The 115,814-nt window shown below is 32.0% G+C and overlaps 2 protein-coding genes across 12 annotated transcripts; both read right to left on the bottom strand.

Annotated features, from left to right (window-relative positions):
• Nucleotides 1-986: 986 nt before the first annotated feature.
• LOC116769991 (tyrosine-protein phosphatase non-receptor type 4) lies at nucleotides 987-13,181 on the bottom strand. 2 transcript variants are annotated; one of them, XM_061527671.1, is made up of 15 exons: nucleotides 12,625-13,181; nucleotides 12,274-12,402; nucleotides 9,571-9,784; nucleotides 9,110-9,318; nucleotides 8,773-8,925; nucleotides 8,028-8,266; nucleotides 7,571-7,714; nucleotides 6,555-6,798; nucleotides 6,099-6,204; nucleotides 5,431-5,667; nucleotides 5,097-5,213; nucleotides 4,770-4,990; nucleotides 4,196-4,328; nucleotides 3,560-3,768; nucleotides 987-2,891 (listed from the first exon to the last, which is right to left on the bottom strand). In XM_061527671.1, the coding sequence occupies exons 1-15, from the start codon at nucleotides 12,772-12,774 to the stop codon at nucleotides 2,814-2,816; spliced, it is 2,583 nt and encodes an 860-aa protein (XP_061383655.1). In that variant the 5' UTR covers nucleotides 12,775-13,181; the 3' UTR covers nucleotides 987-2,813. The 2 variants fall into 2 exon arrangements, with proteins under 2 accessions (XP_061383655.1, XP_061383656.1); XM_061527672.1 differs by lacking the exons at nucleotides 12,274-12,402; nucleotides 12,625-13,181 and adding an exon at nucleotides 10,103-10,230.
• Nucleotides 13,182-13,845: 664 nt separating this feature from the next.
• Nucleotides 13,846-102,135, bottom strand: LOC116770473 (POU domain, class 6, transcription factor 2). Of its 10 annotated transcripts, none has more exons than XM_061527711.1 (14): nucleotides 101,825-102,135; nucleotides 98,598-98,689; nucleotides 89,153-89,173; nucleotides 80,927-81,018; nucleotides 37,383-37,500; nucleotides 37,016-37,204; nucleotides 35,593-35,730; nucleotides 34,490-34,976; nucleotides 27,824-28,002; nucleotides 21,277-21,457; nucleotides 19,578-19,631; nucleotides 18,742-18,825; nucleotides 16,978-17,129; nucleotides 13,846-16,683 (listed from the first exon to the last, which is right to left on the bottom strand). In XM_061527711.1, exons 4-14 carry the CDS (start codon nucleotides 80,993-80,995, stop codon nucleotides 16,559-16,561), a joined length of 1,776 nt encoding a protein of 591 aa, XP_061383695.1. In that variant the 5' UTR covers nucleotides 80,996-81,018; nucleotides 89,153-89,173; nucleotides 98,598-98,689; nucleotides 101,825-102,135; the 3' UTR covers nucleotides 13,846-16,558. The 10 variants fall into 10 exon arrangements, with proteins under 10 accessions (XP_061383695.1, XP_061383699.1, XP_032517850.1 ...); XM_061527715.1 differs by having other exon boundaries at nucleotides 16,978-17,114; nucleotides 101,825-101,857; XM_032661959.2 differs by lacking the exon at nucleotides 89,153-89,173.
• Nucleotides 102,136-115,814: the final 13,679 nt, after the last annotated feature.

The following is a 115,814-nucleotide window of genomic DNA, read 5'->3' as shown; positions in this document are numbered from 1 at the left end:
AAAATTTTATAGCCACTGAGGTTTGGCTTAAAAAACAAGAAGTATTAGTGTAAACCAGAACTAACGTTAATTGAATGTTTAACTAATGAATAATATATTGAAAATATAGAAATTTTGAATGTAGTAGGTACGGTTTCAAAAATTTGGGATAATTCGTTCAAAAATTTGCACGAGGAACTACACTGTTTAGTAATTTTCAGGCTTCAAGCTAATCTCTGTTGTCTTTGAACTTGGAATTAATGTCAAAAATGACAGAATAAAGAAATGTCACATTAAAAATCATAAATGATTCACTCAGTTCTTAGTCTCTAGTCGCAACCTTGTTCATTCACAAATCCCTCTTCACATAGTTCAGTATAATATCGGCACATGACATTGGCGAAATATATAAGGAAACGCCACTAAGAGAAGTAGTAGTAGTAAATAATTTACATGAATAATAATTAAATATTGACAAGATTTATGTTTAATATTTGGTAACTATGCTATTAGGTATAGATAATTTGATATTTCGATTGGAACTGATCAAATCTGAAGACGAAATATGGCGATATATTAATTTTAATTAGATGTTCATTAATTGTTATAGTAATGATATAAAAAATAAATGTAATAACTTTAAAGAAACAAAAATGAAAGGGCATGATGACTGCACTACTTACTTGGGTTGATTTCGATGAATAACTTATCAATTCTGGTGAGTTTTTAAATTAAGTACTAAATACCAGCAGGTTTGCCAAATTGCGGGAATATAACGTACTACCTCTCAGTGAGACGTCAGTGTGTCTGACATTGACAGTGACGGCAACAGACGACGTCACAGAAGACATATTGTAAAATAATATTTGATTTTAGATTTGGTTATAAGAAAGTTTTTGTAAATTTGGTTTTAAAACTATTGAAAAGTATAAATTTGAAGAAATTTTTTATTAGTGTGTGTTAGGTATGTGTCAACAGTCGGTATTCTATTACAATAAAAACAACACTTTCGTTAAAATTTTATTCGTCACAGAAAAATATGCACAGCACTGTATAAAGACATCACTAGGTAGAAAATGTAACACCAGTTTTATTCGCTTACGCCTTGAATTCCTAATGGACAAATTTAACTCTTATCGTGTAAGAGATAAGGTCAATTTTTGTTCGATGTTACAGCACGAGAGGTCAATGTCGTTTTGCTCCAACGAAATCCTCAGCGCATGCGAATCAAAACATACTTATTTAAACTATTGCCAAACACCCAACTTAACACTACGTCAGTCATTCGCGGTCTTAGACCCGCCGGCGTTATGCAATAAGGAATAATAATCAGACATTTAAATTAATTAAAATAAATTGTTCCCTCTTGCATAACACTAGTTAAGTAGATGAACACATATGTACATCTGAGATATATTAATTTTGTTAAATTTTGGCAAGAAAAAATTAAAATAGTAATAATTTAAGATGATTAAAAACGCGGTTAGAAATAAAGAAACAGGAAGTGACGTTCGTAAAAGTAAAATTTATATAAAATTATGACTGGAAAATATTATAAAGGCAAAAAAATAAATTTCTCATAGAAAAAAATAAAAATAAATTAATAACAAAAATATAGTTTGAGTTTGACTTAAATAATTTTACGATAGATGTAATACTTAGTTTTATTAAGAAATTACTTCAAACATGCGGTCTAGCGGCTTGCAATGAAAATGTTGACTTCGGTTTAATATTTATACTGAAATTTAAAAATATTATCTCTTCAAAAATAATACTGAGAATTATTTAAAAAACCATTCAATTCAAATGACAGATCGTAAAAAAAATTGCAAGACGCTACGTTTTAGAAACAACACCTACCCATCAGCCAAACGAGCCAGGGGACTGTCGCTTAACACGACATAGTGGTAAACATAAATTGACAGCAAGGACAGAATATAAATAATTTAAGAAATGTAAACCTTATTATCATCGATTAAGGATCACTTTAGTTTGTTGACTTAGATATAATTTAAACGTTCCACTACCAAGTCCACACACGCTTCTACACAAACCTCTAATTTCAATCGTAATTCGGTGTCTTACAACTTTTACCAGTGTAATTTTTATCAGTCTAATATCGCTTTAGATATGAATTAACTATGAAACTGGTAAAAATATATCGACGAGGGACACATTATTATTATTATTATTACGTATAAATTTTTCAGAAACTAGTATTTATTTGTCATAACCTTATCACTAGGCGATTCTGGCAATAAAGGTCCATAGCCGAGAACACATCTGTGTGTATCAAACATTACGTATTGATGCTACTTACAAAATATCTAAATACCATCAAACTAGACGCGTGTGAAACACAACGAGCAGTGTGAATAAAAATAATGGCACAGTCACTTAGGTTATATACAAAGGAAACGTTAAATTCGTGTCAAGGCGAGTCACTTACTTAGAAATAAGAAAAAATAATAAATAAATATCTTAAGCTATTGTTAGACATGATATGTTTCATTATTCGAGTTAGATGTTACGAGAACCGACAGCTCCAAGTTACAGAGATATTATCACACGGACATCTGTCCTATGACAGAACAAAGTAAATAATATATTATACATCTGTGACACACACGTTCTATTGCACCTAGTTACTATAATGTACAAATGATTACACTCAGCTATTCATGTTCAGTATGCGGCGTATGTTCACTTATAGTTCACATCACAGTGTACTAAATTTAGTCGGTGTAAGGTTGGCAAGGGAGCATCGACCTTACTGTGGTACAAATGTGTCCTATTTTAGTATAAACGGTGTCCTCGTAGGACGGTGTTAGACATCAATTGGCCCCGCCCTCGTCCGTCAGACCCTGCGCGTACGCAGATTGAATGCTTTCACATACGAACTTATATTGACTCTGCAAAAAAATAATTAAATTTAATGTTAAGGTAATGAGATCTAAGATTTTCGCGAGTATTCATTTTAATGTTAAGGTTCCAGCACAAATATTTTTTCATACATTTAGAAAATAAATCTGTTCCACCAAAAGTAATAGTCTTCAAAGTGTAAAACTTTTTCATCGAAGTTTTTAAATCGACTGATAAATCGCGGGAAATATTAATTACAGGTTTTAAAAAATACTTCCGCTCAATCCGGTGACACGAACTGTCACTTTGTATATAAATCAATGCTAGTGGCTCGAGATATGAGCTGTCTATATTGTACATTGTACTAAGCAACTGATGGCTCGAGCTCGAGCATACTACTCACAGCTTAACCATACAACAACACAGAGAATTTTTTAAGAACACTTAAAGAATTCTCACAGAGTGTATGTGACAGTTTTTAAAGCACACTTTTACTTTTCTATCTTATAACGAGATCTAAGACGCGAGCATTTATTTAAATAAAAGTAATATTTACGGATTACTATGCGTTTTTAATTATTTTAACTACTTTGCTCACGGTTGCTGTACACTACAACAAGTATTTAGTATAAAACGATAAAATACCGCGTAGTAGTCCGTAAACATTGGTATTATTCGCGTTCCTAATCGTCGGCTCTAGCTCGAGCACTCGTCTCACCGCGTTCTGTATGCACATTGGTCTCTGAGTGCGCATGGCCCTGACTAGATCCAGGGGGTACAGCGGCTGCTTCCGTCCTAGCAGCTCCAGCGCCGTCTCCGCCAGTATGAGAGCGCCGGTCCGCCCCACGCCCGCGGAACAGTGGACTATCATCGGCGGCTCGAGCACTCTCTCCGGACCACACATGTCTTCCACTACCGTGGGTATTACTGGAACATTATACGCTATATGTTAATTTTCTGATGTTATAGACCATTTTTCATGTAATTATTAAAAGTTGTGCTGGCATTTTAGCAACAACTGCTCATTCCATAGAATCGGGATTACATATTGCATTGTTTATAATGTATAGTATATTAGCCGGCTCGTGGCTTGGCGACAGGCGGTAGATGCGTAGAACACGACATAACCCGTGCGGGACGGGATGTCCGCTGCCGAGTACACTTGCGAGCACTTAAATTGAACCCATTGCTTTTGATACTATTATAGCTTTTGTAATGACTAAGCGTCAAAGTGACCACTTTTTGTTGCACTAAGTGCACATGCGCAAAATTATCCCCACTACGCTACAACCTTGCCAAGGCACGTGCCAGCTACTATACATATATCATATATATATATGTTTGTATATCTCACCGGCTCGATGGTTCCTCAGCTGGGAGCACAGTCTCACGAAGCTGATAAACTGTTGATGGTCGTCGGGCACTCCGTGGTCGGGCCAGGCGGTGTACTGCAGCTGAGTGACGTCACGACTGGCACCGTTGCTATCCTGGAAATGGAATCACTTACTATCATTGGTTAGCCTGGAATTGGAAATACTCTGATTCTGCTATAAGTCGGACTACATGAATTGGCCACTGGTGTTTGTAACTATTAATATTTAGCGTGTTTGGTCGTTTCCAATAATGTCTTGAATTAACTATGTGTATAAATAAAAATGGATGTTGCTAGGCGCATAACTCGAAAATGACTCGACCAATTGATCAACTTTTTATTTTTAAAGCCGGTGAAAAAAAATAATAACAATATAAAATGCGCGGAAAATAAATAAATCTAAATTAATTAACAATAGTAAACAGCTACATTTGTATACATTGGTATAGTCTGCGTCAACAATTCATTATAACTACCACAAATATTATCAAAACCGTAAGCAAATTCTCATTGGGTCATCTAAAGTGCCGCTATGGAAATCACGCGTTAAACAAACCTTCAAACTCATCTCCCTCTGCGTGTAATGTCCTAAATTCTGTTCGCTGTTTGTGACCACTGTCAATGAATTGGTCGCTTTGAGCGCGGTCCCGACTTTGGGCCAATATTGGTGACACTTGGCCCGCCCTCGCTCGGCCAGCACCGTCAACATCACCACCAAACTGCTCTCACTTTCCCAAACCATTTGCCAGAAGTCACCAACCGTGGACGCTAGCGGGCCTGAAAATATAATAATCTCGTAGTTGATATAAAATTATTGAATTGAATATTGAAATATATTGAAATATAATTGAATTGAATATGATATGAATATTTAGACGGTTACCTTGAGTTGCGATGTACGTGAGGACTAAGTCAGAGTTAGCTATCTCCATGTTGATGTAGGAAGCGTTGATGTAATCACCGTTGGGGCCGTTCTTTAATATCACTCTACTTGAATCATCTGTAACGTTTACATATATACATGTGTGTGTGTGTGTGTGTTGTACATAGGTCTGTTTACTGATTATCAAAGTAATGTAATATTATATAAAAAATCCACGAATAATCACGTGATTCAAATACTAACATAACTAACTTACAGTAACGGAACTCGTCTAGAACTTACTTGTGTCGAGAAGTTAACTGATTGAACAACTCTATAGTGTTAAATGACTCACATGGAGCGATATCCCTGTATCTGTTCCTCGCGAGGTTGGCGGGCAGTCGGGCGGCGGTGGCGGGTCGGTCCGCCGCTCGCCTCAGCAGTGCGTCGTACTGCCGCAGTGCCGCCCCCGACGCCAGCCCGTCTCCCAGCAGCAACATCGACTGCTGCAGATCACCCTCGAAGGTGCCGGCGCCGAGCGGCACGAAACAAACGGCCGGTTCCTCCACACACACCTCCGGCTCGTACACCGCTGTGAGATATCGTTCACTTTTCTTATATACTAGTTATTGCCCGCGACTTCGTCTGCGTTAGTTTCAGAATTAGACATGTATTCCTCCTTAAAGACTGTAGATCAGAAGATTTTGGATTTGATCAACTTATTTTTCTTTCTTTTTCAGTCGGATGAAAAGTATTCTATGTCCTTTACTTTGTTCTAAGCTATCTCTCCATCAATTTTCTTTTTCTCTCCACCAATTTTCCACCAAGTTATAAATAGTGTAACTAACACGACTCGCTTTATATAAAGATTTATCAATAAAATGTTTATTTTACTAAGAGACAATCACATATTTTGGGATACAAACCAGATATACCACTGGTGTGATCTTAATGTGATAGTTTTTAGAATTTATATACAAGGGTCTACACAATTTGGTCAAAATTATATAAATCACTCCTCACCGTTGGGTTTGACCATTAGAGTTAGAACTCCCTTTGTATTTCTTATGGTCTGAACAACTTGCTCGTGGGTCATTTCTTCGACATCAGTACCGTTTATTGATATGACCTGGAAATACAAGGAAAGCGTAAGGAAGCTGATTAATATATATCTCAATTGACATTAATGTAAGTCAAATGTATAGATTGTGTTTTTTACATTAAAAAATGTTGAGCTGATACTTGAATATAATTCAAGAAATAAGTAGAAATAAAGAGTACAGTTGAATAGGAATAGTTACAGTTCAGACGCGACGGCCTACTCATAGGAGAGACTGAAATGCGATATTCCAAAGGCTACAGATTGGAATACTAGTGTTTCAGCTTTTATTCCGTATTTTGCGAATATTCGGGTCATTTCATGGACAAACTTGTCATCGGCCTGTCCTGGGGCTATAATATAGTATTATATCACCGTACCTGGTCTCCTTCCTGCAGATGAGCTCTCGTCCTGGGCATGACCCTGGACACGAGTACGGCCGCTCCCCCCCCTCCGCCTCTCACATTGAACCCGTACCGCCCGTCGGTCCCGGGGTAGAGTCTGACGCACACAACTCCTTCCGCCGGATCTTCTTCCGCTCGCTCCGTGACCGACTCAGATTCTGAATCGTCAACATAAGTCAACGGCACGCGGAACACGCGCTCCAGGAAGCCGCCGTCGCTACTGCACACATTATTTGATATTAATAAACTACTGTCACAAGTGGCGCCATCTCTGCCGTACTAGTTATAATATACTATATTATACTATAATATAATTATAATACAGAAATATTGTAATTTTGTAATGGCAACATTTAAGTATCAACTTGTAATTGAAAACTATAAATGCTGGCTATGGCCATGATGTCGGACATTAATGGAAGTAAGGCTGAACAATGAAAAACAATTCTGAATCTGTACCTCGAACACTGTAAATAGCGGTTCTAAACTAAATGTAGCCCAAGTTACTTATGACAACATCGGAGAAAGTCAAAGCGGAATCGGTCAACCCGTCCCAGAGGCGGGCGGCAGCAAACAGATAGCTAATGCATGCGTGTTTAACAAACTATTTTTTGTACGTTAGCAAATTGACGATAAAATTTTATTTATACATATATATTAGTAATATTGCAGTGATTCTCTGGGGCGGCTCATACGACTACAATTATAGTTGATTGTACAATATTATTATCAGTGCAGGGATCATATTGAAAAATTGCGCAAGGATCGATCACAAGTTTGAGCGAGCTTCAATTTTATTGCGCAATATGTATGTTTTGTACCGTGAAGTTAATATTGCGCAATACTTCTTCTGTTCACTGTTTAGAGCCGTTCGTCGATCTATTGCTACATATTATTCATAGAGGACGTTCAATATTATTGCACAATAAAAATATTGTCCAAATCTATTGTAGCCGTATGGGCCGCCTTATATGTACATATGTATGTCGTACTCGTCTTCGTTGTTGTGCAATTCGTCCCCCCAGGCCTCTCGCGGCGGGGGCTCGTCGTGACCAGTGACGCGTGACCCCCGGGCGCTGCTCACTACGCCGGGGGAGGCCCCGGATGATTTGTCACGGTTACGGGAACTACTGCGACTGAACGTTAACGTTAATCAGAAACAGTAAGACTCTCATGATTTAACATTGATGTAAAAGTTTATTGGAATGAATGAAACAGTAAGTATATGTGTGTCTTTATTATAATTATGTTTTTAACTTCACAGCATTGTGGGGCTACGTACAGCTTTAAATTAACCGAGTTGAATAGGGGCGGCGGGTTTTGTTCAATAGTTTTACTTTTATGAACAACTAACTAAAAACAGAATGACCACTGATTTAGTGACAAAAAATACAAATAGTTTATTCTTGTGTACCAAAGCCACTGGCTTCTAAATATTTTCATACTGACCGTACAAAACTTCTATTTATCGACCGTGATCGTTTAGCGTCTTCTAGGGCCTGGGTCTCCGTCCTTATGACAGCGGGGGCGGTGACCCCGGCGAGGGCCCCCCAGGCCCCGAGGAAGGCCTTGCGACGGGGGGCCCGCAGACGGAAGAAGCCGTGACGCTCAACACTACACCTCCAGAGGGCTTTCGACGCACGACTCGAGCGCATGTTGAAGCCAAGCACGGTGTCGTACGATTCAGACTGGGAATTGATCAGTAATAATTGCTTTTATAACATGAAATATTGCTAGAATAAGATTATCAAACGCTTATATGACATTAATAATTCCTTCTACAAGAATCAGCTAGTGGTATGTCAAACTTTTTCTGCACGGTCCAAATCTTTGCCCTGCCCGTGAATTATTATAGTTAAAACGCAAAACTCCCGCACGTCAATCTTCACACATTGTTGTGTCATGGCACGTGGATCGATACTGGAAACTGTCCGTGTGTAGTTCAACGTTGGAGATTCGTGGTGACGTCACTAATAGGTACAAGTATTCACCGTGCACGCATTTCTTGACAAGGAATGGGACTTGAGGACATTACGTTGTAATAACCAGAAGTATTACTACGTGCACAATAAGACTTGAAACGGCTTGAATCGATACTACTAGACAGTAGGTGCCAGATACTCTATACTTAACAATGTTTCCATCATTAATTATTCCTGTGAGCAAACTGAGGTAATAAAAACTATATACTTACGGCTTCTCGCTTCAACTGTATAAAGAACTGCTTCTTCTTGAACGATATCTTAACAATTTTGCTCCAAGAGAAAGTGTTGACTCGTATGTTGTTCTGAAAAACGACAATACCGATTGACGTGACGCCAATCAGTATGTCCTTCCCGTTGTAGTCCTGTAACGAGATAAACATCATCCAACCCACATTCATAATTTCTCCACTTATAAATTAATAAAAAATATTCTCTTTATTACAAGATTATAGTTTTAAAAAATATATATTTTTTCTTAACTTAATAGTATGCTATGTTTATTTATATTTATATATATATGTAGTCCAAACTATTATTATTTATAACCTTAGCCGGATGTGATTCAACGCCGTAGCAATCCAAACGCTTCGCGTGTTCCAGAAAGTTCGCTTCAGCATCAGCGGGCGATTGACCTTTATGAAGCTTGTGAAGTTCCTTGATACGCCTCTCGTCCTCAGGACTCTGTTTCGGTAATAGACACAGCTCTGACAGATAGTTGTTCTGGTGCTCGGTGGCGTTATAATCACCGAGTTCGGCTGGAACATACATACATACATATAAATAAAAAAACACATATATAGAGCTGTATATACTGATATGAATTAATGACATGATATCAAGTGTGAACATTTTAAGAATTAAATCGATTAATCATATTATAGGGATAAGACACGATGGTTCAGTTTGAAGAGCAATTGGAATTTTATATTTGGAAGGAAGCAGGTTCGAAGTCACTATATATTTTTTTAATCGAATATTCATTATTAGGATAAATTTTTAAAACCAACCTTGTACAGTAAATGAAGCCAGTAGAAGTGCTGTATTCTTCGGAGCTATCATTCTTCCATCCAGAAGCAGTTTTCTCAGTTGGAGACAAAGAAGATATCTCGTGTACTCTTCGGCTAAACGACTCGGCTCAGGAGGATAGAAGCGTACCGCCAGCCAGAAATGCGGATTGACACCGACTTGCTTTTTAACTGATTTGCCACTGTCAAGCCAACGCTGAAATATTCAAATAATATTAATCAAACCACTAAAATATATTAAAATAATATATGAACATCGCCGGGAAACATCGTTGTATGCATACAATTTTATATAACGACTGACGTCGCTGACTCCGCGGAACGAACACCAAGCCGTGTGAACCAGAAGATTCCTGATACCACACAAGCTATGGAGTCGTATTGCTATCCTGATATCGGGCAATCATGTAGTCTTAAGTATAGGTTATAAGTTTTAATATGTAATTCTTATTATAATGCAATAATAGGTAAATTTCGTAGTTTTCCTGGAACCTCTGCTTACTGCGAAACTCACCCTGTATAATTCACTTCCTTAACATCATTATAATAAATAAAACACAATAAATATGTATTGGTTAAATCGCAAAACAGAATCACATTATAACTCGCTCTCAAGGAGTCCGGTCAAAGAATGATACAAAACTATTGAATCGCAAATTAAAGATACCAAGAAAATTGAGTCATGCAGGTTACAATTAAAAATTTTATATATCAAAGCATGACCAACTATAGCTGGCTAATGATGAATCACTCACGTTGAAAGATACATTGAATAAGTATAGTATAGTAAGTTTGATATATTTATTATGTAAAATTATTAGAAATATGTAATTGAAGTAATAAAAACTAGAAAAAGGCATATTTACATATATACTATGTAGATACTTATATATATAATGATGTTTCACATATTTGTCAGCGAACCTAATATTGTGCTTGATAAAAACAGCATTACATTACATATGCATGTTTAGTACGACGGAATCAGTGAACGTTAATAAATAGTCATAATTTCTCTATCAATACATTTCCATTAATTAGCATTCAGCTTTTACGATTTACTACCACGGTTCTCATTTGAAAGACGGCATTCAAACTAGCAAATAAGTAATATATAAATAATTCCATATTTGAATGATTATTTTCTAACATCTTTTTAAATTTTTTTTTCAGATTCAAAACAACAAATTCTTCTGTAAAATTCCTTTAACTATATAACCTCCTTTATATTACATTTATCATATTTTTAGTTTGTAATAATTCTGGTGAAAAATAAATTAAAAAAAATATAAATTTTTGTCAGTGATAGGAAGTGAAAATATTTTCTTAACTGCCAGCCCTACCCTATATTATCCGCATCCAAGACATGTGACTCATAGCTTGAGTAGAATTAGACAATTTATTTTGATCATATAGAAAATATGTTATTATGTTTTTTTTCATTTTGCATATACCATACATATGACTATATTTCGACCCCAAATTTCTTGGTAAAACTCTCAAGCATTTTATGTTTAAGAGCTGCACCTCAACCCTTCACCCAATCAGAACACAGTTAGTAACAAAATGCTTATAAGTCAGTTTTATTTATATTTTTTCTTTACTCCTCTACAACATTCTGTAGTGGAATAAATTTTGTCGTGTACAAAATAACACTCTATAAAACTTTATATATATAATGTTGTATATTGCAATCGATGAGAAATTATTACCGATAGTAAATTAGTGGATACATTCGCTATCAGTGACGGAATTACATTTTCAATGAATTGTAAATAAAAATTACCTGAACATTAAGTACATTCAAGCTATATATGTAGTCATTATAAATGGTAAGAATAATTTCATTTTAAATATGATTTGGATATTATAGTTTAAATTGTGATCGGTTTTGATAATGAAGTAACAATCAATAGTTTTTATATAAAAATATTTCATTATTAATAATAGCAATTATTATATGAGATTATTAGATTAATTCCGATTAAATACCAAATATTATTAGTGATGTCACATTGAGACAGCTGTTACAGTGTTTTATTTCTCTGAACCCATAAGGTAATGATTATAATCTTTCATTATCATTTTGATAACAGTTAGCTGGGTTACTTATAAAGCATATCTAATTAATCTTGAGTAATTCAAAGGGGATAATTTAGTTTTTTTTATTCCATATAATTTACAGTCTATTTTTGTGTATTGCGCATTTGTTTCTGATATTAAAGCAATTTTGGGCTAAATCTTAAATCGATAGTTGTTGAAAATTTTAAATGAAAAATTTATTCACACTATCAGAATTCAAACTTGCATCCTTCTAGATGAGCATTCAAATGACTTTACCAACTAAGCTATAGTGTCCTGAATGGATTAGGTGAATGAAGCACTGGAGTATGGAAATATTACATCTTACTGTCATATCAACAGACAGACTGATGTACGGAGTTACCATTTATTAAGTTCTCTTACTAAAATACTTATTAGAAAGTAAATTATCATCATCTTTTTTATTTACAATTTTGAAGGTGTCAATGTATAGATATCACATCTGTGCACTATTTCAATCACTACTAGTAGGAAAACAATATTATTATATAATTAGATACCTGATTGCCTCAAAAGGAAAATAATAATATATAATGAAATATATAAATAGTCAATCAATTGTATTTAATATAAGTAACTCACTGTTAGCTCTGTATTTGTAGCATTAGGAGGTAAACCATTTTCAGTGAATTGCAAGCCAAAGTAATCCTTTTCAACCAACTCAAGGTTTTGAAAAACCTGTTCTAATAGCACACTTCCCTTGGCTTTTTTCTGCAATAAATGAATATCATATTGTAAATGTTGTATGATTTCACTTTTGTTAACAAAAAAAAATGTTCATGTATAGTCTTATGCATGAAATTGGTTTCTGTTCAGTAAACAATATTCATAAACATGAATCATGAATGTCATTATTTGTGAACAGAAATAACAAAGGCGTTAAACTTAAAAGTTCAGTGTAAAATGCACTCGCATATTTTTGAAATAGCTCACCTCGATCTGAAATAATTGCTGGGTATCGTCCAAAAACACGACGGTGACATTGAAGATATTAAGCTTTCGTTCGCGGGCCAGTTCCGAGGCACGAACGTTGTAGGTGCCGCTCGAACTGCTGAACGCACGACGAGATACACTCTCGATCATTTCATCGGTTACTATCAGATAACTGAGCACAATGTAATATACGCAAGAGTTGGGGTTTCAATCCTTAATTAGGTATCCCTTAACCTATAACCTTATGAATCATGACCGCTATTACAGTGTTAACTGCATAATAAGATGATAACTAGTCTGTGGACTCCAGCCAAATGAAGACATAAACAATGACATGTATTGCAAGTTTCACATTTTTCCGTATATTTGTTATCAAATCTTGATCTTCTTAAGTTTTCATACTTTACTGTTTGATAAGTAAGTGCTTCTAACTTTTCTTAAGTCAAGTTAATCAAAATCTATTGATAGCACTTGAATATTTTTACTTATTGTATATTTAATTGTTAAAAAATTGCAAAATTCGATCACTCCTCTCTTCAAACAAAACTTCGTTTCGCCATATTGAATTATTGACACTGACATTTCTGAATTCAGTATGGCAAACGAAGCGTTTGGTTTTTGCATTATATTTCTTATAAAACATTGCTGAATTATTTTAAGCTTTCATTAATTTATTTTGCTGCTTGAGAAAACTCTTTACTTTAATTTGTTTATTTTATCATACATATGAAAGTAGAGAAATATAAGAGTATATAATATAATCGCTATTGCCTAAAATATTATTTTTTAGCAACAATAAATTTAATATTATTATTATTTAATAAAATTAACGATAAATCCGTAAATATTTAGTGTATCTAAAAACATATCATATTTATATGAGTTTATGAAAAAAAAACGCAGTCTCTCTGCTGTCTTTAAATATTGGATTGCTCTATTGTTTTTTTAAACATTCATTATTTTACAAAATCATATTTTGAACATTATATGATTCTTGAGAATCTATTTACAAATACTATTCAATTTAAGTGTTTTATTACTTCGATACAAGCTTCAAAATTTTCATTTCGATCATCCATCCATCAGTCATTTTTCGTAGTTTCCTTTCATTACTTGGAAAAAGATTGAATTAGAGCTCGATTGCTTCATAAATGTACAAATAAACTTAAAAATTAACCATGTCAAATTATTTTGGGGGGTAGTAGCGGTACAATGAAACAATTATTCAAACAGTTATCTGCCTTTAATCTGCTTTTCTTCATAATCCAGCAGCCATAGTCATTCATTCGGTACCATTACAGGAAGAAAAATTAATACACTATTAGATACTGTTACAGTTTGGTTTGAATATGTGTTACAGATGAAGTTATGTGTAGTAGAATTTAATAATTGTATTTTAAACTATTATTATTATAAATACATGCGGATTATGAAAACCAGGGTGCGATGCGAGGTTGCCGTGCAATTAAAATTTTATATACTTTTAAATGTAACGGACTAGCAGTTTATCGTTAAATTATTATTTGTACTTAGCATTCTATGCTTCCATCTATTACACTAATGTTTGATGGGAATCAGACATTTCGTATGTATTATATAAATTTATCGATAAAGCATGGCACTAATTGATGCTTCCAATCGATTTATCGGACATTAATAAACGGACCAATTCTATTGAAACACAGAATATGTATACTTATTATGCTATGGTAGTTCTAACACTCTTATAAGTTGAAGTATTGATACGAAACATCTGACTCCATTATAATTACATTACTCGCAGTATCGCATCGCACAATTTTTATACACTGTTTACCGTACTGCTTGTTTTGTGTAGTGGTGTGCTTTAGTCGATAAAAAATCCATCGATAAAAATTTTGATTATGGCCAAACATTCCATTTTTTTTAAATACACATTTTTTTGCAATTGTAATAATTTTTGAAAATATAAATTTTGATAATATTTTTTCCATTTGTTCCTAAATATTAATCCAAATAGTTTTTTTTTTATTATCCTTAATATTGTATTTACAATTTTTCAACAGCCGAAAAATATGTTCAATTTTATAATATTATTTTTTAACGACTCTTGTTAAGTAGTAGGTAACAGTACAAATATTAATGATCACAAGTTGGTTTTCATTGGTCATTAACATACGTTAAATTACAGCCTTAATACTATGATACGGTCTTACAGCTCACAGTAGGTCCTTCTTGTTTGAATTCTGTTCAACTATTTACATATCATTTTACTATTTCATTTTATTAATACAATGTAGGAAAATTAATGTTAATGTAACATAATGTAATTCTGTATTTTGTCGGCGTTTTTTTTTCTTTTTTTGTAATTTGGATGTATTAAAGTAACTCATATATATAAACATCACTCTTAAATGTGCATACTGTTCGGGCGCCTACAACACTTAAAACATACATAATAATTTTTTTTTTTTTTGAAAATCTATAAGTATAATATTTTGAAATCTACTTTCCAAATGCGAGGCAATTTTATTAGTTTTTTTTTTAGTAGCAACCCAAATAATATGCACAGATGTTTGATTGGCTTCCAAATCAACAAAAAGACCTGCTGTCATTTGTATGTCAACTATCAATATATCGCCTTTGAACAAACACGTAATATGCGAACTTGGAACGAATGAGAACACTTTGAAAAATCATTTAATATTGCAACAAATATCCAACTCGAATATCTAGACGAAATTCTTACGAAGCTAAACTTATAGTTCAGTTAAATTTAACGTAAAACTAATAATACGTTTTAATGAACTAAAATTAATAGAACAATATTTACAGTTCACGACGATGCATTCAATTATTCTATACATATCGTTTATAAACCTATCTATGAACAGAATGAAATATATATATAGTTAAAATAATATTAAAAAAATCAGTAGGCCACTAAGTTCGACGACACATGTTAACTACACCTATACTGTTATGTTATCCTAAAACTATAAAGTGCAACATTCTCTATATAGAAAGAAACAACTCAGAGTATTTCAATAAATTAATGTATCTATAACTTACATTCATTTATCGTTTTTGAGTTTAAATTTAAAATGTTGTACTTATTTACAAATGCATTTCATTAAATAAAACGGCCTCTTAAATTATTACGTTAAGCGTTAAGGGCAAGCCACAGTAACAAAACTATCGATAATAGAAATTAAATGTTAAAAATTCTCGTCACTATAATGATAAATCATTATATAGTGGCATAAGGAGTATTAAACCGTGATCACTCGTATTTTTTTTAATGTTTTTGTACTAAACATCTATATATTTCTACCGTACATAGTAAAAGTAGCTACGTCGAGACAAATATATCAGTCGAAATGTTTTCATTTTAATTTTAATATAAAAAAATCGTACATTTCTAAACTTGGCTGGAGTCTCGTGATTCGAATAAGGCCAGAATTCTATTTTTAAATTTTCAGCAATGTTCAACTTTACGTCTAGCAAATTATAATGCAGGATAATATATATCTGTTACTCAAATTTAAATCATGATGCGTTAGCTGCCCGGTGTTTAACCAGTTTGCAAAGAATCGGAGCAACCAGTCCAGTCGAACTGCCAGTTATAAACTTGGTTTTAAATTTACTAAACAGTTATAAATATCATATAAAATATACTGGCAGCGAAACTTTGACATTATTATGTCATGGTGTCAAATGTCAACATGTCAACAAAATATACATATTTCGTCCTTTTAAGGAAAAGAGGTAGCAATAATATTGGCGACTCTTTCTAAGCTAGTGACGTTCGTTAAATACGTCGATGAAGTTATTATATTTTTTTATCGACACCAAGATAGGGATTGTGTCGATGTTTTAGTTATAAAGAATTCTTATGTTCATTTTCAGTTGGCAGCTCGTGAATGGTGTTAGTGTTTATAATTAAACTTTGATGTTAGACCATCCCTTTGGACATCATTCGCACGGTGTTTTTTAAAGCCTGTCGTTTGTTGCAGAACCATATTCTGATGACCTCCCGCTCGTAGCCGAGCTGGTGAGCCAGACCGGTTATTTCTGTTCCTGTAAACGGAGAAATGACAGGGTGTTAAAAAAAAATACGATCTTGTACCAATGCTTAAGTTGAAGAGACTATAACCGAATAGACAAGAATGAGATAGTTCAATATATACTGTGTATATTTTGATCTGTGTGATATTAGCTTTGTTATTGATAAATAATTTTTACAGTCACAAAGTGTCCTTAAGTTAACTTTCGATTTTATACTCTATGGTTCATAGGACACTTTAATTTTTACTTTTTAAAAGTGACATTCCTATGAGCTGTCATTGTAATATGACAGTCAAGCGAACTAACCAGATGGGTGCGTGTTTCGTTCGAAGTGAGCGTTGAGTAGTTCGAGAGCCTGCGGCGTGAAGGACGTCCGTCGTTTGCGTTTCTTGCTCGGCTCCATGCCTATGAAATCCGTTAGATGGTTCTGACCGGACGCGTACCTGTGAAAAATAGACCTTATTCACTATGATTTTCAGTTCTAAATTGTATTGTTCACATCATAAGCATTTTGGTTCTGATATATCAAATTGTTTCGTTTGTTTGTATTGTGGATTAGTGTTACATCGATTGGAGTAATATTTTTGCATTTTAGTGTTCCATTATGTTTTTATAAGAATGCATTGATTTTTTTTTGCGCTGTTTGGAAATAATAGTAACTATAACTGTTTTTTTACGTCCACGGTCTATGAATACCTACATAAAATTAACAATACAAAGCTAATAATCAAAGTATAATGGATGAGCATTGTATTTTGATTATTCTTAGCGTTTTATAATAATATTACTTAGGCATGCAGTTCAAAGTAGAGCATGCAGGGTATTTTCAAGTTCATATTGAAAACCAAAGTAAGCGATGAACGTCAGATGTAAACAATAAACCTTGGTCTGGTTTCATAATACAAGTGCCATTTGAATCCCCTTACATATATGAATGCTATGGAATCTGTTTACACTTCAGATGGCGAATAAATTACATTTTTTTTTTATGTCACTTCTACGTTTCATATTCAATTCTTCCTTAATCTAAAAAACAGTTATTGTTGCATCAGTTTTATTGATAATTTTTTTTTTATTCCAATTATGAAAATGTACGGATGAAATATTATTTTTTGGAATTGGTTTCATTAAAACAGATATCCGTTTGAAATCACAACGATTGTTAGTTTTTCAACGTAAAGTATTCTCAATGTCGATAAATTGAAATACATTATGTGAAATATAAATTTATAAATAATACATAGCGATTATTAACGAATTTAATGGATTTTTAAACACCTATATAAGCGCAGAACGGAATAAACTGTAAGCAACAGCGAACGAATAAAAAAATGAAGAACAAGTGTCGCAAATTGCTTTGAAAACTAAATTAGTTCACACGCGAAATCGAATTTCGTCAAGGGGTGGAGAAATGACTGGCGGGTATTAAAAATTTTAAAGGTTGTTTTGCTAGTTAGCATTAATGAAATGGATCTATGTCTTTATTAATTCAAGGGTCGTTGTTAACGTAGTCGCTCGTTAAAAATTACCACCAGGAGAGGCGATTGTAAATTCAGGCATTTGCAATGTTAAAACCATTCCCGTTGCACCCGGATAATGCATTTTAATGATGTACAATGTAAAATCGATAGATGGCCGTCCTTACAAGATATTAAGAGGTCTCGGGGATTCGAGCGACACCTGGACCGATATTATTGAAATTTATTTTGTTTACACTGTATCGGTGTGAAGTACTCGCTTCTAGTTGTTAGTGTTGTAGTGTCGATTGTTAAATTTCTAATTGACATTGATTATACGCGATTGTTAGTGAGAATTATAGTTGTGTAATTAAAATAACAAGGTATTGTAAACGGTTGTGAACCGTTCTCAATACCTGTAGGAGGCGTTATAATAACTTATAATATATTATTCCGTGCAAGAACATAAATACAAACAAAGCAATGTGCATGAACCTAAACAGTAAGCTCAGTTAGTCCAGATTTGAGAAATATTCACGACGCCAAGCGTTATGGGCCAAATGTTGTACACGACACGATCTCACATTTCATAATTCACTCAAACAATATTTACCTCTCTTCAGCTTCCTTCATCCAACGTTCAAGCACCGGTTTGATTTTCTGCGCACTTTTTGGAGTTATATCCAATTTCTCAAATCTGTATCGAACATAAATTTGTATGTTAGAAACTTACGCACCGTTCTCTCTATTATATAACGCGTGACGCTCTCCCGAAATTAAACCCAATACCAACTTAAATACAGACAGGACATTGACATAGCATTAGACATACAACAAAAAACAATAGGCAATTTAGGCCGAGGTGATCAGTTTGATGAACGCTGAACGTGTAACGATAAAATGAATTCAATTAAATACGAAAGGTAACGTATGCCAATGCCCTGGCTTTGAATTGCGCAAAATGAATAAAAAGAAATAATAATAATAATAAATGAAATAATCCGTCATGCTTTATGAGTTAACTCGTAACGCTATTTGATAAAACTCTCATAACGATTAGTCATAATGTCGACCCGGGACCGTCTAACGTATGTCTCAACATCAAAATGTAGCGCGTCCGATGCACAACGCCTTTCTGTAATTATTATGTAAATACGGTATACGTGTGAAAAGATATAGAAGTAACGCCAAAACCGGTAATTATAAGTAAATGTATGCGGCTTTCAATCAAGCGGCATGCACGGTCGACCGAGATAACATCTTATTAAACAGCTTTGAAACATTTTGATTACAAGACAATCTACGTACGGCGTGGAAGCTGAGTGTGTCGTGTGCTTATTTGTATCTCCGGAGCTAAGTTCATTCAGATTATGCGTTAGAAGAGATTGTTTGTCCGAATGAAGTTAGCTTCGGAGTCGAGTGTAGGGATATAGTAAACAAAACACATACATGTTTTGTTGCTGTGAAGACAGCTGAGCTGCTAGCATCTGCGAAGCCAGGGCACTGGGGACGGTAACAGATCATATGTTAGTGTATAAAGTAACGCGCCCCGTATGGTAGAGCACTTTGTAAGCACATCATGGAAATCGCAGGCTTGGTCCTCAACGTATTAAGTCGACGGTTTAACGTATTTTCAGACAAGTTATTCAGTGTAGCTGTAAACAATACCTTTGTCCTAAGTCAGAGATGCGTTGACGTCGTCTGTCTCTTATAAAATTGTAATAAGGACATGATTGATTCAACGTTTTCGATCCTAGCAAGTGACCGTGATTATTGAGTGAGCTCGATGACCATATTAACATGAAATGCTAATTGATTAATGTTAATTGAATTATACATTTCGGCTATGATGTTAACAGTTTTAGCCAGTCCGTTAAAAAATAAACGACCGTTCCGTTAATGAGACTCTCGTCTTAGAAGTGTAACGTATATTCAGAAATAATTTCAATTATAATGCAAATTAATTGAGTCTAGCATAATCAAAGGGGTTACAGCCGTGTACGGCGTCACAATAGCAAATTGGGGAGAAATAAAAATTAATGGAAAACGAAATCACGGGACAAAGACAGGAGAATTCTACTCTTTTAATTACACGAAAAAAGTAATTACGCCAAGATAATTAATTAACTGGAACAGAAGTAACGATTAATGATTTTATTATACGGCCGAGGTCGATCAGGGTCGACATGAAATTTCCTTGGAGTCGTCCCGACACGGCCCAGCTCTATCGCTGGTAAGGTTTTCAATCATTCAATTTCAATTAAACATAAGGAAAATCTATCAGATACGCGTTAAACGGATGTTTGTTTTGACTAACAAATGGATGTTTCACAACTTGTAACATCGCCGTGAAGTAACTCCAACGATATGTTTATAAAACTTATAACGCGACGAATAATGCGTTCATAGACAATTTGTTATTAAAGAAGATGGCGCTAAATCAACTCTTTAATAGACGTAAAAGCCGACATCTTGTCTATAATGGCTATTTACATATACATTTTGATAAAAGTACCGCGTCTTTAATCAACACCTCGAATCTACACAAGGTACACTGTAACGCGTGAGGAAGCTAGTCAACATTAATTATATTATAAAACAACAAACCAACCATGAGTAACAATTTTAACAGTTAAGATAAATTAACAGCTACTTTTAAACCAAGGGATAATTTAGTGGCCACTAAAACCATGACATGACATACAATGCAACGGCTAATTACAAACAAATGAGTTAATATGTAAATTATGATAAAATTGCTTATATTTATAATATATTCAAACCTATTTGTTAATGTTACAAGAAAAAATAAATTTTAATTATAATGCGCGTAGATTTAAAAAAAAAAACCTGACCGAGATAGCGGAACGGAAGCCGTCCAAATGGTAATTAATTAAACGAATTGTAGGCAATGAAAGGAGTCGTGCTGTTTTACAAATCACTTCAATTAACGATATTAAAAAGTTATTGTGATATTTGGAGCTGCGTGACGTCGAAGCGGCAAAGTCGTTGGTCACATGCGTATGAAAGTTGGAGGATTTTCATAAAACAGAATCATTTAACATCGAACCAAGCGTGCGACTTCATACATTGAGAGGTATATTGAATCTGCAATTAATATGTTTACGGTAATGAGCGTTTGAAATACCTGCAAATGGCGCTCTGACTGTAAGCGGGCCCTTCGGTGACGGAAAGCGCTTGTCCGACCTGGGTCTGCGTCAGCCCTAGGCCTAGTCGTCGTAATTTGAATGCCTTTGCGAACTCCTTGATGTCTTCTAGATTGATTCCATCAACAACGTTGCCCGTCGACTGACTTATAGTTGGCTGATCTATGGAATTGAAACAGCAAGTATTAAAATTTGTTCCTCCAGCTTCATCCCCGAGGAAAATTATAGGTTTAGCGGGCAATTTATGTAATTAGCAGATGGCTGAGGTACTGATTATGCGGAATATCATTAGTGAGGAGACGTTGCACCCCTGCTTAGCTAACCGATGACAAATTACTTCCTCCCTCCCCACTAGTTTGAGTAAGTCTGCACCAATTAAGACAAGGTAGGGTCGGTAAATTGGCAATCGTTCCTCCATTTACCGCTGCACGGTGAAACAAACATTCGTCTCTAATATATATTTTGTCCCATTGATATCAACGATTTAAGGATAAAACATTTGTTGATAACGGTATGTTATTTTTTATTAGATATCCGATGTCCCGTAATCATTGAGAAGTTATTTCAGGATGATAGCAATGTATTATTCATGGAACTAATTCAATTTATTGATACATGTGTAGTAAATTGAATGTAAGATTAATATAAGCTGTTACCAAACTACAATATAACAGTGCGAATCATTACCCTCAGCTTACCCTGGATCACATTACACTACCTGTTACTATATTTAACTGGAAGTAGCCAAGTCCGGAAGCAAACACACAATGAATATACAAGAACCTCCTTAATAATATTAATATAAATGTCTTTTAAACCCGTTAGTACATAAAGAGATCGTTAAGTCCTCTATAAACTTAAAAAAAAGACAATCGCAAAGTATAAATATGCTAAATTCTAGGGTTCCATAAAATTATCTCAAGTCTGTAATACCCGTGTTTCCCTTCAGAAGAATGGTTTGATTCTCACACTCCCAGGTGACGGAAATTTCATTACACGAATACAAAAGAAATTGTTAAATTAATAGAAATCGAGATCAAATTAATTTAAGCATCCTTTTTAATCACATGCTTGCAGGTCGCATTAGCTACACTTATAACAATATTATCCCGTATCAAACAGCCTTTTATGTTGAACGTTTTACAAGCAATGTATTACGTATTTTTTAATTGATATCAATATTTTATATTCAGGTCTCTTATGTTACATCCACGGTTTTCAAAAACTAAAAATAAATATATTACTTTGTGAGCTCTTAACGTAAAAACATTAATTTACTATATAAAATTAAATTAAATTCTTATTAAAAATCATATCGATAGTCTAATAGATTTCAATATTAATTCATGGAAGTAAGTTTTAAAATATTAATATGTTATGTGTTTATTTTGAAGTAATTTATCTCTATAAATCTCTAACCGGATTTTCCTTATATATTAACTTTCTTGTTATGTCCCCATTATGCTACTATCATAGTTTTACATAAAAGGAATTTTAGTAATTGAAAAACAATTAACGAATTTTTTAGTAAATTAAAAAATTTAATTTCAATAATTATATTGAGAGGATTGCAACTTTTAATTATTATTATTATTTTTTAATTTCTTACACTACTATGGGATAACACTTTATTTTAATAACATTTTTACTGTCATTTTATCTTAATTTAAATGTTACTGCATTTTACAATTTTATTTTAATTTACGTGTAACCCGCGTGATAATCATGAAAGCTTTTACAAACGCCATTAAACGTGACATCAAATTGAGCTTAAGTTCAAATGATTTCTTAAATTGACACAACGAAATTAAAAGGTCACTTTATACAAATTACACCTATGTTTAAAACGGTGAAAGCCGAAAGGTCGCAGGCAACAATAAGACATCCAATTACTATCGCGTGATGAGACTCAGCCATTAATTAATTTACAAAGATAAGTCAATTGGAAGTAACAACGCCGAATTCAACGATAATGCATCTAGATACCGTTCTCTTAATTGTTTAATACATGTTATAAATTAATTAGATAGAATTACTGTTCGCGTGTCCGGACGTTTATTGACCCGGGTTACGTGAAAGAGAACAATTTGAAAGTAATGACATTTAAGTATATTTGTGAATGTTCTCCGATACATTGTATTAATTGTGACTAAATTTTCCATGTCTTGTTACACGAACGTTTATATACTTGGGATTAAAATCTATCTGTGAATATGTATGTATATACCTATATACGTATAAATGTTTTCATTTCCTCAACCAAGCCTCAACCGCGCTGTGAATATTATACGTTTTATTACCCCATAGTTGAAAGGGTTACAAAATATTTCGACGTAAACATTCGATTCGTCAGTTTCAATTAATTTTTCATATTTATCACAGTTAATACCGAAATAGCTTCCTCTACGAAATGATCCGCTAATATCGGATTTGCGTTTGTCGAAAGTATTAATACTGCTCTCACATGCCATGCATATTTACAACACGATATTTCACATAATCATTTTGTGGGACTGTTATAACTATATTTTATATTCAACGCTTTATTATCCTTAATTAAAGTATTCCATTTGTATCGATGCACGTCAGACTGTGACGTGTACACTCTATTCCGATGGTGATAGATAACAGAATCGTTATCACATCAGAATTCTGCACGCAAATACAATTTTGCTAACATGTTATGGATAGAATTAGGCGAGTCGAATTGACTTACATTTGTTACTATTACGTTTTTGAAATTATTGCTTTTGTATCGATTGATTTATTAAGTAACAGTTTTATAAGTGCTCTCGAGTTTCTCCGGTATACAGCGGTTTTCGTAAAAGTTGAACCCCTCTGATATTATTGAAGTTTTCATTTCGGTCTTTCTAATTAAAATCCCATTCCATTATTGAATATCTATCTGACAGCTGATGGTTTATTGAATAATTCGATATGAACGTGTAACTAGATTGTTTTGACCATATATATAATAATCAAGAAAGTCGCGTATTAACGTACGATTCGTTCCATACAGCGTGTAGCGACAACCACCTGTTTGAACCGCACGTGGAGATACACATATTATACATTAAACTCATTTGCTGAATGAAATCTGTTTAATCAGTTTAACATATATATATGGTGTTCACGTTGCGTGTTATGCGACTGCCATACGGTTCATATTTGATAAGATTTGTATGTTAGTTTGAATAATATTCGCCTTCAATGACTAAACTTAGAATTTATTACGATTATTTTATTTATATTTAAAAGTTTTTATAGAATGCTATTTCGATGTAACATATAGGAGAGGTTAATTTTGTAGTTATAAGAATTGTTGGGGAATGCAATTAGTACGTTTTTATACATTTAATATCCCAATAGGATTAGTAGGAGTTCGCTTTAACTGAAAACCGTCAGTCTAGACGCATCACTATAGAAATACGTACACAAATGTAACAAATAATGAATGGGGAAACCTTGACTGTCTGTGTTAAGTTGGCGATGGACACTTGTTGTAAGAATACTGTATTACGTAATGACAGTTAAGTTACTGTATAAAGTAATAATATATTTAATAGCATTTCTTTAGCAACTGGTTATGGAAGTGGTCGGTGGAGTCTTTGTTACTTTTATCGATTGTGCTCAATTTTATCGAGAACGTTAATTATTTGTAATGGCTTTAAATTAGTAAATTAATTTTCTCTGAGGGTATGCGGCGGCGGCTTTTGATGTCGCCCGATTTGACCGCTTTTGTTAATTTCACAGTTTATAGGAAACAAAACTATTTATTGTTTCAACTATTAAAACACTAAGTGTTTTATATCGAGGCCGTAGTGTTACAGAGTTCTCGTATTAAAATTATTTATGACTATTCATATATTGAGTACCAATCCACTTATGATTTGGTATTATCTACAATGAAACATGGGTGCAAAATGACTTTTTTTGTTACTTTTCTTAAGTGTTTATATTAAAGAAAACTAAAGAGATTAAATGACAGTAAATACAAAGTTGGTCTCCAGATGTATGTGTACCCTATCGATTTAATATAGATAAATTAGTACGAGCAGTAAACAGAGGAACTCAGTAATTTAGTAATTGTATCCGCTAACTACGAATTAAATAGTAATCTATAGAACTGGGGCCCCGGGTATAGACGTTTGCTGACTACGAGACGGGACCGATAAGATTCCGATAAGACATGTCGTGATACAGTCAATTCATTTACATTAAAACCGATAAGATTTATATAGGAATTATAGCTATTCGCTATATTTATAATATATTATTATAGAACTTGTAAGTTTTCAAACGGATATAAAGTTAATGCCCACATTCAATAAAACACATTGAAAGTAAAATTTAAAGAAAAAATGTTAGCCGAATAATACATTATTATTATCATAAGCGATAACGAAGTCTTTTATTATCTGTGTCATATTCAAATTCGATATTCAATAATTTTATCGTCTAACATAAAAACTATCATTCTGTAATATAAACTCAGTTAATTGATTCTCTTTGTTTTTAATGTATAAGCTTTCGTCAACAGTTCAAACCTTAACAATCTGAATCTCAACTGATTCGATCATTGTGATACCCACAAAAAATCTGTGATACTCAAATATTTTCTAATAATAACCATTACCCACGGTTCACTATATCAATCAATTTGCAGTCGAGTTAGCAATGCTACGACGATCTCATAATTCAACAATTAACTCACTAGGTCAGATCACACCCCGTGAGCACATTAACGTTATGCATTTACACAAAACTTTAAACAAAATGACTATCAAATATATAAATGTAGTCATGAGAAGACATGACCGAGATGCATTTTAACCAAAGCGCAAAGAAAATGACGAGACATCAATGGTCTTAGTATTAATTACTGGACAGGCATTCACTTTCATTTTAAAGAAATCATTGACTCTTATAATATAACCGCTAAATATTGCTAATATGCAAATGTATCACTTAACACTGTCTACCAATTTCATTAGGGTTACCCTTCATTCTGATTTTAAACTCCCAAGTCTTAGTATTCAGAGTCTGATATCGAAGCTTAAATAAGTTTATGTCGTACCGTTTATTTAGATTAAATTTTATTTTTAGCACCAAATTTTTTCTTACAACTTTTATTTTGCTTTAAACTGAGTCTGATGTAGGTAGCTAAGAGGTTTTTAATGTTCTGCCCGTTTTAATTTCTTCAGGTCTATAATTGGGTCTAAGCCTATACCAGATGAGAAAGCAGCTCGCTCTTAAGATCTAGAATAATAAATTAGCTCATATCGTTTAGTATCAGGTAACAGAAATAAAAGTCTAGACTACCCGGGTTAGTAGGTCCCCACGTTCTTTGGCTTACCCAGTCTAAAATTAAACTATATGGGCCAGTAAGAATAAATCATTTTCAGATATAAAATATCTGAAATAATTATGTTTAACCCAACAAGAACTTGCGTATCTAAATCTTTAAAAGGATATTCAAATAATAATGATGACTATTTATTATGAGATAAATATTCATAATTTAAAACTTCAGCCGGTAGAAAAGTGAATATAGAGGCAAAGTAGTGTTCCATACTAAATTATACACGTATGCCTCTGAGCAGTTCCCCACTTTAGCCGGTTCATCAACAAAACACGGTCCACATTCGAATATCTCATTACATCAGGTATGTGCTTAAGAACTTAGTCTGAACAATGCCTAATCGACTTTGCAGTCTGTCGGCAACTCCTAAATAGACCATCCGACTTTCCAACTCTTTATAGTATTAGTTGAAATAACTGTACGACATTGTTGGACTTTGCGACGGCTAATGGATCGCCTACTTAGAATGAAAAACTTTTTAGATGACTACAGTACTGTTACAGAAGTCCAAAATAGATTATACTTTAGTTTAAAATTGTTTTATTATATGGAATCACGTTTTACATCAAATAGACTGATAAAAATATACTAGTCTTTACTATAGAAAGTCGTTTGGGAGTTTTTGAATAAAAATATTCATAACTTAAATATTTACAATGTAGAATGAATGGATTCGGCGTTTGGTCAATGGAATGATTGTAATATAAATAGTACAAATCTCTTATCGTTGCAAGTCGGTCCAGTTTTCTAACTTTACATAGACAGTCATTAAATCGGGCATTACATAAAATATATCTGCATTTAAATTATTATAGAAAAGAGTGAGTGAATAAATGGGAGATCTTAGTTGGTAATTTAATAAGACATCGGTATAATCTATTGCATGTAAAGAGACTTTATTGGATAAAGTTTTATACGAACTATTATTAATAATATATAACGATTTTAAAAACGAAACAGGAATAGTTTTTTTTAATGAAGAACAAAAAGCGGTCTCCTTTGTATGACCAAAATGCTTCGACCAATAGAGCTCCTCGAACCTATAGTTAGTAACATACATGTGTGTGCTTACATCAGGGAAATTTTTCCAACAAACTTCAGAATTTCCGTTTGATTGTTTGACGTCATTATAGATCATAATCAATATGGTTACTGTCAGAACTTACTAGGTGAATCGGCCAACAGGTCCTCGTCATGTGCTGGTGACTTGACAGAGCTTGGTGAGAGCTTGACGGGAGCGTGAGGTGATGCTGTAGGCGCACTGCCAACACTACCCGCACTGCTTGTTGTACCCGCTGTTGAATGGGACGTTGTTATGGTGATCTCGCCGTTGGATGCTGCGAGCCTGGAGATAAATACAATGTTTTATATTCCAACCTTGTATAGATAAACCAAAGTGTGATCATAATATTTTATGGATAAGCTCTTACAACCGTTTCTTGAAGCCCAAAGCGAGGCTTTTTTCAGAAATCAACTTTCAATACTATATTAGAACGCCGTCTTTGTTGCTTTCATATAAAAATGATGCATTAATATGACGACAACTCTATTACAACTATAAATCAAAATAATTAATTGCAGTCATGTTAAACTAATTACAATTTATTCTTAAGGTCAGAGCCATTAGTTTCTATTGTGTTACAATGATTGTAAGAAATTATGTCTTTCATTTATGTGGAAAATATATGTTGTTCGGCAGATGTTGGACGTATTTTGATCAGCGAATAACATTTTATATTGCGCAAATTATAATAGATATGGCACTATATATTCATGAAGTGAAATTACGTACTATTATACAGCCGACTGCTTTATTACAATATGTTTAATTTGATTGGTCTTCACGTTGAAAATTTTTCTACTCTACAACATAATTTTGAGGATAAGAATGTAAAATGTATGGAAATTTGGTTATTATCATTTGTAACGATGTATGTCGCGTGCTTTAGTGTAGATATAATAATTTGTAAATGTCTAGTTATGTGATGTCACGACTTATAAGCGACTCGTTGTCGCCGACACAATGCATCGTTGCAAGTGGTTCCGCGGCGTATAAATGAGGTGCGCGCTTCATTAAGTGTGCTGTTGCATTAGTGGTAATTGCTGGCTAATTAGGGACTCATTCGTTGTATGGTTGCAAGAATCTACTAGGTTTTATGAAAGCTAGTTTGACTGTGTGTTGTATATATATTTTTATATTTGATTAAGTTTATATTATTATAAAAATCTAAAGCTGTTGACTCAACATTCTTATATAAGGCGAACAATGGATAAAACATTCAATCTACGACCTACGTATCATATTTTGACAAATAATTAAGAAATATTCATAAAAATATTTCGGGTACTTAAATTAGAACCGCGATTAAATATACTTGTTTTTTAAATTATACATATAATGTAAAAGACAGCTGAGTCAGAGAACCGTACACACTTAGGCATTAAACTTTAGGTTTAAAAATAGTCAACAAAGCCGGCAACAGCTACGTTACTTTGACATAAATAAAACCTTCTTCGTACGTAGATGTAATAAAAAGTATTGCTACAATTATTTTTTTTCGCATAATGGATACTGTACAAGACAGAAATTAGTGAACCGTGCATACATATTAAGTGAACGAAGTTGCAGAATACAATACAAGCGAGTAATAAAGTATAAGTATACACTCACACACAGATACACTCATACACACATACACGCACACGAAGACACACACACATTAATTGTTCCTTCAATTAATCAACACGTTACTCGACGCCCAAACTATGCATTTTCAAGATAATTATTTTAAAATGCTTTACAACTGTTCTTTGTAATCTGACCTTTTGTTTTGAATATAGTATTGTAGTCACAAGTATAGTACTAGCGTCTTTTAACTAACACGTAACTATATATTTATCAGGATGCCTATATATTTTTTACATAAAAATATATCGTTCTTGAGTAATTTAAATTCGTAAGTTCGAAAGTGTATTGAAGTTTCATAAAATGGATACATAAAATGTATTCTGCATAAGTGCGGAAGTTGTTAAGTATTAATGCTGCTTTTTTAAACCGTTGTTTATTTTAACCTCCTGTTTCGGACAACGTTGCGGGAAGGGACTTGTATGGAAAAATAATAAAACATCTTTCCTGCACACACGAGTATTCACTATGTGTGTGTGTTCGTGTATGTTCGTGTGTGTCTGCCTTGTGCAAAAAACTGTTTTAAATATTAAACAGGATAATAAATAGAAACGTGTTATAAGAAAGCCAGAGGAAATGATGTAGTGTCTTTATTAAGAGTAATAATTAACTTTAAGAATAATTTAAAACATTCTATTTTTCGACAGCGTGTTTCGTAAGATCCTTAAGGCTGCTTATACATTTACGATTAAATAACGTATTGTTTGTAACAGTTTGATCGTAATATATATGTGTATGTTTATACTCCTCGTAACTACCTATTTCATAGATAAGGGTGAAATTTGGTACGGTAATCGATATATATATTTGTTTAAAGATATAGTAAACAAAACTTTACTTAGCATAACTATTAAGGCACAATATACGGACTGAATATATTTTTAATTCACTAATTAATATTAACATTCTACGTATTCAAACTTACGGAATTTTCTTCATATGATTTACATACATCGTCATACAAAATAATAAAAAGCGTAAAACGATCTCCTAGTAATATGAATAAATTAAATTCATTCTGTAAGACGAGAGAAACTTTATTAAAATAATAATTTTGTTAAATAATAACGGGGGATGTATAACCTAATTATCATCTTCGAGTTATTTATGACTTCTTGTAAAAGTTTATTGGACGGCCATAATCATTATATGGACGTGTATAATATGAAAAAATATATATATTATTATTAATTATAATGTACATTACAAGTAATAATTGCATATTATATATGTTAATCATGAATTAGCTGCGTAGAATGGATTTATATAATGTTATTAGAGATAAGGTCGTTGAACTCGGCGTAAAAAAATCTAAATGACATCTTAAATACAGACAGCATAAAAAAATTCTCACGAAATGTTCGCGAATCACGTAACATTATTGCGAATATCCGTATCCGATCGAAATTTATTAAACTGAGATTATTAGTAATTAAAATTAACAATTTTAATGCTATGACGAATCTAAAATTGGCAACACTTAGCCGTTGCTATATCGAGTGCTAAAAAATATATCAATATATATAATATAATATACGTCGGACAAAAAATGGAATGTTGTATTATATTGATAATATTACATTATAAGAAATATATCATAAGAATATTATTACAATTACCATCGACTTCTTGAGTCTTTTATCCGATCGTTTCATTTGTTATAAGCAATTTATTATCCGTAGTGCGCCTTAAGTTCCAATGTCAGTTTAAACTAATAAACATTTAAGAAACATGACGGGATAGTTTCGTTTTTCTTGCTTATAATAAAGTTAATAATAATTAACATTTTCCGTTTACTTCACACGTTGTAGAGCATTTTGATTTGAATACGTGATGAGGTGGGAAACACGTGCTATAATTTGGGTACTGAACGCTCTTTATAACTATATTAAATTAAGCGTGATGTTTTATTTATTTATTGCATGTTCATTATATATTTTTTTATAGAAATAGAAGACAGATGTTAAAGAATTCCATGTTTATAATATTATTACTTAAATTACCGTGCGTTATTAGTTATTAGCTATGTGTTTCACGTTTAAAATGCGCATTATAATTTTTCCTCTATATCATGTCTCTGAACAATGTGCAAACCATAATGGATACATATATAGTTATATTAATATAAATAAATCGTTACAGAGTTATGTTAAACCGGAATAATAAGGTTGATTTAAGGCGTTTGTAAACAGAACCGTGATCCGTGTGTCCGCAATTCTTGTTCGAATTCGGCCTTGTCGTTGGTAAATTATGATCTTAAAAAAAAAATAACTTTTTGTTACGCCAGTATTTCACAATGATTCAACATTTTAATGTAGCTTTAATAGACGTCAAATGACATACAATATTTATCTAGATTGTAGGCCAACAGAAATGAGGTATTAAACTTAATTATGGATGCGAGAATTAATGCTTCCAGCCAGTAATTATGAGGTCGCATTAACTTAATGTCTTTGAAGTACGCACACATATATATTCACTTAATGGATGCATGGTACAATCGAAAACTAAAATCTTAGAATATTTAATAATGCCATTGTATTATATTAATGGCATGGAAAAGAAACAAGCCGGTGAATCCACACCAATGACTTTTGCCTTTCGTTCACAACGTTCATGTGTTAAAAAATTGTTTATCACATGCCTTACAGAAGTTAGCTTCATACCACGGATATGTCCCTCATACCGTTCCATTAATATTCAGTTTTCCTTACTCATTCGGGGTAACAAACTTTTAAATTTCTCATAGTATTAGGATGAATCAATGAGAGGTTATTAAAAAAAATCATATAATAAGTTTCCTGTAAATATTAGTTTAATTTTGCGGAGTGAGTTATGTATCAGGACCATCGACATATATTATATATTTAATCACTTATTTCTTAATGTTAGTTTGAAAACTACATTCATTTCATTTCCTATTAGCGTCTATTGCGTGCTTAAAATGCAAATATATTACAAAATCTAAATTATATAAGTAGCACTATTATTAAATCTTAGGTCCACGTTAACCTCTACATTATTTTAATGTGATTTATACGAACACTTTATTAGAATAACACGTTTAAATTTAAAGCAATGCTTTCCAAATAATATCTTGCTATTTATTTAACGAAAGCCAATATATTTCTTTAATACGTACTATAATATACTAGCGCTGACCGGGACTTTGCTTGTAATTTCATTAAACGTATCGTGATGATACAAAAGCATAAAGTTCAATGAAAAACAAACATCAAACTATACTTTTGTCGAACACAAACAGATATCCATTAATTTATATCAGTATAATATAAAGTAAAATCGATACGTTAAAAGTTTTTAATCGATCAGTGGAAATACGGTCTCAGAATACAGCCTTCGATACGGTCTGATAACCGCGTAGGAACTATACATCAATGTTACTCGCATAGATGTCATGGGTACTTTAATTAGGTAGGAACTGTGCTAATTATTAAACACTGTATCAAACGAATACGTTCGCGATTGATTAGCTATAACGTTACGAATTACTTATCACATATTTATTGGGTTTTTCTAAGAATGTTTTTAATTATTGTGATATATTGTTGGTAGTGACAATGAGATTGTTGAATATCTTGTTGTTTCGATGAGTTGATGATATAATGTATTATTATTTTATAGCGTATCTAACGTCTCTTTCATTAGGGACAACGCTGCTTGGCTTTTATATTATAATGTTTTGTACAGTCCCGTTAAATCATTCAGTCAATGATAACCGATTATTTGACAATAACATTTCATATTCATAACAAATAAACTGAGGAGACGATTATTATAGTTTTAAGTTAGTGATTTCATTAACTTCAGTAGGCAACCTATGAAGGGGCTGTGGTCTCGTTACAATATCCGGGAACAACGATTCCAAGATATCGACTTGACCAGATAGTTTCGATATATGAGGACATTAGTTACAAAGCAAACATCTATACTTTATAGTATTAATACAAAATCTAGGGATCAAATAGCAATGGTCACGTCACAATGTATTTAATGTTTTCCGCGCTGCCAACACCAGAAAATTGTCCGTGAGGTACTTGAATAGAACGTCATTTATGTAATTATATCACAAGTTATTTAACATCCTGTCTGTAATTAGTATTAAATTACTCATTAAGGTATAAAATACTATGAGATAATTGTTTTCCTTATTTAGTATTATAAGTTCATGCCAATATTGCTTTGCGTATTACGTAATTTTTTTACGAAATACACCAAGTTTCGAAAGCTCATTATGTATGAATAATTTAAATAAATATTTTATATCAGCGAATGAAATAACAAAAAAAACAAAAAAACATTATCATTAGAGTACAATTTAATTACATTGAATGTAATGACTTGTAATAAGCTGGGGACGTTATTCAGCGATAGCATCGCTTATTTCAAATGAATTAAAATGCTAATATTGCATGTTCATTTATCACTCAAAACTCAAAGAAATGAAATGATTGTTATACTTTAGGACGTACGTTGTTTATAGCGAGCTATTATACAGCTAAGCCATGTTTTTGTACATCTCTATACTTTACAGCATTATCGCCTTGTAGTTGTATATTGAATACTGTTGATTAAATCAGTTGTCGATTTGCAATTTATTCTATGACAGCTGTTTAAATATAAGATATAGTAGACTTTGAAATTGCATTGAGTTTGGAATCTAAATTCTAAAACAATCCTTGATTACGGCAGATGTACGTAATTACAGTCATTGTCACGTAGTTAGTTACATTCGTCACGGGGAGAAGGGTTTGAAATTGTGTCATTATTAATAATCATTATTTGTCAATGTAATTATTAATTGTTATATTAAAGGTAGGTTTTATTTTCCGAAATTATCGTAATCATTGAGTGGTATTATGTAATGTTTGTTTACGATCATTGTATAAAATGAATTATCATTAGGTGGCGATCAGTATGGGATTGTGTTTTTTTTCTTAATTAATGGACACCGTTTTGTTATTTTCAGTTTACAATGTGCTAAGTAATTTTTTATTCAATAATGCAAAGTGTAGCTATAAAACAATTAAAAGTTATTTCTTATGATAAAATAAATGGTGCGATTAATTAAAGCGTCTCGCGAAGGTTGTGTGTGTGTTTGTGTGTTTCTTACTGAACGGCTTACCTATTAATACTATTCAGGGCTGCCGCTCCCGAGTTTTCTCTCTCGTTCCTTTCCCTCGATCCTCCTGCGAACCGCTCGAAGCTTTCCCTCTCCTTGTAATGTCTGTCAGGTCGTGGGGAGGACGATCTTCGGCCTTGCATTTGTTGTGGCATATTGTTTTGTTGAACTGTCTGTAGGAGATTGTGATTCCCTTGCGGCTGTTGTAATGCTTGCAGCAGTTCTTGCGCATTTGTCGCTCCGTTGGATAAAAAGTTTGGCAGTCCCGGATTGAGGAGCGCGTTCGATAGTGTTGGATTTAGCATGTTCGGCCGAATGTTGGACGTTTGTTGCGGGTTGGAGTTTAGTAGTTGGTGGGGTTGGGCCATCGCTTGTAAATTGGCCAGAGATGTGGATACCACTTGGCCATTGTTCAGAGCGAGATTTACCATTTGATCGTTGGAGTTCACGTGATTTACGGGTATGGTGAGAATTGTTTGTGTCGCTATACCTGTGTTGAAAGGAAATTCATTATTGGTTATCAAATAGAACAAAAAAAATATATATATAATGTTATGAGGTAATAGATCAATCCATAATAAACACATTAAAAGACCCAGCAACGTGCTGACACTAAATATTAGACAACATTTAAGGAAATATATATTCTTTAAATACTGTAAGGGATCCTAGTCCACAACTTCAGTGGTGACACTGGAGTATAATCTTATGTATGTAAATTTTTGTATCTTAACGATCGGTCACTGCACTGCGGGCGTATAAAAATATTTTTTCATGGCCAGTATTGGTTTCAAACTCAATATAAACAACAAGAAAGTCTTTTTATCCGTAGCTCTTTTTATATTTTTGTATGAAGCAAAGTGTTTTTTGTTTATTCTACAAATTGACGGTCAAACTTATTTTATGGCGGCTCGTTACAGAATGTCTATTGGATCGTCGCTTCTGGTCGCTTGGTCTTGTATTCATATTGTTTTCCTTTTATAAAAAAAAAATTGAGAAAATTTAAAAGAATTGGGTATCAACAAAATGGAGTATTTACAATAATAGTAAAGGTAGCCCTGGATTAAATATTCTATTACATTAGTACTAGTATTGATAATAAATACCTTGAGAAGTAGGTATCAGCAGTTGTGCACCCTGTATGCCCTGTACTAGCTGTCCAGAGGCCAGGATGAGCTGCGGCATAGGGGATGGCATAGCCGGCGGCAGCATACTGCTGTTAACTGGGGTGGGAGATCCCATGCCTAGTGGAACACCTCATGATTATTGTTTTTATAACAGTAAGTTACCAATATCTATAGAATATGTGTCACATTTTTTATCATTAACAATACATTATTAAACTTGTGACTTAAAATAATCAACCCAAACTTCGATACTATATTTAATGATACAAATCACCTGTATTATATATGTTATTGTGTACATCTTTAGTCAATAATTCCATTCAACAATATGAGAGGACTGCTTAAATAAGGGAGAGTCAAGATTGTCTAAGAGATCTTTCATAACGTAAGGGCGATGCTTGTTGATTGTAAGTAGTCTAAGTAAGGGTAAGGAATAAATTAAATATGTCCATAGGATTATATTAAGGTACTGGAGTAATGTAATTTTACAAGTATCTATTATGTAATAGTTACATCAATCTCTAAATGTGTTTATATAAGAATACTTATTTTTAAGTGTAATATTCTGTGTTAGGTAAACGTTTTGAAAAGTATTTTTTAATTGCCTTGATAATCCTCATTATTTATTTGCTTTGGTACATACTATCCGTCACGGATATTCCGTTGCCGATGGAAAAGAGGTAATTTAAACGCGATACTTTCTATATATAATTATAAACAATAAAATGATATAGTTGTTAAAAAAGCCGCCGTCTGTCCCGAGACGGCGGACGATAGAGAATTACACAAAGTCTATCGGCAACCGAGCAAAACTAATTTACCGCGTACAAAACGATCTAACAGAATCTAAAACATTGTCTGCATACCTCACAGGGCCGTTAAATTCAACATTAACACAACGTATTCATTTAAAGCATGACATTCAACATTTTGTAATAAATGCTCTCTCCTACACCGCATCAATTAAGAGCCGAAAAAAATGTATAATTAGGTCTATTAAGACAATAAAACTGTTAATGATACCGCAACAGTCGTAATATCCGTGAGTTGGTGAAAAAATATGTAATTATTCTCATTATTTAAATAGGTTTTCTTTTTTGTTGCGGCGCTGATCTAATGGGCGGGCAGAGATGCCGCTATCTGCCTTTCATTAATCGATTGGTTTCGGTAATCACCTAATTATGGACTTGATTTTCGACTAAAAGATTTAATGCATAAGCCATGTCTGTCTGATTCTATCTTGTTTTCTGGAATAGGACAATATTCGTGATGAATTTAAACCTATTGTTGTAATGTTAAGTTTATTACTGAAATGCGCTGGCTAATGGACCTACAAGGAGAATATTGTAACTATATTAGAAATCATTGTATAAAGAATATATTAATCTCATAGTTTTCTCACCTGGGGCACTGACACTCAGGTTGAGAGGCGAGTTGATGACGGGGTTGGATGGCATTGAGGTGAGACCCTGCAGGTTGGCAGCCAGCTGCGACATTTGTTGTGACATTTGTTGCGACATTTGTTGCTGCGACAGCGGCATGCTCTGTTGCATGTTCGCCAAATTTTGCAGATTTTGGAACATCGATGCCACTGTGGGTGGGAGTTTAAATAAAGACGTCTGCTTGATTTAATTAAAATAATATTTTTTGATGAACAAAATATTTTCATCGTATCTATCATGTTATCATAGTCAATTTGGAATTTTTGGTGTTATATTACTGTATATTTATATCTATATAATAATATATAAACGGTGTTACGAACTCACTGGAGCCATTCATGTGCTGGTGCGGCGTTCGCGAGCGCGGCGACGGCGAGCGCTGGTCGGCGTGCGCCCGCGCACCCTCCGGCGAACTAGCGCCGCTCTCACGGTCTGACTCCGCTTGCTGGAGACATCACATGATATTAATATATTACAGAAGATACTTACTAACATAATGTTTAGTACAACGATACTTATATCTAAATACAGTCCTCGCCTAGGATCTTGTGGATGTATTTAAAGTTAGACCTTCTTGATTAAAACATCATTAATAAGAAAATATCCAAGAGTAAAAGATTTTTTTTATAGATATAAAATTCTGTATGTAATAAATAGATACAAATATTTGATAAACATGAAAATAGCTAAATAAATCTATCAATTTTTTGAGGTGGTAGTGCCTAGCTGTGGTCAAGTTACTACAACCCTCTCACAGACTATCAGCGTGAAGTAGCCTTTAGTGGCTGCGTTTTGTGCGATGAGTGAGAGAGGCAGTTGCCCTTTCCTTATTACCACTCTTTCCTGCCATTTCCTTATTCCCATCCCTCCGTTTTCCTCAACAATCAGGCATCGCCCATGGACATCCGCAAAATATGTTGATGTTGCGGATGTCCATGGGCGATGGTCACTACTGCCCATCAAGTAGGCCGCCTGCTCGTTGGCCACCTTTCACATAAAAAAAAAACTAATATTTTCCGGATTACTACGCGTATCTTATTATTTTGAAAACTACATACTCCCTACGTCGCGGTTACTTAAGCGTGCTAACCGTTGCTGCAAAGTAAAGAAAATATTGGTTTCATTTAAATGAATACTCGCGAAAGTCCTAGATCTCATTAAATCTATCAACATTAAATTAATAGATTTATAAATTAACCTGACAATTTTTAAAAGTAAGCCTCAATTGGTACGTTCGTTACATACTTTATATATTTAATGAGTTGATTTAAAAGCGAACTTTGAAAATATGTATTTGTTTTCTCAATAACAATTACAGACAATAAAACTGTTGATTTACATATACGAGTATACGTCGTGACATAAATATGTAAAGATAGGTTTTTATTCTAAGTACCGGATAAATAAACTAAAAGAGCAATTGCAATACAATCACTTAGAATGTTTGTTAAAGGAAATGTTGAAAAAAAATTATATGAGGTTTCGTCTTATCCCAATATACTTATATGATATTTCATTAATATTTTTCACGTGTATTTGTTATATAACAAACAACATTTTGTTAGTTTGTTGTAGATTATATCATTAATCATGATACTGTGGTTCATAGATTTTATAGCAGTAAATATAGTTCATATAATCTGTAAGGGTGGAGGAAAGTGGAATAAATATGACAAACAAGTAATTATGGTGTACAGCCGCGGTTTTTCTAGAATTTACTTATAAATTTATTTATCAGAATTAACTCTTTAGTAACATTTTTTTTCAAACACACATATTCTATTATAAATTAGTATTATTCTAAATAAAATTTATAATAAATGTAACTGTTAAGTACGATTTTGATTAAATAAATATATTTGATTTCTAATTAACTGTTGGTTTGTTTGTTTGTTAATTCGTTCTCTTAATTCTCTATAACAGCTGGACCTATCCGATGAGTAAGATATCTTACAATCTAAGTACGTTGATGTTTAGCAAAGTAATAGACTTGAAATCTAAAAATATGAAAGTTTAAAAACGTAATATTTTTATCGTTGTTATTTTAATTGAATACTAAAACTACAATAACTGAATTGAATTATAATTAATATAAATGTGATTTATTTTATAAATAAGAGTAATGGTGTGTTCTGTCCAGTGCTCGCTTCGCCCAATCGCTAATTCTATGTCATCTCATTACAAAATTCGTGATTAGTAAAGCGCATTCGGGTTTTTCCTATATTCATAATTAAATACATATTTATGATAAATGTGTTAATCATAATTAAATCAATTTCTAATTATAAATTGATAAAGGTTATCAATTTTAAATGTATTTTTGTTAACTAATCTTTAAAAAGTTAATTAAAAACGAAATAACTTGTTATAATCACACGTAGCTCGGTCTAGACAAACTAATTAAAATGCATTGACATTAATATCGTACATGCATTGACTATTTTTTTTTTAATGTGACACCATCGTAGGTATTAGTGAATTGTTTGTTTTGTTTATGATCTTCCTTGATTTATTGCAATAAAGTTTTATATAGAAGAAAATATTAAATTTATTTGTAAATGTAGTATATATAATTTCTCGTTTTTATGTTGTCATATTTCGAGATTCTACTGTATTCTCTCGTATAAATAATTAGTTAAGTTTCAGTGTAATTATTTGTATTTGTATTAAGATTAGTTTGTGTCTTTGAACAGAAAAAAAATTTAGGCAACTTTTATTTCTAATTAACGGGATACGAAGGATACAATATTAAATCCCACTTTTGTTATAATTATTATAACTCGTGTGTTCATGTATAGAAGCGAACTTTGTGAATGTTACGTGTATCTGTATTATTATATATATTTTTTATTCTCTATATACTTCGTTAAGGTCCAAAGTTAATATAGTAAAGTTTTTAGTTTTATTGAATTAAAACATAATTGATAAGTTATATGTAATGACGGTTCTTGTGATTATAGCAGCCATTAAAAACCATTTATAAAATTAACTCAAGGTAATGAAATAAATATTTACAATACAGTAATAAGATTTAAACGTATATATTTCTTGTACAATGTATATATATATAACAATTTTATTATGTCTTGATGGCTTTTATAACATTTCAATTTATTTTAAAATGCAACGTTCCTTAATTTGATATCTAGAATATAGATTAGATTTGTTAAAGCATTTTTCATACAGCTCTCAGCGGTCGAGGCTCGTATGATATGAACAATTATATTTTTCTTTATAATAATTATAAATATATATAATCGCTATGAATTATTGAAAGGTAATTAAATATCGACCTTGATAAATTAAATAAGGATATTGTTGATTACATTTATTATGCATAATTATTTATCGTACAAAGAACAAGTATAATGGTTATAATTAACGTTAAACAATACGTTCTTAACAATAATTTATGTTTGTCGAGTCGTTATTTTAGATTAAAATGTGTTTATAAATAAACTATTATTTCATAATGTAAATGAACATGTCTATTACATGTACATATTTGTTATATACAAATGATTTTTTTAATACTCACAAACGACAATGTCATTCTCCTAATACCTGAAGATTTCTTCTATTTTATTCTGTGTGTAATTTTTATCTGTGCACTATACCATTGATACCATTCTTCTAGTGTTCAATATCCCACCGTCTAAACTTGTTAGAACTTTTCTTAACTTCCGACTTTGTTATAACGGAGACATAAAACTATTTTAATTGTTACATTAATCGTATATCAAATTACATGTACATTAAAAGATATTATAATATTAAAAAACATTAAAGCATAATACAATTTTATCACGCGTTACTTCACACTCAACGTTCACTGTATAATATTCTAACACATTTATTACGCGCAAAAAGTTGTATTGTTCATTAAAAGTTGCTTTCGATGCCGGTTTGAACGGAACCATAGACTAGAGATACTGCGGCGAAAAAAGAAAACGGACACTATCGACAAAGCCTGCACACATATATATATATATATATTTTTTTTTTATTTTTTCCTATTTATTTATCAACGAACGGCACACATACAGCCGCGCGCCAAGTTGCACAGCGCAGAATGAAAGCGCGTCATCAGTTTAAAAAATCAACCCCTTCGGTGGTGGCTGGAAAAAAAGCGGCCCCTGTCCCCGCGGGGTGGCGGGCGGGCCCTCCGAAATCCTTGCCAAAGCGATCGCCATCGGCCTTGTCACTTGTCGAATAAGCATAATAATTAGAGATTTCGATTAGTGTTTTTAATTACATCAAATTAGACGTCGCCTTGTACTGTCCTTTGAATTATTTTTGTTTTTTATTTTATTTATCTCATTTATATGTGCGTGTAACGAAGTCGCTGTTTTTAGTTGTAATTTTTATGTATAAAAACTTGTAGTTTAATCTGAGTTGACTTAATACCTAATGTGGCTCAAGAGTTGACTAGGTTTTATATTATCTTTAACCTATTGAAAAATCAATATTTAAATTGTTGTTTGGATTATTAGATTAATAGAAATGCAATACATTTTAACTTATTTAATATCCTTAGCCTTTCTTATGTTTCAAGTTTTATATCTACTACTATTATAATAAAGTGTTGTAGTTTTATAAAAAAATTGATAAGTTAGTTTACCTCTAGTTGTTCATTTAAATATCACTTAAGTGGCGTGTTTAAGTGAGCGGTATTTAAGTCTTTCAAACTAAAATATGCAGAGTGTTGAAAGGGAAAACTGCTGGTTTGAAAAATAAAAAAGTATATCTCGAAATCGGATTTATTCGCTTATTTTAAAGGATTACCATATAACTCTTAAACAATTAAATTATCATTTAATAAAAACTTTTATGTTTCTTTAAACGGGCCTCGTGTATGCTTTGTCTCTGTTTTGTTCGTATACAAGCAAAGTAAAGTGAGCCTCGTAACATTACTTTTTTAGAAAAGGGAAAAGCATTCCAATGAAGTTTAAATAGAGTGCAACAGATACTTAAATGAGTGTTCACCGTGCGATACAAAATTTATGTACAAAGAGAATTTCGGGTCGAGCTAACCAAAACGGACAAATGGAGCGGGGGAAAAATTATCACCAGCAAATAACATTCGAAATAATCAGCGGTACACGAAAAAATCAGTAATTATTCAGATGAAGTTGGACGAACGAAGGGGGTGTGGGGGCAAAGGCCGGCCAAAATAAAAACGGTGTTGCGTAGGGGCGACACCCCGCTCTCCCCTCGCCTCTACAAATGTTATCTAACTGCGTTTGACTCGCGCGCGGCGCCGCTTCGCTCGGAATTAGCGCGTCCGATCCGACGAATTTTCAATTTGTACTCCATTTTTTCTCGGATAGTTGGTCCTAATGGAAAAGTCTAGGCGATCACGGATTCCGTCTAAGCGGCTCGCTAGCGCCGCCAGCCGTCGTCAATCGCGGACACTATTACACGTCATCATTTGGTCCACAAAGTGGGTATTATTGGGCGAGCACACACGCATACTTGTCCGCGCGGGTGTGTGTGTAGATTTTTACTCATTAATTTTAAAACGCTCCGGATTTTTTTCAGGGCGGGTGCTAGGGGGTACGTGGGGGGTTAAAATTGGCGATGGCCGCCGGGCGGGGTGTCACCGGCGGGGGTTATTAAATAGATTGGTCCGCGGCCGAACGGAGCCGCCGATCTGCACTTGTACTCGCGTCATTAACGGGTTGAGAACCGATTTTAAATCGTGAAATAACAGCCTGTTACAGGAAAAGTTGAGCGGGGCTTATCGGACTCTCGCAGTCGTTTTCTACGAGCTTAATTGCATTAAAATGTCTAGGTGTATTTTTGTAGGGCGTCTCCTTAGTTCGTTATCAGAGTTAATCGCTGCGACTCGTCATCCCTTAAGATGACCGTCTTGCGGGCTCCAGGGCTCGCGAACTCGCGGGCTTGTGGGGCGCGCGTTCACCGTGTAATGATTGCCGGGCGCCAGAGTGCGATCGAATACACACACGCAAAAAGCGGTTTTTTTTTTGTGGCTGTTCGGGAGGGTGAGCGAGAGGGTGTTGGGGAGAGGAATTGTGAAAAATACTCGAAAAAAAGGCGAAATTGTAGCAGATATATAATTAAAGTCCGACGTACAGTAACACAGTAGAGTAGAGTACTGCGATGTATTATGCAGAGGCGCGCTCGGGTGTCGCGGCGACTGGTAACGTGTACGGGCCCACGGGTCGGGCGAGAAAAATTAATTGAACACACATATATTCATACGAATGAGGGGGTTAATACAGGCTTGTTTCGTAGCCGACCAAATTGATTAAGTTTCTTTAGCCCGCCCGTTCATTGGCTACCGAAACTAGGATGTTAATGATGCTCTCAGCGACTGATTGAGGTTTTTAGTGGCTCAACGATCCATCGCTCTCAAGTGTCCGATGCAATAAAAATTTCCTATAATTAGAGGAAGAGCAAAATTACAAGAGGGTAAAGTTGAATTTAAAAAATATATATTTTTTTGATGTTATCGGTTTGTTTTCGTGTGTTTTCATTTTGAACTATAAATCAGAATAATGTAATCTTTCGCAATGAAGCCTAATTGTATTGTTGTATTAATATTATTTATTAATTTAATAAAATGTCGAGTTAATTTAACGTTAACAAATAAATACACACAAAAATATACTTGGATGGAAAATATCCAATGAACAATTGGTACAGTTCTTTCCAATAAAATTATCAATAAAAGCACTTAAACAGCAAACAGAACAATTCTTTGTAAGGTATTGATGGGGGGCCCCGAATCGACAGATGTTAGAGGGGGCCTGCGATTAATTTGACATTAAATTCAATAATAAACCTCCCATTTATTGCGTAATTTCCTTCCAATTACGTTTCATTTATCGTTTTGTAACGAGATTAGTTGATGAGTATATCTTGTTTCTTGTGTCTATGTTAGTCTTATATACCTCCGCACTTTTAATACCACGCATAGATATTATTTATGTGTGGGTGAAGGAAGTTTTGACGAAAAAATCGAAATTAGGAGCGAAGTGGGATGTGATGATAAGTATATCATAATATATGAACTCTTTGGTAGTTCCCAACAAATGTTTTTATTCTGTCGTGTGCGCGGTATTCAAACTCACAATCAACCAATGAGACCCCCACAGCGCGTGAGCACTCCACTGTTCAATCTAACGTTTAAACGTTCGAGTACTGAATTCATTTTTTCTATAATTCCATTGTTAAATTCTATTTAGGGCGTGTAATTATTGATAATTACTCTCATTGAATCAATTGATTTTACAGTGGTGCTTATTTTTTAAACTCATTGTTTTACAAACTTGAACCATGGAATCAGATGAGAATTGACAGTAATTAAATTACGAACAACATTATAGTAAAAGCGTTCTAAGCATAAAGCAAAGGCTGTAGTTGAAGTTATTGAATTGGCGAAATAAATGTATTTAAATATTTTTATTTAAAACGCCCCATCTCCTTCCATCCTTCATCCTAGTTTTGTAACAGGCATCGGCGTAAAATAAAAACATTTTCGTTGCGAATCGTTTAATCCCACTACCCTTACTGGCAAACCCTTTCAGCTTTCGCCTGTACCAAAGCGCTTATATTTTAGTGGAAAATTTAAGAAAAATATCAGTTTTTACTTTCAAGTGATACTGATTTTTATGATTCAATTTTAGGTTCTTCTTTATATTTTATTTTCTATAACGGAGTCAACACATGATTTTCAAATTATTATTACAAGTACTAGTTAGTTTCGAGTTGTATATATTTGTTGTCGTAAATTTCATAATTTTCATATGATTAAGTGATGCAACGCGTTAATAATGTTGTTCCTGTCTAGAACATAATTCATAAAGCTTTTCCTTAAAATAAATTGGGAGTACGAATAAAAGCAAGCCGATGACCACACCCCTCGTTCAATCGACGTACCTCGGGAGAGCCAGTAGTTTTTCAAATATGCAATTTACTGATTTACAAAAAAAGAAAACCGTCCGTGGGACGGGTCGCCCGGCTGGACCATGGAAAATAGCGTAAAAAGAAAGAAAAAAAAACATGAAAATATAGTAGGCTCGTAGGTATAGTAAGTATCGAATGCCGCCCTAATTCGTTGCGTTACTGCATTTCAAAAGTATTACGCGTCTTTGTGTACGACATGAAAGGCTCTTTTAACTTATAAATTAATATTATTTATGATTTAAATGCATTTATATGTTTTCTATTTGAAATTAATATGAGCGTCGCATTTTTATTATTAGAGGCTTATTTTTATAATCATAAGCAAAACCACTACTTGTCAAACTAGTGAATACTTGAACCGATTGCTTAGACATTTAATGTTGTAAATAGATTCATCGAACATAGATGAGAATTCACACGTTAATTGTCGCAGAACAAAAAAAAACATTTTGTAACTATATGATAATAAGTATAGTACAGAATGTAAAGTTTAAACGATTTTCGTCTGTATCACAATAAATTTATGACGCATATTGGAGTGCCAGTGTAAAACTCACATTTTGTGACTTATGAAAACGAAATAGGAAAACCATTATAATTATAATACATTATAGGGCATCATTAAAAGCACATAGAAAGAAATGTAAGCAACAATTAAAGCTACGGTTCGCAATTAAAATAATGGCTGTCACACCTATAAGACAATTAGGTGGTAGAAAATAGTAGAAATAAATTTTATGTTTTGGTAGCCGTCCATACATTAATTAGGGCTAATCAAAAAAAAAACTAAATGTATTGTAATGGCAACGTATAAAAATGTTACCATTTTCTACCATTATGGTAGTTTTTTACGCGGTCTCTTGGTGAAATGATAATGAAAGCTAATTACGTATTCCTGGTTCAAAATCGGACCCGGGGGTGATTTTTAGTCATTAAGTTTGTTTGTGAAGTTTCATAGTAGCGATTACGGCTTACGTATTTTTTAATGAGTGTTTTCTTTTGTTTGGTAAATTATTGTGGTTAAATATTTGTACTGGATACGTTATGGAATATACAAACAAACGTATCACAGGAATGTTTAATTATAAGTGAATATTAAAAATGCTACGAACGAGCTAGAAATTTGATTGGTTGTCTACATACATAGCGTTTGAATTTGTATTGAATGCGAATACATTGAAATTTCAATTGTAATACAATTCATTCTGTACAGTTGTTATTATTTAATAAAAAAACATCCTTATTAGAAATTTAATTATTCTATGACAAGCTAATTATATTGAAACAATTAAAATATTCGTTTTGTAAACTTGTGATTGTGATCCGTTTCGACAAACATAATCGCGTCCGCAAAAAATCAGAGTGTAACTTGAAAAGATCACAAATTTGTATCATAACTGTTGTATGAAAATATTTTCAGGTGAAAAATTTTTATACTTTGAACGTTTTAGCGTACTTCATAACAATAACACGTATAGGAAACTGGAAATCCATGTGATAAATAATCGCGGGAATACACATTATGGAGGATAAAGCTCGCTGTCAAGTGACGAATGAAAATTCAATGGGTTTTTAGTGCACGGAATGATCTCTATGAAGGTTATTTGAAAATTTCTATGACTGTTATTGTTTACAGAGAAACGTACAGAGTACGTGGTTTGGTTTTAAATATATACAATATCAAGGAAACTTGCTAAGTTGGTGTCATATATAGTTGTAATATATTATTACATGAACATCAAAATACAGTAAAATATTGAATGTAAAATATATAAGAAGTAATTCGATTTATTTATATAAATAACTTTATCAGCATTACAAAACCTATAAAACACTAACAGTCAAAGCGAGTGGGGTAAGTACTAAGTTATTTCATTACACACTAAGTTGCAGTGTCGTAATAGTGTCTGAGTAGAGGGCCGGACTGAGCCATTAAGGAGGGGAAATTAGTGCATTATTGACTGATTTCCCTTTTCAACTAGCTGATAGACGGCAGTTTGCGTCGGCTTTTCGATTTAAAATACGCTCAGAATATTTACAGAATTAGCGTTCACTTTTTGCCTTTTAAATTATTTAGCTTAAGTTCCTTATTTACTTTATAATATTATTTCTTATGTTTTAAATGATGTTATGACGATAAATGTTTTTGATCGATCTAGTTTGACATCATTCGGTTATTCGTAAATCTAAACTATTGAAGAGTTAATTTTTCCTTCGCATTTATATTCTGAAATATATATGGGAACATACCGCTTATGTTTACTTTTGTTCATATATATTTACGTACACCATTCGTTTCGATATCAAACAATAGTGTGTTGTAGATCGGTCCAAGTCGTGGGGCCCAATTAGTTTTACAGCTCGCTTCATTACCAACCAGTGTTAATTATTATTGTGAACACTTCTCACTTCACGACCTAATTAGAACAGTTTTCAGTGTAGTGTATGGATTTTTGTAGTACCTCTTTATTGGATCAAGTAATTAATTAATTTCCCTCATGTTACATATTTTTTAAATTATTTTATATTTAAAAAAAAATATATGTTTCATATTATGCTACGTTTGAAAAAGTATTCTCGATGGAGTGTTGTTACAATTGATAAATTAAATGCAGTGTTAAAAGTTTTTCTTATAAAATGTACGGTCTCTTTAAGTTCAGTAACTCTTTTACAAGCGATACCATAAATTCACCCAGTAATTGGTGCGATTAGAAAATTTTAATCATTTTATAGATTTCTTTTGTAATTTTATCGGGTTCTTTATAGCTGGTCGGATCGTTTTCTATTTAATAGTTTGTTAAAATTGATTGTTGCCATGTTCCTTGGCTGATTTCACCAATTACGAATTCTCCAACGTTTATTAAACACGTTACCTTAACATACGGATCATAATCAACAATTATATGAAACAAATTATTAAAAATTAGATGCCCACAATGGTTTCCTTAATTGTCGAATTATCTATGGATTAAATTATTATTTTTTTTATTATACCTACCGTCTGCATATTTTAATTTTATATATTTAATTGTACTACGTTAGATTTTTAATAGCCGTTGGCTCGGTGTGCTGATTTAATAATAGCGTATATTCAGTGTGTTATGATATACGTATCTTATGCAAAATATTATATTGTTATTGATTTTTGCAAACCAATATAATTTTTAAAGTATTTCATAACTTTTAAACTATATTCAAACAATGAAACGGCACCTAAGGTTAAGGTCAATTTATTATATTAATTTATTATACACATTTAAATTACATATAACCATTCCAATGAGAAGAACAAACCTAATTCTATACTCACCGTATCTTTTATCTTTTGAGATATCAATTTCTGTTAGATGTAATTAAAATCGGAAATGTATTCTTTCGTGTATAATCTCGTTATCAGTGTCAGGTGATATCCACACTAATCAAAGCTGCTGATATCAATCACGTATTACGTACTGCCACCATAATGATCTCAAAATAATGTAATGACGCTGGCATTTCAATGTCCAGCGTAATTTGACACCAATATCAATCGAATATAACCCTTCTCGCCGTTATATAAGGTTGATACATCACAGTCTGGTCGATGGCGAGTAATGTATGAGATCACGTCTGGCACTTGATTTATTCCTTTTAACCGTCTTGACCCACATTCGCGTATTGCCTTTAATTGTTAATAAGCATAATTAAAATGCGTGTAAAACATACGCACTGTATCGTTTGAACAATATATTCGAACTAATATTTTTGTACTGTCCCATTGCAAGATATTTCTTCTTACATTATCTTCTTTAACACTAAGATGTTCTAACATTCTGTCAAATTAATAATTAATAAAGTTCTCTTGTTGTCGTTTTTGTATGTGTCTTATGTTTAATCAATTTGAATGTAAACATGTAATATTATTCACAAATTACAATACAACATTGAACCGAATGTATTCATGAGGCTATTATTAAATAATAAACAGAAAAATCAAAGTAATTTATACACGACCTCTTATAAAGGAAGGAATTAACAATAACCTATTATAATGTTATAATTATTGTTATAAAATAATATTTTTGGTGATCCTTGAGATTGAAATCGATTTACTTTCATTTATTTTTTCATGGCTCGATATTATCAGCGTCGTATAAGTGACATTTCATAAGTAAATTTTAATGAAGTAAGCTTGATAATTCGGTAAGGTAATAAATATAATTTTTCGATATATCTTAACTGAGCATTTATTTATATTGTCTAAACCACAAAGCTCAGAGTGTTATAGCGTTCAGTTGACTGTAGTACAATCTTTATTCTATCATTAAACGTAATCGATCGGTAATTATTGTTTGTCTAATGTGAGAACTTATAATTAAATTTGAAATTAAAGTCGTTGTTATAACAAAAAGTTACTTAAATAACAGAATGACTAGGCTTTTCGATAATTAATTGTTACATTTGATGTCTATCTGAAATTAAAAATTGAAATATAGTCAACAAGAACTACTATGGCATTAATATTATAAATAATGCATTAAGATATATTTAAATGAACGTTTGGCTTTTAAATAAACGAATAATAGTATTAGGCTTGACAATTACACTTGGTAATTTGATAATTTTAGAACAGGTCTTAGTAGGGTAGCACTTTTACTTCATTCGTGACTTCATTCTATATTTATTATTCAGTTTGATATGTAAGGACACAAAATGGCGTCCACAATGTGCAATTAACACGTCTAATGTATATATATATATATATATATATATATATATATATATATATAGGATAAAATTTAATATAGGATAATAAACAAAATATGTCTCATAATTTTATAATTATTATTATTATAAATAATGTGTTATTAATGTTAATTTCTATTACCTGTGAATTGAGGTAAATATATTTTTTTTATTGTTTGCAGTCAGTCGTTTCATAGCGTTAGCTGAGTCTAGACCATAGATGTCGGCGTATTTAAATACGTCAACTCTAGCCATAGCCGAGTCTAGATTCTGAATAAGTTATAAAGCAACAAGGAGCCGGGCGTGTATTATCATCTAATTACAGTTTGATTATGATCGCGTCCCGATACTGAATATTTGAGTTTTACATTGTTCAGGAATGTACCGACCGTCCCCACCAACACACATACAACTATCAATATATAATATGAGTTGATAAGAACACTGCACGCTGCACGGACAAATTTATACCCTAAACTATACTAAGCCTAAATAAATTTTGCTCCATGTTTTACTTGAGAGCCTTTTTCATATAATTTGGTAACCAAAAATATATACAATATTATTATAGACGACCTCTAAAAGTTATAGAGGTTGTAATGAATCGAAATGACTCATAGTTATATATCTTTTAACATGGCTATAAAACCGTTTCAACCAAGGACGCCCTGTACACAGACACACACACGCACACAACAATACATTCACATTACCGCAAGCCTAATTATACATCATTATTACTAATTGTACAATACACCGACTAAGAAGTATTCGCGTCTATTAATGACAAAAGCAATTAGGGTGCACGCACACACTGACACGAATAATGTTTGTGTTAGATTTCCTCGAAGAGACGGACTGGGGTTATAAAATGTTTGAACATAAATTAGTGCTTAGTTTTTTTGAAAACTTTTATTTGTTGTTGTTTTTTTTTAATAATAATTATTGTGCAAATGACTAAATTAATCATCCTTACTGTTATAGACTAGTTGTTGTAAAATTTATCTAAATATATACATAACAGTTAGGTACTTGGTATTAATGTAAAGTAATTTTATTGTTAGTTGCGATTATATTACAATAAATATTATAACAAAAGTTGAACGTATCTACAACTAATACGGGGTCGATAAGGTTAATATTTATAAAATTTATAATACATTCATGTTTCTAGAATATTCATTAATATTATTGTTTCGAATGAAATAAGTTCATTACGGCTAACGTTTTTCTAGAAGGGTTCGGTATATCATTAGAAGCAGTCATTATGTCTCCTCACAATCACGCCATTATAAGCTTTATTACCTACAGCTAAAAACTTAAGTGGCATAACCAATGTTGACATTATTAATAGATATTAGGCCGCGCGGTTGAATAAGGGCGCCTGATGACATACGATTGTATCAAATATTGTCACGATTCCGTTATTTCAAATAGGTTAACATACAACACTAATCAAATACTTTTTATATATTTAATTAATTAAAATTATTCAATTATTTATACATACATACAAATAATTTTTTTGTTTCATCTTTAAAACACTTATTTTTAAAGGCGATTATAAAGTTTCCAAGACTACAATGTAAATTAGTCTAATAAATATTTTGCTATATAGTTGTATCGTATCTATAATGTCATTCTGACACTTTAGTCTCGGTACAGTCGCACACGTCACAGTAGCCGAGTATATGAAGAGCCTTTTATAAAGCATTAGTGTGTAGTCATGAGGCCTCATTAGCAGAACGCTTAATGGCCCTAAGCATGCGGGTGATCGCCTCAGCCCGTAGTACCCTACCATTGTTACATTTGTAGTTGTACTTACATGATTATTGCGAGTACTGTATTGTTTGTCTTAGAGAAAAACATTCTTTGACGAGCACTGGGGCCGTGTCTATTGCTCTATAAATCGCGACTATATGACATATCGTAATGGAAATTAATAGCGAGTTGACTTGGACTTTATGACGCACAAAAAATGACAATATCACTAGTATGCTTATACAAGAAAGAGCACAGTGTATCCTCCACCTCGTGATTAAAATTCTGTATGGCGGATAAACATTTTTTTAACCAAAATTTATTTTAATAACTTCCGAAGCCAGAAGTCGAAAGTCCAGGCCGATCCTGATAAATGTTCATGGTTGCATTATCTTCAGTACCTATGTACTAGACCACTAGAGTGCTAATTTTGTTGTGATTCAAAAAGGGTAATTGTACATATAATTTGTTAGTTTGAAGGACGAATGCGTATTAAGTTCCTTCCCCCTTCCCTCTTCACCCCTACCCTCTACCCCTTCAGTACAGCCAGGCAGCCAGTTAGTGTGTCTAACTGGACGCAAGAGCACGCTCTTTGATCTAACCTAGTTAAACGTCGTCAATTATAATCTAATACTTGACAGTAGATAATTAAGTATTGGTAACGAGATACACAAACAGAATATTAAAAACTGCTTTATACAGTGTCTTGTATGTAAGAATATATAATTTTATAGCGTTTGAAATTAATTTATGATGACGTACTTTAGAAATAACGAATATTCAAATGTATTTCATGATCCCGCTGATATATTCAAGACGAGGGCGAAGTTTGCAAAAAGTTACGTGATTTTAGTCAGAAATTGTATTTCTCGAAATATTTTAAATTTATTGTTTTTGATATAACATTATAAGAGAGTAAATTTTTTTTCAAATTTACATCTTAAAAGTCACAAATCTATAAGTTTATTGTTATTCTGACTGAATCGTATTCCAATTAAGGGATAAGTTGGATATTTAAACCGACTTCTGTATGACTGAAACAATTATTAATTATCTCTTAGTTAATCAAGTTCCACTTTGTTATAATTAATAATTTAATACTAAACTATTTATACCTCTGTATTGTAAATAGAAATGTACTGAATTCTTAGTAACCAAAGGTCATGTATATAATTTTATATAAAACACTATCCGATCGTGCTAAACAGCTCTATTGCTTATGCTGTGTTTTAATATAATTGTAATATTCCTAGTAATTCCAATCGAAGACTAATATTTCTCCTACTTAAAATTGCTTCGACATTTTCATTTGCATTATTTAAAATGGTCATTAAAACAGCGTTAGAAATACATTAAAAGCTTGTATATAAATTTATAAATAAAGTTGTTTTTGAAAGGCTTATTAGTCGTGGAAATATTTTAATTTCCTTAATTATATTTTTAATAATTGTACATTTCTTTTAGTCAAACGAATGTAATTCATATAAATTTGTTTATATGAACTTAGAATTGAAAAATAAATGTTCGTATGATCGCATTTCGATTATTTTATAGTTTTTATTAAAAAAATATTACAGTAAGAATAGAATTTAAAAAATGATGTAGTAAATTTTGGTATACTGACTTTAATTTAGTACAAGAAGAAAGGAAGGGAAATAACGTCGATTAACAATAGTGAAGACAAGCTGAGTCACTAAAAATTGACATTTTTTTTTATATTTTGAGTGGCTTTCTCCCCTATCAGTTACGCGACCTACAACATTATAGCACCAATTTAGTTTTTGAAAGAGCCTTGTGATTTAAATTTCCCTCCATGAATACGAAGGGCTTGAAATTTTGTGTTGAATTTGTTTTAATTTTATAAAAATTTGTTAACCTCTTCGAAAATAAATTGATGTAACTTTGTTTTCTTTATTACTTATAATATAATAGACAGACTGATTAAAAAATCTATACCAATTCACAATGTACCTAACGGATATTCACAACTTAACGGATATCAGACTGTCCACTGAGCAGTAGTGCACGTACTCGTAAGTTTGATGAAGATATAATCTTTAACTGAAGGTGATTTAGCAAAATCTAAATATTTTTTTAAATATTTTACGTAATATATTTATAAACCAAGTCCTCATGAAGGCTGAAGAACACGTTTACATTAATAACACCCACACAATCACAGTTAAAAAGCCTAATCAACGGGCACGGATTTTTTCGGTTCGCAATCAGGCGAACGAATTTCCACAGCCACGGGCGGCAATTGGAAAAATATAATTACCAACATAATCCTCGGCAAATTGGATTAAAAATGAAAAAAAAAAAAAAGTAGAAAGTGTTTTAGGGTGCGTCATTATTTTTTGCCGAGGGATCGCGGGCTAATTACGACAGATGGATCTCTACAGTATGTAATACGCTAATTAATCGATCGGCGTGATCTCGAGTGAGTTTTTTTTAATGCTATCTGGTGTAGGAATGTTTTGAACATGTTTGCATACATACATTATTTGTATTTGAGTACACTTGCTAGTGTTAAATTAATACGCGCTGTGGAACTTTATATCAATTGTCTCCCAAATGAGCTTTTCATTTCATTGTGACATGTTCAATTTTTATATTTTATGTTATAAAAGCTCCTCGAAACTTAAATTTCCTGAAACGCTTTTTGGTACAGATTTGTGACTAGCATCTTTAATGGATAATTATTTTAGTGTCCCGCCATTGTCATAAGTGTTTACACCTAGTTTCATAAAAAAATCTTATAAATATATCATACGTTCGCAAATTTACACAAAATCGTTAAGTTCGTATATGTGATAAGGAAGCTTTTTCCTCGTGTTAAATTTAAAATCATTATAAAGTGTACAGAGTAATGTTAAATCCGTGATATGTCTGGTAGCCTGAACTAAAAGCTATGTCCAAATGTGATAGTCAAGCTATTGAGTGGAAGACATCTATTACGAGGGGACGGTATGGACCCACTTAATTTCGCCCTTCTACCCTTCATTATAACGCACACAGACACTATCGATCCAATTTTACGTTTATACAAATGATTAGTGTATTTAATTTGAAAATGCTAAGTAGTTGGTCCGTGTGTGTGCGTGTGGGGTGTAACCCTTTCATTTAATATCGCCTCGAAAATTGATCGCGATCGTAATTTTACGATTATATTTTCTGTTTGTTGCGGGAATTACCGGTTTGTTGTAAAACATTTTGCTTACTCTGATTTTATTTGAATTTAACTGGCTTTGACTTTTTTGTCAATCATTTTCCAACCAAAACCTCTATCTTTCAGATTTCTGTCAGACGACATTAACAACTGAACTATTGCATATGTATTTTCGATTTATTAGGTTAAAACAAAAAAAAAAAACTCAATGTTTAAGCTTCCGTAAGTAACACACAGTACAGTCATACATCAATTCACAAACATAGTACAAACAATTTTAATCTAAAACCTATACATATTTAACAGTAACATAAATTTATAAGTGAAGCTTCGTACTGACACAAAACGAACAACTTCACTGCCGCTATCATGAATAGCTGAAAAGAATTCGAAGCGTCGAAAATAAAACAAGAATAATTTACTTAAGTGACTTGAACATCAGTTAAAAACAGTTTTGTTTAAACTACTATTAACGTTTTTAACTCGTACATTTGGATTTATTAAATTTAATATAAAGATTAGCTAGAGACGTTATGAATTAAACAGGACCCACGCTTTTTCACGTAATATTTAGGATGGAGGTCAATCTTTAATATCAAAAGAATTTTAAAGAGGGGTGGGAAAGCCTTCTTAAAGTAACAATTAATTTGTGTGTAAAACTCTGAGAGCACATTAGCAGTTCGCAGCAACACTTACACAGGAGTAATGACTCGTCTGTCCATATAATCATAGAGCAACCATTACTTCGTCTGAGAGGGTGTCTTAGATTTTATTATCTTGGAGGACAATTTAATAATCAATCCGTATGACTTTCAGTGTTTATTTATTTATATAAAAGCAATGAAAAGAATAACACAGATCCTGTATACTTACGTACAGGTATTATTGTGTAGACTATTATTGTTGGCGACACTAAAAGTATTGTAAGTTATATTAAGAAATCATAAATTTAATAAAACAGTGTTGTCTTACAAAGTTGTGAGTGCTAAGAAACATATTCAATGATCGGGACAGGTCATCAACACGGTCACTCTACATTGGGGGTGGATCTCTACGACATTAATTTCGTGAAATGAACCTAATTTACATTTAAATAAGGACTCGCCTTAGCCAGGATAAGTTGTGAAACTAGCGGCCGGGGGCTCTCTGTACCCAAAGTAACTCCGTATTTCATTACTATAATTCAATTCGAACGATATAATTTATTATCCTATGTATATATTTCATTGAGACAAAGTAATTAATGTATGGATAATATTGAACCATTGTTCGTGTGTTGTTTTGATAAATTACATAATATTTTTGTATAATTGTGTTTGAGTTAATGTTGTGTGAAGCCATGATGTTACTTTAAAAAATATAACGGCATAAACTTGAGTTTTCGGATCAAATGTAATTAGAACTACGAAAAGCGAGAATTTAATTATCGACTCAATCAAAGTACTAAACTCGTTTAAAAAAACCGTTTAAGTCATTTAATTTTGATGCAAAGAGCTTCTTAATATAAATAAGCGAATCAACAAGAATCACTTCTAACTTCTCGGGAACTTTTAACAACGTCCGATCCAATCGTACCGCGGAAGGTCATCAATAACAAAATTAAAAAATTCCCCAATTTGAATTTTAATTGCGAACGATTATAATCAGGAGCGCGGAGCGCGGGTGCCTTCACAAAACTTTTTTTAAAACATCTCTTAAATAATTCATCCTCAAACTTGCTGCAACTAGCCCAGACCGGATCGAACCGGTTCAAGGCGGTGAGGGAGTAACTTTAATCCTTATAAATTTCCTTTTTACACAAAGCAATATAAGTAATTAGCATAATTTCGTTGAGTAAATGAAATATGGTAATAAGGGGGACATAACCCCTTCTTGGGCGGCTGATGGGGGAGGGTGGAAAGGACCCTTTAGTCGCATCCTCATTGATACTCGTCACCGCTCGATGTAGTGATCATTACAATTAAATTATCCGCCGTTCAATGACAGCCATTTTGTTCTGATTTTCTTAAAGTCTTACATTAGAATATTTTTTCAGATACATCATTTTCAATATATTTCCAGCAAAAGCAATGGGACAGATCTTATTAAATAAATATAATTTCATTGGAATATTAAGATTTCATATTACATATGTGTTGTAAATTTGCTAAAATTGAACATGAACATATGCGTATGTAATATATATATTGAATAATTTCTATTGTGGAAAATAACATAAAAAAATACAGAATTTTCTATAACCACTCGCCAATACCAAACTGTAGGTAGTTAGAAATATTCGAAAAAAAGCTTACTCAATAGAAGTCCAATTAAAATCTAAGTGCTAATAAATTCCGAAAGGAATCGAACCAACGAATGCTCCACTTCGTGAAATGCCTCCGTGATAAAAGGTCTTCGAAAACACAATACCGAGTTTCTACCCCTCGTCATGTTCGAGCGGGATAAACATATCTAAGACGGGATAGGTGCGAGCGGGACGGACACCAATTGGATTTAATTAATTATAATTAAGTTTTAAGTTGACGCGCCGGTTACGAGTAAGCGTAGACTTTCGTTTAGAATGCGCTTGTGTGTGTTATAGTTTGCGTGTGTTTTGATATCGATTCGGTGCTATGGTCATAGATAATGAGTTGGGTTGGGCGTATTGTAATGATTGTGAGGTCGATGTTCCTCTAGCATGAGAAAACTGTTGTCTTAGCGCGGAATAATACACGTCTTTGATTAATTTTTATTGCTGTACACTTTGTACATCTCACTGAGGATAAGTTCCAATGCATTTTATGTAAGTATTAACGTTGTTTGCAAGGAACACGTCTAGACTGTCTTCTGTAAAGTTATTGCGACATTTAGTATTAGGTGTTTAATGTGACGAAGCATTCATATTGTATATATTGTACCCGGTTTTTGTCTTTAAAATGCCTCTCCGTATTCAATATTAATGACAATATGAATTTTTGGAGGATATAACATGTTGTTGGCAGTCAATATGACGTTATGTAAAGAAAATGAAACCCCTTTCGAGTTTTTTTAGTTGATCCTATATTTTCATAATATTGTTGGAATAGATAGAGTATAGATATACTCGGAGTGGAAAAATATGCCACGTTAATTATAATCAATAAGATTTTCTCGTCCAATTACTATAAATATATTAATTATAAGAGCTAAATTTTTATACAATATTTTTGTTGGAAAATGAACCGATATTTAAATTTGGACATTAATGATACGTGTAATAAAGTCTAATTTAAAATAAAACGCGCAGAAACTTCATTGATTTCGGATTGTTTATTAACTCTTTCAGTAAGAAATAAACATCTTCCGCTAATACTCCTTCACATAGCTTCAATATCATTAGAATGTTTTAAATACGATTTTATTATTTAAAATATTAAAAGTTTTATATTCTCCTGTTGTAATTTTCGATTCTAATATTTTTCGATTAACAACAATCGGCATAAATTGACTCTAGTATTATTGAAAAGAAAAGTAAAATGTTTCTAGTTATTATTTAAATTCAACACATTATATAATAAATGTCGGATTTTATTGGCAGAACAAGGACATCAATTTTCTATTATGAACCCTAGCTTGCATACCTACACCTTAATGAATGGTTACATAATAAATGCAAACAAAACACACATATATATATATATATATGAATTTTAATAACAACAGTTCATTTCGAGCCCTTGTTTTGGAAACATTATTTACATAATTAATTTATATTACTGACTTATATTCCTCATTATTATAAAAAATATTAAACTGAAAGTTTTAACAACTAAATAGTCAATAGTGCACTAGCTGTCCATTAACATCGCTTCATATGCAAAACTGTAGGAAATAGCATCTAAACGTGAAGTGAAAACAAACTTTATTCACAGGAACTTACTGAAATTGAGAACAAAATCACATTATAACGAGACAGAAGTTAGATAAATAATATATGTATTCTGAACTTAAAAAATATAGAATCACAATCATTTTGTAATCATATAAATTACTTTCGCTTTTAAAATAATTCATCTAAAGTATGTTAAATAGTTATATTGTAGACGTAACCACTAAGTAAACCTCATAAGAGTATATAGATTAGGGACTTCTGATACTTACTTTCCTTTGCATTTACATCTTTAGGGATGAATGTTTTTTGTCGTTCGACTTTTTTTTGTTCTATACCAAAGCCTTTAAAATCCATATATAAAGGCAGTAAAAATTAAATTTATGTTCAATATTGTATTCAATGTATCTGATTTCATTGGAGTACCACAGAAATTTGTTACCGTATACGTATACGTAAGGACGGACGTCCATGCAGTAAGCCGATTTGATTATACGAACGAGTATTTGGAGCACTACGTAATATCAACATAGACTTGATAATTAAAACAAAAATATAAGACCTCTATAACAACTAAGATAGATGTATACAGAAGCATCTTGTTTTATACGAGGCCTATACGAGATGTTGATAAAAATATATAATTTTACGCATTATAAACAAACGAACAAACAAAGGCATAAATATTTTCTCCTTCATAATAATATTATATATTAATACTCTTAAAAAAATATAATAATACTTCGTTATTAGCAGTCAATTTAATCAAAAATGTAACTGTTTTGTGATTTGACATGTTTGTTAAATGTATTAACAAAATATGCCGTGTCCGTAGAAACAGGGCTCGTACCAGACGACAAAGATCGGCATACGTGGGGTAGAATTAGGAGCGGCTATAACAACCCGGGGGGTTATCGATTTTAGATGAGAAACTGGACTAGAGACATGCGAGGCTTATAACAATTGAGATTACCTTTACCAGTACGTTTGTTTTGATTTAACATTCTATGAATTAACAATTTCATATATTATATTTAAATGCAATTAACATCACAGTTGAAAGTCATTCGTAAAGTTAAATACGTCTTGGATTCGAGCATCGTTATGATGTGAAAAGGGAAGCTATTAATAGAGTGTACAAATAGTGAGGTACGCTTCAACTGTGACCTTTGACTAAATTATAGAGACAAGATAAAAGAAATAAAAATAGGCCTGCCAAGTGACTATCCAGGATTGTAAAGGATCCCTAATAATGGGATTAGGGACCGGATGTAACGTATACTGAATACTGAATAAGATTTCATATATGTCAACCTTCTTCAGATATTATGTACAATAAATTTTTACATCAATATAATCCGATGCTTTATTATTACTATGAAAAGATTTATAAAGAGTAAAGTTAACTTAACGAGCTCATTAACCTGAAAACATTAAACCCTGTTTAACTGTTAAACATAACGGCCGGTTAGCACCACCATCAGACGGTGCCACTCTCTGTGTTAACACATATTTGTTCGCGCCCCGACGTTTTTGACATTCCAACAAACGCTTCAACTTTTCTTGGGGGTTGTTGAATGAGCAATAGATAGGGTCTGGCTCAGGGTTATCGAGGTACAAGTTTTCTTTTATTGTATAACATTATTATTAAATAAAAGTTTATGATTACTTAGTTTTAAGCTTGAATAATAATTAATATCTATAAAGTTAAAGAGAAAAACTTTATTTACATTGAGTTTGTATTTCATAATAATTACTCTTTAAATGTCAGTAGACCGGTTGCTTAAAAGTTATGAACGCTTTGAACAGCGATAACTATGCGAGCGGCTAATTAATTTATTATTTAATTTCAATATGCCTTTTATATATTAATATAAATGACCTTGACTTAATCAAACATTTAATAGCTCAAATAATTATTGACTCGCCTACACAAACTATTAGAATATCAGAAATATAATTTGTTTAGAATGTTCGCTTGATATTACGTTAAAAATTCTATTTATCAAAAACAAACCACATGTAAAGAAGGTTAAAGAGAAGCGAATGCACACGCTCAACTAATTTGCACATATTAAAAACACTTAGCGAGTGCCAACCCTAGCGGAGGCAATGAAAAGTCGGTTAAGCTAATGTTATCGAGAAATAAAAATGTATAATAAAATACAAACACGCCGCGTGAGGAAACAATTTGCCGCAGGAGACTGGAAGATTTTGTACCACCGACGATATTAGTGACGAGCTAAAAGCGACCATAATACCATCTAATACGCTGTAAACTTGTACACTGAGGTCGCATAGAAAATTCCTTAAATTTTCTCAATGGTCGCCGTACGGTTATGAGCTTTACTCTTTGGGATTAAGGTTTCATTTTGAAAGATGGAATGCACCGACAATTCAGGAAGAAAAGAGAGTTTTCCGGCTCGTCGGGGCGTCGTGACATTTGTGTTAAGCGGGGCCGAGGGAGAGCGCCATTCATAAAGGACGCTCACAAAGCAAGCTACTTGTTACAAACTTGTTGGAAATAAATATAAGGCTAAGTCTGTGTTGTGTCTGTCACTGTTGACGTGTGGATTTATTTGACTTTGAAATACTAACGTTTCATCTAGAATCATATGAACGAAAAGTTTTGTCATTCATTAAATTAAATCAGAAATTAAACTTATTATGTAAACAATAATGTTTTAATACAGATGAAATTAAAGGCAGAATGTTTAAAACACGAATGCATTTTTCTCAAAGATCTAAACGGATACATTTAGGTCGGCACCTGTTGCGCGGGACACGTGACTTTTTTGCTCCAAGGACGCGCGCCTCCTTCGCTCATTCATGGGAGGCCAGCCCCCGCTCCTTGGGGGGGTTAGACATTTTTTGCTCCCCAACGTGAGCCCCGAGGGCTTTCACCTACGTTTTCGAGGTCACGGCGGGATATTTGGATGTTTTGTTGGTCGTTTGTGCGCGCCTCAACTTTGTTTAGGGATTTGCGGACGTTCCTTCACTAGGCCATGTTACGGACCATTGACTCACATTCAGATGTTTCATTTCTATTTATTTTGTTTCACACGCCTTTTCACACTTCATTTGTGTTTGTTTTAATTTAATTTACAACTACAAGGCAATCTAACGCGGCATTTGTTAATTTGAATAAAAACCGTTGTTTTATAAAAAGTACATAAAGTTATAAAGGAAATTTGCCACAGTAATAAATCAATTAAGTATTATGATAGAAGTGGATCGTAAAAGTTTATGGTGTGAAAAATATTTCCCCAACATTTTTTCAATTAGCCATAGTTACGTGTACGAAAAATTGAGTAAAAATGAAATCTCTTAAATGTAACTGAAGATTTCACGTTACTCGTTGGTCTCTATATAACGATACTGACCTGTAGGTATGTCTAAGAACAATAAAAGAAATTAAAGTATATTATCAACTATTATTAGAATTAACCGGATTCTAATTAAACCCCGTCCTGATAGTGCACCGTGGAGCTGTAGACTGCGTAATTTACATTAATCCAATAATTGCATGGAGGTTTCCTAGTTAGAAATTCAAATGAGATGATGTACTGGAAGGGGGGGAGGTGCGGTGAGGGCGAGAGGCTCCCGGGGGGAGGGGAGGTCGGTCTTTAGGGAAGAGGCGAGGAAACGACGCAGATAACCTGCGATTATCTGATCTACACACGCCATTATTGCAGTTTTTCAACCGCAATCGACTTACATTTCTTCTCGGTGGTATGTTAAGTACGGTGTAATCATTTACAGTATATACTGACTTTTTCTAATGTATTTATAAAGACTTAATGATGTTTATTAGGTGGATTGTTGTTTTCCTTCTTCTTATAACAAAAAAAATTGGCAATTGATGAGTTTTGGCTATGCCTTTATTATAAATGATAACGAAGAAATTATATAAAGATGTCTAATTAAATTTGATTATCGTTTACTAATTTACTTTCTATTTATTTATTTATATTTATATATAATGATAATAATAATAATAATATTGTGTCTATAACAGAGGGACTTGATTAATTAAATTGTTATGGTAATGAGTGTGAGGGATTTTTGGTCGATACTAGCTAGAATAGCTCCGTTATTGTTTGACCGACGTCAAAGATGGCGGATTAAACTACTATCGGCTTTGTTCCGCTATTCAAACGTTGTAATCATACTGCTGTACGGACATTATTATTATATTAATGAGTATCTTATCGCGCGGTTAACTTTCATGAATTCTGAATATATCCATTGTTATAGCTAAGCACATAGATGTAAACGTAAAGACATAATGTATTGAATTTAAAACAGCGCGAGGCTTGTACATTCAGTCGCAACATATTATACGAGTCTCAATATTTATCAGATAGTGACCGATGCATGCTATGTTATAATAAAATGTATACTCGTATGTTAAATGTACCAATGATTGGACGTCTAACCTAACCGAAGCAAGTAGCGGGGTGGCATGAGGCGGCGTCGACGCCTTAGTAATTTCCGAAATCGCTTGTCGACAATCAGAATAGTGCTGCGCTCGCTACGAATCGAATTCGAATAATTAGATCTCGATCTGTATCTAATTGGGATGATTGTAATTTCTTCCAATTGATACAAATCAGCCAGTCAGCTTAGAAACGATGTTTATAATAAATTAGAAAAACGCACGCTTATCTATTGTCCCACATACAGAGGATTATGTTCAAGACTTTGCTAATTTTAAAAGCGCATATTAAATAGTTGTATGAAATGCAAACGATAGCCGAGATAAGATTTAGTTAGATATATTTGAACTTATATCAATGTATAAGAAAACGTTTGCTTGCACCATAGATGTTGATTATTGTGTATGTTGTTCGTCATAAGCCAGTCCAACGTCTACACGGGGCCAATCAGAAATATAATTAGATTGAGGCCGGCGCCTAATTGTGATAGTCTCAAGTTGCGAACCCCTGCTTATAGACGGAGTTGGGCGCATTGACAAAATCAATAGTTGACCTAACCTATAACCTTAAGGGTTATCTGCACTACTTTAGACCACAAAGCGTCAAAATTGCTTTCGTAACGTTCAATAATGAACTTTAAAATAATATAAAAGATTGGACTATTAGTATTGATTATCGGGATTCTGTTCGTGGACGGAGTTCATACAAACTCCATCGAGGGCAATAGGTTCTAATAAACGTCTTCCTATTAAAAGTGATGGCGTCCCCGAAGCCATAACTGTTCTTTCTCCAGCTAATCGTCCCATCCATCGCCCCATGGATCCAAGATCTGCGGACAGTCCGTCATAATTCCAAACTTCAAAAGTAATACCATCAAGTCGGTGTTAACTTAATTTGAGTCACTTTAACAAGTCCAATTAAAGGAATTTGTGTTTCTCTTATCTTCAATATAACATTGAGCATAATTTCAAATTATATTTCAAACTTTCCGATAATGAAGGGTGGGCGGAGAGGGTTGAGGGGGAGCGGCACTTCGCTTATTTCATTAGTTACATAAATTCTCCTATTGAGGATGGCTGGCAGAAAGGGGACGGTTTACCCTTATTACGAGAGTCTCCTTATCAATACAATTATTAATATAATAATATTATTATTGTAATAATTTCTGAGCGGAGTGGAAAGAGCTAGCTTAACTTTGCAAGCAATAAAGGGTGGCGAGAGATAATGGAATGGAAAACAGTTTGAAGTTTTATTGGAAAATTGGTACTTACTAATTGGTAGAATTATCGATTTGTTAGCGACTAAGAACGGAGCAAATAATTAATATTTGAAATAAATTACTGTAATTATATTAATTTCATGACAATACAAATTCGAGAGATGTTCAAAAATAAGTCGTCATCTCGAGTTGTATAAGCGACTGAAATGAACAGTCAAACGGAACAACTGTTTTAATTTAATTATAATTTTGAGTTCCGTTCAAAACACACTTTTATAATAAGTATTTCATATTACAAAATTTAACGACTTATTTAACAAGTTCGGTGAGCATTGTGTTTTCATTAATTCGTTATATTTTATCTGTGCTGTATATGTAAGCCACGTTATATGATATCAAGTCGATCTAATGAAACCTCATATAGAAATTGAAACTAGGTTGAAGGTAATCCGGTCCCGAGAGACCCATAAGTATAGCCATAACTCCTAAGGGCCACGTCTCATTATAACACTAATACAAGACTCATCCCGAAGTTACGGTGAATACATTAAAGGGTTCAATCCTTACTGATGAGACATCGGTAGGGGCCGGGGGGCGCCCAGGGGGTCGTGCGGGCACTGGCCCGGCTGGGGGGAATAAGGCAGGCGTTATAGGAGATAGCGTTCATTTACATTGTCCAATAACTCCAAGTAGTGTCCGAGCGAATATTAGTTTATGGCGTGCGTACATAACCGATGCGCCGAAATTTACCTGGCTTTTAGTGTAATAATTTTTTGTTTAGAATTTTCAATACGAATCTTGGGTTGTTCGGGTATAATTCAGTTCTGGCGTGCATGTAGGCTTTTTGATATAATAAGGGCAGTGTTCTGACGGAAATATACGACGTTTGTATCAGAAACTGGCATGTGGAGGACGTGCTTGGGTTCTCTGCCAGGGTTGGAAAATTTATTGTATTCTGACCTGGCTTACGTATAATTTTCATTATAACGTAGCCAACTTTGGACAACCATGGAAGGGGTGAAATTATGTTTATAGAAAATTAATTATGAAATGTAATGTATGCATTATGACGCTTATATTATAAACAGACAATTATGTTAATATATAAAAGTCAGAAATAATAATCAATGTGATGTTGTTAAATTAATCAAGAAGTCTCATGGTTTTATCCTAAGATAACTGATTTTAGGACAAGCATCGAGCAAATCCTCGAAACAAATTTGCCATCTTGCCAAAGTGGACGCAGCCCTGGCCAGCCCACATAAATACCCAGAATCAAGATGCATATATAAACTAAGACACGCAAGCCTAGTGTCTACTCACAGTCGTACAAAGGCCAGGCTTTATTCTCATTCGGTTCGAGATGCACTATCCTAATTATTGAGAGGCTAGGAGCAAGACTCGGGAACCTATTGTTTGGGAAACGTAATATTATTACTCAGAATACTTGGTTTATTCTAGAGCATAAAGCTTTGGTTCGAGGAATGGGGTTGTGTTAATATATCAAGATTTTATCGAAATAAGGGTCAGTAGTGTATATAAATTGTACTATATTCTAATGTATTCGTTTTGTAATTTTTATTGATGAATCTTTTTAAATATTAAGCTTCCTGGAAATGTTGATACTATGAAAGTTAATTTTAACGTCTGTGTGGCTAAATAGCGGAAATTAAAGGAACGAGTAGTATATGACTGTATAAATTAGAGACTAATATTTTTTAAACTAAAAAATCTAGAAATAAAATTGATGCTGCCGGTCGTTTAGAATTAAATATATTTTATCAGCATGTAAAGAATTAAACTTAAAATTAAATTGTTCTTATTTTACCTTAACAAAATGACATGATATATTTTTCATCCGTTGCTTTTTTATATATAAAAAAAATACATTTATCTCTATATATTTTAACATTATAGCTGCTTCTGATGAAATGTCGCATAATGTAGATATCTAAGATGATATTAAAATGACTCCGGATAAAAGAATATGTCATAATTTAGAACGTCTATCATAATTCTATCCTAGGACGTCGTCTAAGCATAAATTCATACGTGGCCGCACGCACGCATCGTACCGTCAAATAAACTGGCAGTTTAATCAAAGCCATTAGACAAGTGAGCCAAACACCGTCAACCACTATATGCTGACCCGTGAAAGTTAGCCCGGCTTAAAGTAACGAGGGAAATGTAGAGAGGTCTAATAGAAGCTGGTGGGTGGCCGTAGCTGATGCCTTTAACGCCCTGCTGGCTGTTGACCAACGCCAGGAGGCGGGAGGCCATGCGTTCTTAATAAAGATGGCGGAAACAACATGGCCGTTTTGGCGGGAGAAATTTTGGAGGAATTATGAGAAAACGTGTAGCTTAGCTTCTAGATTTTGAGATTGTGGTGTAGTTAACATAGTACGTGTTCGTTAGTAACGTTACATACAGTCAACAATGAAATACGCTACAGAGGTTAGGGAACAATACATTTATTATTAGAACTAACTTACTACGTTGGACGATTGTTTGCATTTACATCACACTCACTATGAAGCTCTGGCGCTCTTTTCACAGTTTTAACATATTTCATCATGCATCTCAGGATTCCGATGTTTTGCATCGTTTAGGCATAACACAGACATTACTAAGCCATAATGAGAGACCACAGCGTGTATAACTTACCCCGGCTTCCCCTTAAATTATTCAGGAGAGAGTAATCTTATTACATTTACATATTAATCAACGGATTTTAATTATCAACCTTCCCCCACCGCGCCTTGATAATTTGCCTTCAAAATGCGACTCGCCTCGATTAAGGAATACCGTAGACAACAGATCAGACAGTTTTCCGACTTCGGTTAACACAATTATGTCAATAAAGTAAATAAATGGAATAATTTTACATAGATTTTTTATTTTCACTCCCAGCGAACTGATCAATTACCGTCAAAACTTAAAATTTTCAATCTGTAAGGAGCTTTATTAAAAATAAACATAAGTTATAATATAATAAATTTTCATTTATTTGTTTTGTATCCAATAAAAATATTTAAAATATTACATATATAAGAAATTCAGTACTTCATGTTAGATCATGCAATAGGTATTATTTATTATAATTGTATTAAATTATAAATTCTATACATCCCTAAATACTAATTGGAGGGTAATGTTGATCAAACGACATAAGGCTGTGATATCATTGTAGGTACTGTCTTTGGTCTACGCTAACCCTAAATACGTATTTGATATAAATTTACTTGATAGTTTATTTGTATTAACAATTCGCTCAAAAGGAGCGAACTATTCACTAATGTATTATTCATTTTAATTTCACTTACATTCGAAAGACAAATAATGTTTGAGTTTACCTGAAACAGAATTATTTGTTATTAGTACAATGTTACTATCAATGAAGACGACCAAACAGTGAACGAAAAATTCTATGAAATTAAACATCACATATAACTTATACAGAACAAAATACAATCATTTTTTTTAATATTAAAGATATTTCACGAATACATTATTAATTAAAATTAATAAAAACTGTAAATACATTAAAAGTTATCGATCTGCAAGTCGTAAAATGATTTTCACGAAACCCTTTGATTATATCGTCAGTTACCGAGCCACAACATCTAAGACTGTAAAATGCGAATTTATAAATGTACCAAAAAAAGGCAAAGTTTAATCAGAACGATCATTTGTTGACGGTCGTTCCTTAACGTGAACGCGAGCTGGGCGGGGTTGAGCCGTAAAGCATTCAGCCTACCAGCCTGCAGGCTTAATAAGTATATGTAATATTAATAAACTATATATCATATATAAATTAAGAGGATTTTTTGCTCGAAGGTATACACTTCTGCCTTAGCTACTATAACCTGAACACCAGAAGAAAAGAAATCTACTTCCTACAATACGTCAAAGCTCTTTAAAAAAAACACACCCAGTCGTATTAAACTTTGAACAAGTATGATACGCGACCTCTGATAAATATATTTTTGTACATTGTAACGTTAGATTAACGACGAAGAAACAAATTATATAAAAATGGTAATAAAATATTCCCTTAAATTATTATTAAGAGTACAATGAAATAACATAACAAGAAATAATTTACGGATATCGATTATAATCAACGAGTGCATTTATGGAGTGGTAAAAGAAATAATTGGAGATACAGCTCCTTGATTGGTAGCATTAATATTTACATTTCTTATTAATCCTGTGGGAAATATGTTAATTTTAATTGTTTGCTTATCGATACATACTTCTTTTTAACAAATCGAAATCGTCAGCCTCAGATGTATCGGATAATATTTCACTCGATACATATCGAATGATCATTACGATTGATTTTTATTAAATTATACATATTTATATATATATATATATATATAAGTATTACATAATGTATAATAGCAAGAAAGTGTTTTTGGCAGATAATTAAAGTAAGAGCTCATTAACATAATAAATTACTCATTCGAGTGCTGTGATCGGGCTCAGATATAAATTATATTTTAATTAACAAAAACTGGTTTACGTTGCTTAGTTTGTTTAATTAAGCCAAACTCTACAAATACTTGCGAATAAGAAATGACTTATTTAACAATAATTTCCATTAAATACATAAAATATAATTACTGACGCCTTGTATATGTAAATACATAAAAGGTCAGATTATACACAACAGTTAACATTTGTAAAGTAACTTGCTTGAAACAGTTTACATTTAGAATGTTCATATATATTATTTTCAAATTCATATATTCAAAAGTATTAGCGTCACTTATAAATTTTGTCGCAAGTAAATCCTGTATATGATGTTCCATAATTTTGGGTTTTTAAATAAAACTTTCCAGTTCAATATCTCATTATAAATAAAAAACGAAAGTTAATTAAATAAAAAGTGCCAACGACCTGCGCAGGCGCACGCAAACCTCCGCATATTTATCACAATCGGAGATCTTGTTGGGACTATTGCAATATCTAAATCTGTGTTAGATTACTACTCACACATACTAACTAGTACTATATAAAATATAAAGGGAAAGTAGGAAGTTTAAATTGAGAATTGGATTTAAATTACAAATTAATTTGAGTATAGTGAATTTTGTAATTTGTTTATTGAAGTCGGAACCAAGAAGATTTTATTAGATTGTATAAAAGAAAAAAATTATAACATCAGCTTTATACGAAGTTAAATAATAATTTGATGACAATAATTTATGCGCTACTAAATGTAAAGTTTTTTTTTTCATTAATACTTTCTGCTTTTTTAATTCAAGTCTTTATGAAGATTTAGGTAATTACATCAGTATTTCAGTAAGGCATTTTTTATTATTTTTTATAAATACATTCACATAAGTTGTTTAATAATGTTATGAGAAATTGCTCGAGCTGGTCAAGATAACAAATAACGTAGGAATCAGATACATATTATGAATAAAACAAATCATTATTATCAGAAAATAGCTAGCTGCTGCCCGCGGCCTCGTCTGAGTTTGATGTACTCTCACAATACTTTCGTTAGTAAGACACACGTCACTTAGCACGCAGTGCTTAGAAAAGTAGTTTTTGTGAACGTTATTTGCTCCATATAAAAATGTTTATATATGTGTATGTGTGTGTGTGTGTGTGTGTATTTAATTTTATAGTGATGTATCAAGTACTATTGGGTGCACGCATATATATATATAATTTTATTCATATATTTATTATATGAATTTGTCTTCAGCTGTTATGCAACACAATTCCTATAAAACTTTGTGAGACCTTGACCAAGTCGAGTTTTAGTTAAAATTTTACACTAGCATATATGAACGTCATCCCTTTCAATACATCAATACAGTTTTTGCTAAAGCCAGAATAATTAGGCGACTTTCGAATATTATTAACATAAATAATAATTGTCACTCCGACTTCGTTTTCATCTTGAGTACTAACGAGTGAAGGGTTAACGGTTCCGTGGCCGATACAACAATGTGAAATTCTTATAAATTCCGTAATTAAAATTTCGATAGCGCGTTTAAATGCCAGATATTATAATCACTTCCCAATTCAGTGTTGTCGCGAATTATGACATCACGACGTAGCCGAACGACCGGCTTCATTAAAATATGTTCTTATGTTATTGCGAAACATTCCCCGTACACATTTAATCTCATTTAGTGACAGGAACTTCGTATCGGCGATTATAGTTAAGGAGCGTGGGTAGTTATAATTTGAACAAAAATGAATTCAATATTCTGTACGCTAATGATGATATTCGATTAAAGTTTCTCGGCATTCGCTATTCGGTTCAAGCAATAGACCAGTAGATAAATTGTGACAAAATACATAATAGGTGCTTTTAGCGGTACCTCATTTCTTATCATTACTATATTAGTAGAGCTCTCTGTTTATTAATGTTCAGGTACCAGGAGGCCGTTAGCGTATTATAGTTTATAACTAATCCAATAGCAATACTAAGGTATCAAAAAACATCTTAAATACGAATACAATAATGACTCTATTAAAGACAAAAACAAAAATAACTATAATGATATAACTGAATTTATTAATTAATATACTGTTGACATAAATAATAAATAAATAATGATAAAATATATTGTTTATGGCTGTAAAGCAATATTGTCGGAGATACAACAATGCAGCTCTTAGCCTATAAAGCGACTTGGAGGCCGCTACAATCTTACTTTAATTGCGTGTAACATAAATTACAGCCAACTTATTACAATCCGCTCCTGTTCTGATACATGGTGCCCAGAGGTACTCATAACTATGCGCATAATATTATGTCGTATCGCATTAGTAATAAGACCGCTAATAGATTGGGGGCCATCGCGGTTGCTGCGCACTGTACGTTTTTGCCTCTAAATGCTGTGAGAATTTTAATACAATTATTCTAAACTAACCTCGCTTATGCCGTATCATTTTATTTGAACGTTCATTGTTTTAATAAAATTTCTGGGTGTGAAACGTCACCTCTTTCAGCACGTAGCAGATTTTTATTTGATCATGTATATTATATTATTGGTAGTATTTATTTTTCATATTATATTATGAATTAATGTTGATTCGTGCGATGCACTTAAACTATCTTCTAATGAATGTTTTATAACGACCCTACGTCATCAATCTTTTAATATAAAGATTACTCTTTTAAAAATTGTTTAGTAATAGTATGTTATACATATAGATAACTATTCTGAAGTATCCCAGTGGTGTTTAGATTTTATTATTAGGTAATTAAAGTGGAGAACACAAACTAGAGTGCACTATATCAAAGGCTTGCAGAATAGCCGTTCTGGAAATTATTCATAGGCTAATTATCATAAAATTAACGATAATAAATCATGGCGTACCAATTAAGCGGGTAGAGGACAACCGCGGGCTTAGGAACGCGGAAAAATTACTTTAAGTAGCCGAACCAATTATAATATACTACATATATATTGTGTACGGTCTTATGTTTGCTGATTGTACATTCTAGAGACTCGTGATTCATGAGCGTTAAGGATGAGTTAATATTGGAGAAAAATTTTAACATGAGAGAATATATGTTTCACTCGTATTCGCGGAGGTTTAGAGAGTTTCATATCAATACAAAAAAAAAATAACAAATTATGTAATATGTTAATTGCATCTCCTTTTTAAAATTTTAATAAAATATAAACAAAACACTACGCAACAATTTGTCAGAACAATTCATTAGGAAGTATCAGATACATCAAGTGTGTGATATTAGAGGAGATATATACCTAATCATAATATGTTAGAGATCGCATCTTGGAATCATTTAAAAAGTCTAGTGAGCGAGTAACTGTATCCCGGTAATGATCTAATTAGAGTGATTAATGAGGCACATTTATATCGTGGTAAGTGCCGGCCCGGCTATTTGATACAACGGACAAATGATCTATAGAGTCTTCCTATATTTTATGCTGTACATACACTTTACAGCAATCCTATTACAATGAATAGATGTACTACATCCGAAGCTATACATATAAATTATGTTAGTTCTGTTCTGTGTATATATTTTGTTGTTAATATTAATTTGTAAGTTTGATTATATTGCATGCAAACGAGATCTATCTGTTACTAGACGATCCTCATGGTTATTTACACTCGAATGACATCAGGTCGTTGCATTGCAAAGCAAGAGGCCTAGAGGGTCAGCCTTTAATTATGCCTCCGTTCAGACTGCAGTATTATCTTGTGTAAGAAGCCTTTAAGGACAATTCAACAATAAACTCGTACCAAATGGCTCGTTTATTATGTGCCGTTCTTAGATACTGACACCGATATTGTATGTTAAGTTGTGATTAATACCGATCTTTTTAATAACCGTATAATAATGCGTTACGTGTATCAATGAGATTACAAAAACAATTATATGTATCCCGTCCTGGTTATTTGCTGGCTACTTGCCCCAAATGATACTATCTCGAATGATTTCTTTGTAAGCGTTTCTCTAATTATACCGGTGCATTAATTATATAGAGGGGTGCAGAAAACCGAGGTTGCCTGGGGCGATGTGGACTGTACGATTATCAACATCGGAAACTTTTTTTCTTTAAATATAATTTATATTGATAAACACCATCCTTGATATGTTTTGTATGTTATAATTAGTACAAGATATATATATGTATGTATACCGTTAGCCGCTCTCGATGTGTGATAATAAATTTTAAATATAATTTTAATGTTCCTGTTATGTTATAATTTGGCGCCTGTCTCAAGTTTTCGTGGTATCACTAAACTCCTTGTGATTAGCCGTCGCCGCTTAATAATCGTCTTGGCTATATTTATTACTTTAGCCGACTAATTATCAGAGAATTTTGATACTTGAGTTATTGGTCTGAGCTCCTATAACTAAAAAGCCTTTATTATTCCAAACGACTATGCAGTTAACAGACTTGGAATAATTATAACGATATCTATATAATTTAATTGAACTAAAATTTTTTATTCACATGTTGTATATTATTTCATATAATAATAATGTTAATTCAGTAACATGACATACGTTACGCTCTGGGACATTTGTTGGACCAAATGTTATTTACCTTTTCTTTATTGCAATTCAGCAATTGTTCTGTAAGTGAGCATTAAAAGGTATCTAGGTAAAGCAAACTGAAGCAATAGTGTATTCGTTTTGTTCCTACAAATAAAGTCCTCGTTTCACGCAAAGGAATAGAGAACAAGCGAATTAAGCAAGATGAAGTGCTCTCACCGGTTCGCGGGGGGATCGTGAAAAGTCCCGACTCGAACGAAAATTTTTATTTTACACAGAATTTAATTTCCTGCGTTCACGTGTCACGAGCCTCAAAAACTATTGCGCATCGCTCAGACGGTAATACAAAGCAATCTAAATTGGAAAATAGGCAATGCGCAGTGTGTGCTTACCAAAAACGACCATTCAGAATGCGACGCGATTAAAAAAAGAAGTCTGATGCCGATCGCGCCGCGGGAGGGTGCCTCCCCGTCCCCCTCCGGACCCCCTTTTTCGCTATTTTTTCTTTTTTTCGGGAGGTGGGCGAAGCACGGGTGCATGCAGCCAGTGCCCACCTTTGTTTCGCATAAACAAATTAATTTCGGCCGCTGTTTTTGATGCCTAATTCGTCGGGTGATCGTGAACCAACAACGCGGAATAAACCTTAATCGGGCCGCTTTCAAATATGATTCTAAGCAAGCCGTACATCATAGTTGTGATGCGTTTGAAAACTAAAACATATTAATGTACTGTACAAAACGTATTATATATACACGTATATACTTAAAACTTACGAGTAAGTACTCTTCTAAAACGATCGATTCAAACGTTATAAAAGCTAATCGAGCCTTTTCCTAACACTCCGACGTTAGGGATAAAACAAAGGGCCGCGAAAAATATGATATGGCTGATGGAATCAGGTGATAATCAGGCACTTGGGGCACACGTCGGAGCGGGCGGCACTCATTAAGGGGGTGGGCGGCAGGACAATGCATGTTTGTACTGTTTTTGTCCATTTTTTTTCATTATTTCATTTCATTTCGCCCACCACCCACACATCCGCGCTCGCGATTGTGCGCCTCCGCTTTTTTATAATTCGTTACCTTTTTTATCGGCCGCTCCATTTTCAGAGGATGGGCGCTGTCGCATGCGAGCGCTTCGAACGCCGCGATTCCTATCTAGCGTTATTTAGACCGAATTGGATATATCCTACGAATATTTACAGCCTATTGACAACGTATTAAAAAATGTCATCGGATTATACGACAGTCATGGTTTTCAGAAAATCAATAGATTTTCAAGAAAACTACTTCAGCCAAATTGTAAATATTTTTTTTTTTTTTAAATAAAATATTATAACATTTTATATTTTCGTAAAATATTTCTAAGTAATCAAATGAAAATTCTAAACAATGCATATTGTGTTTCGAAATGTATTACTGAAATAAATTTCATCAAATATTAATCATTCAGATCGCGTTTTGTCACAGATGAAAACAATTGATCGAAGTAACGAAAGAAATGGAGCTCAAATAATATATAAAAAAAACATTCAAAGAATGCGGACGGCCATCTGAACGTCCGCTCTGTGATTGACTTAGCAATAATCATAATAGCCTTATTGGGTGCAGTGGCAGGTGACAATCCATTGTACCGTACAGTATCACATACAATCTATAGATATATATTTTTTTTTAATTTTATTACACTACGTTATTAATCCTTGATAGAAATGAATAGACCGGTGGTATTTTTTATTGGAGCAGGCTTTGTAACTTTTATTTACAGTCGTGAATGATTGTTTGATTTCATTCATTTTTTTTTTTATTATTTTTATTGTAATTGCGATGATTGTTTTGATGGTTATTGTTTCCATGATATTTATCTAACATTGCTGTACATTATTTCTAATCAATACATACGTTGCTAGCATTCGTTTGGGATGTATTTTGTTTACGTCGCACTAATAAAAAAGAGAGTTGTAAAAAACGGAAAGCTAATAACAAAATCAATTTACGTAATGGTAATTGAATCCTTTTGAAGTATATAGCGGTCCAATAGAAACTGTCCGTGATTCTGCATAACGGGCTGTCTTTAAATGCATGCTGCATTGATTTTTCTTGCATGCATGCCAGCGTTGTTGTTAATATTAATATTATTATGATTTCATGGTTCGGTTTCGTAATGAATAAAACACTAGCCGCGTCCAATCTGGAAGAAATGCGTGTGGCTATAAAAAAAATCACATGTATACGTATATACAATATAATGATATATAAAACAAAAAATAAATAAACTTAAAGCGAATCAAAGTTAAAACGCAATGATATTTATAAATACTTCATATTTATATAAAATTAAATAAAATTCATGTTATGTATGTGACAAATGTATTGTATATGTACGTATGCGCTACGATATTTATATTCATTAAAATTCCATGTGAGTTCGGGTTTCTTATTTGATTATTTCAGCAAGTCTGTGAGAGTTCATCGGCTTGAATATTCATCGGCAGATAATAGGATTTCTGTTATTTTGTTTCGCTCATAACATTTATGAGCATCTGACGATTGTTATCGCTTTAGTACGGATACTAACATACACTTACAACTTTCAATTGTAAATGGAATATGAATTTTTATTCGTATTCATGAATTATATATATGAGAAAGTGATGTTGATTTGTGAAAAAATTATAACACCAAAAATTTCTTAACAATACATTAGGATGGAATTATTTTAATGATTCTAACCTAATTTATTACACACCTTCCTTATAATTTATATGTAAAATTTAATTAAAAAAAAAATGTCACCGCTATGGTTTGATTCTGTAGAATCAGTTCGTAATAAACATCAGCTCATACATTTAATATCGTTGTTTAATATTTACTGTCATTATGCGACACTAGTTCGAACGAGTGTTTCGTGTAAACATAAAACTAATGCACTGAGAATCGAGCACATTAAAAAAAAACATCAATTATCGATTTAATTTTTACACGTATAATATGTTAAAAAAAAACTATACTCTCGTATAATATATTTAATAGATTTCAAATAGGATGGAGTTTAGGAACGGAACTCTGTGTAGAACTCATCTCATGTGAACTCAACTCAACAACTCAACTCATGTGAAGTATAGAAGACAACGTATCATACCGAAATAGTAAATTAGCAATTGTAATTAAAACTAAATTCGGTGGCATTAGACGTAGAATCACGTGCTAATTGCTGGCTACAACCGCGACGCGAGCCTGACAAACGACTTTGATCAATCACCCCGTGCTCGGCCGCGGGTGCTACGATTTATTTTGACCATACCTCGAGGGTCTGACCCCTGCAGGCGAATATGACCCACAGCGTGCATGACATAAAAGCGGTTTTGTCCTCGACCGACGTGTTCTTGTGATGTATGATGCAAATGATTTTTTCCTTGACTGCTTTGCGGATCAAATTTGTTGAAATTGTATATAGTACGGTTGACATACACGTTTTTCTACGCATTCAAAGTATTTATTGTAAATTATTACTGGCTCTGTACGACTGATCCAGTTCCTTAAGGTTTCCACTTAAAAGATATTTTTTAATAAATTCTTCGAGCTAAATTTATCAGGAATGATTCACGTTTATATAAATGTTATTATAAATGATAATTATAAAATTCTTACAATTAATCATTCACTGAATGATGTATATAGATTATAGATACACCAAAAAAATTGTGGAAGAATTTAAAAAAAAATCTGAATTATCTTTTTTATAAATTATGGATAAAAAATAATAAATTCTAAAACAGATTATTTTAAACGGTTTAACTTAACTGAAATTGAAGTACAATTATAATTTTTTTAATTTTTAAAATATTTTAATGCAACGGATATCATGTTGCGTTAAAATTATTACGTTTATTTTTTTAATGGAAACAAACTTAATCGTATTTAAAATATGTCTTTTTTTCTTAATTTTATTCTTAAGTTATTTAAAACGTTACTACTAAATACGAATATATATCAGAACAGCTTAAAAGTTCGTGCTTATTATCGTAATGTATACAAATATTATAAAAAAAATTAAATTATTATTATAACTAACATTGTACCAGTTTCTTTTCCACTTTTATACATTTTTGAAGAAGACAGCGTTTCCGTTTTAGAATTGCCAATGTTTATGATGTTATGCTTTCTTCGTTCTAGTTAAATTTAACAATAAAGGTGATGTGCCGCGTTACATATATAGCTTTGTTATTGAACATTACAATATCTACGTACGCTAATATCAAACGTACCTTTAAAATTTTACACAAAAAATTACATTTTATTTCCCTATGTCAAATAAAAACCGCGTAATGTGACCGAAAAAATAAACACCTCGGAAATTTCACTATAAGTTTGTAAATTTACAAGGCAATTAAAATAAAAAATGGGATGCACCCCAGCACCGCCACCCCTTTAATTATGATTTTTTCCATTTTTTAATGATAATAAATTTGCTGAGCTGCGGCGTGCGCTTACAGCGGTAATTCTTTGCAGAATCTGATCACCTTTTCTTTTACAGATATGCTTTTGTGTATTTTTATAACAAAGTATGTACATAAAGCCACAGCAACTTATAAATTAGCCTAGTATTCTAGCTTACAATAAGCCACTCTTTTGTTCAGTACTCGAAGATTAACTAACCGTTCGGCCGAAACTCTACATCCACCGCATCCTTTATCCTGTTTTCATATTTTTATTTCATTTCATCCGGATATGTCAAAACTGTTCATTTCACTCTACTTCTAGGAAATGATAAATGTAAACCATACAGAAATCCACATTTGGATAAAAAATTGGCAAAAAAAAAAAATTTTTTACAAGCACGCCGAAATTGTATTCAAATGATTACATTTTTATAATTTAGCTCTCGAAGTGTATTTCAAAAGAAACGCTGATTCAAATTGATACAGTATTGGGTAGATCGAAAAAACCACCGGTTAATGAAAAAAACTACACGCAGTCAATATTTGATGAGAGCCAATTTAAATGTTCGTCCACTTGTAGACATCGCATAGTTCGCTGTAGCTGTATCGCATATGTGGGGTGGTAACGCCCGCCGATTTCCCGAAAAAAAGAAAAACGAAGAAAAATAAACATGGCGGCGCCTCGGTGCGCGCGGGAAAAAATGCAGATATAATGCCAGTAATAATAATAATAATAGGCGATCGGCCGTCGGACCCGCCGCCTGCCTCCACCCAATTTTCATTCAAATGTGCTTTCGTTTTTTATTTTTTAACTATTTTTTCCAATATTTTTCGGGATTTCCATTACTAAAGCGTCTGTCGGAATAGTTGCGGTGTTTGCTTTCAATAACTGTTAGAAGATTTTACTGAGATAAAAGTGTTTCAATGAGACATTCTTTTGACATGTTTGAGTAGGGGGCGGTGATTAGGTTACTAAGAATACTTTATAGAAATAAAGAACAGTTGTTTTGAATTCAGCAAGTTTCCTTTATGATTTTTTATGCTTATTTGTGTTATGTTCTGTATATAAAAATATTTAACAGCTTTAATAGCTTTCACTCCTGAACTGATAAAGATTCAGGTTGTGATTAGTATTATTTTCTGAATTTTGCGATAAATAAATTTTTGCTCAATGGGACTTAATTGGTAATTCCTCTTTTAATATTTAATTTTGAGCACTGTGTTTATGCAACATAATTCAAATATTTGGAAGATATGAAAACTTGAAACGTATAAAACTACAAAAAAGTTTTCTGTTTAACGCCAAGAAAAGCTCAGTTAGAAAACTTAGTGCCGAATGATAAAAAACGTTCGAGAACAGAGTTACACAATGCGACATGACATTCAATTTAAACTCGGCCGACGGAGCACGCGTTCAATAATTAACATAATGTACTTTTTCTCCTTTTTGCACTTCCCGTTTGACACTCCATCACTCATGGAAATTCCATTTTCAATGCTGCTCTATATGAGGGGAGGGGTGCGAGGTGGTCTTCGCATACGCGCAATGGACATGGCGGTTTCGGGGTGAAGGGGTGGTCGAAAAAAAGATTGTTAAAAAGGCTGGCCCCCGGGACGGCGATGTGTGAGTGCGTGCGGGTAAAAAAGCTCACTAATCGATACTATAGATTCTGAAGCAAGTAGGTTGCGCCGGTTCCACGGTACGACGGTAGCACGGCGATTGGTCGGCTGCTATCGTTCGGATGTTTTTTACGGAGGCCTCTAACGAAGCGGTGGATGTTTAGTCTTTCGGCGCAATCGTGAGGACCTTTTGAGCCGGGCCGAGTCGTCTTTTTACAACCCGATGCAGCCTAACTCTACGGTCAACACTTGAAAATTAAGCGTGCATATTCGCACTTAACTTTGTCCTTGTTCCTACTCTTTTAGCCACGTGTTTATAAAGAAAAACATTCCGCCTTTTGTTTTGTTTGCTATTGCGTTTAAAGTTTTGCATTGTTTGCGATACTCAAAGTGGATTACAGCTTTTGTTTGACTTTACGTGTCTACTTCTTCTATCTTTGTTTTTGGCAATTATACTTAAAGATGCCGTAGTTCGAAAAAAAATACATTTTTGTTACGCTTTAAGTTTATATATGAAGTTTTTTTTTATCCATCAAAGAATATATTTCGTTACAAAAATTTCATATAACACAATATATATTATAAATTTTACTTTTCTATAAGTAATATTTATAAAAAAAATATGTTGTTTTGACTTAATTACTTTTTCTGATATCTTATGCAGTCAAGTTCGTAACTTCCAATAATATCTCATGAGTATTATTAAACAAATATAACACACCGAATTCTTTTTTATTTATTTTTAATGTTTTTTAATCTAATATCTAGGTAAATTTTCGTATGACAATAACCTTATTTTTAATAGTATAAAAATAGTGAGTGCATTACCTCAAAAATAAGTCGATTTAACATAATAACGTTTTTTATACTGTTTTTTTTTAATAATATATAATGATGGTAAAAAGTAAAATATTTTTATGCAAAAATTACAATTAATCCCTCTACTTGACCAAAAAGACAAAGGTAAAAATTTTCGCGTTTCAAGACGCACGCCTTAGATTAACTTTTAAAGTTTCATGGCGCCAAAGTTTGATAGGATGTAAAACATATTTCTAACAAACATAGGGTGGAATATAGATTAACGAAACGACAAACATATAGCCTTTTATTTTACTGTTAATAACTTTCTTACCAAAAAAAATCTATAAGATCCGTTTTTGATAATATTCCTTTAATGTTAATATGTTATTTAAAATATATTCACATTCTATAGAAATATAAAAAGTTGTCCAAACATAACGAAATCTGACTTCTATATTTTTCAAATCTCAAACCTTCGTCAGATTTTAACAAAATATATGGGACCAACTTGAATATAGATAATTATTTATTGTAGACATACGTAAAATATTATCATATTTAAGGCGATGTATTTTTCACAACAAGATAATAGCTTTTTAGTTGGCATGGTCTGTGACAGGCAGGCGAGATTAAGATAGTTGAAAGAACTGATTTAACTTTATTCTCAAACAAAAATTAAGCTTTTAAAATAAAAAACTCCCATTCTGACTCCGGAAAAACTAAATGACGAATAGTCTTAAAAATCTTAGTCACACGAAAATCTTACGTTGGTTACTAGCAACATTATTAAGAAAGAAAAATACCAAAAGTAGGGCAGACTAAAACATTTTATCCAGGGTCCAAGACAATATAACAAAGCATAATAAGGGGTATACAACGTTAAGCGAGTGTGGGTTAAGTGGCTCACCTCATTCTTCAAGTTGATGGGCTCTCGCTGTCGGGGCGGCGAGTGTCGGCCCGCGTCCCCCTCCTGCATGTCAGCCTCGCATCCCGACTCGTCTGTACATCATACATTATTATCATTACGTAACCAACATTATTATATATTATACATTATATGATATTATGTTTCTAATATTAAAGCATATGTTAAACTTAATGGGATCTGAGACTTTCGCGAGTATTCATTTAAATGACACTAATATTTACTTTGTTAAGAACCACTGACAGACATTCACATCTCGTCTGCCCGTGATTACGGTTGCTGCAAAGTAACCGAAACGTCGGGAGTATGTAGTTTTAAAAAAATAATACAATACGCGTAGTAATCCGAACATATTAGATTTAAATGTTTAGTTTATTTTTATTGAAAAATATAGAAACTTATCCGATCCTGCGACGACTAGCGTTTCATTTGCTTCGTAATTTTTAAGTTAACGTTGTCATACGTTAGGTTCATTTCTCATAAAATTCAGTATTTTATACTTATATTATTTACATATTATTCATGATACATAATTTAATATTATTATCTCCTAATATATGTGTCATTCGACAAACTTAAAATTATCATAAAAAATACTTAGTTCCAATAATAATAAAAAATAAAAAATAAAATAATAGTTATAAGTATAATACAAACATTTACTAAAGCTATATAGTTCTCGTATTTTGTATGTCATTCAATCTGTTTACAGTTCACTTCTATACCAATATAGACGTATCAAAACAAACACAGTATATCGGACATGCGGAGGAAAGTAAAAGAACGAAAACCATGACCGTCCCCAACCCGGGCGCAAGTAGGTCAAGACCCGGAATGGGGAAGGAAAATTCCCGTCTATTTACCTGGGGGAAGCCCCGTCTGAACGAAACAACTTTCCGGATTACGTAGCTTACACACACCAAACATACCTCTCACGCCTTTTTTTATTGACTTAGATTTTAAATTTACTTTCTATGTTTTAGAGACGTTCTATATTAAAGTGATATAAGTGATGGTTGAGGTTCAACGATGTTTTGCTGAATAATTTATTGATGATCTATTTGTATTATGATGCTAAATATATCTCACAAATCACTATCCACTACCACAATATTAAGACGTATGAAAGCTAGCACCGAGACTATTTATTATTTTGTTCTCTGAAAGCTCCCACACCGATTTAATAATTCTTGGAAAATCGGCGCCGAATAAGAAAATAATAACCGTATTGAATGCTGCATATTTTACATCCATTATATAAGACATTTATAATATTAGTTTAAACAAATTATCCAGTTTGTTTGAAATAAAAATTATAATGTCATTCAATTCTTCTGAGTATGTCAAATATAGACAAGACTCATTATTTATATGTATATTATTTGTTATATAAAAGAGTAGAGTTTTTGTGGAATGTCTTCGTGTATTCAGAAGCAGTTAAAATATATTTATTAGATAATATAAGCTGCAGTCCTTTGTGGCAGGTCATTATTGTCTCTCCGTAGAGCTATTAATTTTCATAAGTTATATTTAGATCATCGCGTTATGATCATAAGAATCATATTCGATTAACCAAATATCGTGTGTGCAACGTGTTACATAACAAACATAGTAAAACTGCATCTTGCTGTGCAATTAACCGGCATACGAAATCGGACCTTAAATACATTACAAACTAAGACACCAGCGATCATTGTTCTGCAAATAGCTGGTCGGCCTAAGCAATAGGAACTGATGCCAAAACGTAGCAGCCGTCGAATATGATTGCTCCTAATGCGGCGGGTGGAGTTGAGGGGGGGAATAGTCGACGTTGGGAGGGGTGAGGGGGAGGAGGGTTACTGCGTCGCGCCGTGTTCCTGACCGAGCAGTAAGTCTGGCTTAATCCTATCGGAAACGCGGGCCCCCATTGAAGATCGGCAAGGACTCGATATGGGGCAGCGATCCGACGATATATCTCGAGATATCCGATAGCTTTAGAGATTGGTGACTGTATTTGCCTTCCTAGAAAGGAAATCTATCTGTGTGCAGTGTCAATAAATTATTGCGCTTGCAATTAAAAGTCTAGATCAGATTGAATTAAGGTACAAGAATCGATACCGTTCTACATGCAATTCGATTTATTACACTCCGATCGGCAGGCCACTATTCTAATTAAATTTTGTTACTCTATAATATAATTATATATAATCAGCTAGTCCTGTTTAGGACCAGAGCTCGAATTAGCATTCCATAATAAACTTTTGCATTTGCCGGACGAAAAAGTAATCAAAACAATAAATATAGCTTGAAGGGCAACTGTAAGCCTGGCAACTGATCGATTAATTGACTTTCTATAGTTTTGACAGCTGCCTTTTGTTTGACGTGTTTCGACCAGTGCTATACGCATTACGTATTTGTAGACGCATGAAAATTGTAATGAATTATAGCAAGTGCAAAAAAAAAACTTTCATTAATTTTATATGTATAAATAATATTCCGTGGAATGATATAATAATTATAATTATCACAAACATTGTTACACTGATAATTATACATTATCATCTGGCAACTGTATTTTGATCTAAAATCCGATGCATATTTATATTAGAGCCGGTATTTTGTCAATGTAGCCGACAGCCGATCGCCATCAAAAGCCGGGACTTATCCCGCCTTCAGCCTCCTCGTGTAGATCTAGGCGAGGGGGGACATTACAAATTAATAGCACAAAGACCAGCCGCAGATCGCCTGCGAAAATTTACAGGCTCTAGACACTTATAGTGCACTGCAGACGATAAAGGCTATGTACACGTATTATATATTAAGGTGTTAGTACTGGCTTTGGGATAAATTTCTGACGGTTAACACCCTTTGTTGGATAATCTTTTGACCTGATAGCTCATTATGGTTGCAAAATAAATCTTCAATCTATATCTCACATTTATGATGAATGAGATTTAAGCATATTAGCTAAGGATTTTTTTTATTTCAATATTAATATTATATCTTTTGAAACTTAAACTAGCTTTGACTCCTACGTTTTCTAGCGTGTCATATCAATAAATACATGCATTCATACCATTCAGAGCTCTGTCTACAATTAAAGTTATGGACACGTCGTACGCCTTTGATAAAGGTACGTCCATATTATTCTCCTATAACACTTCGACTTTCCATTTGACCGAGTTAGACAGTTCATTGATGATATTCAAACCAGTTATAAAGCTGGTTAAATATTCCTCATTTTATATAAATATTATTCGTATATATATTCTTTACATTAAAATTAAAATATGTAATCAAATATAATTTTTCAATTGTTTTGTTTATTGAAGTAACGTTTCGTTGCGTAAATATTGAAAATTGCAACACCAGAGTAAGATTAGATTAAAACCGTGGCAGTTTTGAGCCCAGTTCATAAAATATTTTTCATTGAGTATTATTAAAATTTATTCTTCTTTATTAATATATGAATATGAATATTATTTCGATATAAAACGAATTTGGTATGAGGTAATGCGATTTAGTTATTTAGAATGTAATATAAATTTTCATGAAGTTATAGAAATATTAGTAAGATGATGTCAATTTCAGGATATTATTATGTATTTCTTAACTGTTTATATAATGTGTGTATATAAATAAATTTGAATGTTGTTTTGTTTAGAGCAAATTAAGTTTATTTGACACCAAGTTTCGCCTTACTACTTTGGTGATAAAACACATATTTATGACTCGAATTTCACGTTCATAATTTTAATTCTAGGTTAATCTATATACATCTTTATTTATTATGAATTTTTAAATGGTGTAATCGTTTTAAACATTGATCATATCAGGTGCTGTAAATATTTTGTTGTAAAAACTTGTTGCCGTATTATTTTCTAAGTCCGTGTCTCTGGTTCGAACCAACCAGAGCTGTTTCACTACTTTTAATACAGACACTCACTATAACAAGCGACGTATATACAAAGAGGAACGCCATCCATTAGCCAGGATTGTTGAATACTTAACAAAGATTATTTTAACAATCCTTTTTGCTTAATACTTTTTCTGTACGTTTCGAATATCATTCGTCGAAGCTTTAACGAATGCTCTACAAAAGTAAGCGGACAAATTGCTTCTAAAACAACAAAAGCCAACCGGAAAAATTCACAATCGTACCGAATCATTAATCTCAGAAACAAATGGAAATCGGCCGACATCTGCTATACTGTGCTCGAAAAAATGGCGGGCATAGTCGACAGTTGTCACGTTATTCTCGACGGGATTAATTAGAAATGCGATTAAAAGCAAACAAAACAGGGAATTGTGAACTTAAATTAATGAAAAATTACCACCCTCCGAGCACTCGTCAACTCTTTTTTTACGGGGTCGCTCCCGCGCATTAAGCGGCTTTAATTTGAATTCGAAATTAGAATTACGCGCGCTTTATAATTATTGTTTTTTTTTTATGGCGACCGTTGACATAACATATCTATAAATACTTTAATATACATCAAATATACACCTTCAAGGTAAACAAAAGGTTCACTTCACCTGAACTTTGAAATGAATTATCGATAATAATTATTTTATCATATAAATTGCTGGTTTTAACTAATAACATTGGTAACAAAGGAATTGAGTAGAACTAGATTAATTCTTCTATAATTTAAAAGCAAAAGATATTACTTACGGAGCTATATTCTAAACAAAAATCAGAATTAAAAAATTGCAGGCATCATAAAAAAGTTAATGACGCACACGCATGACTTTACCGCGCAATTTAAATTTAGAACAATGGCGTTCGGAAATAATAAGTGATCGGGACACCCGAAGGGCAATGATGAGTGCTTTTGTACGGCGAGTGCGCGACAAGAGCACTCTACGTACGCTTCGAGGAATCAGAGGAGTTTTTTTTTTTTTAAACAGCCAGCAATAATGTTTCATTTGATACATTTGTTACCAAGCCAGTTAGTACAACTTAGAATATAATATATATTAATATTCAATAGAAACCAGATCTATAATAAGGAGAACGCTATATGTTTTTCTGTTAAAGAGACAAACAACAATCTTTTTTTCCCTGCCCTTTATACTAATGTTAAAACCATAATTTTCAATCTATATATCGACACGTATCTATAGTTGGTTTATGTGAACATATCAACTATTTTAAAATACAACGTGATCTCCATTAGGGTGAGGAAACAAAACAAATACATTTTCATAATCCACCAAACAGCCCACAGACTTGAAAAGCACAAAAAAAGTACTGTCACTTCTTTGATGTAAAATAATAGTTCATTTAAACATAACTTTATTACTCTAACATCAAGGGAACAATTGTTATGGTGAAGGAAACGTTGCGAGTGTAAAATGCGCTCTAATGCGTGATTTATGAGGGAATTACACGATGCAAGTAATTGCAAGTCAACGCTCAAATAAGCGCATGTTATGCAAGTCCTTCCACTATACAAGAGAACAATGGTGACAATTTAACGGTCTGCAAGCTGTACAACGTCCTGCCGAGATGCTTTATATTTTTATCTTGGTTTGATTCAATTAATTTAGCCAAAATATATATTAACTGGACCAGCTGGTTATAGGACCGTATGATCTTATCCACACCGCATCAGCTTAGATGTTTTGTGGAAATCACAGTCGTATTTTTGCTCCTAAAGTTTTCAAGAGATCTGACAATATTTGTTTAAAAATATTTGTCTGTACGTATTGTGGTATAAAAATATTTAACTAAAACGATACATATCTTATTAAGTTAATTTTTTATTTGTGAAACGAGCTTCAGTAATAACACGTACACGAATAAGACGTATTTACTATTGAATGTATTATGCTATCGTAAAAATGCCTAATGCTAGCCTGAAATATGTCATAATCAAAGTAAAAAGCAAATATAATTTTCATTATTTAATTATTTATACTTTAAATTTAATTGTCAGCGATAGTAACGGAACGTTACTAGTTTATATCATTAGAATTCCATGTTTTGAAGGTACCTTTTATCAAATGTCAAACACTAAGTATTTTATGCGGCGTGACCTATAGACGAATTCGTTTAGAAATTATATAAACATTTATATTGTAACTTGTATAACTTTAAATAGAATACATAAATAATAACTAATGAAAATAAGCAAAAAAAAATCTCTTTGTAATAGAACATTAATTAAGAAATATTTTAATTTAAAGTTAAAATTCTTTTCAGTATAAAATCATATTAATCTGTATTATTTAATGTACCACAAGACGTTAGCTTACAATATCTCAGCTTTGTGTGGATGTTTTATTATTAGGATGTGTCCATTGCTTATAAAATGCAAATGTGCTTATTTGAATAAACAGACCGTCCTTAGAAACTGTTTTGATTGTAAAATATTATCACCGTTATTAAAAACATATATTAAGGGGAGCTTGTTTATGGAGTTGTGTGTATTTTATACGACTAGTTACTTGCTTTGGTTATGTTCGCGTCTCGTCACAGTAAAGCGCCGTATACAGATAGACCGATAGGTTTTTTTAATAGTTTAATTAATAATGATTACGTGTGAATATCATGCATATGGTTGGAAATTTTTATTAGAACTAATATTTTAATGTTACATTTGTGTCATAACCGTCTAAGCTGATCTCGAGGGCCGGGCGATGACTCACGACTGAATCAGACATTAAAACATTCACGTATAAAATTACGTGATACTATCGAAAGCGTGTCTGTAACTACAAACGCCATCGTATACACGATAACTATAATCGTAATGTCAACCTAATATAGAACAACCGCATCCGAAAACCGAGTTCAGTTTGAACGTTTAAACACGACATTAACCCGCGAACATTTACAGATATCGGTCAATTAAATGGCGAGTGAGATAACAATTGAAAACGATTTCACTTTCGCCCGTCCCGGTTAACGCGCTAAATATAATAATAGATGAAGAGATACATCAATGGGTACGTAGTAATACGGCCGGTACGGAAATTATATTTTTTGTTGTATTATAAACTTTATTCTGACGGGATACGAGCCACGTGCGCCGGCCCGCGGCACTTTCAGTTTCCGATTGCACAGATTAAATAAATGTTGGTAGTCTGTTGACGCGCTTTGACCACATGTTTTGTGGCTGAATACTTATGAACGTGTGTTTTAATAAATAATAGACTAGCGCTTTGAATTGTTCCCGATGTGTTTGGTATTTATATTCCAATACGATTGGCGACGATTCCAATTCATTTAATGAATTTTGTGTCCGTATATTATATGAAAAAAATGCATTCGTTATATTAGAGTGATATTGTTTCAGATTGTCGGATAGTTATCAAGTGCAGGAAGTATATTCTTTTTGGTCCATTAGTATTCAAAAATTGTCAAAAGGATTTGAATATAGGACGTGGCGCGAAAATGTGTTCGCTGATGGAAAATAGAGGATGGAGGTATGGTGATTCGTCATTTTGAATTTCACGAGGAAAATCCGACTTGCCAAAAAAAACATTTCAAGTATAAAACAAAAGCGTGTAATAAAAATCATAGAATTATAAATTTAAAGAACGTCGTATACACAGATTGTAAAACATCTAATTCACAATAGTGTCTCGGAGCTTTAAAGTCTCTCAATGTCATTTCGTTTTAATCTATTAGTTTATTTCTTATTTTGTAATAACAATAACACAATTATTTGCACAATAAAGCGGGCCGTCGAGCGTCATACAAGAAACCATGCGTGCTCTCGACTACCAACTATAAGATTTCAAAAATTTATTTCACTAACATCTGTACACACAATACGTGTACAATCATAAAAATTGCTCATCCATAAACGTTCCTTATAATATTATGTTTTATTTAACAACACAGCCAGTTTTAAACTCTATTCATTAAACTTAGAGTTCTCTTTTTATATTCTTATCCGTCAATTCATTAGTGATTTGAATGAAAGGGTTGGCAAATCCAACTTCTATTGTTAATAGTCACGCGTCGAAGTATTAAACATAATTATTTGTGTTATTATATCGTCAGTATAGAAATTGCCCCGTTTCAAATACACTACACTCTACACAAACTTAAAAATATATTTATTTATCTATAAAAAGATTAATAAACAAGGGTCTAGAACATTTCAGTTTGAATTGAAATTCAAATTCGGAACAATATTTTTTTTATCGTTAATAAAAATATATATGTATGATAATAATTGGTGTGTCTTTATTAAAGTAATAAAAATTTCTCACTCTTATCCCATCGCTGGTCACCTGACAACAAAAAATAGTTTTATGAATTATTTCATATTTAAACAATTAAAAAAGAACTTTAATATGAGTGCTTTAGAACTGTAAATAAATATACATATATATATATCATGAGACCAGTAGCATACGCACAACATATTTTGATAGTGTCAAATAAGTTTTTAATTAATAATCAATTTATAACAAATGTATTCTGTGATTGTAATATAAAAGTCGAGATGTTAAAAGAAATGACCCATTCCTTAATACAATTATGTTTTTTCATAAAATGGCACAAAGCAGACATCTTGTTTCGATTCTAATTATATTTAATGCGCCTGTTATTTTTTGAGTTTTAATGCGCGCTATAAAAAGATAATCACAAAAATAATTGAAACGAAATAATAAAGGGGGGGGAGGTGGGGGTTTGGGTGGACGAGGTGGCGATTAATGACGCCTGGAGGATAGTAGGCATTACGACCTAAATAATCAACATAATTACACTTTTTACCCCGCTCTCCCCTTTCACCCGACACAACATAAAATACATAACGTTTTAATATATCTCTATCACTAAGTAACTTATATTTAATGTAAAGCATAATATATAACGCGATAAGTTCCTTTTATAGCGTCCTTAATACCAAACAACTGGTATATGTTTAAAGAGAACGGCAAAGCAATAGGTATATAATTAAAGATAATGAGACGCCATTCAAATGTCCGTCTGCTCCTTGAGACCTTAAATGCAACAAATTATGGAGAAGGTATTTTTATTATCATCATACGAATTAACTACGAATTCTGCGATTTAATTTAGATATCATCAACGAAACGATCTCAATAATTCAAAGTTTAAAAAAACTAATACTACGTATATATATATTTTCATATTAAATATATATTATAAAAACTATGGTAAATCTGTTTTGTTATCTAATCGCACGTTCTATAAATATAATTCTAATGTTTTATGATACCTCATCCATCGTTCGCAAATCCATGTTATGCCAACTGACGAAGACAGGGTCCCTAAATGAATGGGTTTAATTCAGTTAAATTTTATATTAAGACTGTATAATTTATAACTTGTATAATAATTGTATTAAGTGTTAAAGTTCATTTATTTGACTCAGTTTATAATTACCTTATTTCAATGCTCAATCAACGGAGTTCGATAACTTTACTTTTAAACAACTAAGACTTAGAATAACGAAATAAATCTTATATAGGTACTTTGTATTGAATCGATACAAAAATGAAGTAAAAACTTAATCTGATTTTTTGTCTGTTTTAAAAAAATGTTTTAGATACGGGACTCTTAGGTTGAATTTTTTTTTTTCAATAAAAATACCTATATTTAATCCTTAGTTTTATGTTTTGAAATTGAAGTTTTTGAATTTTGGAATTGAACTTTTGACTAGAAAAATTGTATTTATTTAATATATTTTTGTTATCTCTATTGTTACTTGGAACGGTCGAATCGGGAAAGGTTTTGTTCTGACATACGATTACAATGTAAGCAACGCACCGCTACCCCCAGCTGTGAGAAGAGGTACATTTTTAAGAGCTTTTGACGGTAGATATACATTGCTGCGTTCGTATGAATTACGAACTAAGCGCTTGTATGACAATGAGACAAGCATTGTATGCGAAAATTTTAAAACTCGCCTTCATAACGAAAACACGAAACAAAGTTGAAGGCTAATTAAAATGATTAACTTAATGCCTTAGGTCATTAGCGATTTTTATTTAAAATTACATTATTTTTTTTTACCACTTTAAACCAAATCTCGAATGTTTCATTAAAGAGATTTAGCTTATTAAGTATTATAAAATTATACTTTCTTAATAGCAGTACCAAGTAAATGTTATGTTTGAAATTTTTATAATGATAAAATGACTTTATCGTTCCAAAGCGTGACGTCACTCCCGCGTATCATTACCAACGATCGCTAACCGCAGTGGATGTATAAATAAAATCATTAATTTATAATAAATTATTATCAATAATGTTGTATTAATGACAACATTAACCTCGTTATCACAGTGAATAATTTACAAGTTAATTAGAAAGCGCATCGTGTTTACAGACCACGTCTTTTTATGGTGTTCCGATCGTCTCTTGGACGTTTACGGTGTCTTAAACTCAGTGGCATATTTCGTATAGAGGATGTATTAAATATTTATTTTGGTTACGGTTAAATTTAAAGTTTAATATTAAAATTAAATCTTTTGCAATAAGACAACAATCATATAGGAACAATCTCTTTTTATACGGAAAGGTTTCTTTTTGGGTAATAAAACGAAGGAGACACAGGGATATCTTTAAAAAAAACTTACTCGAGTTAGAGTATCTTTACATTTATCTCATAACGCAAACACACACAAATATTTTTTTTTTTTGGTAACATTTTACAAATCTTTCCTCAGAGAAGAGGAGTATGTACATAAATAGTTTTGTACATAAATCATAATTGTGTTATAACATAACACTCAGTAAATATAACAGTATAGTCAGGCCATTAAATAAAACCTCAGGAATCGATTATTTGCTTTGCCTTTAACATAAAAAAGACTAAGATAAAATCCTTAAAAACATTACCCTTTCAACGAACGTCCGCGTCAGTCGTGACCACTTCACTTGATTCCTTCAAAGGCTATATTTTAATGACGCATATTATATTCTTAATTAAAGTACTTTGGAAAATAACGTTAATACACGGCCTTGAGCACTTAATTAGTTTATAATATATTAATAGCTGTAATAAAACAGTAAAAATATACCAATTACTCTGATTTAACGCATTACATTATCAATAATACAGAAAAAATATATAGATTTAATTATAACTATTAAAGTATAATCAATTCAAATGTTTAGTATATAACGTATTTACCGATGGGAATTATTCTATCATTAGTACATACGTGACCTTAAAAAATATAAGGAAATGCCCTCTTGTATTGATTGTCTAAATCTGCCCCCTATTGATAGTTGAAATTAAAGCAATTTATTAAATGGAGTGGCCCCTTCCGTGGAATTAGTTAATTGTATTACATAAAGATAATTCAGAATTGTACTCACAGGCTTTATATACAGACTTACTATGTTATATATTTCATATGCATATATATAATAATATATTATTTACATTATATATTTTTAATTGGGAAAAATGGTTTGTTTGATTACCATTTTAATTGGTTGTATATACATTTTGAAATACATACTGAATCGAACAGGACGCGATGAAGTTTAAACACTCATACGTAAAAGGTTTCTTGACCGTCATGGGTTTTCTGAGACGTGGAGCGAAATCAATTAGCCAAATTAAAATGTAGGATTACAACAAGTGAAGTAACAAAATGACAGGTGTATATAATTTTTGTATCTAACACAATTTTAAATCTTCATTTGTTTAATGACATCAAAGCCTTTGGCGAGTAATCATTTAAATGAAACTAATATTTTCGGATTACTACGAGTATTTTATTATTTTAAAAACTACCTCCTCTCGACGTTTCGGTTACTTTGCAGAAACCGTGATTTTGGGCGGAGGAGATGTGTCACATAGTAATATACGAGTAGTAATCCGAAAAATTTTAGTTTCACTATTTTCTATTCTATACTCTATGGTTCATAGGACATTCTAATTTTGAATTTTTAAAAATGACATTCCTATGAGCTGTCATTGTAATATCACAGCCAAGCAAACTAACCAGATTTTTGAATTTTAGTCACAAAATGCATTTAATCACTATACGTCTTAAGTATGTAGTTTTAAAAAATAATAGTAATCTGAAAATATTAGTTTCACCTTCGTTAGTTGTTTATCAAAGAAATATACAACAGATTTTAGACACAAGAGAACAGAGATCTTGTATCACAGTTTGTACGTGTGGGGATTATTCACAGTCAAATCTTATTCCTTTAGGATGGAAGACTAAGCGTCTTAGTTGCTTCGGAGTAACTTCAAAATCATTAGGACGAGTGATGTTGAAAGCAATTTCGGTTTAATAAACGGTTCAACGCTTTTGGGAGATCGAAGTTTATGTCGTCACTGTAAGCTATGAAAATACTTGTCCGGTCACAACCAAAACTATTATATATATTAACAGTATGTATATACATGGTAAATTATAGATTCTTATATATAATTGTATTTAACATTAAATAAATCAAAGAAAATGCATTTGGCCTATTCCAAAATAAGTATTCCATTACATTCAAGGTCGCTCGGAAGTACCGTCAGCAAAGACATCCTCATATTAAAATTTATATTGAATTATTAAAATAGAACATATGCGACAGTTTGTAAAATTCATTATTGAGATAAATATGACGTCTGTTTCTACGACACTATTAATTTTTATGATAACGTAAATTATGCAGGCGAATGAAAATAATATATTTAACTTATAATTATATTTTATTACTATAATAATGTGGAGTTAATGGTTAAATTATAATTCTAATAAAAATGCTATATTCCGGATGTTTCACGTAAATATCCTGTTCGTGTCGATAATTTTTTTCGATATTGCTTTCATACAAAAAACTTATTATAATTAAATTGCATAAAAAAATCTAATTTAATGCTAAAAGTATTAATTTATGTCAAATAAAAGGTTATAATGATAAAATATTAAATATTCCGACGAGTAATATAATATGCGGATCGTACGGCTGGAGGCGCACGGTCAACGCGGCCGCTCGGGGAAACGAATTAGCAATGAAAACTAAACTATTGCTTATTTAAAATGTCATTTTATTAATATATATGTTATTTGATAAAAAAAATAAAACTACTTTAGTTCTTTTTGTTAAAACGCTATATTAATTAATGTCGGGTTAAATTTATAGAAAATACTTACTCGCATGTAATTGCCTGTCCGTCGCGTACAAATAAATAGGAAATTTACATATTATAAATTAGATTAAACTGGTTGCAATAAAATTGTAATATAAATTAATTCAATGATTGTCTTCCAATCTAATAAACGTGGTTCATAATGAAAGCTGTTTTTTTTTAAAAACATCACGATTATGCAGACTTGAATCGTTCTCATACATCAAAGTCAGTACAATATTATATCGGAATAGTCTCCTTATTAAAGTCGCCTCGCAATCGTAACCGGCTCCCTAATAACAGTGTCCAAAGGGTTGGATGCGATGTTTTAATGAAATATTTGATTTATATCCGACATCAGGTAGCTTATTATCTGACCATATCATTAAACATTACCCATATAATTAAGTTCCAACTTAGCCTCCAGCTACCCCAATTTAATCGGTACAATTTAAAAATTGCCCGTTTAAAATGAAAAAAAATAAAATTCCTAACACATCTGATTGATGTATTATTTGATAATTTATTGTCCGTAATAACATTGTAATAGTATAATGGTCTGTGGGAAGGTTTATTATTATTTATTAAAGTATGAATTATATTATAATTACTGGGATGGGAGCTTCCAAACTAAACAGAGCGGTTGTGTTAGGTTTAGATTTACGATCGTTTCTCGGAGCCGATCTAATCGTACCATGTAATGCCTCCATCTTGATCTATAACAACACAACTTTCTTAATAGCGGCTGACCGGACGGTGACGTCATCACACAACAAATAATATCAACAGCCTACATGCAATTAATTTCACCCGACTTTTTAATTCCATAGTAAATTTGTTTATGCTTTTACGATGATAGTCCGTTCGCTGTGTCTGCACAGATTTTAATTCTTATTCTTTGAGAGAAACTTTTTTTTTAATTCAATGAATAAATACGTGTCCCCTGTTAAGGTCGGATAAATGGACAAAATAGATTTCCATAATCACATTTCTTTTCAAATCTCAACCGATTTACATAACACTCAAGATGCTTAGCACGAGTTTGTATTCGTACTAAATACGAAGCGTGTGTCGTATCTCATTCAATACAGTAATAATATTATAATGTGAATTTAAAACTGTCTTTTAACGCTCCGTATTTAATACAATAATTTGTGACAAAACTCGGTGTCATCTTTATCAAATTTACTTCCCCCACTCATTGGGTATAACTTTCGTAGTAATGTACTTATTTTTCCCTATGATTATTTTCAACATCACCCGAAACAACGAAAGTTTATCATTTACACGTATTTTTTTCTCATCCGTTACACATCTTGATCATGGCTGTATCTCTGTTAATGTTAAGTTTCAAAGGGCTGAAAGTAGCCATTGTTTCTGCCTCTTCATCTATCTCGCTGGATAGTCATGTCGAGCAATTTCTCGTTAAGAGACAGAAATGCACTTTATAATATTAAATATACCGTATTAATTGTATAAATTATGTTAGAATATTAATATTTTAAAGTAGTATGTAATGTATATGATGAACAATTTATTATTGTTATTGTGTTTTCCCGAACTTACTCACAGGGATTCCTGTTCAGAATTACGTTTTACTAAAAACCTACACAAACAATTAATGTCACTATACTAATTAAGTTAGCCAAAAATTTTAATTAATCTAAGCAATTTACTGATTAGGATATATTTAGAAGGAATTGGGTCAGCCTCATTTAACACAACACTCAATTTATCAGCAGTTAAAGATTTAAATGCCCAGTCCGTTTAAGTGACGTAATTGAAAATATAGTTTTAAGGAAAAAGTATCGAGTCTTTGTGATGATATTTAAGGAAATGTTTTTATTTCGATGATAAATGCTGTTTTTTTTTCATATATGTTTATTTGACTTCATTTCTTTATATTTCTGTCTCTTTCTATCTTTTTCTTTTCTCTCAAGCAGACTTTAATTTCAAAAAACTTATAAATTTAATATACTTTGATAAATTATTATATTGGATAAATTTGTATCATAGTATTTTTTTTTATATTGTGTGTTATTTTTATTATTATATTATAAATTGTCCCAATAAGTAATATATTTTTGTATTTTTAAAAAATAATATAGAAGTAGCAGTATATTATATTTAAAAATGGAGTGAATCTTTGATTTGTTTCTTTTTTTTTGTCAATTTATCTTTTTCAGCAATTCATGTCATCAAATACAACCTTTTTACACCTCATTTAGTATTCGTTCTATTAAATAAATATAATATACGAGATAACAACTATTAAAGCAATGACGTGCGATAAGATAAGTTTTACAGCATCCCTTAATTGCATCTTCATCCCATAACATCATTAAATGAAGCCATTTTCGAACTAAATATCTTTAAGATCATAAAAATCAATAATAAAAACACTTACAACGTTATATAGCTCTCATACATCTTGCCACATATTAATAATACACAGCATTTCTCCGTTATTTAATATAGTACCTACATATTTCTTTATAGTATTCTATTTATTGTATAATGCATTTCTAATCCGACTAATATCCGACTCTCAGTGTTGCCCACTCCACAACATTCACTCATTCCGACGTACAAACAGACGTTAACATTATATTTTATAGTTTTTAAGATCCCTCGCATCACAGCAGTCGTAAATCTTACTCTAAAGATTATTCTTATGTATTTATAACAGATGTGGTTATTAGCGATTCATTTAAGCCGTTTTTATAACTCGATAAATGCTGTCTACTAAACAATCAAGGTAATATATGCTTGTTATAACAACGTATCATATAGGCTGTAGAAACACAGTTATAATATTAAATATTAATTAAAATTTAATTCTTTGCTTTCGGTGTGTACAAACAACGCTTTGAACACGGAACAAGTTTTTTTTTATCATAGATATATGTATGTTTGTTTGTGTATCATAATAACGAAATATCAGTCGCCAAAATTTGAATAATAAACTCAAAAGGCAGGGTGACCGTATCCGAGTGAGGTCTATAGCTATAGCCATAAGCACCCCCTAATATGAAGGGTTGCAGGGAATGAATACCTCGAACACAAGTGGTAATTGTACGGAACGATCATGAATGGAATACGGTTTATGTATGGAGTAAGTATTTTATACTTTGTAATATTATTTTTTTTCGTTTATAGTTTTAAGAATTTACAAGCGGCTCCACAGTTTGATGTGTCCTGAGTTATAATGGATTTAGCTTCTTAACGAGTTCGATTGATAATAATTGAGACATTCTTTATTTTAAGCGCGAATATGTGTTTGAAACTGTCCCCTTGAATTGTGAATCAGAAATGTGTTAACACGATCTAAATTATTTTTTTTGATAAGACATAGTTTAATAAAAATCGTATAAGTAATTAATGGAAATTATAAATGTAATTATAATATATCAGTACTAAGATTTTAACGGTAGTTTTGACTCAGTTACAATTTATAAGATTTAATAGCCTAAACATGGGACCATTTTAAGGAATATTTAACAAGTTTCTATGAGCCTATATTCCTATATGTACAGTCTACAGACATATATTACAATTTAAAGTATATCACATCTGACATATAATTATAATAGTACAAAAACTCTGTTCACAAACATTAAGCTAACGATAGAGCAATAAATTAATGTTCCTATATCTCCGCATTGTAATTTTCTAATAAAGAAGGCAATAATTGAATTTGACCATTTCAGATGAGTGTGTGGCTCTTAGCCTATTAAGCAATTATTTCGTTAAAATAAAAAAACTTTTGTAATAACTCTCGTATTATTACCGTGTGATAATATGAACCTCATTTTTCTTCTTACTTACTTCATTAATTAATATTATATATATATAGATTATTTTTTTTATACTGTGGCTTTTTGTAAAAGAAATGATCCAGTATATCATCTAGATTAATCTAGATTTAGAAATCTTCTTAACTTTCATTGGAACTATAATAATAATTTTCTACGTTACTTATATTTATAAATTACGTTATATATTTCGGCTCACCAAAAGTTAAGTTTGAATTTAAAAAAATCACTAGCATTTTAAATAGATTATTCACTATTATATAGTATTAATATATAATCTGTATAAATTACCTTTATTTCATTTTGTTTTTATTTTTATCTATATCTAGATATAACAATGACATCTTTTAAGAGTTTTAACTATATTCCACATTTTTTTTATTCTAAAAAATTCAAATATATCATACATTTTAATAATTTGAATATTTAAATATACTTTTAATATTTTAGGTTTTATTCACCCCAACGTATAAAGGCTTTGATATGGTTTGCGGCCAGTGAGTGTCTGAATTTCATCTGTTAAAGGGGTCTGGTAACGGACGAAAATTTATAAAAAAAATATCAATATACCCTCACTTCATACGGACATCACGAGCGAGATGTTGATTAAAAAAAAAGGACAATAATAACTACATGATTCATGGCATAAGTATTTCTGTATCTGTATAGTTTTCAAATATCTGATTATATAGAATTAATAATTTCTATTATAACCCCAAACTGAACATGGCCGCCGAAAACTGTATACAAAAAGTATATTTCACAACACAATAGACTTACCGGAGCCACTGGCAAATAGAAAGTCCCTTTGTAGGGAGGACGTTTTCAGGTAGGGGTAAAACAGCTTGCCGCCTGCCGGGACCGCGCCACGACTGCCACAGAAAATATTGATATAGTTCACAGATTAAAAAGTTAATACGTCAATAACGAAGGAGATCTGTTATGTTATACTTTTTGGTCTGTTTGACTTAATTCACTTGATGTTGATAATGTTTAACATTATATTTAACATTGATAACTCTATAGAATCTAAATAGCATTCTTGTTAGTAATATTCAATTTGAAATTAAGAAAACATTACAATTAATTATCAAGAATCGTTAATTATACATATTCTTTGATATTATGTGAGTAAAACTAAAGATTGCAAATAATATAAATTCAAGGTTTTTTTATTAATAAAAAATTTGCTCCGAGTATCCGAAACTAATTTAACGAATTTAGCGCTGATGTCATAATAATTATAAGCATAATCAAATCAACGATTAACGTAAGGTGAGATCGTTTAAGATTTATTTATTTCTTATTAAACTTGATTACAACACTATATTAGAAACTAGGTATAGTTTTTTTTTTTAATGAAAAATCTCAAACATTTTAGTAATTTACTTAAAAAAAGTTTTTATTTCCAACCGGGGCCCGTTCGAAGTTTAAACTCGCAAACGCTCATCTTCCCTCGTTTAACAAGGACGCGACGCGTCGCGGGGAGAGGGGCTGCGCGATTTTTCACTCAAGACCACGTGTTCAACACGTGCTACAAAACTTACTAAACTTTGCTAACTTCATTTTCCTTTACTTTTTTTTATTTCCTTCCACTGTTCGCGTTGTTCTCAACTTCATATAGTGTGTTATCTTTATAATGAGGTTGTTTGAACGTTTAAGTAATTTTAATTGATGAGTGACGTTCCTTTGTCTTGTCTTTATTTAATCTCAAGGAACGTGTAAGGTATTATTATTACTTTTTATTTATAAATCCTAATTTTTCCTTCGATTTTTTTTTATAGAGTATTATGTTTATTTTTGGCTAGTGGCTAGGTAAGTTGGATATTAATTATTGTGTTTCTAATTTTGATTTTCTTTATTATAATCATTACTGTCGGCGTGTAGAGTGAGTTTCTAACGTTCTGATATGACCAGTAATCATTCGTAGGGCCGTCAATTTATTTATTGTCCGTTAAGTTTTTGGTGTTATTAAAAATTCGATTAGTTCCATATTTCGTGATCATTAACATTGATTGATATTAACCGTGTCTAACACACATAAAGTTCATTGATTACAGACAATCCCCTTGTTACTGACGCTGTAAAACTCCTTTCCCAACATAGTCGTTCGCAATCAACATATCATATACCGTGTCTAGAAAATTCTTAATTGAACTAATGAGAAGTAATTACAATTTTTATTGCGGCCATAATGATTACGATGCCTTAAAATAATAAAAGCAATTAGACGTTCGATGGCGTGGCTCGTTTTATATAGCCGTTTCTTTCACACGTCCATTTAATGTATATGAGAGAGTGAGCAGAAAATAGTACTGATTAGATGTAATTGTTCGAACGGTTATAAAACTTGATGTCAGACGGTGCTCAGTTTGTCGTAAAACTGTAAGACGTTTTTAGCTCCTTTATGTTAAAAACTTGAGACACTAACTGGACTTACGATCTCTAATATAAATGTTATGAAGTAAAATGAATCGTATTATTACACACCATAAAGTATATTTTGAGTTATTACCTTTTCAGTATCGTAATAGTAAAATTTTTCTTTAAAGCAAATTTTGAAAATATTTTTTATTAAATATACATTTTTTTTATTGATAAATAATATTAGGTTTTTTATTATTTTTATTGTCATATCTGTATTATGAATTATCTATATCCTCATTACAGTTTGTAACAATCTAATAAAACGTCCTGATACCAATGACTCAACAATTAACAAAGAATTTAAATTTTTTTATCATATGATGTGATCGCATTTACTCGTCTTGAATTTCAATCCTTCTTAATATTTATTAACCGACTTACAAACCTTGGGGTTCTAAACTATATATGTATATGTATATTTTTATGTCACTGCAAGTATCTCAAAAACTAAACGTAATATGTTTAGTTTTTCAAATATTAAACATGTATATTTTCTGTTTAATAATTAATAATATTCATTAAAAAAATTTAAACAGAAATCATAAAATAATTTTAGCTCTGATGAAGTTATTTTATTTTTTTATAAAATCATTCATTTTTTTGTAATATTCACATAATTGATATAAAATTTCTTGAATAAATATTTTTAAAACATTAAATTTAAATGCAGAATTTTATCGAAGTTGTTGTATGTTGTCATTGTAATAATATTTTATTTTATAACTAATAATAATTTTTATTAATTAACAATAATTAAATTATAAGTATTGGCAGAAATAAAATGTTATAAATTTATTCATACATTTTATATGATCTGTGAATGAAATAAATCTTTTATGTATATTTTATTATAATAAATATAATTTAATTAAAAAAAATTTAAAGACAAGCAATTTTTTAATATTTTAACATTTGATATTATGAAAAATAAAAATTGTTATTTTTAGCATCGGATAATTAGGGTGGTTATTTTTCAATCATTATTTTTATATATATCACATTAATAATCTTAAAAAATATATTTTTTAGCAAATAAATAAATCAGATACATATATAGTAATGAGGAATATCGTCTTGGAGTACACGTTTAGCATTCGTTATCGATTATTTATGTCAAATGTGTCAATCACATGCTAAATTTTCCAGTGCAATGTTGTTGTACAAAATGAGTAAAAAATACCTACAGAAAAACTGTACACATCACGTATACGACCAATCAGCTGTTCGTTCGTCGCCCCGCCCAATACACAACTTTTCCACTTTATCGCGAAAAACTGCTTTCCTTTATCGCATGTTTTTTTTTTTATCAACCAAAAATTTATTCCAGCAACAACTATACTCAAACGTCACAACGGATTTTTATATCATATTTAATATGTCACGTCACTTTCTTGGTTTGATTAAAATTATTATTTTTTTTTTAATTAAAACTCGTTTTAACCAGGTTCTTGTTATTAAAATCGTGAAACATAATCTCAATTTGGACACAACAGAAAATAATTATTATGAAAAATAAAGTTTAATCATAAAAAATACAGTTTATCATTAAAAACATGTATATAATATTGTGAAGTACTTACAATAACTGACTCGTAAGATGTTGGTGTTGTGATATGTTTTCGTAACACTGACGACGTTAATTACCCGGCGTTCTCTGATTCATCACTTTATAATATTGTACAGGTCGATCCGGACCTCTCGTAACACTGCAATAATCTCCTAAGATATCACTCCTCTGTGTAAAGTCAAATCGGGACGCACCAAAAAGTTTGTTAATATATCTGTCAAAAGACGCGCGAAATGTTTTTTTTTAATCCGATCCGTGTGAACGCGGCGCGGGCTGGCGCTGTACGGCCGTTCTCGTCAGTACGCTGACGTACACTAGCCGCGAGTCGCCGTAAGTCGAGGAGAAGGCAGCGGTCTACACCAACCCGCCTTCCGTTCGTCTCTCTCTCGCTCCACACAGACCGCCCGCACCATTTTTACGGTTCAACCGACTCAATTCAATTCAACTCAACTCAATTGTCGTGGCGCGAATGCCTTCGCACTGGACGCTAGAGTGAGATATATAGAGTTCGCCTTCTATCATATAGCGCTCATGTAAAAACTATTGTATGATTGATGTGTCGAAAAAAAATTTGAAACATATTTACGTTGTTCATCGATGTTATTGACGTTAAATCCGTTACAATTAGAGTTAGTGCCAGGCAGATGTGTATAAAGCCTTAATCTTGGTTTAAGACGCAACAGCGTGCTCGAATAGGTTCGTTTCTGTCGCGCCACTATCGTCCGGCGTTCAGTATCGTCGAGTCAGACAGAGAAAACCGAGCAGCGATAGGCGTTCCCGGTTCTGTCGGCTCTCGCTGGGTGTGTAAAGTTTTAGGCCGAAACATGTAAAAATGCATCTTGAAAAAAAGTTATGTATTAAAAAAAGAAGCTTAGTACGCGGTGGGGGGACATTAACGCCGGGTGGTGGAGTAGAGCGTTTTTTTCGCCGGCTATATTTTGGGGGGTGTTCGCAACTGGACAATGCATTATCGGAGTGAGCCGGCGATTCGGACACATCACCTTAGTGGGCCATTTCGACTTCAAACTATTCCATTTCAACAAACGCACACACACACACACACACACACACACACACACACACACACACACACACATTAGCCCCATTCCTTTAAGCGTGTTAAGACTTTATTGAACAGATAATGACACTGAGATATAGAAGTATAAACTTTTATTAACAAAAAAATTCCCACAAATCCTATCAATATCAAACTACCAATAGTTAGTGACCTTTCATATTCTCATTAACACAATATACGGAAATATATATACATTATATAAATATACTAAATCCGTAAAAAAATATAAATATTTCATTTTATAAATAATTAATAATAGAAAGTCAAGAGTAACAAATATTCGCTGAATTATCTCAAGATTATAATCAAATAGAAAGTACTCTTGTTTGTGATGCAGCCTCAATGCTTGGTAGCACGTTAGATTATTTATAACAGAATTCAATACTACAGACGTTTAGTAATTTCATAATAAATCCACCGAGCCACAGTAGTTGAATATTATTGTCAGTTTTATTTATAAGGAATGGTCGTAAAGAGGTTATATACAGGGTGTTAGGAAAATTTAATAACGAGAAACTATAACACATCAATGCAAACTCTATCTTAAAATAAATCCATCAATATTAAAACGAAATCCTTATACGAAATTTGTTGTAACTTGTATCGATACTGCTTCAAAGTAAGAAATATAAGTAACGCTATTGAAGCAGAAATAATATTATCTACAAAGAAATATTCCAAATAAGTCTAGTTTATATATTAAAACATTTTATTTATTAAATGTATTCTATGCGAGGCGTTTTTAGATCTCCCCAAAAAAAATACGCCCAAAGAACCGATCGTTCTGATTGATAACTAAATTGAATACTCCGTGTAAAAATACCGTGATTCCTAAAACTGGGAACTTGAAATAAACATAACACACAGAAGCAAAGCCAATCAATCCGGAGGAGTTTTCAAAACTTACTGCATTATAAATAAAGCGTTAGTTATATCTGACACTAATCCCGATAAGACGGGAATAGAAGATCTCACGTGAACAGATATCGGACTGATCATTCCGTATGACGGGTATAAATAACTTGATGACGTCACAGCTCACAACTTACAACTTAAGTTGCCCGTAAAATACCAAAGGCCAGCATTCTGTTTGTAGTGAAATACTGCGTCGCTTGTTGTATGTATTCTTTAATAATACGAATTGCGCCTTCTAAAAATGGAATCTTGCTTGCAATGGATACAGGTGCGATGTCAACTCCGCGGGGAGAGGTGGCTGGTGTGTCTGTGACAGACAAACATTCATTTAGCCTGAATCTACTTTATTATCGTCGTATAAATATGTCCAAGGAAATACATCTTATTGATTCAAATTAACTATTCTTCGATAAAATATTGTGGGACTCTGTGTTGGGATGATGTTTCGGAGGCCGCGACGAAATAAGGTTTTCTTTCTCAAAGTTAAAGACTTTTAAACGAAGTACTATTTAGCTTAGGCCCAATAAATATATATGGGAAATATTTTCGGATAGTCCTTAACCGAGTTCATCAACATGAAAGATTTTAGTACATTGAATAGATTTACAGTCGGCAATTTGGTTCCAAATAATCGTTTTTTTATTGAGTTGTATCTCGCAACGAAATAAGAATGATTAATTTCAAATCACAAACAAAACGATATATTACTTTTTTTAATATTGGACAAAAGAGAAAACTTTTTATATCTACTGTCGAGCGACATAAAATAATAAGATCGTATGTTTTAAAAAAACTATATGACAAGTCGTTGAGTTGAGATTTAGGACGAATTACGGGACATTTTATATAATTAATGTGCATTGTAAGTTTGATTTACACGAAGTTTTGCATCAAGCAGGCCACGTACAGCTGCTAACAGCATGATCTTAAAATACATCAGACATGTAGGTTGTATGTTACGAGCACGTCCTTTGGCTATGTCCGAAGTGGCGACAATATAATATAATATGTATCAACCAATATGTATATAAATCTTTGATATTCCAACTTATAGTCCTTACGTACTCACGCGGTTGGATTGTGAATATCTTTCTTCCAGATGTCTCGAGTCTTAATATTGTTTCTCCTTAGATCGTTTCGGTTTAATTCAAACACATATACATTTCCAATACACGATTATTGCCAAAGCGGATATATTAAAATGTTCATCTCTATATCATATTGGCGTCAGGTGCAATTAAAGTTCAAAAACTATAAATTTAATATGTGTCACTGATTGGCAGTTATGGAAATATAGTATATTCGTATTAAGTAAATATCTTTAAGTAATCATCTTAAAGATATTTATCTGGGTTTATCTTGACCCAGGCCTCAATTCTACATGTCGTAAGGCAAACTTTTCAAACACGATTCATTGTAGAGGTGGCATTTTCCAGTCTATGCTTCCAGATTCTTTTTCTATTTGAATCTTGTTAATAAAAACTTCGTATAAACGTTAATACCTGTCCTCTGACATAAGCCAAGCAAAAAATTATACCCGTAAATAAAAAAAAAAATCTGTTTTTTTGAGAGATGATTCATTATGAAAGGGAATTAATAACACTAGGGTCTTAGATATAAATTATTATAAAATTTATAAGTCTCAATAAAAGTAAAACTGTTATTAAATGTTATTAATAACTGTCGTTGGATAGTTAATTCTAAAGAAATTATTAATTCGTCCTCTCAAGGCATGAAGCACAACTCACTCGTATCATTCAATATAATCTCGATGGACGTTTTTATAAATATTTTATTTCTTCAAAACTCTCTCAAATAAAAAGAACTATATGTAAAGAGATCTAAGACTTTCGCGAGTTTTATTCATTTAAATGAAACTAATATATTTCGGATATACTATTCGGATTTTATTATTTTAAAACTACATAATCCCGACGTTTCGTTTACTTTTCAGCAACCGTGATCACAGACGGACGAGATGTGATCACGGTTGCTGAAATATATTAGTTTCATTTAAATAATTGCAAGAACTATGAGAAAAAATGTCCGTGTAAAGGTGTTAAATAGAGGTTGAAAAATCACTGCTTTTATTTTACTAAGACCGTAAAATGTTTTATTAATATAAAAAATACGTTTAGATACATGAAAATTACATAGCGATGAATATGAAAAAACTATATATAAAGGTAAAAGATATGTTGATTTAAATTTTAAACAATCAAGATAACCATATGGAGGGAAAATTATTCCTCTACATGAAAAAAGTCGGTGAAATAAAAGCATTCTCCTATTAAAGTTACTCATTACTTACCGTTTTTTTTTTTAATTCATTTCAAACTTAGATCTTGATTGTTTCTCTCGCAGTTGGAAGATTTTTATAGATATTTTTATCGATATTTTTATGAACAGAATATTAAATTTTCAATAAAACCTAAATATGTATAATAACTGTAAAAAAATATTCTAAATTTAAAATACTTTATTTGTGCGTTTCATTAAATAAAGATTATGTACAGCTTTAATGATTTCTCGTTAAATAGATTTTTTTTAAATCATCATCACTTCATTCTTGACTGTAAATTTAAAAAATGGATTCGTTAGAATCAATAAGGAAAAATGATTTGTATTTGAAAAAATGTGAAAAAATTTATCCTGTAGCGTATTGTTACATTTTTTTATATTTTTTTTAAAAAATACATCCTCCTGTACGTGTCTTTATATTTTAAACAGATAATTTTTCAACTAGATAAAACATTAAATGATATTACAACAATATTAAAACACAATATTTTTTACAAAAAAAATAAGACAATATTTTTGTAAAAAATATACAAGTATATTTTTATGTTGTTTCTTCCTTTGAATTAGAAGAGAATCTTTAACCTATTAACTGTTAGAATACTATTTAATAAAATAAAATAATTGTGGTATTCAAGAGATTTTTTATTTTCTAATACTGAAACTATTAAGGAAAGAGCAATTGCGTATATATATATTTTTTTAATCTTTTTGATAAAGTTTAAATTTTTTTCTTATTTCTGTCAAAAGTGCAATAAAATAGGGTAGTTCCTCCCTTCAGAATATGAAAGTTCATGATAGATACTATCACAATCTGTCCACACTAAAATGTTGTATACCATTACTCTTGTATTATTCCAAAGGGAAAAACTATTGGGATTAGGTAATATTTCAATAAAAGCAATTGTAAGAATTCTTATAAATCACGATATATTTTATTAACATAACGTCATTACAAGACAAACAAAAGAAGAAGAAAAAGAAAAATGCCTCTATCGGTAGACACGAAATCTTCTTACAAACCTATACAACCTTACAACTTTATAAAATTATTTTCTCAACAAATCTTTATATCAAAACAGAATCAACAATCAACGTCTCGTATGCGAGGCGTTAAAATGCAGACGTCAGAGTAACTATTTAAACGAAAAACATCTCTGTTGGCTGTTTATATTAACACCTGTACAAATTAATTGGTAAAGGAGTTTAATTTTTTATATTTCGTTCGGTATGGAATAGTGCCGGCAAGACTTTATTTCAATAGAATAAGAGGAACGGGTTCAATTTTAATGTTTGTATACAAATACGATTTTCTGTTCACGTACACAACATACGTGATACGACCTAACGAAAATATAGTCCGTCAATCAGATGAAAACTCAGTTGTATATAGTTAATTGTTTAATTAAAGGACATTATAAAATTAGTGTGTAGTCAAAGACGGAGCTATTTTTATGAACGAGAGGAAATAACAAAAATAAAATTAATATAACAAGTTAGTAACAGCAACACAAAAGATATAGCAATCAGATAAAAGTTGATTAATCTGCGAACTGAGTTCTGCTTCTTATTATAATAAACTAATTAATGATGGAGGCGAACAATTCATTATAGAAGCAAAACTGCCTTCAGAACAATAATGATAATGAGTGTAATTAATTATAGGAAGTTGGTTCAAGACGTACTGAGGGGAACTTGGTGACTACGACGTTTCGGAACGCGGATGCGGCAATCTCACATTTTTATTACTCGGATTTAGTAACCATTACTTGTTCAGAACACGAGTAACATTTTGTGAAATAAACGAAATCCTGTTTGGTGTTTCAAATAAGAGTAGCGCCATCTATTATTAGTAGTTGGAACTATACATTTCTATGTCCCAGCTCAGCCCACCAGCCATTTCCATCACGTCAGCTGTTGCTTAGTTTTATTATGAAATAAAAGATTACCAAACGAAAAAATATCTTTAATATTTGCAAGGCTTAATTTTATATTTAATTTTTTTTTTTGGTTACTATACAATGAAAAAAATTTTCATGTGCCAAATTAATATCTTATTATAAGAAGTAAAGCATCGTATGTCGGTGATGAAAAATTTAATAGCGAGGTAAAGTTTTTTTTTAATATAAAACGGTTAAATAAATTTAATAATTACCGTATCCATAACTTTATTGCTGAAAGGTGCAAAGGGTGCGATCAGGTCAGCGTGTTGTCGTGCTTGTGATGGCTCGAATAATTATTACTTATAATTACAGTTTCACTTAAAATACTCACACATTGTAAATAAAAAATTAAGTGTTTTGACGTATTTAACTAAATGACAGTCACATCTAACAGGTTACGTCCCACATATGGACTTAAAACTGCAGAAAAACTCAGAAATTCATTTATATTTTACAAAAAAAAAAAATAATTTTTTTTCCATCTCTGTCAGGTTTCCGATTTTTTTTTTTTTTGCTAGATAGAACGAAATATTCTTTCTACCTTCATTTCAATAACTATCAATACAATTCCAGTTACAAACTGAATATTTTACTTCCTTTTATTATTTAGAGGGATATTGTGTTGTGTTGGCGGTTTGCATAGAAAACTATTATTTAAATTCTATATACCTCTGTCAATTTGACGTTAAGGCGTAACCAACCAAATAGTATTTTTTTCGATTTCGTGGCTAGCGTATTCTCGTAACGTAATCAATACTTAGTTTACATTACGTCTAAACGAACAGTTACGTTTGCATAATCTCAACTTATATGTTAAACAGCACATATCGGTGGTTATTACGTAAGTCATTCCCATTGATAACATAGTATAATATCGTCTCAATGACGTCAACATCGACCTCATACAAAATGAATGCTTAGAACACAGACATCATCCCTACCACACGTCTGCAAGGTTGAAATATAAACGGACAGTTCGTAGTTTCTATTTGTATGTTGACATAATCGTCTTGCAACGTTTACAAATGAAAGACTGAAAATTATCTCTATTAAGCTAAGATTTCACATCTCGTGGTGTGTTGAAGAATGATGATATTGTGAGCTTCAATTTTATTTTCATCTCGGCGAGTTTGGTGTTTCAACCACATGCTATATAATTATAACTTTATATAGAGACAAACCGATCATTTATATAATTGATTTTGATTCAATAGAAATATTAGTATTTAAAATTAACAACTACCTACATTTTTTTTATCAAACTGTATTACTTAAGGAAAATATATAAAAAAATATCATAAAACCAACGCCATACCACAAATCTGCTTTACGAATTTTATCTTCAAAAATTAGCAAAATTCAGTATATATTTTTATATAAACTCTAACAAGGTAAAAGGTTACGAGCTGGTATCGGTTTGATATAAAGAGGCGTATGAACGCTCATTAGGTCCGTGGTATCGTCCATAAATACATTATCGCGGGGGGAGAGAGTTATCGAATTAAAACTTCACTAGCAATAGTAGTTGAACGCTATATTAATACACCATGTATAATTCGTGCGCTTGGACAAACTTGGTCACTTCCGCTTTGCACCATTCAACACACATTATAAATTATATTAAATCATATCATTCCAGACACAAAATTAATTAACGTGCGACACATCTGCGTAAAATTAAAAAAAATATATAAACAAATTATTTGTATTTCGACTAGAAATAAAATAAGATTGATTTTAGAAAAATATAGATCTAAAGAAACCTCTAAAATAGTTACTTAAAGTAAGCTTTACATTACATTTGCATTCCAAATTAATTGAAAAACCACACAAATTTAAGTTAGTTCTTACAGTTACCTCAAACATAGACGTAAGAGTGACAGTTGATAGTAGAGAACTTTTTCAAGAATAGTTTATATGTTACTGATTAAAATTTTATGTAAATACAAACACGATAAGTATTACAACAAATATATTCTTAATATCACTCTAATGTATATTTTATTTATATTTGCGTATTCTTAATTCTAATGTGTATTCAGTAGGTATCAAGTGGAATGTACCGTCGGGGTGAGGGGAGGCGGCACGGGCGCGAAGGAGCGATCGAGGTAAGGGTACTGGCTACGTAATTAGATTTTCAAAGTCCGAATACACTGCTCCTACTTGTCTTCATAATAATGTTATTAGATTGAAACATATTGATACTTTCGTCATTTATAGAGATTATCACTTTAAGCGTTCATTACGATTTGTAAATAATCTAAATATTGACACAGTCACAGTTTTTTCTGATGCCGGTAACAATCTAAATGTTTTTATAACAAAAATCACAATTTGTCGTAATCTTGTCAGCTAAGAATGTTCTGTGATGTGACACATAATACTGGGATGCGATATTAAGAACTATAGAAGTTGAATGCAAATTGCCAAAACTTAAATCTTCAAATAATGTTAAGCGAGCAGTGTTTGATCATAGTGTATTATATGATTTACAGTATATTATTACCTGAAAGGAATAAAAGATAGAAAAAGAAAATAAAATAAAATAAAGAAAAAAGAAAAGGTTATTTACATACAAGTATCAAGACAGATCACTCCTCACTTGACATCGAGGTATCGGATATTTAGTTTGCTTTGGGCCGCGGGTGGGGTGTGGTGGGGGGAGGGTGGAAGAGGGGGGGGGGTTGCTAAGTCCAACTATAAATTAGGAAGGGTACAGTTTCATTAATCACCCATACGCCGTTATTATTAATTAACCCCCTTCTAACTATCGCCCGCATTAAATATCGATCGGATGTCAACTCTTTAATTTCACAACATTCCGTACAACCGGTCTTCGCTCTGTGTGCATGATATATTACATTTATTATAGATATAAAGAAACCTCTAAAAAGATTATTATATACCAAATAAAATCTTGATATTAAAATCTGTGCATATTAATTGTTGTTTATTAAATTTTATCTGATACTAAATACAATTGTAAATGTAAAATTCGAAAATGTTAAATATTAGGGCTTAACAAACCGAATTAATATTTCAAACGCAATAACGTCCATGGAATCCTCACTGCAGGTTAAGGAAGATAATAGCAGCCACCCACCACCCCACATACAAGATTCACTTACAAATAATTACAAATTCAGCAATCTATACAACTACATAGATTTATCAACAATAATATTCAAGCTCAGCAAAGCAAAAACCTTCTTGGACAAATAGAAATGTGTATCCGAAGCATGCAGCATTTTAGTGGCTAAAAGAAATAAAAAAGTTAGGTACATACAGCAACAAGTAAAATATTTATATGGTCCTTGAAATAAAAATGTATTATTTTCAATAAGCTAAGGACGACCTGTTGTCTAGTAACAGATAAGAATTATGTCTAAACTCGACGCGTCACTTTGAAAACGACAAATTTCTTATAAATGAGTACTTCGCAAAAAAAATAATCTTTAAAAAAAAAAGTTTTAAATTACAATGCTTCTTGTCTTCAAAAATAAGTGTACTATTATGTTCAGAATTTTAAACAGGACAAAATAAACTAAATCAAAATCTAATTAGGGTCAACAGGTCTCGCGTTTTTAGTCACACTACTGACGTTCACAGAGACGTCCACAGTCGCCAGTCACCTGTGTAATATCATTGTTAAAGCGTTGTAGAACAAAATATTTTTAACTAAAACAATAGTATTATCGCAATCGACTGTATTATTCAATTTGACTCTTTATTCTACTAATAAATACATTAAATAAATTAACTGATACATCTCACGGGATAATCCCAATATATAACAATCTTATAAAAGTTCTTCTGCAAGTTTTTATGAATACATAAGACTATATTTTCGGGATATTAATCAATTTATACATTTCTATAGATAATTTATATAATATAGAATTTAAAATCAATCCAGTCAAGTTTTTAAGTTAATCTTACAATACATGTTAATATTAATAAATCATGCAAAATAAATAAAAAAATATTATATAATATGCATCTTAATTTGTGCAGTAAAATTATCGTTTCTTATATTTTTTTTATTAATCACATAAAACAGTATATAGTTATAATATTACTACAAATGTACTGAGTCTCGGAACTAACAGTAATGAAACCATTATATGTAACACATTCAAAGCGACTGAACCAGCGCAACACTAATGAGAAGTTTAAAGCATTGTGACATCGTAATTCTATATAAAGATGATACTAATATTATTAACCGTGATCACGGCTGCTGAAAAGTAACCGAAACGTCGGGAGTATGTAGTTTTTTAGTATATCCGAATACTATTAGTTTCATTTAAATGAATAAAACTCGCGAAAGTCTTAGATCTAATTCTATATAAAGATGTTGAATGATAAATAAATATAATATATGTAAATAATAGCAATTATTTGAACAACGGACTTTACACATTAAATTACATTACGAAAATATAACACATTTTTATGTTAATCAAATACGTTGTTATTTAAGTATAAGTAAAATGATTTGTTACATCCTAGCGGCTCTCCATCGTTCGTACGTATATCGAAACAGAGCTGATATTAAAAAATAACAAGGTGATCTAGATTATCCTAACCACGTGCTTAGTACAAAATATATATTTTTTTTTTTACTCTCTCAGCGATCCATCAATGTCCATTAGAAAAACTGTTTTATTCATATTATTTGCAATCAATATTTATTTATATTTTATAGATTAAATTAACTTTAAATCATTCATTTATTTTCTATGAGATATATATATATATATATATATATATATATATATATATGTGTGTGTGTGTGTTTATAAATAAAAATATTATTTTAAGAGCATTTCCTAGATGACAAAATTACAATGAATTGATATGTTATATACAAACCAGATGACATGATAAGTAATGCGAAACGTACATATATATAGTATAAATACATATATATATGAAAAAAATAATAGAAATACGTATAACTAAATGTTTGACTACGCAAAGTTTGTTATAATGTACAATGGGAACATTTTTGATACGCCACTAACATCAATAATTAGGTAGGCGTGAATATAATATTGTTTTAAAACAAAATACGCACTTATCCAACTTTTCCTCGGCCGTGAGACGTGTCTGTTTCAACGTATTTAAGATTTATTATGTGATCATGTCAAATATTGGCTTCAAATTTTTATTAGTTTACTCTCTATTAAACTACAAACATTAATTTTCAACTACGTAACCCGTATATTCAAATGTAATTTGAAATTAACAATGAGCGATAGACCTAGTAGATAGGAGAGGAGAGGCCTGATCAGATGGATGAGAAATAGGAGCACATTCGTGTGAGTTCAATAACCTAAAGTAGGTCCAATAAAACATCTAGTAATTTTTATTCCCTTGAGGTGTTAAGTACTGCTCATCATTGATTCCCTTGTTTATATACAGTGTTCAAAAACTACATCAAAACTCTTCGAAGAGGACAAGTCTCTTTCTATTTTTTCTTGTATCCTGAACTTCAGAAATAAGATATCTTACGTAATAATTGATTTATAATTCCCATTCACGAAAAATCAAAAGCCCTAACTGAATCTCAAGTCAATAACCTTTAAACGTAAATATATTTCTAGTATCAGATGAAAAAAATATATTCAATACATCATATTTCCCTTTATTACTTTTGTTGCATTTTTCCGTATTATCATTACCGATTGTATGTGATTTATAAAAAAAGAACTTAATCACAATATATAAAACTAAATGAAACGTGTATAGAAAATGTATTAAACATGTATGATAATGTTTAAACAATGAAAAATGTGTGAAATCCTTATTTAGGTCACGCTAATATACAAATCGTTTGTGTAATCGATAAACAAAACAATTTATAGATACGGCTAGGTAACCGGCTGCACTAGGCAGAGCTATAGCTAGCCAGCGATCCGTCGGCTGACCCCCACCCTTATAAATAATAGTGGTAAAGCCCCATACCCCCTACACCCCTTAAGGGTAACATCTACCCTCCGGATCTCATTTCCAAATTGCATTTCGAGACTGAATCTCGTCTTTACAACTTAACGTAAACGTTGGATAAACCACCTTAAGAAAACCGTGTAGAGTTGACATTATTTGGTTGTTTTAAGAGCTAAATTTAGTGCTTAGTTGTAAGGTCATAACCTAAGAAGGGGCTGCTACCCAAGCCTGTACAAGCACTAACTCGTATAATGAGATATGATAATAAACGCTCCAGTTGAATATTGATGTCGAGAAGTTAGGGATGCACTTTGCGTATTTACGGCTTGGACTTATCGTTAATTGTACGTTTATTAAACTTGATTAACATATATATTGTTATTATAATAAAAGCAACGGGATATAACGAATGGCGGGATTAATTTAAATGAGCCTTAAACAACTAGTCCATACTTCAAACATTACGAACGTCTTTGGTTTGCATTTAAAATAAATAGGCCGTGTAAGGGAAGGTCTACACGAAATTATTTGCGAAGCTTTAAGAAACGATAATAATAGCAATAAACTTGTTGTGATAGATATATAGACTGTAGTTTGAGTAATGTTCGTTCATTTCCAAATATATATATGCATTGTTCACCATGTTTCATAACCTCATTAAAGGTGCTACAAAATGTGTACATTGAAACGTAAAAATTATGGAAAACAGTCCTCTAATTGATCTTAATCGTTACCTCGCAAATATTCGAAATATTTACCAATATATGGAAACTATTAAAACATTTTCGCATAAAAAGTCTTAACCCGTTTAATTTATTTGCATAAATTATCGGTTCTCGATGTCAATTTTTTATCATAGTTTTTAACGTCTTGGTCTTTTCTATATTAAGATGTCATATGAAGGCGTAAGGTCGCACATACTCAGTTTGTCCAGGCTCGTTAGTTGTTTGATTTCAAATGCTGTCATCACTAAAGTAGATTGAGTGTCTCTATTAAATAATTTGTGAATATCTTAACATCGTACGTTAGTGATAGTGTGTCATACACAATGATATCACAGTCGCGAAACTAAGCCGAGATGAATCACCCGACATTATTCCTGCGCAATTATCATCGCCGCGCCTTAGCATTATACCAATTAATTGTTATGTGCTTATTACAGTACACTATAAAAACGCAGACGGTACTAGAGAATTATAATCTTGGAATGTTTAAGAATAGTTGAGATTATTTCGTATATTTCTGAAAATAATATGTCTCAGGAAGTTTCAAAGCACTTCAAATTTTTTCAAAAACATTAAAACGATTGACTCATAAATTGCTTCTAAGAATCTGTGTGGAATATATACACCGTAATAATTATTAAAGCCTATATAATCATAAGTTTCTCAATTCCTTTTAAGATTAATTCTTAATAACTAATAATATCTATGTGTCCATCTTGTGGTACGAGATGATTCTGAAATTTCCTTGTACTATTATCAAAACAACAATAGCTCTAGTCGGTGTACAATTAATACTTTTATGGCGGCGCCTAAATGTGGCACTGACAACATCTCGCCCTGCCTATAAAATGACGCGATAGGTAACTGTGGAGACTGCTTATACAAATATACATATAAGTACTTGTTAGTACAATACGTTCATACAAAAGTCATTGCTTTTTAAACAAATGAATAGAAATATGAAAAAAAAAATTGAATATGTCATTTTTATAACACAACTTACAGAACTAATACCGAAAAAAAAAATTTTTTTTCTGTAAAATGTGAGGTTAAATGCAAATTACTGGCACAATAAAAATACTTATTTTTTTT

Source organism: Danaus plexippus (genome assembly GCF_018135715.1).
Source record: "Danaus plexippus chromosome 13 unlocalized genomic scaffold, MEX_DaPlex mxdp_15, whole genome shotgun sequence".
In the NCBI taxonomy this organism is placed as follows: domain Eukaryota; kingdom Metazoa; phylum Arthropoda; class Insecta; order Lepidoptera; family Nymphalidae; genus Danaus; species Danaus plexippus.
Note: the sequence above shows the minus strand (reverse complement) of the source record. Positions and strands in the feature narration are given on the sequence as shown.

Bases quoted from the DNA above. Each gene is read 5' to 3' on its own strand.
- LOC116769991 (XM_061527671.1), bottom strand. From the start codon at position 12,774: ATGATCGAGAGTGTATCTCGTCGTGCGTTCAGCAGTTCGAGCGGCACC. The intron at 6,799-7,570 runs GTACGACATACA...TAATGTGTGCAG, and splicing joins TTGCACAACAACGAAGACGA to TAGCGACGGCGGCTTCCTGG. The intron at 5,668-6,098 runs GTGAGGAGTGAT...GATATCTCACAG, and splicing joins TCTAATGGTCAAACCCAACG to CGGTGTACGAGCCGGAGGTG.
- LOC116770473 (XM_061527711.1), bottom strand. From the start codon at position 80,995: ATGCAGGAGGGGGACGCGGGCCGACACTCGCCGCCCCGACAGCGAGAG. The intron at 37,205-37,382 runs GTGAGTTCGTAA...TCCCACCCACAG, and splicing joins CCAGCACATGAATGGCTCCA to TGGCATCGATGTTCCAAAAT. The intron at 17,130-18,741 runs GTAAATATTGTT...ATAGTGAATAAG, and splicing joins ATGAAGGAAGCTGAAGAGAG to GTCTATTTTTCACAGGTACG.